The sequence below is a fragment of the Anolis sagrei genome, chromosome X, assembly GCF_037176765.1.
Source record: "Anolis sagrei isolate rAnoSag1 chromosome X, rAnoSag1.mat, whole genome shotgun sequence".
Classification (NCBI taxonomy): domain Eukaryota; kingdom Metazoa; phylum Chordata; class Lepidosauria; order Squamata; family Dactyloidae; genus Anolis; species Anolis sagrei.
In genome coordinates this window covers 20,480,270-20,614,874 of record NC_090034.1, presented here as the reverse complement: position 1 = coordinate 20,614,874, position 134,605 = coordinate 20,480,270, and the positions used below count along the sequence as shown (strand labels likewise).

Genomic DNA, 134,605 nt, shown 5'->3' with positions numbered 1-134,605 from the left:
TCTATCTATCTATCTATCTATCTATCTATCTATCCATCTATCTTTCTTTCTTTCTATCTATCGATCGGTCTGTCTATCTGTCTATCTATCAGTCTATCATCCATCCGTCTGTCCGTCCATCCATCCATCCATCCGTCTGTCTGTCAGTCTATCTATCTATCTATCTATCTATCTATCTATCTATCTATCTATCGGTCTATCTGTCTGTCTATCCATCTGTCCATCTATCTATCTATCTATCTATCTATCTATCTATCTATCTATCTGTCTATCGGTCTGTGTATCGGTCTATCTATATCTATCTATCTATCTATCTATCTATCTATCTAGTGGTCGATCTTATCTATCTATCTATCTATCTATCTATCTAGTAGTCTATCTATCTATCTATCTATCTATCTATCTATCTATCTATCTGGTGGTCTGTCTATCTATTGGTCCATCCATCCATCCATCCATCCATCCATCCATCTTCCTGGCATTGTGCTATTCAAAGCTATACCATTTCTGGACATGGAGGTTCTATTGAGTTACCGTGTTTTTTAGAAAGCTCGAAAGAGCTTCAATTTTCCACTCTTTTCCCCCAACATCCGAACAAACATGTTCCTTTCACCTTCGAAGGATGTTGCTTTTTAAAATAGGTAAACTGAGCCCTTAGAAAGAAAAGCTGTACCTGTCAAGGTGAGGCCAAACTGGGGGGACAGGTGCTTCCGCTTGGAGAAGGAGGGCTCCCCAGGACCTTCCGCGGTTGCTGTTCACAATCTGAAGTCCTGAATGTAATCTATTAATGTGCTGCCTGTCCAGCTGCCTAGAAAAAAAAGGGATAATGAGAAGAGAGAGAGACAGCCTCCCGCGGGTGCTTTGCTCTGGTTAATGGTTCAGAGTTGAGATAAGCCGAAAGAGGGAACGAGAAAGAGAGGAGGGAAGAGGAGTGTGCACAGCCAGTTGTTTGCCTCTGCTACTGACCTCTCCCAATATGCCCTTTTGCAAAACAAAAACAGTGCGTGTGTGAAGTCTCATTAGCAGGATATCTAAATAAATGTAAACAATAATTCTCCAACGCAACGTCTTCCATAACACAATATTGCAGGAACCATAGCTACCTTTGGCCTTCATCAAACAAGGTGCCATAATTGCATCCCAAAGGGTTTTTGCTGAGCGAAGGGACATCCAAGAGGAACAACAGTTTAATAGTTATTTTGTCACTCCTTTTCCCCATGGCTCTGGAAATATATATATATATCTCCCACAAAGGTAATCTAGACCGAACCCCAAAGAAATCAATGCAATTTAGATCTCATCATTTCGATACTGCTGTCTTGCCTGTTTGGAGATTCTTCCAATGAAGTAAGTTACTGTACTTACTTAATGTATGTGTTTCCTTCTCTTTCAATACAAGCAGCATCAATAGGGAAAAGGGGAAACCAAAGCTAACTGTACAAAATATTAATTACAAAGTATTCTCTATGTGGCAGTATCGAAATATGATATAATGTAATAAATATAATATAATATACATAGATATTAAATATACATAATGAGTTTGTTAATTTTTCCAGTGTATACAAACATGTATGCATGTATTTCTTTGGTTAAATTGTATTTTTTTAGTATTATGAGTCACTTAGGACCTTGGTTGCATGACAAAAGCAGGGCACAAATATAATAATAATAATAATAATAATAATAATAATAATAATAGCAACAACAACAACTGCAGCACCAGCAGCAACAATATCATAATAATCATAGAATTATGGGATTGGAAGAAACTGGATGGACAATCCAGTCCAACCCCCTGCCATGTTTATTGTTATTATTATTATTATTATTATTATTATGTAATAATAATATTACCATAGAATCATAGAATTGAAAGGGACCATATGGGACATCCAGTCCAACCCCTTCCATATTAATTATTATTATAATTCATATAATACTGCAAGTAGCTTCTGGTGTGAGAGAATTGGCCGTCTGCAAGGACGTTGCCCAGGGGACGCCCGGATGTTTTGATGTGTTACCATCCTTGTGGGAGGCTTCTCTCATGTCTCCACATGAGGAGCTGGAGCTGATAGAGGGAGCTCATCCGCACCATCCCCGGATTCGAACCTGCGATCTGTCGGTCTTCAGTCATAGAATCATAGAATCATAGAATCAAAGAGTTGGAAGAGACCTCATGGGCCATCCAGTCCAACCCCCTGCCAAGAAGCAGGAATATTGCATTCAAATCACCCCTGACAGATGGCAATCCAGCCCCTGTTTAAAAGCTTCTAAAGAAGGAGCCTCCACCACACTCTGGGGCAGAGAGTTCCACTGCTGAACGGCTCTCACAGTCCGGAAGTTCTTCCTCATGTTCAGGTGGAATCTCCTCTCTTGTAGTTTGAAGCCATTGTTCTGCGTCCTAGTCTCCAAGGAAGCAGGAAACAAGCTTGCTCCCTCCTCCCTGTGGCTTCCTCTCACATATTTATACATGGCTATCATATCCCCTCTCAGCCTTCTCTTCTTCAGGCTAAACATGCCCAGCTCCTTAAGCCGCTCCTCATAGGGCTTGTTCTCCAGACCTTTTATCATTTTAGTCGCTCTCCTCTGGACACATTCCAGCTTGTCAATATCTCTCTTGAATTGTGGTGCCCAGAACTGGACACAATATTCCAGATGTGGTCTAACCAAAACAGAATAGAGGGGTAGCATTACTTCCTTAGATCTAGACACTATGCTCCTATTGATGCAGGCCAAAATCCCATTGGCTTTTTTTGCCCCCACCACATCACATTGTTGGCTCATGTTTAACTTGTTGTCCACGAGGACTCCAAGATCTTTTTCACACGTACTGCTCTCGAGCCAGGTGTCCCCCATTCTGTATCTTTGCATTTCGTTTTTCCTGCCAAAGTGGAGTATCTTGCATTTGTCACTGTTGAACTTCATTTTGTTAGTTTTGGCCCATCATCTCTCTAATCTGTCAAGATCGTTTTGAATCCTGCTCCTGTCCTCTGGAGTATTGGCTATCCCTCCCAATTTGGTGTCGTCTGCAAACTTGATGATCCTGCCTTCTAGCCCTTCATCTAAGTCATTAATAAAGATGTTGAACAGGACCGGGCCCAGGACGGAACCCTGCGGCACTCCACTTGTCACTTCTTTCCAGGATGAAGAGGAAGCATTGGTGAGCACCCTCTGGGTTTTTCCATTTCACCAATTACAGATCCACCTCACCGTAGTTTTGCCTAGCCCACATTGGACTAGTTTCCTTGCCAGAAGGTCATGGGGGACCTTGTCGAAGGCCTTACTGAAATCCAGGTACGCTACATCCACGGCATTCCCCGCATCTACCCAGCTTGTAACTTTATTGAAAAAAGAGATCAGATTAGTCTGGCATGAGTTGTTTTTGATAAATCCATGTTGACTATTAGCGATGACCACATTTGTTTCTAAGTGTTTGCAGACCACTTCCTTAACAATCTTTTCCAGAATCTTGCCTGGTATTGACGTGAGGCTGACCGGACGGTAGTTGTTTGGGTCATCCTTTTTTCCCTTCTTGAAGATTGGGACCACATTGGCCCTCCTCCAATCTGCTGGAACTTCTCCCGTTCTCCAAGAACTCTCAAAGATGGTTGCCAATGGTTCCGAAATGACTTCTCCTAGTTCCTTCAATACTCTGGGGTGTAGTTGATCTGGCCCTGGGGACTTGAACTCATTTAGAGCGGCCAGGTATTCCTGTACAACTTGTTTCCCAATTTGGAGTTGGGTGTCTTCAAATCCCTCATCCACTCCGTCTTGCTGAGGTTGAAGATGACTTTCTTTTTGTGAGAAGACCGAGGCAAAGAAGGTATTAAGTAGTTCTGCCTTTTCCCTATCCCCTGTCAGCATTGCCCCATCTTCTTCTCGAAGAGGCCCTATCGCCTCCTTGTTTTTCCTTTTTCTACTGACATAAGAATAGAAGCCCTTTTTATTGTTTTTAATGTCCCTGGCAAGCCTGAGCTCGTTTTGTGCTTTAGCCTTGCGGACCTTTTCCCTACAGGTGTTGGCTATTTGTTTGAATTCTTCTTTGGTGATTTCTCCCTTTTTCCAGTTCTTGTGCATGTCTCTTTTGTGTCGCAGCACAGTTAGAAGTTCTTTGGACATCCATTCTGGCTTCTTTGCACTTGTCCTATTTTTTCTTTTTGTTGGCATGGTTTGCAACTGCGCCTTGAGTATTTCACTCTTGAGAAACTCCCATCCATCCGTAACTCCCTTGTCTTTTAGTATCTGTGTCCACGGTATGCTGCTCAACGTTTCCTTAATTTTTGGAAATCAGCTCTCCTAAAGTCCAAAATGCGGGTTTGACTTGTCTTAGTTTCGGCCTTCCTTTGTACCTCAAATTGCAGGAGCACATGGTCACTTGCCTCTAAGGATCCTACCATTGTGCCGACAGTCCTGTCAGCACAGGGATTTAACCCATTTTGCCATTGGGGGCTCCAATAATAATATTAATATCATAATAGAATTGGAAGGGACCACATGGACCATCCAGTTCAACCTTCTGCCATGTCCGAGCGTATCTCCCTCTATGATCCAACTTAGAGGCTAAGATTGTCAGGGGAGGCCCTGCTCTCGGTCCCACCCCCTCGCAGGTGAGACTGGTGGGGACGAGAGGCATGGCTTTCTCAGTGGTTGCCCCCCATCTATGGAACTCCCTCCCCAGTAAAATTAGATCAGCTCCCTGTCACCTGACCTTCAGGGGAAAAAAATTAAAAACATGGCTCTGGGATCAGTAATGTGAGCAATGAAATAAGAAACTATAATTATCATAATGATGACTCGAACTGGCCCTGGAATATGATCTGGATTATGTGACTTTAATTGATGCTTTAATGTTATGTTTTAATTGACTTGGTTTTAATGCTTCAGTTTATTTACCAATGTATTTCTATATGTGGCATGAAATGGTTGTCTTTGGTCACTCTGAGTCCCTTTTGGAGTTGAGAAGAGTGGGGTTCAATTGCAGTAAATGAATAAGTAAATAAATATTATTATAATAACTAAATAATAATAATAATAATAATAATAATAGACACTTGGGAAGTGTCTGAGGTGTGATCCAATACAACAGCTAGTTGTGTTTCAAATAATAATAATAATAATAATAATAATAATAATAATAGCTGCTCTGAGTCCCCTTGGGGAGATAGGGCAGGATACAAATAAATTATTATTATTATTATTATTATTATTATTATTATTATTGATATCATAATAGAATTGGAAGATACCTTATGGGCCATCCAGCCCAACCACCTGTCTTGTTTATTATTATTATTATTATTATTATTATTTAAATAATAATAATAATATCATCATAGAATCATAGAACCAGAAGGGACCACATGGGCCATCTAGTTCAACTCCCTGCTATGTTTCTTCTTCTTCTTCTTCTTCTTCTTCTTCTTCTTCTTCTTCTTCTTCTTGTTCATTCGTTCAGTCGTCTCCGACTCTTCGTGACCTCATGGACCAGTCCACACCAGAGCTCCCTGTCGGCCGTCACCACCCCCAGCTCCTTCAACGTCAGTCCAGTCACTTTAAGGATGCCATCCATCCACCTTGCCCTTGGTCGGCCCCTCTTCCTTTTGCCTTCCACTTTCCCCAGCATTATTATTATTATTATCAACAGCAATTCTTTGAGGCCTAAAGCATCAACTCTAGGACGTTGTCTCTAAATGCCCTGCAACTGAAGCAAGTCAATGAGTCCCGAAGATTACTCCGAAAGGTACTGTATCTGGAATCTAGTGATCAAATGGTTCAAACAGATCCAGGAGTCAGTGTCAACAGAGACAAAACTAGCCAGTCTTTTTACTATGATTAAGCTGTCCCTGTTTTTCTCTATCCAAAGGGCACCATGTGGCTCTCTATATGATAAAAGGGTCAGCGGGAACAGAATCCCGAAATATGAGATTACTGGAGCTGTTTTGACATCAGATCTAATCTTGCTCGCCAACAATGATCGGAAAGGATTAGCGGCGAGTGACGTTGGATGTAGGTTATGGGATTTCTAAGGGATCTCACAAGGCGAAACGGAGAGAGGACTTCAATGGGACGGAAAGGAGGGGAAAACGTCCCCAAAACCAGAGGAAAATACGTCATTCGTGTTGAGCAAATCCTCTTATGCACATAAATAACTACCGACAAAATGGCCTCCAGATTGCTCATTCATTTCGCCTGGATGGCAGAAATACAGAATATACATACAAACATATACACTTACACACAGGTATATTTAATCATACTCGTACCAAGGTGATTATATCTCCCTCTCCCTGCCTCTCTCTATCTACACACACACATATATACATATACATATACGTGTGTGTATATCTATATATATGCATACATACACTTACACACACATGCAAATATATATTTAATCTCAGCCACAAGTGATAGCCTATGATGATAACATATATATGTATCTATACACACAACCACACACACATACACATACACACATATACATATACATGCATGAACACACACGTATAATATAATCATAGCCAAGGTGATAGCCTATGATGATGGCGTATCTATAGTTACACACACACAAATGTATGTATCTAGGCACACACACACACATATATACACACATATACATACATACATACACACACATACGGTATATATTTAATCATACTGGGCCACGAGTGATAGCCTATGATGATGGCATGCACACACACAAACAGATTATGTGCCGCACAGCAGGAATGCATCTACACTGTCGAATTAATGCAGTTTGGTACCACTTTGATTGCTATGGCTCAGTGCAATGGGAGTTGGAATTCTGAAAGGTCTTTAGCCTTCCCTGGGTGCATCTGCAATGGAGTATTGATATCATTGTGTTAATTATTATTATTTTAATGCAGTTTGACATCACTTCAGCTGCCTTGGGTCAATGATATAGAATGTAGTTTCCCAAGGTCTTCATCCTTCCATGAATGCATCTACACCTTCCTCTGCCTCCTCTTCTTCTTCTTCTTCAGTTGTTAATAAAATAATAAGATTTTTGACTCATTTTGGCATCACTTTAACTGTAATGGGTCAATGCTATGGAAATTCCTGGGAGTTGTGGTTTCACCAGGTTTTTCGCCTTCCCTGAATGCATCTACGCAATAATATTAATAAAAAGGTAAAGGTAAAGGTTTTCCCCTGACATTAAGTCCAATCATGTCCGACTCTGGGGGTTGGTGCTCATTTCTGAGCCAAGGAGCCAGCATTGTCCATAGACACGTCCAAGGTCATGTGGCCGGCATGACTGCATGAAGTGCCGTTACCTTCCCGCCAAAGTGGTACCTATTGATCTACTCACATTAGCATGTTTTCAAACTGCTAGGATGCCAAAAGCTGGGGCTAACAGCAGGAGCTCACGCCGCTCCCTGGATTTGAACCTGTGACCTTTCGGTTAGCAAGTTTAGCAGCTCAGCAGTTTAATCCACTGCGCCACCTGGGGGCTCAAAAATTAATTGGTGCATATAATATTAATACAATTATTTATGCTATTTTTTAATAAATAAAAACACATAACACTAACGTTGCTTGACTCTTTGGCTTCCATGAGTTAATGCTATAGAACTCTGGGAGTTGTAGTTTCACAAAGTCTATCACCTTCCCTGGGTGCATCTGTACCGTAATATTTTTATTAAGTAGTGATTGATAGAATAATAATATAAAAATGTTTTATAGTTTACTGTTGTTGTCATTGTGTGCCATTGAGTCATTTCTGATGTATAGGTTTCTCTGGCAAGATCTGTTCACTTTAAATAATAACAACAATAAGGATGGGTTACCCAATTATCCTAATGGCTCAATGCAACAAAATCCTGGAAATTGTAGTTCTTACGAGGCCTTCAGCCTCCTCTGCCCATAGCACTGAGCCATTAGGAAAGTGGTATCAAATTACACTAAGTCTACAGTGTAGAAGATGCAGCATTCAATGGGTAGAAACTTAGGAAGTCAAATTGTCGTGCCTTTCCTTTGGAGTTTTAATCAGCGTTGTCCTTTCAGCCTTTCAAACTCTAAAGTTCCAGCAAAAACAAATGACCTTCTTTGCATCTTAAAAGCCACAAGTTCAGGAGCTTTAATGTTTGTCTTGGCTCTTTGGGAAGTTCAACCAGCTTTTCTCCATGGTTTAAAAGGGCAGCACCAAAAGGAAAGGCTCCTCCAAATCCCATGAAGCCAAGATGTCAGATGCATCAATGCAATGTTATTTTGGGGTGGTTTCAAAATGAAACCTTTGCATTCGTGTTTCCACAAGATAAATTTGGAATGTCTTTCATGACAAATAGTTTCGCTGAGGACGGCTTGCCCTGGCTTTGCATTGCCAATCTCTTGCTTAGATAGAACTACAGTAGGGTGCTGAATGACTGCAGTTTAACACCACTTTTAATGGGACTATGTAGATTTACAAGGTCTTGAGTGATGGCACCTCCCCCAAACTACAACTCCAGGAAGCCCATGGGGCAGTGAAAGTGGTGTGAAACTGCATTAATCCCACAGTATAGATTTCACCCTTAGTTCCTCTCCCATCTTGCAAACCTGAAACCCAATCAAGCAAAACAGGGGACTCTTTATCTTCGTAGAGTGGGATGCAACAAAAGATGGGTAACAAATAAAACCAAATGGAGACTTCATCCCATTATTTGGCATTTTAAAATCCCATTTAGCAAGAAAATATTTGACCAGGAGATGGTACATACTTCTCCCCCAAAGTCAAGGAAGTCAGTGTTTATCGACTAACTCCTGTTGGTTCCTTCCCATTTGTTGCAGAGGACTGTGGAGCCATGACCTGAAGTCTGTCTGGTTTGTCTCGTCTGCTTTGGGAGACAGGTCTCTCACAGAGAATAGCTTTTCCAATATTTGGAGCAGCCTTGGAAGGGGTTAATCTGATATCCTCCTCAAGGAAAACATAAAAGGCTTTGAGAATTGGGTGCAAAGCATGCTTAAACAAGCATCAGTTGAGAATCCCTGGAGAAAAAGGGGATCTGGAAGAGATAGCTCTTTGGTAGCGGATAATGTCGTACTTTGGAGAAAAGGGAGTCTGGAAGAGATAGCTCTTTGGTAGCAGATGTCATACTTTGGTACTCTTGGCTCAGCTCTGCTGCCATGAGGTTAGGATTCTGGACTTTGATTTATGGACTTGAACTTCAGTTTCACCCCTGACTATTTGGCCTGACTTTGGAACTCTTGTGCTTTTGAACTTTAGTCTAAGAACCCTGATAAGCGAACTCCAGGCATCTCTCTACTGGACTGCAACATGGGCTACTGTTTATCCTTGCTCCTGACCGGCTTTGTGAAACTGTTTTTTCCTTGAGTCTAATGCATCAAATCCAATGCGCACCTCTATTTCTAAAGCTCTGAAACCAACAAAAGTATTTGCTGCCAAATTTATAATGCACAGTGGCAAAAAGTGCCTTCTTTGCCATTTGGCCCCAAAAGGTGCACATCACAGTTGCTGCCTGATTAGAATTCCTTCCTTATAAACAAAAGTATTAGAACACCAAAGCTTTCAGCAATGGAAAGGAAAATGATGGGTGCAACTATGCTGTTGATGAATCCACTTCAATTGTATTGGTTCAATGCTATGGAGTCACTGGAGATGTAGCTTGACAAGGTCTAGAGCCTTCTCTGCCAAAGAATGTGGATGACTCACCAAACTACAGATCCCAGGGTGGCATTGCACTGAGCCCTGGCCATTAAATTATAGATGAGGTCCATTAAAGAGGAGCTCCTGAAGCAGCTCCCCCTTTGGCTCCTCACTAAGATGATCACATAATGCAAATCTAATGCGTGCCCTAAATTTGGCAAAGTCATTTACCCCAAAAAAGGTGAGCATTAGATTTGAGTCAATAAGGTATTTGTTTTGTCGGTATTAACTGGACTCTTGGCTTGAGTGCCTCGTGACTCTGGTTGTTTTACAATTCTTTTGTTGGCAGGACCTTTCAAATAGTCAAGGGTTTAGTTTTCCTTGTAAGTAAATATGGTCTTTGTTTATTTTGCATTTGCTGGAGTACACCCTTGCCCTTGATATTGAGAGATCCCTGAAACACGACAGCCATTCCACTTGTCTTTTGGGTAACGATGGCTGACCTTTTACCCTTCACCGGTTACAGAACTGAGGATCCTGGGGCAGAAAGGGACCCCAAAGGGCTATCTAGTCCCACCCCATTGTGCCATGCAGAGAAAGCCAATGCAAAATTGAGCACACAGACTCTTCCATGGATCTAATAAGAGAGCTTTGACCTTTTTGGAATCAAACCCCTTTGATTCTCTCGAGTACAGCCATAATATTTGTCGAAACCTATCTGCACTTCTTCACTTGTTACCAGAATCAGAAATGAATTGATCCATCTATACATAACTTGCCAACAACATTTCTTATAGCCTCGATGTAGCCTTGTTCTACTTTTCTAACCAACAAACTGAAGAAATGGATCACAGATCAAGAAGGGATCCCAAAGTGCCATCTAGTCTAATCCCAGTCCACTAAGGCCCCATCTACACTGCCATATAATCCAGTCTGAACTGCATTATAATGATCAGGGTAGACTCATATAATGCAGATTGAATTGGATTATACGAGTCTACACTGCTATACAATCCAGTTCTGTGCAGTTCATCTGCATATATGGCAGTGTAGATGGGAGTCTAGCTTTTTAACCATCCAAACTTTTTCCTCCATCCAGAGTCCTTCACCTTCTTCCAAAAAGTCGTTTTTCTTATTTAAATAGGCCTCTCTCACTGGACATTACAGATCTTTTAATTAGGTTGTGCTATATTTTTATCACCTTGAAACCTATTTAAAAAGATAAAAATATAGCACAACCCACTTCTGGCTTATCAACAGTCTATGGCCTATTTAAATATGTTGAAATAGTATTAAATGCGGTCAGGAACTTTTAATTGTTGGATCGTCCCTTGTCTTTTTCACTGTGTTTTAATTTCAGGGCTTTTTTTTCAAATAAAAGTACAAAACTCACTTGCCAATGTGTCGATTTAATTTGCCTTCCTGATATTGAACAAAAACAGACCAAACCAAGGAAGAAATCTGGGTTGCTGTGAATTTTCTGGACTGTATGGCCATCTTCCAGAAGCATTCTCTTCTGACATTTCACTCACATCTTTGGCAGGCATCCTTAGAGGTTGTGAGGTTTGTTGGAAACTGGGCAAGTGAGGTTTATATATCTGTGGAATGGTGTCCAGGGTGGGAGAAAGAACTCTTGTTCGCTTGACGAAAAGGTGTGAATGTTGCCATTGGTCAGCTTTATTAACATTGAATGGCCTTGCAGCTTCAAAGCATGGCTGCCTCCTACCTTGAGATGTCCTTTGTTGGGAGGTGTTAGTTGGCCCTCATTGTTTCCTGTCCGGAATTCTCCTGTGTTTTGAGTGTTGCTCTTTATTTACTGTCCTGCTTTTAGAGGTTTTTTTTATTACTGGTAGCCAGATTTTGTCCATTTTCATGGTTTTCTCCCTTCTTTTGAAATTGTGGATTTCAGTGGCTTCTCTGTGTAGTTTGACATGGTAGTTGTGAGAATGATCCCGCATTTCTGTGTTCTCAAATAATATGTTGTGTCCAGGTTGCTTCATCAAGTGCTTTGCTATGTGAATTCCAGACAGAAAACAATCAGGGCCAGTTAATAACTCCCAGCAAAAGCTTCCCCCAGGCAGGAAGCAGCCAGGCTTTGAAGCTGCAAGGCCATTCAATGCTAATCAAGGTGGCCAATTGCAATGTTCACACTTGACTCCAGCAGACACGAGTTCTTTCTCACACCCTGGACATTCCACAGATATATAAACCCCACTTGCCTGGCTTCCAACAGACCTCACAACCTCTGAGGATGCCTGCCATAAATATGGGCGAAATGTCAGGAGAAAATGCATCTGGAACACGGTCATACAGCCCGTAAAATTCACAGTAACCCAGTGATTCCGGCCATGAAAGCCTTTGACAGCACAATTTCAGAGCTCTTTTTCAAACAAAAGCACACAACTCACTTGCCAATTTGCTGTCCTGATATTGAAAAAAGTTAGAACAAACGAAGAAAGTAAGCCTGCTTTCCCCAAAAAATGTTCAAATAGTAAAAGGAAGGAAGGAAAGTTATCATCTTCTTCCATCTTTTCCCAAAAATATTTTTCAAACACAGAAAGAAAGAAAGAAAGAAAATCATGAGATTATCTTCTTCTTCAGTCTACTCCCCAAAAATAATTTTCAGAGGAAAGAACGAAGGAAGAAAGGGAGGAAGGAAGGAGATACTAAACACTGTAAACTACACAGCTGCAACCTGGAATTCAAGGATTAAGCCTCAATTCTGCAGAAATCCATTGTGAACCACAGTAGAAACTCAATATTTAATTGCTATAACTTTAACTGATTTCCGTGCTACATATATTACTACAAAAATAGTATATAAACGCTTCTTGGCAAAAGTATAGAAATGTTCACATGTTTTTTAAACGCTCTCCGTCATATGCATTTGTCTGCTTTGCGAACCCAAACTTTATTGCAAGAATTCAAAAGGTGTAATACAAATAGTAATACTATAATCTGTACATATACAGGAAAGGTATAAATATATTTTTTCAGGTTTTTCTAAACAAGCCAAGCACAGAATGAAATAGCACAAACGGCCCTTCAGAAGGAGGCCAAGCTTATATTTGGGTTCAAAGAGAGAAATCCAAAAATGAGAGAATGCAGGCTGGAATTGGATGGTTAACTGGAGCAAACTTTCCAAATTAACAGAGTCAAAACAAAATGATAGTTATCCTCTCCTTTGGAGGACTACAGAACAAACCCCCCAAAACGAGCCAATATACTAAAAAGGATAACCGAGATAAATCACTTTCTGCTGAGGTTTCCCAAATGTGGGCACCATCTTTACTGGCATATAAAAGGAGTTTGTGCCCACATAAATCACATTTCTCAGTGGCATAAAGGGCCATTCTCTTGCCTTGCACTCTGTCCAAAACGTCCCAATGTCCAGCAAGTATCAAGCCCAAGAAGTGACCACTGCTGCTGTCCCTTCTTGGTGGAGACTGGGAGAAATGGGGAGGCAATTTAGACCATGACATTGGAGCTGCTCTGGGCTCTAAATGGAAGGAAATAGCAGGAGGCCTGATATCTGCAAGGAGAGATGAGTAATAACGATAATTGAGAACAATCATTGAAATATTTTAAAATAAAATGCTCTTCTTCTTCTCCTTCTCCTCCTTCTTCCAGACCTCATTTCGTCTCCCTTGAGACAATCCATTCAATGCTGTTCAAATGGCCTTCACTTTTGTTGCCTCCCCATGGGCCTTCTTTTTGGAGAGAGGCTTTATTTTCACAGCTTCCAGCTGGAAAAAGCTGCTTTGAGTCTTGTCCAGAAGGAAAAAGCAGCATATAAGAAGGATGAGAAGAAGAAAGGAGAAGGGGAGGAAAAAAGGGAAGGAGGTAGAAGAGGAGGAAAAGGAGGAATAAGAGGAGCAGGAAGAAGAGGAAAAGGAGGAAGAGGTGAAGGAAGAAGAGGAAAATAAGGAAGGAGGAAGAGAAAGAGGAAAAGGAGGAAGAAGAAGAGAAGGAGGAAGAGAAGAAGAGGAAGAAGAAGAGGAAAAGGAGAAGGAAAAAAGGAGAAGGAGGAGGAAGAAGAGGAGAAGAGGAGAAGGAAGAAGAAGAGGTAGAGGGAAAGAAGGAGGAGGAAGATGAGATGGAGGAAGAGAAGGAGAGGAGGAGAATGAGAAAGAGAAGGAGAGGAGGAGAATGAGAAAAAGAAGGAGGAAGAAAAGAAAAAGGAGAAGAAGAGGAGAAATGGAAGGAGGAAGAAGAGAAGAAGAGGAAAAGAAGGAGGAAGAAGAGAAGGAGGAAGAGAAGTAGAAGAAGAGAAGGGGAACGAGGAAGAAGAGAAGGGGAACGAGGAAGAAGAGAAGGACAAAGAGGAAAAGTAGAAGGAAAAAAAGGAGGAGCAGGAGAAAAGGAGAAGAAGAGGGAAAGAATAAATAAGTAAATATGTGAGTCAAACTCTTATGGGGCTATGCATGGATGTACAATCTCAGCCCTTTCAGGTACAACCACGAGACACAACTTCCAAACTATGACAGATTCGGTCTTATTTTCACATATTTATATTTGGGCGAACCAGAAGAATGATGTGGCCACACTGACGGAGGAGAGGAAACCTTATGGCACAGGAAGGCATGTGCCATAAAACTCCACTGGTGCAATAAGTAATAACAAATTATAATGGGATAACGGTGCATCCAGATACCAAACCTTATCCAGAAGAGAGACCTGCTTCAAATTCCTTGAACGCTGGCACTGAACATGGGTTGCATGAAACGAGGCCTTTAATAATGGCAACAATGGCAACAACTATGCTCTCATGGGAGCAAATTCTACTTACTATAAACCTTTTAAACTCCTGTTGGAAACCCATTCCCAACAATGAGGCCCACAGTTTCTAGAAGAGTCACTCAGAGCCACAAAATGCCCTGCAATCTTGGCTTTATGGGATTTGGAGGGGCCTGTTGTCCAAAGTAAAGCTTCACTGAGGTAACCAAGAGTGAGGAGAAGTGGCGGGTTTATGGAAGAGTCATTGAAGCCGCGATGAAGTCGGAAACATCCGGAGACACCCAGCTTAAATGTCTTCTCTGTGCAGGAGTTAAAAGAGAGCAGAGAGTTAGTTAGGATAACAGAGAAAGATGGACGGCACTACACTTTCAATAAAAAAAGGAAATGCACAGATATAGATTGGGCGAGTCATGACCTGGAAAAACTTTATGTGGAAGAGGTCTCTTTCAGTTCCAGGATTCTAAAGCAATTGTTGACACACAGGGACTCTGCCTCCTACCCTTTACTATGCAATTTGTTATAGAATGAATTCTGATACAGGGAAATATAAAATGTGTACATTTAGACACCTAGAAGGCAGGAGATCTTGAAAAATGGAGGAGTGCTGGAGGCGAGCAATGTACTTACTGTGCTATGAAGAAAGTGGCCAACTTCTTTTGCCCAAAAACACCTGAAGGGAAAGGAAGCGGTTAGGAGAGGCACCTCCCAAGACAACGGAGAGTGTCCTTGTCTTACAATGAATATCAATCTCAAGTGGAGTTTGCCAGAATTTGAGCCACTTACTTCTGCATGTTCTCCTTGATGATATTAATGATAATGATGCCGATGGAGGGGAGGTTCCTATTCTTGGATGCGAGGAAGAGGTAGAGCAGTTTGCAGACGTACCAAGGGCCCAACTGATGGCACCTGAGCAGGACGAGAAGAAAAGCAAGGCTTGAAAGCAAATGCGAGGCCTACAGAGAGTGGCCTCAAAGTTGTAGCAAAGCTTTTTGCAATGAGATCGGCCTATAATTCAGATTTCAAGCTCCTTTTGGAATCAGTGTGACCATGGCACTTTCCTGCAACTCTGGTATCTTGTTTGTATTCACTATTGGGTTGAATACACCTTGCACAGATTCTTTTAAGTTCCTCCTAAAATTTCTTAAGAGCAAAATGTTGGAAAAGCGTCTGGTCCCGGGGCTTCATTTGGTTTAGATTTCTTTATGGCTTTTGGAATTTCACCCATGGTTATTGGCACAGTCATTTGTTTTTCTTCTTCAGTTAATCTTGGGAGTAGACATTCTTTTATTGCTTGAGTTTGTATAAAGGGTGGTATCATATTTGGGGAATATTTAATTATACTTTGCAATCTGTTATTTATCTTTCATCCCTGTATTGGTTCTTTTAACCTTTTCTTTATTAAATTGTGAATTTTGTAACACTGTTTATATTGAATTCTGTTTTAATGTTTGTATATTTGTGCATTTTAAATTGTGTGCTAATGTTTTATGTCCCCTTCAGAAAAAAAAACAAAGCAGGGTAGAAGTAAATATAACAACAACAACAACAACAACAAGTTTATATGCCAGCCATTTAAAAATCAGTCACTGTCTAAACACTTCTTGGCATCCTGCAATCGCAGGGCTTTTGTGGTTTCACCCAAAGTCCCAAACAGTATGGGGAAAGAAGAGAGGTTTACATTGTTCCCGCAAGACTGTCTAGGGCACGACAGGCAACTCTCATAGTGTTTGCAAAGCTTCAAAAGCAAGGATAGACAAGGAGGTTATGGGGCCCTTTAGGAGAACTTGGAAGGCCACACTTACCCTGCAATCTCACTGGAAAAGTAAATTATGACCAATGGCCCCTCAGTTGGGATGCATTGATATATCAAACATCCCAGGTATCCTGTCCATAATTTGTGGGTCAAGATCATCACTTTGGATTGAACTCGGAAGCAAAAGTAATCCAATGCAATTATTTTTTAAGATTGGTGCTACAACATTCTGATGTATTTGCATTTCATTTATTTTTATCTGGGATAGGGACAGTTACAGGCAAACTGTGTAGCTCCAAGGCATCTGAACCTTCTAGACTAGAGCTTCCCAAACCTTTCACATTAGTGACACACTTTATAGCAGGTATGGGCCAATTTTAGCCCTCCACCCGGAGGGCCCAAGTTTGCACATGCTTGCTTTAAAGGCATGCATCCTTTTCGCGACACAGTCATTCAGCAAACTGGGAGAAGGACCCAACCCTTTAGAAGAAATTCAGACACATGCAACATATTTCACAAAATTTTTGAAGCTACAGTAAATAATGTATTGCTTATATATTCAATGGCTTCTTGTGACATTTGTGCGACACACCAATGTGCTGTGACTCTCAGGGCCCTTCCACACTGCCTCTTTATCCCAGGATCTGATCTCAGATTATCTGTTTATCCCAGGTTATCTGGCAGTGGGGACTTATATATTCCAGTTTAAAGCAGATAATCTGGGATTGGATCCTGGGATAAAGGACAGTGTGGAAGGGCCCATAGTTTGGAGCACTCTGTTCTAGTCTTCCAGGAGGAACAACTTTCCAAAGAGGTTGCAAACCCTCCCAAAATAACAAAATATCCCCTTTTCTCAAAAGTGGGGATTCTCTAACTTTTGTTTGAGAGTACTTTGGGCATTCGATGTGGCTCAAATCACTCTGCACCATTGTCACTTGCTAGATTTGAGGAACAATGAAAATGAGGCAGGGCCACTTACAAGGCCAGCATTTCCGCTTTCCGGCTTTGGAGGTCGGTGATGGTCAGGCCGACGATGGTGCAGACGGGCTTTTTGTGGAAAGCCAAGGAGTCCAGAAGCAGCTGCAGGGCCCAGAGGTTTTCCTGTGGAAAGGGAGGAAAGAGGAATCCACACTAGAATGGTGCTCAATGGTGGCACATGACGCCATCAACAACTGAATGGTGTATTGTCGAAGGCTTTCATGGCCGGAATCACTGGGTTGTTGTAGGTTTTTTCGGGCTATATGGCCATGTTCTACAGGCATTCTTTCATGACGTTTCGCCTGCATCTATGGCAAGCATCCTCAGACCTCATTACCTCTGTGGATGCTTGCCATAGATGCAAGCGAAACGTCAGGAGAGAATACCTCTAGACCATGTCCACCATAACAATACCATTACCAAATTCGCAGATGAAACAACCACAGTGAAGTCAAGATGGCGCAATGGCTTAAACCTTGTGCTGCTGAACTGCTGACCTGAAGGTTGGCAATTCGAATCCACAGGACAGGATAAGCTACCGCTATTAGCACTAGCTCCTGCAAACCTAGCAGTTCAAAACCAAGCAAATGTGAGTAAATCAATAGGTACCGCTTTGGCAGGGAACAGCAAAAAGACACTCCAAGCACTCATGCCAGCCACACGACCAGGAGGCTTCTCAGCTTGGAAATGGATAAAGAGCACCTCCCCCAGAGTCGGAGATGAGCCCTGCCTCCACAGCCGGAAATGAAAGTAGAAGCCTTTGACTTTGTCTGTGTATTTGTGTCTTATTGTATGTCATGTACTAAGGCACTGAATGTTTGCCTGTGTCTGTTTATATACTGTAATCCACTCTGAGTCCCCTCGGAGAGAAGGGCAGAATATAAATAAAGTGTTGTTGTTATTATTATTATTATTATTATTATTATTATTATTATTATCTCTGAAGGGGATGAATCTGCTGATCGAGATGAGGGGGATCAGCTGCTCTCGTGGTGCAGGGACAATAATCTGGTTCTTAACATCAATAAGACCAAGGAGCTCATAATGGACTATAGGGAGAACAGACCAGAAATCCAACCCTTGGTCATAGAATCCTAGAGTTGGAAGAGACTTTGTGGGCCATCCAGTCCAACCCCATTCTACCAAGAAGCAGGAAAACTGCATTCAAAGCACCCCCAACAGATGACCACCCAGCCTCTGTTTAAAAGCCTCCAGAGAAGGAGCCTTCACCACACTCCTGGGCAGAGAGTTCCACTGATGAACAGCTCTCACAGTTAGGAAGTTCTTCCTAATGTTCAAGTGGAATCTCCTTTCCTGTAGTTTGAAGCCATTGTTTCATGTCCTAGTCTCCAGGGAAGCTGAAAACAAGCCAGCTCTCCCCTCCTTATGACTTCCCCTCACATCTTGATACGTGGCCCTCATTATATCTCCTCTCAGCCTTCTCTTCTGCAGGCTAAACACGTCCAGCTCTTTAAGCCGCTCCTCATAGGGCTTGTTCTCCAGACCCTTTTTTATTTGAGTCGCCCTCCTCTGGACACATTCCAGGTTGTCAACATCTCCCTTCATTTGTGTTGCCCAGAATTGGACACAGTGGCAGCATTGGTTAAGAAGACCCAGCAGAGACTGTACTATCTGACACTTCTAAGGAACCAATAACTGAACCAAAAAGTGCTGGTGACTTTCTACCACTGCGCTATACAAAGTGTCCTGACCTACTGAATCTGCGCATGGCTTGGTAATTGCAGAGCAGCAGATAGGAAGGTGCTTTAAAGGGTTACCATTTCTGCCCAAAGAATCATGGGTTGCCCTCTTTCTTCCCTCTTCCAAAGAACTTTATAGGCCCTGAAGCCTAAAGAAAGCTCAGAATATTCTTGGGGCTCCAGCTCACCCAGCATATCCTTTTTTCTGAACTATTAACATCAGGCAGATGGTACAGGGTGACAAAGACAAGGACAAACAGATGGAGAGACAGCTTTTATCCTAGAGCTGTAACTATATTGAACTCCATGGCTTTGCATTGATGTGGCAAGGGGTTCTGTGCGGTGGTGGTGGGAGTGCAAAGGGATGGGTGTGTTGTTTTGTGATGTGTGCTGGGAAAAGCATTTAATTTAATTGTACAATGACAATAAAATTATTCTATTCTGAAATCTATTTAATTATGAAATTTATAGCCTGCCATTCTCCCAAAAAGGACTTGAAGCGGCTTACAGATACAAGTTATAACAACTTACAATGCGGAGTGCAAAAACAAACAACATTAAACCCTCTGTTGAATGAAAACAGTACTTCTATTCTGAGGTGCCAACATATTTCAAAAGACTTATCTGTTGCAGCTAGTAAAAAATGCATATTCTAATCTTCTGCTTAACAAGTCAGTGTGAGTTACTTAAAATATGTTTTAACATGTGTATGTTACATAACATTTTATGATGGAAGTGTTTTCATTATGTGGTGCCCTGTCTCGAGCCATGAGGAGAGGCAGGAAAATAATAATAATAATAATAATAATAATAATAATAATAATATTCAGGACTCCACTGAACTGGCCACATTGTCTGAATGTCCGATCACCGTCTCACAAAGCTCTACTTCGAACTCAAGAACGGAAAACGGAATGTTGGTGGACAGGAAAAGAGGTTTAAAGATTAGCTTAAAGCCAACCTCAAAAACTGTGGCATAGACACCGAGAACTGGGAAGCCCTGGCCCTTGAGCGCTATAACTGGAGGTCAGCTGTGACCAGCAGTGCTGCAGAATTCCAAGAGGCACAAACGGAGGGTGAAAGGGAGAAACGTGCCAAGAGGAAGGCACGTCAAGCCAACCCTGACTGGGACCGCCTTCCGTCTGGAAACCGATGTCCTCACTGTGGGAGAACATGCAGATCAAGAATAGGGCTCCACAGCCACCTATGGACCCACCGCCAGGACATCACATTTGGAAGACAATCATCTTTGAGCTACGAGGGATTGCTTATGTAAAGTAAAGATGGGAACATGAGACATGCCTCCCTGCAGGATCATAACACATCCGGGCGTCCTCTGGGCAACGTCTTTGTAGACGGCTGATTCTCTCACACCAGAAGTGACTTACAGTATGCAACCAACCACCCTCAATTCACTTCAGACTTGATAAATACATTATTAAGAAGACTCCACCTGAACCTCTGGAAGAACTTCCTGACTGCAAGAAGAGCTGTTCAATAGTGGAACTCTCTGCCTCAGAGTCTGTTGGAAGCTCCTTCCTTGGAGACTTTAAACAGATGCTGGATAGCCATCTGTTGGGAGTATTTGGATTGTGATTTTCCTGCATGGAAGAAGGGGGTTGGACTGGATGGCCTATGTGGTCTCTTCCAACTCTATTATTCTATGATTCTACCAGCATCATCTCCAGATTAGAGAAGTTAATGAAGCAATTTGTAACTTTAGCAAATGATTTTTTAATCTTCATTTCCATCTTTTTTATTGTGAAAACAAATCATTTGCTAAAGATTAAACAAAACCCTTTTCTTTCATTTATTACCGGCCTTTCCTTATGGCTTGCTTTGAATTGTTCTCATATCAGCAGTCGTTGAAGTTGTTTCGAAGAACCCACAATTGTTGTATGGATGATGCAGAATATATATCTTCTTAAAGTGGAGTATCTTACCCCAAAAGCCAAGACGATGTCCAGGAAGGAGGTCAGGGAATGATGTTCGCGCAAAACCATCTGCCGCACCGCCTGGACCATGAAGATGAGTCCTGCCTCCATGTGGGTCTGGGAAAGAAAAAAGGAGGCCGTGTTTAATTTAAACACCATAGATTAAATTGATTCAAACTGTTTGTCTGGATTAAAAACACGCATGTGAGTTAAGCAAGTACCATTTTAATGACCTGAAAGTTCCACAGATCTCTCCCTCGGAGGTGAATGTAATAAGGGCGGGTAATAAACAAACAAACAAACAACAACAACACGTGTGGCTTTGGACCAATATTTTACTTTCACCAATTAAGAGGAAGGTGAATTGAGGCACCCAATACAACAACAACAGCAATAATAATTGGGGCAAACAAAACCCCTGGCTTCACTATTACCTCAAATTTTTAAGATATGTGGAATTATTATTATCATTATCATTATTATTATTATTATTGGGGCACCCAAAATCCCCAGTTTCACCACTGCCTCAAACCTTGAGGATATGTGGATAAATAGTAGCAATAATAATAATAATAATAATAATAATAATAATCTCTAAAATCAGGACAGTAAATAAAGAATAACACTTTGAAAGCAGGAAAATTCCAGACATGAAACTGTCAGGGCCAGCTAATACCTGCCAACAAAGGATTCCCCCAGGCAGGAATCAGTCAGGCCTTGAAGCTGTAAGGCCACTAAATGCTAATCAAGGTGATTAATTACAACACTCACACTTGCCTCCAACAAACAAGAGTTCTTTCTTCCACCCTGGATCTTCCACAGATAAATAAACCTCCCTTGCTTAGTTTCCAATGTACCTTACAAACTCTGAAGATGCCTGCCATAGATGTGGGCGAAACATCAGGAGGGAATGCTTCTGCAACATGGTCAGACAGCCCGGAAAACTCACAGCAACCCAATAGTAACAACAACAACAACAACAACAACAACATGTGATCGAGTACAACAGCCAACATAGTGATCTTGTTTGTTGTGTACTAATCTTGTTGTTTCAAGTAATAATAATAATAATAATAATAATAATAATAATAAGTGCAGCCTTGGACCAATATTTTGCTTTCTCTGAGTAAGAGAGAGATTAACTGAGACATCCAAAAGCCCTGGTTTGACCACTGCCTCAAACCTTGAGGATACGAGGTTAAGAAATAATGATAATAATAATGATAATAATAATAATGGTAGCTTTGAGTAATATTTGTTTTCATCGATTAGGAAGGAGATGAATTAAAGCACACAAAGCCCTGGTTTCACCGTTGAGCTCCATCCCTTCCCCAAAAGCTAATCTCCGAACTAATCTTGCCGAATTCATTTTGCAAATGTATGCAGATTTATTCAACTAATACCCGAAATCATACCATTAATTGACCCGACCGCTCCTAAGCCCACACAGTGGTGCCCTTATCCTATGCCCTGACAGCTGTCGCGGAACATTTGTAAAAAAAAAATTGTACGCCAAGCCTAGAAGACCATACGTTCCCTGCAAACACCAGTAATTGTGTGTTGTTTTCACTAAAGGATGATTGGAGATTAAATCATCAGGAGACTGAAATGAAAGAGGAACATAGTGCACATTTATACTAATTGAATTCCCCAGAAATTTTGGGAAATAGGTCAAGATAAACCACAGTTTGCTCACATCAGATCTCTCTCCTATTACACTTTGCAATCTAATGCCAGGTGGCAGTAACAGCTTTTAGTCTATAAATCCAAAGAGTGACGTTTGTGCAAAAATGGTGGATTTTGTTCCATGCCAAGGAGAGAATGAAAGCATCAACCATTAAGAAAGGCTGATCAAACTGCCACTTACTATACAGCTCAGTTTGATCTTTGACAACAGAAGCCAAAACATTTGTTAAATGCATGTGTGTGTGTGTGTGTGTGTGGCACGATAAATAAATAAAAAAGGTGGAAGGGATCCCAAAGGCCATCAAGTCCAACCCTGTTCTGTCACGTAGGAAGGTAGAATTTACTACATTATTATCCATTATCTATTATTATTATACTCATATAGTTGGAGAAAAACCCAAAGGCCACCCAGTGCAACCCCCTTCCTTCAGACAGGAAGGTAGAATTGCTATATTATTATCCATTATTATTATTATTATTATTCTCATATAGTTGGAAGGGACCACAAAGGCCACCCAGTGCAACCCCCTTCTGCCAGAAAGGAAGGTAGAATAATAATATTATTATTATTACTATTATTATACTCATATAGTTGGAGCCCCTGGCAGGGTTAAACCGCTGAGCAGCTGAACTTGCTGACCAAAAGGTCAGCGGTTTGAATCCGGGGAGTGGGGTGAGCTCCTGCTGTTAGCCCCAGCTTCTGCCATCGTAGCAGTTTGAAAACATGCAAATGTGAGTAGATTAATAGGTACCACTTCGGCAGGAAGGTAATGGCACTCCATGCAGTCATGCTGGCCACATGACCTAGGAGGCGTCTATGGACAATGTCGGCTCTTCAGCTTAGAAATGGAGATGAGCATCACCCCCAGAGTCGGACATTAGACTAAACCTTTACCTACTTTACCTACTTTACTCATATATGGACTCCAAAGGCCATCCAGTCCAACCTCATTCTTCCAGGAAAGAAAAGCACAATCGAAGCCCTCACGACAAGATGGCCATCCAGCCTCTACTTAATAATAATAATAATAATAATAGAATCCTAGAGTTGGAAAGAAACCCCAAAGGCCCATCCAGTCCAACCTCATTCTACCTGTCAAGAAAAGTACAATCCAATCCCTCTTGACAGATAGCCATCCAGCCTGTGCTTAAAAGCCTCCACTGGACTCTGAGGCAGAGAGTTTCACTGTTGAACAGCTCTTAAAGTCAAGAAGTTCTTCCTAATGTTGAGGTGGAATATCTTTTCCTGTAACTGGAACTTATGGCCTCCTTGGGCCTTACTCTCTGAAAAGGGTATCCTGAGGATATAGAGCAGGCATGGGCAAACTTCAGCCTGGTAGGCTTTTAGGAATTGTGGGAGTTGAAGTTCAAAACATGCCTGATACAAAGGCATTAGGAAGGAAGCTCTTACCTCCAGGCTGAAGGCTTTGGAGAGGCAGATGTTATAGTTGGTTTGGGTGGCGAGTTTATCCATGATGTGGCAAGATTCCCTGAAGACCATCTGTAAAGGAAGAAAGTGGCATCCAAATAACACTTTTAACTAGATTAAACTCTCAGAACCAATTCGCAAATGGAACATCAATGCAATCAGAGCAATGGCTTGAGGGCGGGACTAGATTGGGGTTGGAATCTCACTTCCATCCTGCCATAAAAGCCATTTATGAAGTGTGATAGTAAGATGTCATATGGAATACAGATGGGTTCGGGATCTGTAACTCTAGGTTATGAATCCAGAAGAGTAATACAGAATGCCAGATTGACCAGATGCTCCCCAGTGAGGGACTGCAATTCCCATCGCCCAAGCTTCGGACATTTCCAGCAAACACGGTCTGCTTAAGTTCAGGCAAGTATCTCCATGCATAAGGAATATAAAAGTTTTAAAGGCTGAATGAGGACCTAATTATATATTCTGATTTGGAACACTGGCGCTCGTCCCTTCTTCTCTGCTTGTTTACCTGCTGGAAATCCGGAGGCGGCTCCTTCACAACGAGGGGGACAAAGCACCCGTCTTTTCCCAAAAGGGAGTAGCTGCTAAAGGCCTTGATCACAGCGCTCCAGCATCGGGGCTGAAACACAAAAGATGGACCACTCAGTTGGGTTACTGGAACCGAATGCCAATTTACCGGTCACACCAGTTGCAAATACTCAGGACTACCAGTATTTGTTAGAGCCTTGATGTGAATTTACCTCACATTTTCCCTAAGTAATTGAACAAGGGATACATGGTCCTCCCATTTTTGGATTTCTGAGAGAGAAGAAATCTATTTTATGGAAGATGACCATAATAAAGTCCCGCTGGAGGATCTAGAGCAGGTATGGGCAAACCCAGGCCCAAGGCTTTTTTCTCAGGCCCTTCTATCTCTCATCATTCTATCCTTCCTTTTTTGTCTCTTTCCTTCTCCCTTCCCTCTCTCTTTCTCCTTCCCTTCCACCCTTTCGTCCTTCTGGGCATGTTTAGCTTGAAGAAGAGAAGGCTGAGAGGAGACATGATAGCCATGCATAAATATGTGAGAGGAAGTCACAAGGAGGAGGGAGCAAACTTGTTTTCTGCTGCCCTGGAGACTAGGACAGGAAACAATGGCTTCGAACTTCAAGAAAGGAGATTCCATCTGAACATTAGGAAGAACTTCCTGACTGTGAGAGCTGTTCAGCAGTGGAACTCTCTGCTCCGGAGTGTGGTAGAGGCTCCTCTTTGGAAGCTTTCAAACAGAGGCTGGATGGCCATCTGTTGGGGGTGCTTTGAATGCAATATTCCTGCTTCTTGGCAGGGGGTTGGACTGGATGGCCCATGAGGTCTCTTCCAACTCTATGATTCTATTCCTTCCTTCCTCCTTCCCTCTCTCCCTCCCTTCCTGACCTCCCTCTTTCTCCCTCCTTCCTTCCTTCCACCCTTTCATCCTTCCTTCCTCACTTTCCTTCCTCCTTCCCTCCCTCCCTTACCTCCCTCTTTCTCCCTCCTTCCTTCCCTTGCACTTTTTTGTCCTTCCTTCCCTCTCTTTCCTTCCCTTTTGACTTTCCTTCCTTCTCTCTTTCCTTTATCCTTCCCTTCCATTCTTCCTTCTCTCTTTCCTTCTTCCTTCCCTTCCACTCTTTCATCCTTCCTTTTTGTCTTTTCTTCCTTCCCTCTTTCCTCCCTCCTTCCCTCTTCTCCTTCAATCCTTTCCTCCCTCTCTTTCATCCTTCCTTCCTTCTCTCTTTCCTTCCTCCTTCCCTTCCTTCCTTCTATCACTGGGAAGCCGGTCCTCCTAGCAGGGAGTGCTAGCATGCGGCCCCCCTAGTCAGAAGGTTTGCCCAGTTCTGGGAATAATCACAGTAAACTTGCAAATGTGGAGGGCCGGCTTGATATCTTGGGATACCATAGTGTGTTGTCATGGCAGTTAGAGTGGGCTCACAGTGCTGTAATTGTGATGGGAAGGGAGCTAACCTCTCTGAGAACAGGGCCCTTCTATTATTATTATTATTATTATTATTATTATTAATAATAATAATAATAATAATAATAATAATAATAATGGTTTCCTACAGACCTCACAACCTCAGAGGATGCCTCCCATAGATGTGGGCGAAACATTTTCACAACAAGCCAGATTTTCCAAAATCCAATGATCACAAGGATAGAAAGTGAGGTCAAATCCTCCAAACAGCACAGGCAGAAATGCAAACACCACAGTGGTGTTAACCCTTCCCTATGCTATCAAAAGCTAATGTGTGTGTGTAGATAGATAGGCTGGACTTACACACAGATTCAACTTACGAACAAACCTACAGAACCTATCTTGTTTGTAACTTGGGGACTGTCTGCGTTAACCATTGCAAGGAAACAAACACTTACGTTCCGATACAGGGACAGGTTGCAGTAGAGCATCTTGATGATCTGCTTGATCAGAAATTGAGGCTTCAGAGGGCCTCCTGTAGAAAGAGGAAAAAAGGGAGTCAAACCAAAGGGTTGTCTGAATACAAGGATGGGCAGACACCAGGCTATGGCAGAGGGATACTTTCCCAAATTGGCCCACTGGAGTGCCTCCATCTTTTCCCCCAAAGGAATATATCCAGTGCGGAAGGCCTTCAGGAGGACTTCGAATTGGCTTGGGGTGAGGCGGCAAGCCATGCAGCAGGATTTGGAGAAGGAAGAGAAGAGGGCCAGGGCCCCGCCAGCAATGTCTCCACTTTTGCACAAGTAGAAAGGGATCTGGTCTCTCTGCTGTTGCAGCCTGGAATGGGACACAGTGGGAGAAAGTACATTAATGCAAAAGAGAGGAACTCTTTCATTGTGGCACAAATGTTCTCCGACAACAGACCACATCATTGGTAAGCATCGGTATAGGGAAAAGGTAGCAAAGTTCATTTTTTCCCCTGGAACAATCACTTTTTTAATATTATAAATCAGGCATGGGCAAAGTTTGGCCCTCCAGGTGTTTTGGAGGCTATTAGGAATGGTGGGAGTTGAAGTCCAAAACACCTGGAGGGCCAAACTTTGCCCATGCCTGATCTACACTATCCCATTTTGGGGTGGTAATAATAATAATAATAATTATTATTATTATTATTATTATTATTATTATTATTTCACACTTCAAGGGGAAAAGTCCTGGAGCCTTGACATCTTGACTCTAAGGCAACTCTTATGAAAAGTCCAATCATAACCAGAAGAAGCAAAGAGTCACTGCTGAGAATCCCGGTCCCAGGGATTTCTCTCTTACTATTTTCCTGTTTAAATGTTTAATACCAAAGTTTCATCAACAGGTCAGATCATAATCAAACAATAATCTCTTGACAGCTAAAAGCACTCCCAAATCACTCACCACTGGAAATCGTAGCAATCCACCACTTTCAAATAACGGACCAGCTCTTTGTATCTGAGGAAGGAGATGAAGCAATTAAGGCACAGACGGGCAAAGATGGTTGGAACTCAATCACATCTGGCACAAGTTTGTAGTCCTCATTGAGGACTTAGATGGGAGAATGAGTGAGTTGGCAGGGAAGGCCTTCCCCTGGCCTCTCTGTCTCTCTCCTTGTATTTCTTCGTTTGTTAGACTGATACTTCTCAGGGACATACATCATTTTTATGGAGCACATGGGAAGACTCCGAGTCCTCCATTTTGTTCTTCTGTGAGCATGGATGTCTGCTGTGTTAGTTAGATAGCTAGGTCCTGTGTTAACTTTCCTATCTAGTTATGTAGTTCTTTGAATAAAGTCTTCAACAACATTTTAAACTTGACGCTGCTCCTGAACTGCTGAAGCTCAATGGCTCTACTGCTGGCACTAGATACTTCTGATCTGCTGAACTACTGCTAATGCTGTTATTGCTGTTTTTTCCTTTTTGACGGCTTTTTCTTTTTTGGAAATTACAACCCACTCCCCCCCCCCCCCACACACACACAAAGGTTAGCTTTGGGTCCAATTCAGGAGGGATGCCAGAAACCTCCAAAGAGAGACTACCGGACAGCGACCTATGGACTTACCGAAGTTGGCTCTCCATTCTCTCTATCCGTGCTTTCACCACAGGAACTACCTCGGAAAGGGTTATCTTCTTCTCATGCTCCAATTGGTGGTCAGTGACGTTTTGTCCTTTCAAAACTGAAGTCAACAAGGTGTCGTCCCAAGTGAGAAAATCCAGACTGGAAGGGAAAAAACCAAGAGGATCAGAGATGGCAAAAAGCAAAGTAAATGCCACGTTTTCTCATTGCCTGAACCACAGGCAAGTTGGTTAGTTAGGTAGTCCGAACACATCTCCCCTTACGAACTATCGAGGACCCTGAGATCATATGGGGAGGCCCTGCTCTAGGTCCCCCCTTCGACACAAGCACGTCTGGCAGGGACGAGAGACAAGGCCTTCTCAGTGGTGCCCCCTTGGCTATGGAACACCATCCCTAGGGAGATCGGATTGGCTCCATCCCTACTAACGTTTCGAAGGCAAGTTAAAGCATGGTTGTTTGAGCAAGCGTTCACAAATGCAGAATAAACGACATAGGAAATTGAATGACTTGACGACGGAATTGGACAATGCTTGATAATAAGGAGACGCTAATGATGTTGTTATTATTATCATTGTTTTATACTGTTTTAATGTTTTAACTTGTTTTATGATATTATTTGTACTGTTTTGTTGGAAACCGCCTTGAGTCGCCGATTGGCTGAGAAAGGCAGTATACAAATACAGTAAATAAATAAATAAATAAATAAATAAAAAGAATAATAATGTCTGCGACAAAGAACTGGTGGGATCACAAGCCGGAAAAAGTTACAGAAAATGAACACATCAAACTACTCTGGGACTTCCGAATTCAGACAGAGTTTTGGAGCACAATACTCCTGACCTCACGATCCTCTAAAAATCAAGTATGGATTGTCAATGTTGCAATCCCAGGTGACAGCAGGTTTGAAGAGAAACAACTGGAAAAGCTGACACGATATGAGATTTTAAAGATCGAACTGCAAAGACTCTGGCACAAGCCAGTCAAGGTGGTCCCAGTGGTGATCGGCACACTGGGTGCAGAGCCTAAAGACCTTGGCCTGCACTTAAACACAATCGGTGCTGACAAAATTACCATCTTCCAGCTGCAAAAGGCCACCCTACTGGGATCTGCACATATTATTCGCCGATACATCACACAGTCCTAGACACTTGGGAAGTGTTCGACGTGTGATTCAGTAAAATAGCCAGCAGAGTTATCATGTTTGCTGTGGGCTCATCTTGTTGTGTTTCAAATAATAATAATAATAATAATAATAAGCCTATGGCATGCATCACCTTGACAGTATTCTCTTTCAAGATTTTAAACAGTTAATCTGGGATCCCGTCGTCTCCTGCTGCCTTATTATTAGCAATGTTTCTTAAGGCCCATTCAACCTCACTCCTCAGGATGTCTGGTTCTAATTCACTCATCACACCGTCAAAGCTATCATCAATATTATTATCCTTTCTATACAGATATTCTGTATAGTATCATGATCTTCTCTTGGTCTCTTCAGCTTCTGTTAGGTCCTTGCCATCTTTGTTTTTGATCATACTCATTTTTGCCTGAAATTTACCTCCGATGTTTATAATTTTCTGGAAGAGGTCTCTTGTCCTTCCTACTCTATTGTCCTCTTCCACTTCCATGCATTGTTTGTTTAAAAATAGTTCCTTATCTCTTCTGGCTAACCTCTGGAATTGTGCATTTAATTGGGCATATCCCTTTCCTTTTGCTTTCCTTCTTTCTTGGGCTACTTCCACTGTCCCGGCAGAGAACCATCTTGCCTTCTTGGTTTTCTTTTTCTTTGGGACATACTTTGTTGCCACCCCCTGAACAATGTTGAAAATTTCTGTCCATATTTCTACTAGTACTCTATTTATTAAATCCAGTCCCTTAAATCTATTATTCACCTCCACTGCATATTCACTAGGAATATCTGTGAGATCATATCTAAGTGGTCTGTGTGTTTTCCCTATTCTCTTTAGTCTGTCTCTAAATTGTGCAATAAGAAGTTTGTAATCTGAACTACAGCCAGCTCCACGTCTTGTTTTCATAGACCGGATGGATGTCCGCCATCTTTGGCTGCAAAGGATGTAGTCAATCTGATTTCGGTGTTGACCACCTGGTGAAGTCCAGGTATATAGCCGTCTTTTCGGTTGTTGGAAGAGAGTGTTTGTTATGCAGAGCAAGTTTTCCTGGCAAAATTCTATCAGCCTATGCCCCGCTTCGTTTTGTGTCCCAAACCATGCTTGCCTTTGATCCCAGCTGTCATTTGACTACCCACCTTAGCATTCCAGTCTACTATGATGAAAATATGGTCTGTTTTTAGTGTATTGTCGAGTAGGTGTTGCAGAGCCTCATAGAACTGATCTACTTCTGCTGAGGTTGGGGCATATATTTAGATCATTGTGATGTTAAATGGCTAATGGGGTAAATTACTTCATCCAAATTTAGGTGCATGTTAGATTTGCACAATATGCTCATTCTAATGCTGAGCCAAAGCAAAAAGGGGAAGATATTTCAAGAGCTGCACCTTGAGCTTCTCTTTGAGGAACGCTATCTCTAATTTAATGGCCATGGCTTAATGCTGTGCAATCCTTGGATTTGTAGTTTGGTGGTGCACCAGCATTCTTTGGCAGACAACGCTGAAGACCTTGTAAAACTGCAACCACCATGACTCCATAGTATTGAACAAAGGCTGTGAAAGTGGATTCAGCATAGAAGCATCCCAAGATTTTAATGTCCATTGCAGGAAACTTTGGTGGACTAACACTTCTGTTTTTAAAGAAGGAATTCTAAGCAGGCAGCAACTGCATTGCACACCTTTTTTTGGGCAAATTGTGCCACTACACATTACATTCGCTAGCAAATACTTTTGGTTTCCATGTTTTGAAAATTGAGGTGCACATTAGGTTCGAAGGAGCATTAACTCAAGTTCATACGGTATTATCATTATGTTTATTTATGCTCCACTTTTTCTCCCCACACAAGGAGACTCAAAGTGGCTTACATTAAAAGCATTTCACTACAATTTAAACTCCAAAACATATGTACCTGGTGCTGAAGGAACAGCAGTGTCTTGGGAACGGAATGGAGTGATAGAAATCGATAAACTTCTGGTACAGAGGTTTCGAGAAGTCATTCAGGACCAGGAGCCTCTGAAGTCGTCTTGTGATCCTCAAAGATTGGGGGAAATTAGGGTGAAAAATTGAATAATAATAATAATAATAATACTGCAAGACTTTAAAGGACAGGAGAACTGCTTAACAAACGATCACGACAGAGAAAGTCAGTTGTTCCAACTGTAAGGGTTCTTTGCTCCAACTGCATGGAATCAGTCTTCTTTTGAAAGAAGCTGGATGGCCATCTATTGGGAGGGATCAGATGGTGCTTTTCCTGCCTGGAAGAAGGGGGTTGGACTGGATGGCCTTTGGGCTCCCATCTAACTCTTTTGGAAGATGGTTCTATTTGGGGTCTCCTTCTCTGGAGGGTTCTAAGCAGAGGTTGAGTGGCCATCTGTTGAGAGGAATCAGATTGTGTATTCCTTTATGGTAGAATGGGGTTGGACTAGATGGTCCTTGGGGATGTCCACTCCAGGATTCTAGACATCACAGTTCAAGGCTATGATGGGTTTTGGTGAAGCACCAGACCACTTTGGCAGAGAGGACTCATTGTAAGGGTTCATTGCTCCTACTGTGTTGTTATGGGTTTAGTCTTCTCTGGAGAGAATACGCCAAGATGCAAAGCGGCTAAAATACCATACATCTTTATTGTTCGGAATACAAGAACCTAGCACACCTGCCCATGTACTGTATATAGGGCCTTAGCTACAATGTCACAAATCACCCAAAGGCCCTGGTGCCTTTCCCCCATAACAGAGCCCACCTTCTCCCACCTCAGGGTAATTTACTTTTATGACCGGTTCATGTGTCCTTGGAGCATCTTGTCCTTCCTTTTGGATATAGGCCATATGCTTTATGTCAATACTGGGGTGGTGGTGGTATGATAGTTGCATGGCATGAGTGATCATGACACCAACCTTCTGGGACCAGCAACACAAAATCTGGGGTCAACTCTGTATATACTTCAGATTACAGTTTAATGAATTTGGATCAGGGAACAAATCTGTACCTATTAATTTGAATGACAGAGGAAATCAATGGAGTTTTGTGAGATGCCTTACCTCTCCATCAGATCGGTTACCAGCTGGGTGAATGTTACTGAAGCGTCTACATTTTGGGAATCCCTGACAAAAAAAAAAGAGCAAACAATGTAATGTGTTGTCAAACGCTTTCATGGCTGGAACCAATGGGTTGCTGTGAGTTTTCCAAACTGTATGGCCATGTTCCAGAAGGATTCTCTCCTGACGTTTCACCCACATCTATGGCAGGCATCCTCAGAGGTTGTGGGGTCTGTTGGAGGAAACTAAGTAAGTGGAAGTTTATATATCTGTGGAATCATGTCCAGGGTGGGAGAAAAAAGTCTTGTCTGCTTGAGGCAAGTGTGAATATTGTAATTGGCCTGGCTGCTTCCTGCCTGGGGAAATCCTTTGTTGGGAGGTGTTAGCTGGCCATGATTGTTTCCTGTCTGCAACATTCACACTTGCCTCCAACAGACTTTCTTCCACCCTGGACATTTCACAGGTATAGAAACCCACTTGGCAACCTTTATTAGCATTTACACAGAGAAGCCATTGAAATCCACAAGCATATGGACAATTTCAACAGAAAAGAGGAAACCATGAAAATGAACAAAATCTGGCTACCAGTTTTTTAAAAACTCTAAAATCAGGACAGTAATTCCAGACAAGAATCAACCAGGGCCAGCTAACACATCCAAACAAAGGATTCCCCCAGGCAGTAATCAGCCAGGCTTTTGAAGCCACGAGGCCATTCAATGCTAATCTAGGTAGCCAATTGCAACATTCAAACTTGCCTCCAACAGACAAGAGTTCTTTCTTCCACCATGGACATTCTCAGATATATAAACCTCATTTGCCTAGTTTCCAAAAGAGCACACAACCTCTGAGGATGCCTGCCATAGATGTGGGCGAAACAACAGGAGAGAATGCATTTGGAACATGGCCATAGAGTCTGGAAAACTCACAGCAACACTAAAAATATAATAAATCCTCATTAATATTTTGTAGAATTGGGTTCTCTGCAAAAAGGCTAAGCCCCAAGGGTTCCAAATCTATCACTACTAACAATAACAAACGTAAGTACAAAAATAATGTGGGTTTTTTGATATTTTGTTCTTCTTCATCAAAACTGGAAGTCAGTGCAACCTACAAAAACTAAAACAAATGCCACTGAATTTACTGACAAAAACATAAGAAACATGCCAAGAGTTAGCTAAAAAAAGGAGTTAAACTACTCACAGAACAACAATTTAAGAAGAAACATGCAAAAGATTAGTTAAAATGAGGTTAGACTACTATAGAACTATAACAATTTAAAACACATACAAAATGTTTTCTTGAGTCACATCTGCATTGCCATGGCTCAAGGCCACAAAGTCATGGGAGTTGTCGTTTTCCAAGCTCTGGTGCCTTCTCTGCCAAATTACAGCTCCCATGATTGTATTGCAATGAGCCAATGTAGGGCCAAGGATGTTCAGGCCCCACAAAGCCTCAGGCATTACTTACAGAGCAGCGATTTTATGGCGCAAGATCTCCTTGGCGGCTCCCAAAAGCATGACAGCCTCTGCTTTGGGTTTCTCTTGCTCTGCCTGATACAGAAAGTGCGCCACGATATCAGAAACCGGGGAGTATCTGGATAAAACCAAAGTAAGAGCCACAGATCACATTGGAGCCACAGTATCAGAAATATTCAGTTTGGAAATGTATATCAAGTGGTACATGAGTGAAGCAATTTCAGATTTAAGACAACTATAAAATATTTTAAGTAGGATCAGCATACAGTACTTGTTACATTAATGTTAAATAGGGTTACATATTCTATGGCATTTTGGACATTTTCACCTGTAATTGTTGGTTTGCGTGAGGAAGTTACAGGGTTCACAATGTCTGGGGCAAAATTTTCGTCTGCAATCTGGAGGGGTCGTCTTGTCAGACAGGTATTTATGATATTCCACTGAAACGTCACGGATGAATTTCTGCAGGAGGGCTCCTAAGGCAGAAAATAGAACAAGATGGCAAGCATTAACAAAGCAATGTGCGGATTCGCTTAACAGTTATTTACTGTGCAAAACCCACTTAGAAAAACTGCCCTTCCTCCATGATTTGGTTTTGCAGAGGGCAATATTTTGTTCATCTCCAAAATCAAAATTAGAAGCGGATAGTCACTGCTGCATTTCTATGGCCTCATCTTCCCTGTAGCTCCTCCAGTGACAGTCCTGGGGTATTTGCAAAACCAATTTTGGTTCATTTGGGGCATAAAAAACCCTAATGTTAGTCCATACCAATCCTGAGCATAAAAGCCTTGGACAAACAATATCCACGAAGCAATTTCCTGATTACAAATCATTCAGTACAGTGTTCCCTCACTTATCGCGAGTGTTACATTCCAGGACCACCCGCAAAAAGTGAAAATCCGCAAAGTAGGGATGCTATATATGTATATCACGTTCTAAGGGTGACACAGAAGCGAGGAGAGATTTAAAGGCACAGCGCACCTTTTTTTTTTGCTTGTTATCTCTGCTTTGCTTTGCAATCTCTCTTGATTGGCTGCCTCTCTCCTGAGGGGGAGGGTGAAACCCCCTTCCACACTCCATTATTGCCAGGAGGCGAGATTTGAATGCCGCTCTGGACAACGGCAACCATTCAAAAACTGGAAGGCAAAAACCCGCGAAACAGCAAGTCTGCGAAAAGCGAACCGCGAAGTAGCAAGGGAACACTGTATATCAAACAACATCTGGACTTCCTGGGTCCTGTTTGAAGCTCCCATTTGGTTCAATCCATCAAATACTATTCTTGTTTGAACTTTCTTTCTTCATGACATTTATTTTCCTGCCCGCCTGTGTGAGTTCCCTGGCTTGACGTTCCCATGTTGTTGTTGTTTATTCATTCAGTCACTTCCGACTCTTCGTGATCTCATGGACTAGCCCACACCAGAGCTCCCTGTCAGTTCGAATCTGGGGAAAGCACGGATGAGCTCCCTCTATTAGCTCCAGCTCCCTATGTGGAGACATGAAACCTCCCACAAGTATGGTAAAACATCAAAACATCCGGGCATCCCTGGGCAACGTCCTTGCAGATGGCCAATTCTCTCACACCAGAAGCCACTTGCTGTTTCTCAAGTCACTCCTCACACACACACACACACACACACACAAATATAGAAAAGACTGCAGCACATTTCACAGTGGTGTGTTTAATGCAATGTGAATGGTATTTCAATGTGAAAGAAACTGGAACCGGACTACAAAGTCATTCTTCTTTGTTTAATTGAATATATGTATATGCGTGTTTTTGTAATACACTAAGCAGGAGTACATTTGCGCAATATAACCTAAAGCAATTTTTAAAATCTTAATAATAATGCCTAGTGTTTCGTATACTAAACAGGAGTACATTTGTGTAATATAAAATCAGGCATTTAAAGTAAATATTATGAACTAGTGTTGCATGAAGTAACATTACAGAATAAACAAACAAAAGCCACGAATCAAACAAAAACTACCAAATTCAAGTCAGTGCTTCATTTCATTTATACTCGGCCTTTCTCACCCCAGAAGGGACTCATTCTACGGGAGCAGCCATATTGTTATATCATACTAATGTGCCATACAATCTACTGCACACCTCAGTTTTCAAAACCCTTGAAACAAAAGAAGTATTTGCTGCTGAATGTAATGCCCAGTAATTTGGCCAAAAAAGGTGCGCATTACAGTTTCTGCCTGCTTAGGATTCCTTTCTTAAAAACAAAAGTATTAGGGCACCAAATCTTCCAGAAACGGAAAAGAAAACCTTGGGGTGCATCGATGCTGAAGAATTAATCCACTTTAACTGTCTTGGTTTAATGCTATGTCATCATAAGGAATGTAGTTGAGAAGGTCTGCAGCTTTCTCTGCCAAAGAATGCCGATGCCTCGCCAAACTACAAATCCCAGGATCCTATAGCATTGTAAATAGCAAGTAAATGAGAGATGCTTTGGTTTAGCACTAAGATTACCACATGGCATGCATCCAATGAGCACCCTAATTATGGAGAGGTTATTTAGCTCCCAAAGGTGAGCATTAGATTTGAGTAAATAGAATATTTCGACTCATGGTCAACATAGGAAAGTGCTTCTATTTGGCTTTGCCCCCATGACTTTCAAAAAGGGTTGGGGTCTGAAAGAGAGATTACAGCGGCTCCCCACTTGAAGGTCCGGTTCCTGTGCTGACTCTTCCCAAAGACAGTTCCACCTGAAAGGGAGCCCTCTGGAAAGTCATGTTGGCCCAACCCACTGAAGTCTGGACCAGATCCCCAAACACAGTTGCTTGGTTCCTTATACAATCAATCAGTCGATTTCCATTTCGCCTGGCCCGAGAACCCTCCTCCTGCATCATGTGCTGCAGGTAACTGGAAAAGACCTCTTTCTTCCTCCGAAGGGCCCTAACTAGCTTGTTCCTGGGGTGTGCCATCTGCAGACCCACATTCTTGGTGGCTTTCTTCCTTGTTTTCTTGCTCCTGGTGTTGGCCTTTCGGTTTGGGACCTTGCTATCTGTTATAGGAAACATATACATATTAACAACAACATCAACAACAACAACGCACCCCAACCAAAACAATAACCTTATTTTCTTAGTGTCTTGTTTTTCAGGCCTATTCCTGGGGGTCTTCGGAACACTGATTTAGAAACATTGCATTGGATAGACAGCATTATCCTAGTTTTCTTAGATAGCATTATCCTGGTGACAGATGGTAATTTTGTCAGTACGATTGTTTTTAACTGCAGGCCAAGGTCTGTAGGAACTGCACCCAGTGTGCCGATCATTGGGTCCACTTTGACTGGCTTGTGCCAGATGATAATGATGATATTATTATTATTATTATTATTATTGTTAATATCCAACTTTTTTCCCTCTAAAAAAACTCAAAGCGGCTAACAAACACTAAAAAACCATTGTGAGACCTAGCGAAGCCTCCACATTCATAGACAGTTTACCACTGGGGCAAGAACAAGGTTCAGTTCAATCCTTGCTAGATTCCCAATCTGCATTCCTTTCAGTTCCCCCAGGAATCCCAAACATTCTGTTTCCTTGGAGCACAAAGCTACTTAAGAAGTACCAACTTGGTGGAAATGCCACTGTCCAGCAAGCCCAAACAGTCATGATGGCAGTGGGACATTGTTTGCTTACTGGTCTGACTGGTCTTTCTCTTAGATATCTCTACCACCATTACTGAAACTGTGCTGCTTTCCATTTCTTTACTCTCTACAGCAGGCATGGGCAAACTCTGGCCCTCCAGGTGTTTTGGACTTCAACTCCCACAATTCGCTGTTAGGAATTGTGGGAGTTGAAATCCAAAACACCTGGAGGGCCAAAGTTTGTCCATGCCTGCTCTTCAGTGAAGAAGAAAAAGCATAGAATGGAAAGGCTCAATGCCCAGCATGAAACTCAGGATCCCTCCAAAGTCTCAAACCCACTTTGAACACCCAAAAGCCACACTTCAGTCCCATTCTCAAGGCAAAAACAACTCACCGACAGTCTCTCCATCAATAAGAATCCAGTCTTCTATCAAGAGGTCTCTCCCTGGAGAGGGGCGAAAAGGACAATTAATTTCCCCCAAAGTCTGCAGCAATTGGGAACCAACAGCATTAGCTCCAAGCACCTTACCTGAGACAACCTCCGCCTGAATGCTTCGACATTTCTTGCCCGCAGATCCTCATAGAAATTGATTGATAGGGAGCATGGCATTTGTGTGGCTGGTGGATTTCAACCCTTGGGAGGTTCACACTGCTTGCAATGTGGGACATCACTCTGCTCATCCCACCCCTTGAATGTCTCATGAGGCACATCCTCAAAAGTATCCTCTGCTGCAGCTCCTTGTGGATCTTCCATTTGGACCCCAGCAGCCAACTGCTCCTTGGTTTTGTTCTTTTTTTCAGTCTTTGCAAGCTGCTGGGCATTAGAGTTCTGGTTAGCACCATGGCCAAATGTTAACAGCTGCCCAGTGATATGAAAGTGTTTACCTGCATTAGAATCGTAGAATCCAAAAGTTGGAAGAGACCCCCAAGGGCCATCCAGCCCAACCCCCTTCTGCCAAGGCAGGAAAAGCACAATGTAATCCCTTCTGACAGATGGCCATCCAGCTTCTGCGTAAAAGCCTCCAAAGGAGGAGCCTCCATCACACTCTGAGGCAGTGAGTTGCACTGTTAAACAGCTCTTCTTATGGTAAAGAAGTCCTTCCTAATGTTCAAGTGGAATCTCCTTTCCTGTCATTTGAACCCATGGCTCCATTGAGTCCTAGTCTCCAGGGCAGCAGAAGACAAGCCTGCTCCCTCTTCCATAAGGAATTCATTCCAATATTTAAACACGTTTCTCATATCTCCTTCTCTCAGCCTTCTCTTCTTCAGGCTAAACAGACCCTGCTCTTTAAGCCACTCCTCAGAGGGATTCTTCATTTACAGACCTTTGATCATTTTAGTCGCACTCCTCTGGACTCCCTTCTAGCTTAGAGTTAACATCACACTTGAATTGCTTTGCCCAGAATTAGACAGAGGACTATGACTTCTTTTGATGTGGACACTATCTTCCTTTGGATGCAGCTCAGAATCCCATTGGCTTTTTTAGCTGCCGCTTCATGCTACTGTCTCATGTTCAATTTGTGGTCCATCAAGATACCTTTCATGTTGGACTGTCACCCATCCTGTATTTGTACATCTGTGCATCAGTGACCTCACTGCATCCTTTTTACATTCGCTTTCTAGTTTGAGGCTGGGAAAATACATGAAGGCCGGAATGGACTGGGGAAACAAATTCCCCCTCGCTGTGAACTTGCTTGCACAGTTCTCATAGCTATTAGTAGGATCATGGTTGCACACTTTGATATTTTTTTTGTTTGTGTTGGCACCATATAAGCCTCGGAGACCCTTCAACCTCACTTGGAGGAAAGTATCCTAATGAAAGATTTCCCGAGAAATGGCAATAATGAGGAATATGATTGTCAGACAAGGAATAGTCTGGGTAGAGTTTGTTTGAGAGGCTTGGAACGACACCAAATTCCAGAGCAAGCCACCATTCTTTCCAGGTGTTTTAATCTTGTTCCCCAAACAGAATAAGAATTGAAGAAAGGGGTGAAGCAACCAACATCATTCAGCAATTTCCAGGCATATCCAACAGCAAAACACAGAAATATTTGCAGATGATTAAACACAAGAAAGAAAAATCAAGAAAAAACCAGAGGAAAATAGATTGGGGTCCGTTCATTACTTTTTCACATTGATGAGGGTATTTGTCAAAAGTGGGAACTTTGAATTAATGGAGTGCTGCCAGAATAACAGAGGATAATGCACTCTTAAACAAAGAGTGAGAAGTTTGTAGTTGTTCTCAATATTATTTGTAGCTGCAGTGAGTTGTGTGGTTTTTTGGTAGTTATCAAAATCTGAAAAGTATGTTTTATTGTGTTGCTTTCTTAAGTGAAAATTACTATTATCATTATCATTATCATCATCATCATCATCATCATCATCATCATCATCGTTGCTAAAAAAAACCAGGCTACCGAATATACTCGAGTATAAGCCGAATTTTTGGCCCTTTTTTAAAGCTGAAAAAGCCCTCCTCGGTTTATACACAAGTCAATGTTTTTTATTATTTTACTCTGTTATTATTATTATTATTATTACATATATTATTTTACTCCATTTATTATCACATTTAATATTTTTTCTCTAATTATTGTAATTAATTTCTTATTTTACTCTATTTATTATTGTTATTATTACATTTACATTATTTTACTCTATGGTTTTCATTACATTTATTATATTACTCTATTATTATTACAGATATTTTACTTTAGTTTGTTGTTATTATTACATTTATATTATTTTACTCTATTTATTATTATTACATTTATTATTTTACATTATAATTATTGTTATCATTACATTTGTTTACTGTTATTATTATTACATGTATTATTTTACTCTATTATTACTGTTATTACATTTCCATTATTTTACGCTATTATTATTATTATTTTTATTACATGTATTATTTTACTCTATTATTATTAGAAGGCTATGTAAGCACATTTACATTGAAGGAGGTTAGAATAATGATTTAATCAGAGGGATAGTCTTATCTTAAATTACTTTTATGTAAATATTCAAAAACATTTAACCTACAGATACCTCCATTAATGTAATTTTATTGGTATCTATTTTTATTGTGAAATCTACCAGTAGCAGCTTCATTTCTCACCCTCAGCTTCTACTCAGATCAATACGTTTTCCTAGGTTTTAGTGGTAAAATTAGGTGCCTTGGCTTATATTCGAGGCTGCTTATACTCGAGGATAAAATTCTGCTTCAGGAAGAAATGATTACCACACAATGGCTCTATCTACACTGCATATAATGAGACTGAACTGCATTGAACTGGATTATATGAGTCTACACCAGGCATGGGCAAACTTGGGCCTTCCAGTTGTTTTGGACTCCAACTCCCACAATTCCTAACAGCCTATTGGCTGTTAGGAATTGTAGGAGTTGAAGTCCAAAACAACTGGAAGGCCCAAGTTTGCCCATGCCTAGCTTAGATGCATTGAGTTCCCTCTGCTGCCAGACACTCACCTCCACGTTGAACATCGGCATCAATTTCAGAGAGGTCCAAGTTGAATGCGGCCAAGCCTCCGGTGAGGACAAAATTCCACTGACCCTTCCAGTATTTGCTTTTATTGTGAGCATTGCAGTGGCACAGCGAAGGGGTCACCCAATATTTGCACTAAGGGCAGAAGAAAATAGTAACAATAACAACAATAATAATAATACTTCAGTTTTATTAAGATTTGGATTACATTCCACTTCATTTCACGGTGAAGTCTGGGATTTCCCAGCTTAATACGGAAAGTACAATCTGAAGCACCTATCCTTGGCTGCTTCCACCATTTCCTTAAGGCATCCCATAAGAGAAGCCAATATAGAACAGGTAAGGAGTGACACCCACTCTGCCCAAAAAGCCTAAAGATCTCAGTTGTTCTCTGCAGAGCCTCTCAAAATGGCAACCAGAGAGAACTATTACTTATTTATTTATTAGCTGCCTCTCCCTTCAGCTCAAGGCAGGACACAATATAGTTAAGTACATCTATAAAATCACATATTAAAACCAAGTTAAAATGCAGCCTTTTTTTCATGTCAGGAGCAACTTGAGAAACTGCAAGTTGCTTCTGGTGTGGGAGAATTGACCATCTGCAAGGATGTTGCTCAAGGGATGCCTGGATGTTTGATGTTTTACCATCCTTGTTAAAGGCTTCTCTCATGTCCCCACATGGGGAGCTGGAGCTGACAGAGGGAGCTCATCCACGCTCTCCCCAGATTCAAACCACTGACCTGTAGGTCAGCAGTCCTGCCAGCACAAGGGTTTAACCCATTGCAGCCTTGAAAGAATACGTTAAAACATATACATATTAAAACACAAAGACACAACTCAAAAACATAATAAACATAGAAGACTGAATCTCCCATCAGAGGAAAATGAAGGGATTTGGGTGTAGTGCAAGATCCTGGGATGTTTGAGTATGGTTTTTTGACACACCCATATTTATTCAGGTCTCATGAACCATTGAATCTAAAGCACACTTCAAATTTCAAAGCCCTGAATTCCCCCCAAAAGGTATTTAGTGCTGAATATAATGTGATGTAGCAATAATAATAATAATAATAATAATCTTTATTTATAACCTGGTTTTCTACCACAAAGGGACCCAAAGGAGCTTTCAACAGATTAAACATCATACAAAGTAGCAACAATCAAGCGCATATATAAAACACATAAAGCAATCAATAAACATAAATAAGCATTAAAAATACGTTAATGTGGTATTTTGTAGGGTTATATTGCACTTCACCCCAGTTGATAAATTTAGCCTTCCTGACACTTCAGCCTAGGTTTCTTCACTGAAGGACAAGTGAGCTCTTTGTAATTACAGTTGCTGCCTGTTTAGGATTCCTTCTTTTGAAAAGTGTTAGGACACCAAAGTTTCCTTCAATGGAAAAGACTTTGGGGTGCATCTATGCTATAGAATGAATCCACTTTAATTGCCTTGGCTCAATGTTATGGAGTCATAGGGGCTGTAGTTTGAATGCTACAGAATCCTATCAGCTGTAGTTTGGCAAAATCTTGAGCCTTCTCTGCCAAGGAATGTTGATGCCTCACCAAACTACAAATCCCAGGATTGCATAGCATTGCACCCTGGGTTAAATTTGAGGTGAGGTCTCAAGGAGGCACATAAGGAGGCATATAGGCTCCATGATGCCCAATCTGCTAATTACAGAGAAGTTTCAGCCTCCAGAGGTTCTGGATTCCAGTTCTCACAATCCAATATCAGTGAAGCCAAGGATAAGGAAATGATGGCAGCTGCCGTCCGAAACATCTGGAAGCGCAAAGCTTTTCTGTCCTCGGTTGAGCACACAACCGCTCCAGGATACTTCTGCCACAAGTGGGTTTAATCCTTTCAAAAAGCTATCTGAGCTGGATGCCGTGGGTCATGTGGTACAGAGATGTAATCCGACATTGTGCTCAGAACATCCCATTGTCTCCCCTAATCGTACAACCAGCTGTTCTTTTCACAGGACCCAGTTCTTGTGGGCTTTGAAACGGCCATACAAATATATAAACATCCTCCCCACAGAACAGAAGGACTTCGGATTACATCTCCAGTGGTGGTGTTTTGATACGATCGCTCATGTAATTGTTCTTTAAACATTTTGATCACCAGGTTTTCAGCCATATCTTTCTTTAACCCTGGCATGGGCCAACTTTGGCCCTCCAGGTGTTTTGGACTTCAACTTCCACAATTACTAACAGCTGGTAGGCTGTTAGGAATTGTGGGAGTTGAAGTCCAAAACACCTGGAGGGAGGCCGAAGTTGGCCCATTCCTGCTTTAACCTCACTGTGGACCTCATCACACCAGAGCAGAGTTTCTCAACCTGGGGGTCAGGACCCCTGAGCAGGTTGCGAGGGGGTGTCAGAGGGGTCACCAAAGACCATTAGAAAACAGTATTTTCTGTTGGCCATGGGGGTTCTGTGTGAGAAGTTTGGTCCAATTCTATCTTTGGTGGGGTTCAGAATGCTCTTTGATTGTAGGTGAATTATAAATCCCAGCAACTACAACACCCATATGTCAAGGTCTATTTCCCCCAAACTCCACCAGTGTTCACATTTGGGCATATTGAGTATTTGTGGTAAGTTTGGTCCAGATCCATCATAGTTTGAGTCCACAGTGCTTTCTGGCTATAGGTGAACTATAACTCCAAAATTCAAGATCAATCCCACTAATCCCTTCCAGTATTTTCTGTTGGCCATGGGAGTTCTGCGTGCCTAGTTTGGTTGAATTGCATCATTGGTGGAGTTCAGAACACTCTTTGATTGTAGGTGAACTACAAATCCTAGCAACTACAACTCCAAAATAACAAAATCAATCCCCTTCCAATCCCGTCAGTATTCAAATTTGGGTGTATTGGGAATTTGTGCCAAATTTGTTCCAGTGAATTAAAATACATCCTGCATATCAGATATTTACATTAGGATTAATAACAGCAGCAAAATTATTTGCTGTCATGAAATTGAAACAAAAATAATGTTATGGTTGGGGTCACCACAAAATGAGGAACTGTAGTAAGGGTTCATGGCATTAGGAGGGTTGAGAACCACTGCACTAGAGCATGTTTTCACTTTAAAGCCTTTTTGCTGCCTCCTGAAGAATTCTGGGGTTTGTAGTTTACTAAGGCTCAAGACCTCTCTGACTGAGCAGTTTAAAGGGCCACCTCCTTACCTCCTTGGCTTGCTTGTTGCAAATGTAGCAGTAGCATTCACTACAGGTCTCTGCGTTTCTCCCGAGGGGATGGGAAGTCTCATGCTCCGCACGCCTGGAAGTAAGGGAGAAACCACCTTTTAGTGGTTGAGTTTTTGGCAGCTTCCCTCCCCTTCACCTTGACTTATAGGCTCAATAGAAAGTTCCGTTTAGCTGGATAAGGCTTTTCCCCTTAAGTCTATCTGCGCGAAGGCACTTACTCGAAGGGATTGATCGTGCAGTCGTGTCTCGCGTGAGGCATCAGCTTTGCTTTCTTGCAGAAAGTGACAATCACCTCTTCATCCACAACTTCAACTGTGTCTTCCTCTTTCGAGGGGAAATCTTCTGTAAAGGACAAACATTGTGGGGATCATTTCACTAAAAAAAGGACTTAAAACAGCAATTTCAAAGAGGGTCAGCCCAAAGACACTCCTTTGTATAAGATTTGGTTAGATGCTTCTAGAGTTTTGTTGCCTTGAGATTTTTTTAAGCAGTGCTCTGGTTCCCCTTCTGCATCTATAGATTGAATTAACCATGGCTTGAAAATATTTGGGGGGAAATACTCTCCAAAACTAGCCTTGATTTTTCTGAACATTAGGCTAATGTGTTAGCATGCCTTGCTGTAGCCTTTTGATATTTTATACAGTCTGTTTGCCCTTTACACTATGTTCCTTTTTTGAAAATGTTATTTCCTGTTTAATTCTGTGATACATACTTTGAAAGTAGTTTTTATACTCCAGAAACCTTATTTTTGTGGCTGCCACAAACTATGTTGAATTGGTTGAGACTCAGCGAGCTATTCATTGAAAAACTAGAGCAAAATGTGCTGCAGGATGTCCCGCAAAGACAAAGTTTGTACAATTTAATACACTTTGTCCATGTTTTTACTATAGAACAAATTAGGAAATGACATTTATAACCCAGGAACAAAAATCACGTTATAAGGGACACTATAGTATATAACAGAACAGATAGGAGGATCTTGGAACCAAACCCTAACAGGTACCAAGGATCCACTATATTTATAAGTTGCTTACCTGTAACTGTAGTTTCCTGAGTAGTCACCTGTGAATTTGTACATTTGGTATCTCTGCGCTTGCGCAGTGCAGCATTCGGAACCTTCTGGAAAATAAAAACTGGCAGTTTAGACCCCAGCTAGCCACGCCCACCTCCCCCGAGTATATATAGCCCGTGGGCGGAGCTAGCCAACAGTTCTCTTCAGCCGTAAAGCAGCTGGAAGGCGTGGCATGATACCCGAGGGGAGGATGGGGGGGGTATGTACGAATCCACAGGTGACTACTCAGGAAACTACAGTTACAGGTAAGGTGTCGGCTCCCTTTCGCGCATGCGCAGCACGCAACGGTGTTTTCTTGGCGGCCTGAGTATTCATCCCTCCCCCCCCCCCCCCGCTGGACACAGTCAGGCACATCAGAGTCATCATCAGAACTGTCCAGTTCAATTGGTTTCTGCAAAGATACATCAGGTAGAGATATAGTGGCCGGCCCCTGAGGGGTTGAGTCACCTTGCACTTGAGTAGTGGTCAACACAGGGTTGGTAGTAGGCATGTTGTCATCTCTAAAGGATGTCACAGTACTTGCAATCTGTGAAGAGGTCAGCACAGAATTGGTATTGTTCACAGTTTGGTTTGTAGAGGTCGACACAATAGGAGGTCTGCACAACGTTTGAGAGGTAGACACAATAGAAGGCCCACACACAGTTTGAACTACACAAGGGGCCTTTCGTGTAGAGGCCAATGTGGCAACTGCAGCAGAGGTCGAAGGGCCATCTCCATCTCTCTCAACAGAGGGGCAAGTATTTGTAGCTCTCAAAACTCCTCCCTCAGGGGGGAGTGAAAAACTGGGCATCGACATTGGTGGTTGCATAAATATCATCTGGCCCGATGGGCCTACTTGCCAGTAGCCCGGAAACAGTACCGGACCCATGGCAGCATGACCCCAGGGAGGTGGGCGGGAGAAGCGGGGACGCCTACGGCGCCTAGAGTAGTTGGAAGAAGAGGAGGTCGTCGAGGAGGAGAAAGAGGAATGGATGTGGGACCTGCCCCTGGATCCCGAGCGGTATCGGCGATGTCGGGATCGAGCGCTCCTCCTTGAAGGCGATCTTGAACGTCTAGGGCGCCTGCTTCCATAGCGGGATGAGCGCCTCGGCCATGGATGATGAAGGACCTCAGGCATTGGCATTGGTGTAGCTGGGTCTAGGGAAGAGAGGGTCTGTGTTACTCCTTCCCCGCTTGCAATTGTAGCTCTTTCCCTGCAATCTTCTTCCTCCCGAGATGTGATGACAGCGACCTCGGGAAGGGCCTTGGCACCCACGGTGGGAGGGGCGTTAGTGGGACTTTCCAAAACTTGGTTCCCCAATACCGGGGGAACCATCTGAGGAGGAGTCGATGTGGACGTCTCCATAGCATTAGAAGTCTGCGCCCGGCCTCCCGAAGGAGGTGATAAGATCGGCATCAATGGAGTTAAATTAGTCTCTGGTGCCGGCTCCCTTTTGCGCGCATGCGCAGTGAGCAACGGTGTTTTCTTGGTGGCCTGAGTAGACCTAGGCGCCACTAGGGGGAGCTCATCAATTTGTACTCTCGGTATCAACAGAGAGCCGGAGCCATGATTGGCAACTAACAAACTTCCTGACAGAGTTGCAGAGGCCGTTTTTAGAGAGGAGGCTTGGCGGCCATCTTGGGGTGCCTTATCTTTAGGCCTCTTGGCTTTCTTCTTAGCTTTCCCCACAGCGATGCGAATACCAAGTAAGTTCTGCCGCTCAACAGATTGGCTAGAAACGGCTGAGAGAAGGGCTCTCTCGTAGAGGGCCGCCTTCAGTCTGGAGACTCTGTTTTTCCTCATCTGCGGGGTAAAGGATTGGCAGATGGGACAAGCTTGGGTTAAATGGCCCTCGCCCAGGCAGGTGAGGCAGAGGATATGCCCGTCCGTATCGGGCAATAAATTTGGGCAATTAGTGCACTTCTTAAAAGAAGTGGTCGCCATAGCCATCGGATTAATTCACAGAGTTGTCGAAAAGCAGTCCAGTTGTCAAAGTACCTCAGAAAATCTATCTCAAGAGATCAAAGGTTCTCCAGCTGCTTTTGACAGCGCAGATTAACAGTTGGCTGGCTCCGCCCACGGGCTATATATACTCGGGGGAGGTGGGTGTGGCTAGCTGGGGGTCTAAACTGTCAGTTTTTATTTTCCAGAAGGTTCCGAATGCTGCACTGCGCAAGCGCAGAGATACCAAATGTACGATTCACAGTGACTACAACAGGACATTATATGTATAGATTCTCCATTTCTTTTTTCTTCTCCTGAAGAAACCCTCCAAACGCAAAATAAAAAAATCAGAAAGGAAATTCAAAAAGACTCAACTCGGAGCCCTAGAATCATAGAATAGCCCTATTTCTTGGAGACGGTTCTTACCTGAATGTTCAATCATCAAAATGGAATCATCCACCAGATCCTCAGCTTCATCACTGCTACTCAAAATAACACATTCATCTTCATCAACAGACGCCATGACCCAGGAAAGAAGGGCAACTTCCCAGAGCGAAGGAGGCTTGAAGAGCTGAAGGCAGGAAAAAGAGAGAGAAGTCTAAAGCAGTGGTTCTCAACCTGTGGGTCCCCAGATGTTTTGGCCCTCAACTCCCAGAAATCCTAACAGCTGGTAAACTGGCTGGGATTTCTGGGAGTTGTAGGCCAAAACACCTTGGGACTCACAGGTTGAGAACTACTGGTCTAAAGGAACTACTGCCCCTGATGTTTAACCAGCTGGGTTTTATTTATTTATTTATTTTACAGTATTTATGTTCTGCTCTTCTTCCCCCGCAGGGAACTCAGGGAGGATTACAATGCACATGTGCATGGCAAATATTCAATGCCACTTAGACATACAACATATATAGACAGACACAGAGGCATTTAACATTCCACCTTTTCCAACTTCATGAGGGTATGCTTGATTCCGGCCACTGGGAGAACTGCTACTTCACCGTCCATTTGTGACATTGAGTACTTTGATGGAGTACTTCCTCATTCTTCTGCACGCTGCTGGATGGTTTTATGATGTCGTTAATTAGTTAAACTAGCCTCCTTGCATAAAGTGGTACCTAAATTTCCTACTTGATAGATGCAACTGTCTTTCATGCTGCATAAGTCAACAGCAAGCTAGACTATTAATGATCGGGAGCTTACTCCAACCCAGGTAGGCTTCGAACTCATGACCTCTTGGTCAGTAGTGATTTAATGCAGCTGGCTATTAACTAGCTGCACCACAGCCCAGTCCTAAACAGCTACTTTGCCCCGAATTGCCCAAAAAAAACAGAGAAGACACACAAACACTTAAAAATGAAAATATTGTCAAGGAACAGAGAAGCCAAGGGTTTCAGTTTTCTTTTTAATCCTCCATAAAAAGGAATGAGTGCAGAGTTCAACATCCTGGTGAAGGTCAATTTTCCCTGTCACAAAAAAAATCTTGAGGGCTTTCAAAACTGCAAACAAATACAGGCAGTCCCTGAGTTACAAACATCTTACTTACAAACCACTCCTAGTTAAGAATGGTGAGACAACAGGAAGTGATAGCAATCTGACCCTTGGAAGGGAAATCCACTCCTGAAAGAGTTATTATCATGGGAAAAAGGTGTCTCCCCTGAATTTTTTATCCCCAATCCTTGTTTCCACAAGCCAAAATATTCAAAATCCAATTTTCACAGGGACCGAAAGTGAGGTGGAATCTTCTGAACAGCGGCACAGACAGCAAAATAAATGCCACATGGGTGTTAACCCTTTCCTATGCTATCCAAGGTGTGCATATATTTATATATATATGGACCCCTCTTGGTGCAGTGGGTTAAACTGCTGAGCTGCTGAACTTGCTGACTGAAAGGTTGGCAGTTTGAATTCAGGGACCAGGGTAAGTTTCCACTGTTAGCCCAGTTCCTATTATCATGGGAAAAAAGGGTCTCCGCTGAAACTTTATTCCCAATCCTTGTTTCCACAACAAACCCCACTTTTCAAAATTAAATTATGAAGGAGCAGAAAGGGAGGTGAAACCTTCTGAACAGGGGCACAGACAGCAAAACAAACACCACCGCAATTTAAGGGAGATGTTGACTCTAAGCTGAAATGTGTCCAGAGAAGAGCAACTAAAATGATTGAGGGTCTGGGAACCCATCCCGCCGCACTCCCACAACCACACAGTCCCCAATGCCACATCAATGTGAAGACATAGAGTTCAATATAGTTACAGCTCTAGGATAAAGCTGTTTGTCCTCGTCTTTATCACCTTGTACCGTCTGCCTGGTAATTGTTGTCTTTTTTATATTGTTTATATGGTATTATACTGTTTTATATTGTTATTATTACATTCCTGTTAATCGTATATGTTTTCATGTGGGTGCCATGGGGTGCCGCTTTGTTAGCCATCCTGAGTCCCTCTGCAGAGGTTGAGAAAGAACGGGATATAAAAACCCTAAATAAATAGTTCAATAATAATAATAATAATAATAATAATAATAATAATAATATGCTAGGTTAGATGGAGCCCTGAGAATGTTCTGCACTTTCTTTAGGCTGCAGGACCTATAAAGTCTTTCCAAAGAGGGGGGAAAGAGGGCAACTGATGCAGAAGTTGTGACCCTTTAAAGCACCTTCCTAGCTGCCACTGTATAGTTACCAAACCATACACAGATGCGGTAGGTCAGAACACTCACTATACCACAGCGGTAGAAAGTTACCAGCACTTTTTCATTCAGTTGTTGGTTCCTTAGAAGTCTCAGGTTGAACAGTCTCAGCTGCACCTTCTTAACAACACTGTCATGTGGGTGCCCCAGGTCAGATCCTCCTTAACAGTGACACGCAAGAACCTGAAACTGGCCACCCAATCTACTTGGTCTCAATTTATGGCCTGAATAAATAAGAGTCTAGTGCAGTGTTTCTCAACCTGGGGGTTGGGACCCATGGGGGAGGTTGCGAGGGGGTGTCAGAGGGGTCCTCAAAGGCCATCAGAAAACACAGTATTTTCAGTTCACCATGAGGGTTCTGGGTAGGAAGTCTGGCCCAGTTCTATTGTTGGTGGGGTTCAGAATGCTCTTTGATTGTAGGTGAACTATAAATCCCAGCAACCACAACTCCCATATGTCAAGGTCTATTTTTCCCAAACTCCACCAGTGGAGCATATTGAGTATTTGGCCAAGTTTGGTCCAGATCCATCATTGTTTGAGTCCACAGTGCTCTCTGGATGTAGGTGACATCCAAAGTTGAATGTCAATGCCCACGAAACCCTTCCAGTATTTTCTGTTGGTCATGGGAGTTCTGTGTGCCAAGTTTGGTTTAAGTCCATCATTAGTGGAGCTCAGAATGCTCTTTGGTTGAAGGTGGACTATAAATTCCAGCAACTACAACTCCCAAATGCCAAAATCAATCCCCCACCCCACCAGTATTCAAATTTGGGCGTATCAGGTATTTGTGCCAAATTTGGTACACTGAATGAGAATGCATCCTGCATATCAGATATTTACATGACGATCTGAATGCGATTTTCATGCTTCTTGGCAGAATGGGGTTGGACTGGATGGCCCATGAGGTCTCTTCCAACTCTATGATTCTATGATTCATAACAGGAGCAAGATTACAGTTATGAAGTAGCAGTGAAAATAATTTTATAGTTGGGGGGTCAACACAACATTAGGAACTGTATATTAAGGGGTTGCGGCATTAAGAAGGTTGAGAATGACTGGTGTTGTGCCTAGATCCAGGGAAGTCATGCCACCCCTCTATTCTGCCTTGGTCAGACCACTTTACCTGGAATCACACTGTGTCCAATTCTGGGCACCACAACTGAAGAGAGATATTGACTCTAAGTGGAATGTGTCCAGAGGAGGGTGACTAAAATGATCAAGGGTCTGGAGAACAAGCCCTATGAGGAGCGGCTTAAAGAGCTGGGCATGTTTAGACTACAGAAGAGAAGGTTGAGAGGAGACATGATGAGGGCCATGTATCAAGATGTAAGGGGAAGTCATAGAGAGGAGGGAGCAAGCTTGTTTTTGGAATTCTCTGCCGAAGGAGATCAGGCAAGCCCCTGCCCTAGCTGGTTTTAAGAAAGACCTAAAAACTTGGCTCTTCCGTTGTGCTTTTGGAGAATGGCCATTCAACCCATCTGGTTGTCTTAGTCTACAGCTGCCCTCAGAATAAAGCCCCCCCCCCCTCTAAAATGGCTAAATCCCATGGTTCCTACCTGTTGGGCTCCTTTCCTACAAATGCACTTTTATCCCTATCTCACCCAGGGTTTTAACTTTTTAAGCATTTTACCTCACACATTTGGCCCGCCCTCCGTGTCTGGTTTCAATATCCTGTTTTATATTGTTGATTTTGTTATTTTATATTTTGTTATGATGTATTTTGTTACTGTGTGTTTATTATGTTGCATTATTTTGGGCTTGGCCTCATGTTAGCTGCACCGAGTCCCCTTTGGAGAGATGGTAGCAGGTTATAAATAAAGTGTATTATTATTATTGTTGTTGTTGTTTTCTGCTGTCCTGGAAACTAGGGCACAATGGGACAATGGCTTCAAACTACAGGAAAGGAGATTCCACCTGAACATGAGGAAGAACTTCCTAACTGTGAGAGCTGTTCAGCAGTGGAACTCTCTGCCCAGGAGTGTAGTGGAGGCTCCTTTTCTGGAGGCTTTTAAACAGGGACTGGATGACCATCTGTCGGGAGTGCTTTGAATGCGATTGTCCTGCTTCTTGGCAGAATGAGATTGGACTCAATGGCCCACGAGGTTCCTTTGAATGACAGACAACGCAGTATTCTCCACACGCACACCACACCCTCCTACCTGGCTTCACTTCCTGCCTCCTTCCAAGCGGCCGTCCGGTTCGTTTTGATTTCCGCGCCAACGCCCCAAATGACGTCATTTCCGGCCTCTCCCTCTCTCTAGCGTGAAAACCCCTAGAGCGCCTTGGAGAGGGAGGGAAGAAGAGCTTCCGGTTGGCTCTCCTCTGGATCCATGATGTGGAATGATTGGGTGCCATGGGATTCTGAGAGCTGAAAGTTTGGGGATTCCCCCAGCCCTCTAAGGCCAAACTACAGCTCCCAGGACCCCCATAACCTTGACTCAGGGATGCCAAACCCGCATTTAATTCAACTGTGTGGATTCAAAAGGGATTCCCCCACTTTAAAATACATAACAGGGGAACTTGGGGTCCTTCTATACCAGGCATGGGTATAGGTGTTTTGGACTCCAACTCCCACCATTCCCAACAGCCTCAGGCCCCTTCCTTTCCCCCCCTCAGCCGCTTAAGCGCCTGAGGGGGGAAAAGGAAGGGGCCTGAGGCTGTTGGGAATAGTGGGAGTTGGAGTCCAAAACACTTGGAGGGCCCGAGATTGCCCATGCCTGGTCTACACTGTGGAATTAACCCGGTTTGACACCCTTTAAAACTCCATAGCAGGGCTCAAGGCAATGGGTTGATTGAAGTTGTAGTTTGAGAAGGCCTTCGCAAACCACACACTAATTTGAGATGGCCTTAGCAAACTACACATCCCATTCATTCCCACTGTGCGCGCAATTGAAGTAATGCCGAACTGCATTAATTCCCCAGTGTAGACGCACCCTTCATTGCCATAAGGCCCCATCTACAGTGCCATATAATCCAGTTTCTGAATCCGGATCATCTTCTTAGAACTGGATTATATAGCAGTGTAGATTTGTATAATCCAGTTTCTGAATCATCTGCTTCGAACTGGATTATATAGCAGTGTAGATTTGTATAATCCAGTTTCTGAATCATCTGCTTCAAACTGGATTATATAGCAGTGTTGACTTGTATAATCCAGTTTCTGAATCTGGATCATCTCCTTCAAACTGGATTATATAGCAGTGTGGATTCATATCATCCAGTTTCTGAATTCAGATCACCTTCTTCGAACTGGGTTATATAGCAGTGTAGGCTCGTATAAATCAGTTTTTGAATCCGGATCATCTGCTTCGAACTAGGTTAGATAGCAGTGTAGGCACGTATAATCCAGTTTCTTAATCCAGATCCTCTGCTTCGAACTGGATTATATAGCAGTATAGACTTGTGTAATCCAGTTTCTGAAATTGAGTGAAGTGGATTATATAGCAATGTAGACTCATATAATCCAGTTTAAAGCAGATCACCTGAATTCAGAAACCTGGGCCCCTCCTACGCTGCCGTATCATCCAGACGACCAAAGCTGGTTTGAACTGGATTATATGCATCTACACTGCCATGTAATCCAGTAAGGCAGTTCATTGTCTGGTTTGAACTGGATTATATGAGTCTACATTGCCTTGTAATCCAGTTCAAAGCAGGTCAACTGGATTATATAGCAGTGTAGATCCAACCTAAGAGCAATCATGGGCCTTAAAAGCCCGACAGACTCTCTTTTTGGGAAGTCTTTCAAAACAAGAGACAGGATGGGCATCATTCAGGAGTGCTTTTATTGTGCATCCCTGCATGTCTAAGGGGTTGGACTAGATGGCCTTTGGGGGGGGGGACACTGCTAAGATTTGTGATCGCAGATAGAATAAAATAAGACTACTCTTTCTTGTGTCAGGATTGATTGATTTATTATTGTGATCAGATCTGTGTATATGAAAGAACAAGCCAAGCCCCAAACGCTAAGCTGGAACATTTACATTCAAGAGTTATAATAATGTTTCCTGAGAAGGTAGATTCATCAAAACAATATAGCTGGTTAGGAATCTCAGCATACGAGAGAGGAAAAAATCAAAAGACACATTAGCACAAATGGATGCATCTACAGTCCAAAACACTTGGAGGACCAAAGTTTGCTCATGCTCATCATGTCTATGACATGATGGGAGATGTAGTTCCAAACAAGTGGAAGAACCACTGGCCTAGATGGACATTTAATGGCCAATGAAATCCAATGCCATCGACAGCAATGAAAGAAAACTCCAGGTTTTGCAAGGAGTCCTTCTTTTTCAGAAACAGGAAGAAAGGTCATTGTGAGGCAAGGCAAAAGAGGAAGGAACTGAAAACGATTTCAAGTAAATCCCATGAATCAGCCCTTAGAGGTGATTACGTTTTTTGTGCAATATACAATATATATGGTGCAATAAGCCGAATGCGGCCCGCCTGAGTTTCGAGAGGCCTTCCAATACAAATTTGCAAGGTTTGTGAATGCACAATAGGTGCATCTAGACAGTGGAACGGATGCAGTTTGTCACCTATGGGATCCTGGGAGTTATAATATTCCAAGGCTTCTGCAAACTACAACTCCCAGGACCCCATAGCATTCAGCCACAGCAGTTAAGGTGACCTCAGCTACATCTACACTGTAGAACGGATGTCCTTTGGCACCATTTGAATGGCTATGGGATCCTGAGAGTTATAGTTTTCCAAGGCCCCAGCAAACTATAACTCCCAGGACCCCACAGCATTCAGCCACAACAGTTAAAGTGACACCAAATTGCATCTACAATGTAGAATGGATGTACTTTGGCACCAATTCAACAGCTATGGGATTCTGGGAGTTGTAGTTTTGCAAGGCTTTGAGCCTGCTCTGTCCATTTTGGAGTGCCTTAGCAAACTACAACTCTGAGGACTGTGTGGACCTTGAGCCATTGCAAACTGCATTGATTCTAATGTGGATGCACCCCAGATTTCCTGCAATCGGCGAATGCAAGAGAATGTACGTTTGCTCTTCTTTGTGCGCATTTATGACGTGGAAACTCACTCAGTTAAGTGGCAACCCAATTGATTGCTGCAGTGAGTTCCCAGGCAAACATGCAAACAGGGTGTTTTGTTTTTGCAGCAATCAAAATGCAAGAAATGGGCACCGGGCAGGTACCCGTTCCATGCTTTTCACAGATAGAAAGTCCGACGACAAATAGCTCGCCATCTTTGGGTTCCTGAGAGAGCGCCCCAATCCAGAGTTTTTCTGTCATCCAAATAAATACCCTCCGGGAAAGGATGGAGGCGGCATTGAAGGCACAAGGGCTCTAACAGCGGAAAAAGGACGGTGATCTCAAGATGAAATAATATATTTAGTGCATTTTGGGGCATGAGCTCACGCCAATTTTCCTCGCCTCTGCCATCCTGGAAAGGTTTATGCAGAGGTGATTCATACAGTGAGGCTATGCCAAAAAATGCAAAAGGGAATTGGGGGCCCAACCGTTAAAAATAAAAATCAAGGTTCAAAGATGGGGTCTGCATCTACACTGTTGACTTAATGCAGTTTGGTCCCACTTGGGACTGCCTTGGCTCAAGGCTATGGGATCCTGGAGTGCCTCACCTATACTAGAACTCCCAGGAATCCATAGCCCTGAGCCAGGGCAATGCAAGCGGTGTTGAACTGCGTTAAATTGTGGTGTAATGTGGTTTACAGGAAGGATATAGGTCAAGCAACTCAATGTTTTTTTTAAGGAGTGTCCTCCCAAAATTTAGATAGCAGCAGGACACGATGTATGGATTGTCCTTGTTTAGAAGAGGAAACATCTCCAGGGGCGCATCTACACTGCACAATTATGTAGTTGGATGCCACTTGAATGACTAAGGAATTATGGGATTTGTAGTTTGGCAAAGCACCATCCCACTTTGGCAGAGACGGTGAAAGACCTTGTGAAACTGCAACTGCCATACTTTCATAGCATTGAGCCATAGCAATTCAAGTGAGGTCAAACTGCATTAATTCCACAGCGTAGATGCATTTTACAATAACCGTTTTATCTTTGGGATCAACAACTGGACACCCAAAGGCAGAAACTCCTGAGTTGAAGGAGGAAGAAAAATGGCTTTCGTGGCCGAATTGCAAGCCGGCCTTCCGTAAGAAATGGACTTTTAGGGTGTTTGCCCTCCATCTCTTGCTTCCGTCTCAGAAGTGTCCTCCAAAAGTCACTAAACCGGGCTTTACAGTATAAGTAGATCACAACAAGGGCTGGTGTTCATGGGGTATGGAACCCACCCTGAATCCAGCAATGGATCAGCCAAGTTGGCCTTCTTCCAGGATTTTGCATTGGAGACCTTTGACAACACGATTGTCTCCAAACATCGGGAGTTGCTTCCAAGGTTCAATGGGAAAAAGGCCAAAAACTGGAACCGTTTCAACATGAAAGACATGACAGCAGGAAGGTATTACAATGCATGGAAAGCGACTTCATTTATCCACCCTTCTTTTCAACTTCTGCTTAGGGATGATGGGCCACGTTGAAGGGTCTCAGTGGGTTGGATGGGAATAGGACGGATGGGTCCCCTGAAACACACAGACATTGGGGAGGGAACAGAAGCCAAACCGGTTTACTTCCTCAAGCTCTTCTCAACCTTGTCTGGAAAACAGAGAGCAAAAGAGAGTCCTATTCTCACTTCAGGCTTAAAAGCATTAATTCCAAATGAAAACATAGGCACTCTTTTGTGTATTTGTTAAGCCCTTAGACCTGTCCTTTGAAGCACAAGCTGATGGGTTAGTAAACTCTGAGTCTAGTTGTGTGCGTTTTGAACATCATAGTCATTATTAGCAGCAGGATTAGTAATATTATTAGTACAATGTGATTAATATTGTTAGTATTGTTGCTGTTCTTTCGTTCAGTTGCTTTTGACTCTTCGTGACCTCATGGACCAGCCCACACCAGAGCTCCCTGTCAGCCGTCACCTCCCCCAGCTCCTTCAGAGCCAAGCCAGTCACTTGAAGGATCCCATCCATCCATCTTGCCTTTGGTCGGCCCCTCTTCCTTTTTCCTTCCATTTTCCCCAGCATCATTGTCTTCTCTAAGCTTTCCTTTCTTCTCATGATGTGGCCAGAGTACTTCATCTTGGCCTGTAATATCCTTCCCTCCAATGTATTATTAGTAGTATTAGTGTTCCAATTATTAGTATTATTGTTAGTAGCATTTGCCGCATCGATAGTACCCATCGCATTTTTGTTTCTTTAGTGCCCACAGGATTACTTTTTGTATTCTTTGCATTACTTATTTAGTACCATAATAATATTTGCATTACTTATTTAGTACCCATATTTGTATTATTTATCTATTACCCATAGCATTAATATTTGTATTATTTATTAAGCACCCATATTATTTTTATTTATTCAGTACCCATAATATTAGTATTCAGATTATTTATTTAGTGCCCATAGTGTTATAATTTGTTTTCTTTATTCAGTGTGCATAATATTATTTGTTTTACTTATTTAGGTCTCATAGTAATATTTGTATTAGTTATCTAGTACCCATAGCATTATTATTTGCATTCTTTATTTAGCACCCACATTATTATTATTTGCATTATTTATTGAATACCCATAGCATTATTACTTATACTATTTCTTTGGAGATGTTCAGCTGATGCTTATGGAATATTATAGCATTTTGTTTGCCAATATTTTTAAGTCCTCAAAACCCCCTTTTACCTCTTCCTCTGACCTTACATCCAATAGTAAGTGTCTGTCTGTCTGTCTGTCTGTCTGTCTATCTATCTATCTATCTACTGCAGTTACTGTTGTGAAATTATTTCTAGACTGTATGGCACCCAGGGGATGGATAAAAGGATTTTCTTCTCTCAAAGGGCAGGTAAAGAAACATACAGACACCACATCAACATTTTCAGCTAACAGAGAAAGAGGGTCCAACTTGGAGGCCGACTCACCTTTAGGGACAAATTTGAGAGAGCTGCTGAATATTCAGAAGCGGGACTGGCCCTTCTTGGGTCCGTCATTAATAAACTCATGGCCCAAACCATTGCCGCACTTGCCACACAAGACCTGGAAGGAATGCATAGAGAACAGTGAGAGAACCCCCTCCGAATGGCCAGGGGCTCCAGTAGAAAAAGCGACCGGAAGCTTCTAATCGAAGGCGCAGATGCCCTCGGAAGAAACATTGCACTGGTTCACACACCTTTTGTTGCCTCAAATGTTCTGAATATATTTGACCTATGAGTTCCAAAAATGGCACCGGTTTCCCCTTATCCATTCTAGATTCTGAAATACAGAATGTATGCCATCTACCAGTCACCCATTGAAAATCATGAAACAAGAGCCGGTGCAGTCTGTCTATCCAATGCACTTTTCTGAATCAGTGCTCCAAATAACCCCAGGAAATGGCCTAAAATACCAACATCGCAAGGAAAACAATCATTACTTCCATACGAGGATGTACAGGCATCTACAATGTTTATTCAAGGGCTCCTGCATCTTCAATTAGAGGCTTCCTCCTTATGATTTGAACAGCTACATCTATGGGAGCCTTTGATTATTCAGACGTTTTAAGCAGATCAACCCAATGTGGGCAATGCCAAGGACATTAAAAAAGCTTCTGTTCCTGGTTTGAAAATGTTATTTCCTGTTTAACTGTACGGCCCTTACTTTGAAGGGAGTTGTTATGCTCCAGAAACTTTGTTTTTGTAGCACAAACTCTGTTGAATTGTTCGAGACTCTATGAGATATTCATTGAAAAACTATAGCAAAACGTGCTGCAGGATGTCCTTCCTGCAAAGACAAAGTTTTTGCAGTTCAATAAACCTTTTCCATGTTTTTATGACAGAACCAATTAGGAAATGACATTTATAACCCAAGAACAAAAATTGTGTTACATAGTGGTATTGATTTCATCTCATTTGAAATTGCAGTAGCTCTTTTACCAGTTTAGCAAGTACAGTAGAGACTCACTTATCCAACATATACAGGTCGGCAGAACGCTGGATAAGCAAAAATACTGGATAATAAGGAGGGATTAAGGAAAAGCCTATTAAACACCAAATTACGTTATGATTTTACAAATTAAGCACCAAAACATCATGTTTTACAACAAATTGACAGAAAAAGCACTTCAATAAGGTTGTCTAGGAATTACTGTATTTAAGAATTTAGCACCAAAATATCACAATGTATTGAAACAGCTGTGGATCCGGACGGGAGGCAGACTGCGTTGGATAATACAGAACATTGGATGAGCAAAGGTTGGATAAGTGAGACTCTACTGTACCATATTTACTTGAAGGCAATGCACAGCATCCTAGCTTGTCATCTAGTGCTGTATTTTACCATTTAAAAATTGATCAAAATGTAATGTCTGTAGATTGTTTTTGTTTTCACTTTAGGTTTTCTTCTTATTAGCATATCAGGAAAAGTTTGGCAAAAAATAGGTTTTTTCTCCTTGTAAAACTAGATGCAAGAATTGTGTGTTTTTTGCACTTTCCCCTCTCGTTTGTGCATATATAAGAACAAATGCATGTCAAAGAATAATTGGTAATGAAAACTCATTGGAAAGGGTTCACTTTTTTGCTGCAGCACATTAAATTCACCAGCAAATATTTGTTTTGTTTTGTTTTTAATTAGTGTGTGCCCTAGATTTGATGGCCACTTGCAACATTCACGCTTGCCTCAAACAGACAAGAGTTCTGACATTCCTCAGATATATAAACCCCACTTGCCTAGTTTCCAGCGGACCACACAACCTCTGAGGATGCCTGCCATAGATGTGGGCAAAATGTCAGGAGATAATGCTTCTGGAACATGGCTATACAGCCAGGCTTTCTCAAATGCAGTGTAGCAGATAAGATAATATTTTTTCCTTGACCTCGGAACGGCTGGACAATTGCGATCGGATAATGATTTTGGTAATATGATGCAGAGGATTTATGTTTTTATTGAACGTATGCAATTTTATGTATGTCATATGCTTTTAACTGTTTTTATATTATTGTGGCATCAAATCGTGCCGTTTTGTAAACCGCCCTGAGTCGCCCTTGGGCTGAGAAGGGCAGTATAGAAATATAGTAAATAAATAAATAAATCTAAAGAGGAGAGGCAGATTTTTTTGGCTTTGCTTTGCTTCCTTGTGCCGAAAATAAAACTGACTTTGGGAAGCTTCTAAGATGTACAAAATGGAAACAAAAAAGTATTAGGGAAGCCCACGTGTCAGCTATCCATTGCAAGTACAAATTTAACAAACAACTTACGAGAACTAATGAAAAAATAGCACACCGATAAGGGAGGAACAGAAAGTAACATCAGGGAAACTGAAAGCACTGGGATCCAAAATGATATCTGATTGAATTCCTGGTGCAAAGAGAGTGAAAAAAGTAATGAATGTTTGATCCGATTGCTTACTTTGAAGGCATTGGGGCGTTCTAAGTACTTGGTGACGCTGTCGTCGTGGATGGTTTCGGTGAACGCTGGCCAAGGAGAGGAATGGGCATATTTGGATTTGCTGGAGAACAGCTCAAAGCCGCATTTGGAGCAAACGTACATTCCTGCAGGGAAAACAGGGCTGTAATGTCAATCACAGGCAGTCCCCGGCTCACAAAGATATACATCTGTGGCTGGAGTTACACTGAAAAAATGTCCCTCCTCCGACTTGCAAACAAATTAAGAACAAACCTACAGAACCAATCTTGCTCTTAACGTGGGGACTTACCTGTATATACTCAAGACAAGGCGGGATTTGTTCCCGAAGATAACCCCTATGAAAGTCTTACATAGAGAGGCAACTTGATGAACAACCCCATAAAACCTGACTTGCTGCAGCCTAGAAGTGGGGCTCTTTTTGGACTGTTAATCCCAGAATCCTTGAACCAGCATGATGGGAGTGGGAGTCGAAATATAACCACTCTTATAATATTGTATACGGACTGCCAAGGATAGCGTACATGGAGTCTATCAAAACAGATATCCAACACAGATAGGAATGCATTATTATTATTAATATTATTATTCCATTATATTATTTTACCATTACGTTATTACTATTCCATTATAATATTATTATACCATTATAATATTATACCATCATGTCATTACTATTCTATTATATTGTTATACCATTATATTGTTATACCATTATGTTACTTTTCCATTATAATATTATTATACCATCATGTTATTACTATTCCATTATATTATACCATTATATTGTTATACCATTATGTTACTTTTCCATTATTATTATTATTATTATTGCTATTTCATATTATTATACCATATTATTATTATATCATATTATACTACTGTTAATACTATTATTGTTGTTATACCATTATTATTATATCATGATGTTATTACTATTCCATTATTATTATTATTACATAATTATTACTATTCCATTATAATATTCTTATTATACTATTATACCATTATATTATTATAACATTATAATATTATTATACCATGATGTTATTACTATTCCATTATATTATTATATAATTATTCCATTATAATATTATTATTCCATTGTATTATTATTATACCATTATATTATTATACCATTACAATATTATTATACCATCATATTATTACTATTCCATTATATTATTATTCCATTCTAATATTATTATACCATCATATTATTATTACATTGTATTATTATTACACCATTATGTTACTATTCCATTATTATCAATACTATTTCATTATATTATTATATCATATTATTATACTATTACTATTCCATTATTGTTGTTGTTATATTATACAATTATATTATTATTATTACTATTATTATTTTACCATGATGTTATTACTATCTATTATTATTATTATTATTATATAATTTTTTCCAATATAATATTCTTATACGATTATATTATGATACCATTTTATTATTATGTTATATTTATAATTACTACCATACCATTATATTATTATTATTATTATTATTATTATCATCATCATCATCTTGAATGCTACATCCACAGGATCTGGAGTGGAGGTCCCTTGTAATCAATCTCAGGCCTTGGCCCCACGGGGAAGCATCTCCCTGGAGCCTGTTTCACTAGATCCCAAAAGAAGACCACCCCGAAACAAAGCCTGGGCTCCCTTCTCCCGCACTGACCGGCCTCGAAGTGGTTCTGATAGACCTCTCCCCCGGAGAAGGTGCAGAAGGACATGGCGGTGCAAGCGGGTCTCTCCGTCCGCCTCTGCCCTTTATGTAACCGACTGCCTGACTGCCTGCCTGCCTGCCTGCTGCCCTTCGCCCCGGGCGGCTCCTCCTTCCCTTTCTTTCCCTTCCTCCTCCGCCTCCGCCTTGCAGTTCCAGCGGCAGGCGCGCCAGGGGGCGCTGTCGGACAACCAGGATCCGCCGCCAGGCGCGCGGCGCTTATTATTGGATTACTGTGAGTTTTCCGAGCTGTATGGCCATGTTCCTGAAGCATTCTCTCCTGACGTTTCGCCTGCATATGTGGCATTCCTCAGAGGTTGCGAAGTCTGTTGGAAACTAGGGAATTTTGCAATTGGCCAGCTTAATTAGCATTGAGTAGGCTTGAAGCTTCAAAGCCTGGCTGCTTCCTGCTTGGTGGAATCCTTTGTTGGGAGGTGTTAGATGATCATAGAATCATAGAATCATAGAATCAAAGAGTTGGAAGAGACCTCATGGGCCATCCAGTCCAACCCCCTGCCAAGAAGCAGGAATATTGCATTCAAATCACCCCTGACATGATGGTTTCCTGTCTGGAATTCCCCTGTTTTTGAGTGTTGCTCTTTATGTACTGTCCTGATTTTAGAGGGTTTTTTTTTTAAAATACTGGTAGCCAGCTTTGTTAATTTTCATGGTTTCTTCCTTCCTGTTGAAATTGTCCACATGGCTTGCGGATTTCAGTGGCTTCTCTGGTGGTTGTTAGAGTGGTGGTTGTTAAGAGTGGTCCAGCATTTGTTTCATAAATTATGATTATTAATATTATTGTTTGAATTATTTTAATTATTATTTCAACGAATTATGAACATATTATTACAAATATTATTATTTCAATGAATTCTTATTATTTCAATGAATTAGAACTATTATTTAAAATGAATTATTATCAATTCAATATATGAAGTCTTAATATTATTATTTCAATGTATTATTATTTCATTGAATTATTACTATTATTAAATGAAATGTCATATTTCTACATAGTATTGTTAATATTTCAATGAATTATGATTATTTTAACAAGTTGTTAATATTGTTTAATGAATTATTATTATTAGTTCAATGGATTATGATTATTTCAACATATTATTGTTAATAATATTATTACAATTTTTATTATTGTTTAAATGAATTAGTACTATTATTTCCTTGAATTATGATTATTTCAACAATTGTTGTTATTAATATTGTTTCAATGAATTATGATTATTTAATGAATTATTTTGATAAATTATTGTTAATTTGATTTCAGTCCATTATTATTTCAATATTGTGTGTGTGAGAGAGAGTATGCAGGCATTACTATTTCAAATATTATATATATACACACACACACACAATTTCAAATATGTATATGTATAAATGCACACATACATAAATGTGCGTGTATGTAGTGGGTCCTACACACACACATTATTATTTCAAATATATACACACACACACATATAAATATGTGTGTGAGTATGCAGTGGGTCCTGTTTAGGCATTATTATTTCAAATACTATGTTTGTATGTGTGCGCACATTATTATTTCAAATATGTATACGTGTGTGTGTATACATACAGTGGGTCTTGCTTTGTTGTTGTTCATTCGTTCAGTCGTTTCCGACTCTTCGTGACCTCATGGACCAGCCCGCACCAGAGCTCCCTGTTGGCTGTCACCTCCCCCAGCTCCTTCAGAGTCAAGCCAGTCACTTCAAGGGTTTTGCTTAGGCATTAGATACAGAATGGGGGACAATGCCTGGCTCAAGAGCAGTACGTGTGAAAAAGATCTTGGAGTCCTCGTGGACAACAAGTTAAACATGAGCCAACAATGTGATGTGGCGGCAAAAAAAGCCAATGGGATTTTGGCCTGCATCAATAGGAGCATAGTGTCTAGATCTAGGGAAGTCATGCCCCCCATGCTCTATTCTGCTTTGGTTGCCACACCTGAAATATTGTGTCCAATTCTGGGCACCACAATTGAAGAGAGATATTGACAAGCTGGAATGTGTCCAGAGGAGGGCGACTAAAATGATCAAGAGTCTGGAGAACAAGCCCTATGAGGAGCGGCTTAAGGAGCTGGGCATGTTTAGCCTGAAGAAGAGAAGGCTGAGTGGAGATATGATAGCCATGTATAAATATGTGAGAGGAAGCCACAGGGAGGAGGGAGCAAGTTTGTTTTCTGCTTCCCTGGGGACTAGAACGCGGAACAATGGCTTCAAACTACAAGAGAGGAGATTCCATCTGAACATGAGGAAGAACTTCCTGACTGTGAGAGCCGTTCAGCAGTGGAACTCTCTGCTCCGGAGTGTGGTGGAGGTTCCTTCTTTGGAAGCTTTTAAACAGAGGCTGGATGGCCATCTGTCAGGGGTGATTTGAATGCAATATTCCTGCTTCTTGGCAGGGGGTTGGACTGGATGGCCCATGAGGTCTCTTCCAACTCTTTGACTCTATGATTCTATGATTATTATTTCACTCATATATACTTATATAAATTTGTATGTGAGTATGCAGTAGGTCTTGCTTAGGCATTATGATTTCATATATATATATATAATGTATATATACTTATAAATGTGTATGTGAGTATGCAGTGGGTCTTGCTCAGACATTATTATTTCATATACCGTGTATATATATATATAATGTATATATACTCATAAATGTGTATGTGAGTATGCAATGAGTCCTGCTTAGGTATTATAATTTCATATGTGTGTGTGTGTGTTTGTGTGTGTGCGTGTGTATATATATACTCAATATGTGTGTGAGTATGCAATGAGTCCTGCTTAGGCATTATTATTTTAAATACTGTATGTATATGTGTGTGTTTCAAATATTTATATGTATATATCTACACTATTATTATTTCAAATATTTATATGTATATATCTACACACACACATTGAAATGTGTGTGAGAGTATGCAGTGGGTCTTGCTTAGGCATTATTATTTCACATATATATTATATATAATATGTATATATACTCATATAAATGTGTGTGAGAGTATGTAGTGGGTCCTGCTTAGGCAAAGCTCGGGAAATCAATAATTAAAAAATAATCGTTGACCCCGTGGACCTCAGTGGCAGGTCTGACCTTCTTCCCAACCCTTTGCCTTCCTTTTCCAATATGCTTTCTATTGTTTGTCTCTCTTTGTGCTAAAAAGGGGGAAGGGGAGCCAGTCTGGGGCTGAGCTCTGTGCTGTCCTCAATTGACTCCTATTGCAAGGGATTGGGGAGGGGGAGAAAGACCCCCGCTCCAATAGACACGCTCCATGGGGATTGGCCGGCTTTGCTTTGCGGCTTCCAATGTGCGCCTTGCAAAAGGGAAGAAGGAGGCGAGACACAGAGCCTTGGCTTGAGCTGCAGAGAGAGACCGACCTGCAGAAGGAAGAGGATTATTCATTGCAAGGTTGCATCCCCTGTTTTTCTTTCTGTAAAGGACCCAGGCCTGTGAAACAGAAATTTGCCACTTGCCGGGGGTGAGAACAAGCCTCCTTGCCATTGGGCGGCTTCTGCAGCATCAGGACCAGAAGGAAGGGGCCGGGGATGCAGTCGAGCATCATCATCATCACCGCTCTGACCGCATCCCTTGGCGCCGCTCCTTGGACCCTCTGATGCCCGGCTTTTCGGCTTAAGTCGGGATCAGGGTCATGCCAGCAGACGGCCTGCTTGGACCGGTCGATATAATCCTCCAGCCACGAAGGAAGGATAACGGTGCCCATCGTCCTGTGGGAAAGTCAGATCTGGAAGCTGGAGGAACACAAGCCCCCAAATCGGTAAGGAGAGGATGGGGGGCAAGGTCATTCAGAACTCTTTCTCTTCCTTTGCTTGGTGTCTGCCTTCGCTCCTATTACAAGGTTTCCCCGGCTAGGTTTGTTTGACCTTTGAGGCCGAGAGAGTGGGATCTCCGCGGGGATTCAAACCCAGGCCCCCAGAATTATAATAATGTGATCTATTACTAGAATAATTATCTAATAGACCGGAGGAAAGAAGGGGAGTATTTAGGCCAGGCATGGGCCAACTTCGGCCCTCCAGGTGTTTTGGACTTCAACTCCCACAATTCCTAACAGCCTACCAGCTGTTAGGAATTGTGGGAGTTGAAGTCCAAAACACCTGGAGGGCCGAAGTTGGCCCATGCCTGATTTAGACAGAGATGTGCCTGTTTAATGCATATATTCCCTGCCGGTTTATAGCAACCTAATTTGTTTCCTAAGTTTTTCCTACTGAGATGTGGTTTTTCCTCTGCAATGGAACCAGGTCTTCCTTGGTGATCTCCCATCCAATTACTAGCCAGGACTAACCTTGCTTAGCATCCAAAATCTTACAAGATCCCGTGCCTTTCAAAAAATATCTCTCTAAAGCAGGCACGGGCAAACGTTGGCTCTCCAGGTCTTTTGGACTCCAACTCCCACAATTCCTAACAGCCTATTGGGCTGAAGTTTGCCCATGACTGCTCTATAGGTACTTGTCACTTGTTTATATATACCTTACATTTAAAGGCAGACAATTTGAAGGCCCAAAGACATGCTCCCAGAATTATAATAATCTCACCCTCACCTTAGCCCTACGTTTTAAATACAGGCAGTCCCCAAGTTATGAATATTCTGAAATGCATGGAAAGTGCCATTTCCAGCCCAAAAATATGATTTGCAATTTTTTCATGGAAAAAGTCCTAATTTGCAGAATACTCCGAAATGCATGGGAAATGCTGTTTCCTGTACAAGTATTTCATTTGCAAGTTTTGCATGGAAAAAGTCCTGATTTGCAGAATACTCTGAAATGCATGGAAAGTGCCATTTTCCCACACAAAATATGATTTTTTTCTATTTTGCATGGAAAAAGTCCTGATTTACAAAATACTCCAAAATGCACGCAAAGTGCTGTTTTCCTACACAAAAATAACATTTGCAAATTTTGCATGGAAAAAGTCTTTATTTGCAAAATACTCCAAAATGCATGGGAAGTTTCATTTTCCAGCACAAAAACACCATTAGCAAGTTTTGCATGCAAAAAAGTCCTGATTTGCAGAATACTCTGAAATGCATGGAAAGTGCCATTTTCCCACACAAAATATGGTTTTTTTCTATTTTGCATGGGAAAAGTCCTGATTTACAAAATACTCCAAAATGCATGCAAAGTGCTATTTTCCTACACAAAAATAACATTTGCAAATTTTGCATGGAAAAGTCCTGATTTGCAAAATACTCCAAAATGCATGGGAAGTTTCATTTTCCAGCACAAAAACACAATTTTCAAATTTTGCATGGAAAAAGTTCTGATTTGCAAAATACTCCAAAATGCATGGAAAGTGCTACTTCCAGCACAATAATTTTGTTCTTGTTTATTAGTTCAGTTGCTTCCAACTCTTCTAGATCTCGTGGATCAGCCAACAAGAATATAATTTTGCAAATTTTGCACAGAAAAAGTCCTGATTTGCAGAATACTCAAAAACACATGGAAAGTGCCATTTTCCTGCACAAAAATACCATTTCCAAATTTTGCATGGAAAAAGTCCTGATTTGCAGACTTGTTCAAAATGCATTGAAAGTGCCGTTTTCCTGCACAAAAACATCATTTGCACATTTTGCATGGAAAAAGTACTGATTTGCAAATACAAGCAGTCCTCAAGTTACGATCAAGATTGGTTCTGTAAGTTTATTATTACGTTGAATTTGTATGTAAGTTAGAACAGGTATGTTTTTTTAAAAGTGTAACTCTAGCCAATTTTATATTTATTTATATCTATATATTAGCTTTGGGTGGCATAGGGAAGGGTGAACACTCATGTGGGGTTTGTTTGGCTAAGTTTTTGCCTCCTTTTCTATCCCTTGATTATAATTGGATTTTGCAGAATTTGGGAGTCTTTATGAGAAAATGATAATGGAAGAGAGTCTCTTTGGACTGGAGGAAGTATTTAGACAGAGAAAGGAAGATGTACCTGTTTAATGCATGCTTTCCCTGACATTTTATGTCAACCTCATTCATTTCCTAAAGTTTTCCTACTGAGAAATGGTCCGTCCGTCCCCTGAATAGAACCAGGTCTTTGCCGGCGGTTCCCCATCCAATTACTAGCCAGGGTTGACCCAGCTTAGCACCCAAAAATCAGACAGGATCTGGTACCTTTTTTGAAAAAAAAAAATCTCTCTATAGATACCTGCCACTTGTATACATATACCCATAGGATGTGTCGATACCCTTGAATAAAAATATGGATAAGTAGACAATTTATGGCCCAAAGATCGATTTATCTTATTGAGATCCTCTACTTAGGACTGTTTGAGGCATTAAAAGTGTGCTCTATATTCATTCTGCAGAATATGAAAGAGAAAGGAAGGGGCCATCTCCATTTCTCATTTCTCAACACCCGAATACCTCGGGTGCATCTACACTGTAGAATTAACACAGTTTGGTCCCACTTTAATTCCCATGGAGGCTGTCATTTTATTAATCATCTCAGAATGATAGCAATGGGAAAATTTGCAGTTTTTAAAAGGACTTCTTAAGGACAGCTCCCAGAATTCCTTAACACAAAGCCATGGCGGCTATAGAGGTATCAGACTGCATTAATTCCACTGTGCAGACGCAACCCAGTTCTGCAAGGGATTTTTGCATTACAAAAACTCTCCCTCCGGAGTCCGAAATTAGACTCTGCTCAGGGGTTTGCTTTCTTTAAAAGGAGAGCTGCTAAAGCAGATGATCCAGTTAATGCATCCTTAGAAGTGGAGCTCCTTTAAGAAGCATTTCTGCATTCAGGTGGAAAGGGCCAATGCTGCGTTGGCTTCCTTTCTTCCGTCGCCTTCCAAAAACCCCATTATCCTGATAACAAATATATTTGAGTGACACCATCTCCAAGTACAAATAGATCCACTATAAAATATCTATATCTACAAAATCCCATTATGCTTGCAATAAAATGTTGCCACAGAAGAGCCCTTTCACTCAGGGCTTCCGACATTCTTGGCCTCATGGATGCATCTCCACTGCAGTTGGATACCACTTTTGTTGCCTTGAGCCCTCTTTGCCAAAGTGTGCTAAACTGCAACTCCCAGGATTCTATCACAAGAGCACAGTGTGGACATAGCCCTTGTAATACTACAACTCCCAAGATTCCATAGTTGCTGAATGGTGTCCACTTAATCCTTGCTGTCTGAGCTCCTTAGACATCTTCTTTCACTCTTTTTTGCAAAATAAGATTCCTAGCTTTGTAGCTGGAAGGGCTATACACATACTTTTTAATACTACATGAAAAGTAGATGCAAAAGAAGCTGAATTTACTGAATTAAAAGGTTATATATACATATACTTACACATCCATATTCATATATGCACATGTATACATACACACGCACATATATATACACACACATATATATACATGCACATATACACATACCTATTCATATAAACACACATATATGTATACACACACATATACATATACATATATACACATATGCATATACATACACACACATATATAGACAAAAGAGCATATATATGATCACACATACACATATACACACATATAAACACATATATCCATACATAACATACACACATATATATACATATATATATACACACATATACAAACACATATCTTATCTATCTATACACACACACAAATATATCCATATATATATACACATATACATGTATACACACACAAACACACACAGATATTCTGCCTTTCCATAAAAGTACAACACAGAAACAGACAACCTCAGCAGTCTTCCTAGTGGTCAAAACACACAGACATATACACATAAACACACACACACATGTGTACACACACACATATATGCAAATACAGATATACACACATATACATATATACAAATATGCACATGTATATCTTCCTAGTGGTCAAAACACACAGACATATACACATAAACACACACACACACATGTGTACACACACACATATATGCAAATACAGATATACACACATATACATATATACACATATGCACATGTATATATAAACACATATATCCATACATAACACACACACACACACACATATATACACACACATTTACAAACACATATCTATCGATCTATACACATACACACATATATATCCATACACACACACACACACATATCCATATATATATACACATATACATGTATACACACACAAACACACAGATATTCTGCCTTTCCATAAAAGTACAACACAGAGATAGACAACCTCAGCAGTCTTCCTAGTGGTCAAAACACACAGACATATATACACATAAACACACATACACATATATATATATGCAAATACAGATAAACACACATATACATATATAGACATATGCACATGTATATATAAGCACATATATCCATACATAACATACACACATATACATATATACACACATTTACAAACACATATCTATCTATCTATCTATCTATCTATCTATCTAGCTAGCTAGCTATACACATACACATATATATCCATATATATACACACAAATATATATACACACACATATATATCTATATACACACACACACATTCTGCCTTTACATAAATGTACAACATAGAAATAGACAAGCTCAGCAGTATTCCTAGTGGTCAAAACAATCAGATTTCCTCCATACACACACACACAGAAACATAAAGATATATCAGAAGTGTATGTGTGTGCGTGATCCCACAGAAATCCTCATAGAGATTTTCCCTTTGGGCAAACCGGCCTATTTTTAATTTGTTTTAGTAAACCTCCCTGAGGGATTTAAAAAGGATGCGCCGACGCGTGCGTCATCCAGACCTGATTGGAAACACGCATCCGGGGAGCAAATAACAATAAATAAAGAACCCAACAAAACGAAATACCGAGAAACCAGGGGAAAATATGTCATTCGATGAGGTCATAAATGAATGAGGGTTGCTCCTTTTATTAGTCACCAATGCAAAGAGGGTATTGGAGACTAATATGCCAAGGCAGAAAAGAATTTTATTTGGATAGCAATGAAACAATAAATGGAGGAGTAAACTACAATATTATTTAGACTAGTTATATACCATTTGTAAAGTATTTTTTAAAATCTAAGTTGGATGGGAGAAAATGAGTTGCAGGGTCATACACTTTGAGAAGGTCTTCACTGGAAGTCATTTCAATCTTGGGTTCTTGTAGGTTTATCGGGTTGTATGGCCATGTTCTAGAAGCATTCTCTCCTGACGTTTCGCCTGCATCTATGGCAGGCATCCTCTGAGGATGCTTGCCATAGATGCAGGCAAAATGTCAATACAGAATGCTTCTGGAACATGGCCATACAGCCCGAAAAACCTACAACAACCCAGTGATTCCAGCCATGAAAGCCTCAACAATACTTTTCAGTCTTGTTTAATGTTTTGCTGATTTAGGGTCAGTTTTATTATTGTGTGTGGTTTTGTTTTGTTCTGTAAGTTTGGTTTGTTACTTCTTTCAATTCAACAAAGTCACTTTTTAATATATATCTATATAAATAAAAATGTAATGTTAGTTTGTGGGATTAATATAACTCAAAAACCACTGGACAAATTGACACTAAATTTGGACACAATACATCTGTCCAAGTGACCATCACTCATAAAAACACTGAAAAACACAGCTTGTTGTTCATTCGTTCAGTCGTCTCCGACTCTTCGTGACCTCATGGACCAGCTCACGCCAGAGCTCCCTGTCGGCCATCAACCACCCCCAGCTCCTTCAAGGTCAGTCCAGTCACTTCAAGGATGCCATCCATCCATCATGCCCTTGGTCGGCCCCTCTTCCTTTTGCCTTCCACTTTCCCCAGCATAATTGTCTTCTCTAGGCTTTGCTGTCTCCTCATGATGTGGCCAAAGTACTTCAACTTTGTCTCTAGTATCCTTCCCTCCAGTGAGCAGCCGGGCTTTATTTCCTGGAGGATGGACTGGTTGGATCTTCTCGCAGTCCAAGGCACTCTCAGAACTTTCCTCCAACACCACAGCTCAAAAGCATCTCTCTTCCTTCGCTCAGCCTTCCCTAAGGCCCAGCTCTCACATCCGTAGGTTACTACAGGGAATACCATGGCTTTGACTAGGTGGATCTTTGTTGCCAGTCTGATGTCTCTACTCTTTACTATTTTATCGAGACTGGACATGAAGTAAGCAGAAGAGATTTAAAAAGCCAAAAAACAAAAAATGCATTACAACGCATGCACAAAACCACAATGTGCACAATTGCACAACTGCAATGTGCAATTTATTTCGTGTCAAAAGCATTGGATAATAAATAAGTTTGAAATTGATAAAATAAAGGGATCACAAGCAGCTAAATAGTTTCAGACCAAAAACGGACAACAGCGACTATATTGTCTGTGGCTTTTTGGTCGTGTCAGGAGCGACCTGAGAAACTGCAAGTCGTTTCTAGTGTGAGAAAATTGGCTGTCTCCAAGGACGTTGCCCAGGGGACGCCCGGATAATTTGATGTTTTATCATCCTTGTGGGAGGCTTCTCTCATGTCCCCGTATGAGGAGCTGGAGCTGATAGAGGAAGCTCATCCGCCTCTCCCTGGATTCGAACCTGCGACCTGTCGGTCTTTAGTCCTGCCGGGTTTAACCCACTGCGCCACTGGGGGCTCCGTCTGTGGCTTTAATAAGTTCTTCCTCTGTGCATGAGGCAGGACATGGTGAGCAAGCATACAGATGCAGGGTTGTTTGTTCTGCTCCAAGTTGCATAAGGTGGAGGATTCTTCTAGGTAGTGCCATTTATCCAGGTTGTCTTTTGATCTGCCCACTCCACTTCTGAGTCTGTTCAGAGACTTCCAAGTTGACCATTCTTGAGAATTTTCCAAGCTGTGTGGCTAAGTTCCAGAAGCATTCTGTCCTGATGTTTCGCTTGTAAATGGCAGGCATCCTCAGAGGTTGTGAGGTCTGTTGGAAACACACCTCACAACCTCTGAGGATGCCTGCCATAAATGCAAGAGAAATGTCAAGAGAGAATGCTTCTGGAACATGGCCACACAGCCCAGAAAACTCACAACAACCCATGAAAGCCTTCGACAATACTTTGACCATTCTTGGTTTGTCCTGGAGGAAGACCCTTCGTGTGGGGCCATTCAGTTGGGATTTCCAGGTTTAGCTGTTGCTGTAGGAACATTAAGAGGAGTGGCGGTTCTCATGAAACTTCTCCTTGATTTAAATCTACTGGGAGGAGGCTGATAGCCATGCAGTGGGTGGCTTTCACAATGTCAACCTTATTTCTCTTGCTATTGCCAGCAACTTCCCATCGCACATCGAGGGTTGGGGGGCAATGCCAGTTCGCTTATAGAGTCTATCAACAGGTGTAGGTTTGAGACACCCTGTGATTATTTTACATGTCTCATTCAGTGCTATAGTCACCTGCGTTGCTTGGACAAGACTCGTGCCAAACAAGGCAGGTTTACTCGGCAGTTGAGTAAGACAAGGCCAGGGCTGATTCTCTTATCAATGTTGTGTCTGCACCCCATGTGCTAGTGAGTTTCTGCAGGATGTTATTGCGTTCAGCTACACTGTGCTTAGTGTTTGCACAGTGTTTCCTAAATGTTAGTGTTCGATCCAAGGTGACCCCGAGATATTTAGGGTGGGCACAGTGTTCAAGCTCTTGGCCTTCTCAGGTAATCTTCAGTTTTCTGTTGACTTCATGATCATGTAAATGGAAAGCACACACTTGTGTCTTGGCAGGGTTAGTTGTCAGGTGATTGTCTTTGAAGTAGCTGGAGAGATCTTTCAGGGCATTCGCAAGTTGGTTTCATAGTCTTCTGCTTGTACTGTTTCATAGTCTTTTGCTTGTATTGTTGAGGAAGGCTATGAGAAAGGTTGCATTACAGGAACAGTTTTGGTGGATCTTATGGCAACCTATGACATGGTGCAACATAGGGAATGGCTGCATAAAGTCTACCATATCACCCGGGACTACGATTTTACAAAACTATCTAGACCCTCCTAGAAACTCCAACAAAGGATTGTTACCTTGTCGCTGTGCTGGAGCTTGAGCACCTCAGTGATGCCATGAGCAAAACTGTGAAGGGACACCCAAGACAGGAAGGTCATGGCAGACAGGTCAGACCAAATACAATATCTGGGGAAGGTAATGGCAACTCACACCAGCATTCTTGCCATGAAAACTAAATGGATCAGTACAACCTAGAGAACTGCAAGGCAGGAAAAGTAGATAGAGAAGGCAAAAAAATGGTCTACCTCAAGGCAGCACTCTTGCATCAACCTTGTTTACCATCTTTACTAATGATCAGCCACAATCACCACTCATAAAGATGACCTTGGCCTAACAACACAAGCAATGTACAATGACAAAATAAATATAGAGAGAGGTAATTATTAGGTGGGGAGCCCCTGGTGGCGCAGTGGGTTAAACCGCTGAGCTGCTGAACTTGTTGACCAAAAGGTCGCAGGTTCGAATCCAGGGGAGCAGCATGAGCTCCTTCTGTCAGCCCCAGCTTCTGCCAACCTAGGAGTTCAAAAACATGCAAATGTTAGTAGATCAGTAGGTACCGTTCCGGTGGGAAGATAACGGCACTTCATGCAGTCATGTCGGCCACATGACCTTGGAGGTGTTTACAGACAATGATGGCTCTTCGGTTTAGAAATGGAGATGGGCACCAACCCCCAGAGTTGGACACGACTGGACTTAATGTCAGGTGAAAACCTTTACCTTTACTAATTAATAGGTGAAATAGTCCCATGCGACAACATACAGCCATTTGTCTTGGGAAGTGTCCGACGTGGGATCAAGTATAAAGGCCACCATAGTGATATTGTTTGCTTTGTATTCATCTTGTTATGTATATAATAATAATAATAATAATAATAATAATAATAATAATAATAATAATAAGAAGAAGAAGAAGAAGAAGAAGAAGCAGTACAAGAAAACTGTACTACAAACCAGAGCTGACAGCTAGCACAACAAAGCATTGCATGGGCAGTTCCTTGACAAAATTGAAGGAAAACTTGACAGGGAGAAGACCTGGTTATGGTTCACAAATGACACACTGAAGAAGGAGACAGAAGAAGGCCTGATTCTTGCAGCCCAGGAGCAAGCCATCAGAACCAATGAAATTAAGGCCAGGATTGAAAAATCAGCAGATGATCCAAAATGCAGACTGTGCAAGGAAGCTGATGAAACCATGGATCACATCCTCAGCTGTTGCAAGAAGATCGCACAGACGGACTACAAAGAAAGGCACAACTCTGTGGCCCAAATCATTCACTGGAACTTATGTCACAAGTACCATCTGCCAGCAGTAAAGAACAGGTGGGATTATAAACCTTCAAAGGTAGTGGAAAATGAACATGCAAAAATACTGTGGGACTTTCGAATCCAGACTGACAAAGTTTTGGAACACAATGCAACAGACATCACGATTGTGGAAAAGAAAGAAGTTTGGATTATTGATGTCCCCATTCTAGGTAACAGTCGAATTGAGGAAAAACAACAGGAAAAACTCAGCCATTATCAGGAGGCTCTGCAAAGGCTCTGGCATAAATCAGTACAGGTGATCACAGTGGTCGCTGGCGCACTGGGTGCCATGCCAAAAGATCTTAGCCGGCATTGGAAACAATAAACATTGACAAAATCACGATCTGTCAACTGCAAAAGGCCACCTTACTTGGATCTGCGCACATCATTCGAAAATACATCACACAGTCTTAGACGCTTGGGAAGTGTTCAACTTGTGATTTTGTGATACAAAATCCAGCATATAGATCTCGTTTGCTGTGACATACTGTGTTTTTGTGTCAGTAAATTATTATTATTATTATTATTATTATTATTATTATTATTTATTGCCTGCCTCTCCTTATGGCTTATGCAATTGGATCAATCTAGTGCAGTACTGAGAGAAAAAGGATGATGATCATGATAATTATAATAATGATAATTATTATATTATTACCTGTCTCTCTTTGTGCCTCAAGGCGGGTCACAACATGGTTAAAACACGATTAAAATTCATATAAGAAATACACACAGGTAAAATGCAGTTTAAAATTCACTGATGAAATGCAGGTTATTTGCATATATTGAGTGAGGATTGGGGATACAGAAAAGGCATTTTTTTTTGGGAAAACGCCAGCCTCTGAAGCTCAGGAATGAATAAGCTTTTCCCAAAAACTTTCCCAACCTTTCTATGGGACCTGCCCATGTAGTCTCAAGACAGTGATCTGTATTTGACTTCCTAGTCTAGTTGCTATGCAAAATTGAAATTTCCCCCAAAGTCTTCAATGGGATTAGGTTTGGAAGTCAGTCTCCTCTCTTTCTCTAATACTTTCTCCTATTTTTTTTTTAGGTTTGGCATCAGTAAGGATGTGAAAGATGGCCGACCGTCCTCTCACAGTTTGTAGCCTTTTGACGGCAAAGCCTTCTCTGGATCGGCAACGGAGTGAACCTCTTCTTCCCCAAACATTTGCTGGCCCCATAGATGGGTCTAGGAAGGACGAAGAGTGGGAGAGCGTCCATGGAAATGAGCTAATCTTTGCCTTGGATGAAGAAGAGGATGTTGTCCTGGAATCCCCAGGCAACCTCCCTCCAGGTGAAGAGGAGATCAGGAAAGATGAAAATCAGCTGGCGGAGCCCTCAATGCATGCGGCATCCCTTCTTCCTTCGCCAAAGCCAGTCCCGCAAGGCCCCAAGCCCTTGATCAATTTGGTCAAGTCGATCTCCACTGAGATTGAGGCCCGGGAGGGCTCCCCAGCCCCCAAACCCCAGCCGCTCTTGAGTCTGGTTAAGTCCATCTCCACTGAGATCTCGCGCCTGGAGCCCGAGGTGACCCCGTCCAAGTCCGACTCCAAGCTCAATGTCCACCGCTGGCGGCAGATCACCCACCCAAAGGGCAAGAACGGCGACTCACGGACTGCCCCGTCCTCCCCAAACGTCTCCCCGTCGGAGAGCAGAGGCAGCTTCTTCAAAGCCCAGGAGGCCAAGTTTGAGGACACCAAGAGGCGCTTCTCGGAGGCCATGCAGGAACCGCTTAGCCGGCTCAGCAAGATCATCGGCGAGGAGAACGTTTCCCCGAAACACAAAGCATTGCTCAATAACAGCCAAGACTCTGCTTCCAGTCATGGGAAGGAATCCACTGTCTTGGAGTCCTCCAGCCCGGAGATGGACCACCATGGTGCCACGGCAAAAGGACAAATGGAGGGCTTTGGCCTTGCAGAACCAAAGTGGAGCCCTTCCTCGAACTGCCGGTATGAGATCTGCTCCTATGGGGACCTGATCCAGGTGGTAGAGGTGGGCGCAGGCGCCGAAGAGGTGCGGACCGTGCGGCCTCTGGATGCCGTTCTCCACCCCACTGAGTCCTGCAGTTCTGTGCCCAGCAAAGCCCTCGCCTGTGTTGCCCTCCTTGCCTACAACTACTTCGTCCTGCCGTTGCCCCCTTACGTCTCCGGCCTCTGCCTCGGTTTGGCCTCCGGCTTCCTCCTGGGTTTCCTGGTCATCCTGCTGCTGGTGCCAAAGCGGACCCGTTCGCCGCGAAAAACAAGAGCCCTCCAGGATGTCTCGCTGCTGGACGACTCGGTGCGGAGGCAGCTGGGGGACAGCAACGTACTCAAGGTTAGGGAGGTATTGGTCAGACTTCCCAGGCGGGAGCCAGTGTATTCGTGGGAATCCAGAAATGTGCCGGATTCCTTTGATTCTAAGGCACCGTTGATTGCATACTAATTTCAATATCACCATCAGGGGAAAAAACCCATATGCCACTCATATACCACCACCACTATCATAGGCGATCCCTTGTGTCCAAGTATGATTACCTTTCAATCTTGGGTCTTGGTGGTGGGCCCGTAGGTGATAGTAGAGACCATATACTACCACTAGGGCGAGAGAGAAAATATTCAGGCAGTCCCCAAGTTACAAACATCCAACTTACAAACAACTCAATAGTTAAGTACAGAGGTGAGATGACAGGAAGTGAGATAAATCCATCCCTCAGAAGAGAAATCCACTCCTGGAAGAATCATTATCACGGGGGAAAAGTGTCTTCATTAAAGCTTTATCTCCAATCCTTGTTTCCACAACAAGCCAAATTTTCCAAAATTCATTCTTCACAGGGACAAAAAGTGAGGTGGAATCTTCTGAACAGGGGCACAGACTGCAAAGGAAACACCACATGGGTGTTTACCCTTTCCTATGCTCTCCAAAGCTAAAAAGTATATATTTTTGGATGGAGGTACACTTAAAAAATGTACCTGTTGTGACTTATATACAAATTCAACTTAAAGACAAACCTACAGAACCTATCTTATTTGTACTGTAAGTTGAGTACAGTTTCTCAAGTTGCTCTTGACATGGAAAAATATTGTTTGTAACTTGGGGACTGTCTGTATATCTATATATCTATATAATCTATGTGCAAGCACAATTCTAAGGCACATGCCATTTTTAGTGATGTTTATATGGGCAAAAACGTTTGTAGTAGCATCAAAGAAATACAGTATCTCCCATGGATCCAGGGTTTTGCACTGTACACTTTTTAGACCCATCCAAAGTATGTTTGTGTCCATGAATTGTGGTTGTGAGAGCAAACCCAGAGCCTTTTCAATAATATTTTGCTAGGAGCAAACTACAATACTCATTATTCCATAGCATTGAGCCATGTTAGTTAAAGTGATGTCAACAACAACAACAATAATTCTTTATTGATTAGTCAATTTTGACCATATCAAAACATGCAAAACATACAAAACACACTTGCCCATACATACAGTAAAACCATATATGAATACAAGGCATCCTGGCCTACTGGCCTGTCGACCCACTCCTAAATGATTGTGCAACTACAAGATAAAAAGATTAAAAGATTAAAAATTGATTAATTCCTTAAAGTAGAGTTTGGGCGGGGGCGTGGGTAGGTAAAACTAGTGGCATATCCATATTAAGTTTTTAAGTTTGAATTTTGTTGATGGCAGCAAGGTCACCTCTCTCTGCTTCCATCTTCTCGCGGATGGCCAGAGCTTTTTGTGTAAAAAGGGTCAATTTTAAAATAGAGTTTTTAGCTGAACCCTGTAGGAGGATGTGCAATTTCTCCTTATTCTCTAAATAAGTATGATTCTCCAGCAGAGGGTCTAGATAGTAACACCGGATCCTGTTGTAGTAGGGACATTTTAAGAAAAAATGTTCTGAGTCCTCCACTTCTGCATCTACCTCACGACACCCACAGGTTCTCCTCGTGTAGGGAATATTCTGATGTCGTCCCAACTTGCACTTAATGTCGAGCTGCTCAAATCTAGCCCAGGTAAAATGTTTTCCAATATATAGTGGAAGTATAAAAGAGAGGTAAGGTTCCATGCCCACGTTACATTTAAATTTGGTATGGAGTGGTCCTAGCTTGCGCTATGATCATTAGATCATTAGATCATTTTGTGCAGCAATGTCGAGAGCTCTTTGCAAGTGATGTCAAACTTCATTCACACTGCTATGTAGATGCACCCTGATTGAGAGGAAGCAGTTGGTAGCATATGTTTCCATAGTTTTAAATCCATTTCCTTAGATGTGTTTTACCAGCTTCTGCAAGAGGCCTCAAATACTAGGCTAGAAAAAAAGATGAGAGGAGGAATTATATGTGTGTGTGTGTATTTATTATTATTATTATTTGAAAAATAATAAGATTAGTACACAGCAAACAAGGTCACTATGCTAGCTGTTGTAATGGATCACGTGTCAGACACTTCCCAAGTGTCTAGGACTGTGTGATGTATTAGCATATAATGCTTGCAGATCCCAGTAGGGTGGCCTTTTGCAGCTGACAGATGGTAATTTTATCAGTGCCGATTGTGTTTAAGTGCAGGCCAAGGTCTTTAGGCACTGCACCCAGTGTGCTGATCACTGGGACCACCTTGACTGGCTTGGTGTCGTTCTTGTTGTTGGCTTGAGTGTTAACTATGACCATGGAGACCAAGGTTTAACTCCCTTTTCATCCATAGCAAGCCTAGCAAAATCTTTGGCCTGCAACAAGTTGGAAGCAACTTAAAGGGACACAACAACAACCTAAGTACAAATACCTTTCACCCTTCTGCTCCAGAATAGTTTTTCGAAGCAGATTTATCCAATTGCGATGAATGGATGTGGTGCATATGCTGAAATGGATTCTAGAATAATAAATGCTTGATTTCATACCACAAAAGGTGTTTCCTTCCAGGGCTGGATGAACCAAATGTACTTCTACGATCCGGAGATCTACCACCCATCTCTGACCCACTCCGTGTTCGTCACTTTGGAGGACTCCAGCATGACACTCTCTTACCCCAAGAACAACATCCCTCGACGGGCCACTTTTGAGGAGGAAATCTTTGAGACAACGTTTGTGAATCACCGGCAGTACGAGATGACCGGTGCCCAGGTCAGAAACTGACCCATACCTTGACCGTTCTATCATAATGGCTGGGGAGGAGAGACGATTGGCTGCATGCCCTCCAACTATCCCAGATTGGCCCCATTGCTCTTCCAACATCCCATTTTCCAATGGCTTTTATGTAAGTCCCAGTTTCTCTCCCTTTCTTCCACTTTTCCCCTTTACCCCTCCACGGACTTTGCTTGCTGCAGACTGACACCAAAGGGATGGATGCTGCAGCCTGGCCACATGTTTTGGGCCCTTCCCTTAGGTAACCCTGGAGAGAGAAACCAGGTCGCCTGAAGTCACCTGAGGATAAAAGCGGGGGGGGGGGGGGAGAGTGGAAGTATTTGTGTAATGTTTTAATGTTTGCATCTTTGACTTTAATGTTTGCATATTTGCAGATTTTAAATTGTATGCTAATGCTTTTATATCAAGCCGCTTTGGGTCTCCTTCGGGAGAAATAAAGTGGTGTGTAAATAAATAAATAAAAGGGGAAAGTGGGAGGAAAGAGAGAGAAACCAGGTTCATTTGAGATCACCCGAGGACAAAAAGGGAAACTGGAAGTGGTTTTTAAAAATATTTTCACATTTGTTTTTAATGTTTGCATATCTGTATATTTTAAATTGTAGCCTAATTTATTTTATTTATTGTTTTTGATTTGTTTGTTTATTTGTTTGTTTTGGCACTGAATGTTTGCCACCTTTGTTGGAAACTGCCCTGAGTCCCCTCGGGGAGATAGGGCGGGTTACAAATAAAGTTATTTTTACTTTTTATTAATGCTTTTATATCAAGCCACTTTGAGTCTCCTTCGGGAGAAATAAAGTGGGGTATGAAGAAATATAATGCATTGTCGAAGGCTTTCATGGCCGGAATCACTGGGTTGTTGTGAGTTTTCCGGGGTGTATGGACATGTTCCAGAAGCATTCTCTCCTGACATTTCGCCTGCATCTATGACAGGCATCCTCAGAGGCTGAGAAGTCTATTGGAAACTAGGGAAATGGGGTTTATATATCTGTGGAATGCCCAGGGTGGGAGAAAGGACTCTTGTCTGCCTGAGACAAGTGTGAACAAGCATGTAGACAATTTCAACAGAAAGGAAGAAAATATGAAAATGAACAAAATCTGGCTGCTAGTATTAATAAGCTCTAAAATTGTAACAGTAAATAAGGAACAACACTCAAAAACAAGGGAATTCCACACAGGAAACAATCAGGGCCAGATAATCACCTCCCAACAAAGGATTCCCCCAGGCAATAAGAAGCCAGACCTTGAAACTGCTAGGCCATTAAATAGTAATCAAGATGGCCAATTGAAACACTCACACCTACCTCAAACAGACAAGAATTCTTTCTCCCACCCTGGACATTCCATAGATATATAAATCTAATTTTCCTTGTTTCCAACAGACCTCACAACCTCTGAGGATGCCTGCCATAGATGCAGGCAAAACGTTCGAATCATAGAATCATGGAGTTGGTAGAGACCTCATGGGCCATCCAATCCAACCCCCTGCCAAGAAGCAGGAATATTGCATTCAAAGCACCCCTGAGAGATGGCCATCTAGCCTCTGTTTAAAAGCTTCCAAAGATGGAGCCTCCACCACACTCCGAGGCAGAGAGTTCCACTGCTGAACGGCTCTTACAGTCAGGAAGTTCTTCCTCATGTTCAGATGGAATCTCCTTTCTTGTAGTTTGAAGCCATTATTCCACGTTCAAGTCTCCAGGGAAGCAGAAAACAAGCTTGCTCCCTCCTCCCTGTGACTTCCTCTCACATATTTATACATGGCTATCATATCTCCTCTCAGCCTTCTCTTCTTCAGGCTAAACTTTCCCAGCTCGTTAGGAGAGAATGCTTCTGGAACAAGGCCATACAGCCCAGAAAACTCACAGTAACCCAAGGGAAATAAAATAAAATAAAAATAATACAAACTAGGGTCACCTGAGGACAAAAGGGGAAAGTGGAAGGAAAGAGGGAGAGACAGGGATCCTTTAAAATCTGTTGGAAAGTGGGATGGCAAATTGGTCATCCGGACTGGGGTGACCCTTCCCTACCCCGCTATCCCCCTTTCTTTGCTCTCATGTCTTCCCCCTTAATATTCTAGGTCTTCCTTTCCCCACCCGCTTTGGCCCGGAAGAGGATGTGGAACAAGAAATACCCCATCTGCGTTCTCTTCCCAGACCCGAGCGACATGGAAGCGGATCCTGCGAGAGAGAAGGGTGCCAGGAAGAGGCCAGTTTTGGGCCAGGAGGCCCCGGCCAAGCCTGTGCCCGAAGCCCCGGAAAGGACCCTCTACCTCTTTGGTCGAACGGGGCGAAGCAAGGAGGAGTGGTTCCAGCACTTTGCCAGGGCTTCCCGGCTGGAGGGCAGCGAGGCGCTCCATGCCAACCTCAGTGAACCCCAGTCAGGTAAAAAAAGGACCCATGAACTCAACTTGGGATGCATCTACATTGCAGACTTAGCGCAGTTTGGCACTGCTTCAACCTCCACAAGCTATAGAATCTTTGAAGTTAGTAGTATGTTTTATTGATTAGCCCATTGGCCATATCAAAACACTTGGCAAACACATTTAACACATACACATACAACCCACAGTACAACAAAAGTAAAAATAAACAAGCTGTTAACAAGGGATCAAGCTTTCGATCTAGATCAAATATCTGCATCACCCCAATCAACTGCAAATATGCAGTTCTCAACTGAGTTGCTTTATAAAGAAAAAGGGCCATTTTGTATGTTATTTTGGTATTCTGGCTGGCCAATAAAAATATAGTTTTACTATAAGGATCCTAGTATGTCTTTTATAATGTATGGTCCGAGGTATTGGTTTCTCTCTTATGCAAGTTACAACTAAACAGGACACGTGTGATATCTTCTACCTCTGCCACTTCACTGACACTCCACAGTTCATTATATGGAACTTGGTTAGACCTTCCATGTTTGACCATTGATAGCTTTGCAGTTTCAAGGCTTGACTGCTTTCTGCCTGGGGAAATCCTTTGTTGGGAGGTGTTTACCTGACCCTGATTGTTTCTTGAGTGGAATTTCCCTGTTTTTGAGTGTTGTTCTTTCTTTACTGTTCTGATTTTAAAGCAGCCAGCAAGGCTTTGAAGCTGCAAGGGCATTCAATGCTAATCAAGGTGGCTAACTGCAACATTCACATTTGCCTCCAATAGACAAGAGTTCTTTCTCCCACCCTGGACATTATTCCACAGATATATAAACCCCACTTGCCTAGTTTCCAACAGACCTCACAACCTCTGAGGATGCCTGCCATAGATGTGGGTGTAACTTCAGGAGAGAATGCTTCTGGAACATGGCCATACAACCTAATAATAATAATAATAATAATAGTAATTATTATTATTATTATTATTATTATTATTTATTATCATCGTTGTCATCATCATTAATAATATATGTATTTGTACCCCACTTTTCTTTGCGTACCCAATACCCAAAGCAGCTCACAACCTTAAAAAAAACTATCCAATTAAAAAACCTACAGAATATAAATATTAACAGAGAATGAAACATTGCCATTTTGAAAGCTGTTCGGTCGTAGACTACCACTGATGTTCGCCATACACTGCTAACAGTTATTGCCTGGGGGATTCTGGGAGGTGCAGTCCTAAACAGGACGTTGTTCTTCTCCATTCGGGTGGGCCAAATGAGCCTCCTCCTTAACCTCGCCTCTTCCTCTTGCCCAGGTGTGAGCCCCTCCGGGAAAGCCCCCCACAGTGAGAGCAGTGGCAGCAGCAGCAGCCGGGGCAGCACAGAGGACCTCCCGGCGGCCCTCAAACCCAAGGAGTTAGCGGTCAGCCTCCGGGAGAAGCTCCTTTTGGACTATGGCGCATACATGTCGCGGGTGGTGCCTCCGGCGAGTGAGGCCAGCCCGACCCAGAGCCCCTGCCCCAGCGCTGCCAGCAGCCCAGACCCCAAAAGGGTGAGGACAGAGGGTGATGTGACACTTGGGACATCTATATCGCTATCAGCTTGGTTTTCAGCCCAAGGGTCCTCAAACTTTCCTCTCTAGTATTAGCTATATTGCCCTGGGCCACCAACTTCTTGCTCCTTAACTCTCCTTTCCTTTCTTCTCCTCTCTCTATTTCCCCCCAAAACAACAACAACAACAAGAAACTATTGTCCCACCCCTCCCAACAGTCGGAGGAACCCTGAACTCGCCCCCTGCTTAAATGTCTGAGGACCCCTGATTGAATGCATTGGAGAGCCCTCCAGTAATGTTCTAGGCCAATCATTTCCAACTCATTTCCATGGTGGGCCACCTCCACCATATTAGGGTTGCCTTCAAAGGGCTGTTGAATCCAAAGACAGAAAGTGTGTAGAGACAGAGGGAAAGCTGTGGTTTTGTTTACATAGCACTCTTTAGTCTATAATCCTTGTTGGATCCCCTGATGTTACTGAATGACAACTCCCACCCCTTTTGATTAGCTGTGGACAATGCGGATTGCAAGCCCAACAGCATTTATAGTTCCAAGGTTGGGAAAAGATCAAAAATTATATTAAAGTCAGGCATTATGTCCTAAGGAAGAGGGAGCAAGCCTTGTTTTTTGGTGCCCTAGAGACCAGTCCTGCCCGAAATATGGGACGTGAAGAGCAAGAAAACAGGACATGGGAGGTTTGCTTGAAATAAGGGACTGTCCCTTTAAATACAGGACACCTGGCAATACTGATCGCAAGCCAAACCGTTCCAGGCATTCTTGCACCATGACTCCCAAAATATAGGAGATGCAGTCAGGCATCTGGAGGAGGGCTGCACAAAAGGACATGGTGGGCCATAATCGGCCCGTGGGACGTGGGTTTGATGCAAGTGTCTTAGGCCCTCCAGGCAACTGTATGAAATGTTTCCATCAAAGCTTACCATAGCTTTGAAGCCTGGCTTATGGGATTTCGGAACGATGCTCAAACCACCATTGCAAACTCCTTTTTGTCCTTTTTAGATTCAGGGGGAGGCGAATCTGACGGGCGGACCTCCCACGGCATGGGTCAATGCGGTGCTCGGCCGGATCTTTTGGGACTTCCTCAGGGAGAAATACTGGGCCGACCAGGTCTCAAACAAGATCCAGAAGAAACTGGGCAGAATTAAGGTGAGGAATCATTCCCAGCATCACTCCCTCTTCTCACCCCTTTGTCTTGTATTGTTGATGGAGATGCCCCCAAATAAACATAAAAGCATCATAATCACCACCATTTTCATTATTGCTGTTGTTGTCACCCTGTGTTTCTCTTTTGATCGTGATCCAAAGATAAACATCAAAATGATTTTTTAAAGGGTTTTGATGTTTTAGTTGTGATTTCTTTTTTTAAAAAAATCATAATATTTCTACTTTGATGGACTCTTGTTTTGTTTTTAATGTGTGTTGTTTGAAGATGCTGTTATCACCTGTTGGGGGAAAGTGGGATAGAAAATGATAACAATGCTAATAATGCTAATTATTATTTATTATTATTAATAATTTATTATTATTATTATTATTATTGTTATTATTATTATTAATTTATTGAAAACAATAAACACCAACAAAATAATGATTTGTCAACTGCAAAAGGCCACCTTTCTTGGATCTGTGTGCATCATTCGAAAATACATCACACAGTCCTAAATGCTTGGGAAGTGTTTGACTTGTGATTTTGTTACACAAAATCTAGTGTATATATATCTCATTGGCTGTGACATACTGTGTTTTTGTGTCAGTAAAATAATACAATGTTTCCAGCAAATGCTAACAATGCTAGCAATAATAATGTTTCCAGCAAAATAATGCTAACAATGCTAATGCTCATAATAATGCTAATAGTAATAATGTTTCCAGTAAAATAAATTCAGCAATGCTTTTGTTGTTGTTCATTCGTTCAGTCGTCTCCGACTCTTCGTGACCTCATGGACCAGCCTACGCCAGAGCTCCCTGTCGGCCGTCACCACCCCCAGCTCCCTCAAGGTCAGTCCAGTCACTTCAAGGATGCCATCCATCCATCTTGCCCTTGGTCGGCCCCTCTTCCTTTTGCCTTCCACTTTCCCCAGCATAATTGTCTTCTCTAGGCTTTCCTGTCTCCTCATGATGTGGCCAAAGTACTTCAACTTTGTCTCTAGTATCTTTCCCTCCAGTGAGCAATGCTAATGCTAATAAAATAATTAATAATCTATATATATAAATTTGAAAGGGGCGTTAAACGGAACAGCAAAACTCAAAAAACCCCCAACGGAAATTAACCAAAATTCCCATGCACATACCTCAACCCACTAGGTACAAACAAACCCAATCAAAATGAAAAACAACACAACAACACACTCACAAAATGACAAAACAACTGAGCATGCGCAATGGCACCCAGCCGCAAGTTCCCTGGCGCGCGCACATGGCCTGCTGGCCAATGCTCCCTCCGTGCAAGCCACACCCCCATCCTCCTGCCGCGCCGCTTCCCGCCCTGTCAAAACCATCTCCTCCTTCATCTTACCCTGCTCACGCCGCCTCCAAGCCCCACCCCGCCTACTCCAAGCCTCGCCGCGCCGCTTCCCGCCGTCAAAACCATTCCTCCTCCCCCTCCTCCATCTAACCCTGCCCATGCTGCCTCCAAGTCCCGCCCCTTCTAACCCCGCCCACCTCCTTCCCCCCTGTCAAAACCATCCCTCCTCCTTCATCTAACCCCGCCCACGCCGCCTCCAAGCCCCACCCCATTCTAACCCCGCCCACCCCCTTCCCCCCTGTCAAAACCATTCCTCCTCCTCCTCCTAACCCCGCCCACGCCGCCTCCAAGCCCCGCCTCCTTCTAACCCCACCTACCCCCTTCCCCCCTGTCAAAACCATCTCTCGGCGGGCGCGTGACGTCACCCAGACGGGGCGCAGGGCAGTGACGTCAGTGGCGCCAGCGGAAGGAAGGGAGGGAGAGAGAGAGAGAGAGAAAGAGGAGAGCGAGGCCTGCCTCCCTTCAGGGCCTTCCCCAACACAACATCCCCGCCAGGTAGGCCTCAGACCCACCTCTCAAGACAAGTTGGGAAGACAAGGGGAAAGGAAGGAAAGTAAGAGAAAGAAGGAAGAAGAAAAGGAAAGATGGAAGGAAAGATAAGAGAGACAGCAGAAGAGAAAGAAAAAGGCGGAAGGAAGGAAAGAGGTAGAGAAGAAAGAAATGAGAGAAAGAGGGAGGGAAAGAAAAAGGGGAAAGAAGGAAGGAGAGAAGGAAGGAAGGAGAGAAGGAAAGAAAAAAGGGAATTAAGGAAGGAAACATGGAGGGAAGATAGGAGGCAAAGGAAGAAAGGGGGAGGGAATGAAGGAAAGAGAGAAGGTACCTCTCTTTCATAATAGACCAGATATCTACCTCTACTATGAAAAGATTTACTATAGGCCACAGCAACGCGTGGCAGGGTACAGCTAGTTATTAATAATAATCTGTTTCCAGCATCAGCATCAGAATCTTTTTATACTACGACTGCTACTAATATCTCTACAGTATGTTTATACTGTAGAATTAATGCAGTTGAATTGCCATGGTCTAATGCTATAGACTCATGGAATCATAGAACACTGCATCCTTTGGCAGAGAAGGCTAAAAGACCCTGTAAAACTAGAATTCCTATCATTCCAAGGCATTGAGCCATGGAGGTTAAAGTGACATCTGCCTGCATTCATTCTACAGTGTAGCCAGATTTCTAACTGGGGCAGTGTACAGGGAGCATACCACCCCTCTGTTGTGTTGGCTCCACTGGCTGCCCGTCTGCTAGTGAGCATAATTCAAAGTGCTGGCTTTAGTCTATAAAGCCCTAAACGGTTCCAGCCCAGCTTACCTGTCCAAATGTATCTCCTTCTATGATCCAAGCATGACTGGTGGGGATGAGAGACAGGGCCTTCTCAGTGGTGGCCCTCGATTGTGGAATTCCCTCCCTAGTGAAATTAGAGCAGCCCCCTCCCTCCTGAAATTCAGGAAGAAAGTAAAAACGTGGTTATGTAACCAATTTTTCAGACAGCAAAGCTTATAGTGCAATACAATAATAAGGAATAGTGAACAGACCAATGGAACGACTTGATTTTGGATGGTGTGATTTTAATAACTGTTTTTAAATTATGTTGTTTATTGGTGGGTTTTAATATAAATGTTATTATATTATTGATGTTTAATTTTTGTATGCTTTATGTCTAAATGTTCTTTAATGTTTATGTTTTAATTTGGTTAGGTTAATTTATAGTTATATCTTTTGGTTTTCACATGTATGTACGGCATTGAATTTTGCCTTTATAATGTTGGAAACCGCTTTGAGCTCCCTTAGGGGGAGAAAAGCGGTATATAAATGTAGCAAATAAATAAATAAATAAATAGATGCATCTGCAGATATATCCAAGCAGTCTTTGGGAGACAGCTTTGGCCACCTTGAGTCCCTCCAGGTTGAGAAAGGCAGGATACAAATATAGTAAATAGATAAATAAATAGATAAATAAATAAATAAAGAGGAGCAATGCAAGTCCCATAAGCTTCCATCAAAGTGGAGAGATCTTTCCAATTGCAAATGTCTCACTAACTTTGCTTTGCCTCCCCTCCCGTGCAGCTCCCCTACTTCATGAATGAACTCACCTTGACCGAACTGGACATGGGGGACTGCATCCCGCACATCATGAGTGCATCCAGCCCCACGGTCGACAGTCAAGGTGAGCAGGACACATTCCCAGTATCTGAAGCCATGGAAGCAATTGAGCATCATGGTATTACTTGACTTTCTGGTCCCAGCACGTCATAGTATTGCATTGGAGGTCCTAGCGATTCTTAGAGAGGCGTTCTCTCTACAGATCTGGTCCCACCGTAGTATAGAAATGCCAATTAGAAAATGACTTTTATAACCCAAGAACAACAATCATGTTATTAGGTGTGAACTTTTCCTCTCTATGCTGCATTGCAGGGCTTTGGGTAGATATGGAAGTGACCTACACGGGATCCCTGCAGATGACCCTGGAGACAAAGATGAACCTGTACAAACTGGGCAAAGATGCCTCTGGAGAGGAGAGCGGGAGGGCCGACCATGGCAGCGAAGGGTGAGCAAGGCCTTCTATGGCTGCATCTACATTGGACAGTTAACACAGTTTGGCACCATTTTAGTTGCAAGTCCCTGAGAAGTATCAGTCTAACAAAGAAAGGGATAGAGGAGGGAATAGAGTGATAGGCAGATGGAGGGCCAATAGAAGAAGGGCGTTTTCCCTGGCAAATTACTCATTTACCGATCTAAGTCCTCAATGAAGAAAACAAGCTTGTGCAGGATGTGGTTGAATTCCAACACCATGGCATCCTGAGAGTTGTAATTTTATCAGGTCCTTAGCCAGTGCTTCTCCCAATAACAACTCCCCAAATCCCATTGTTTGTATTCCATCCAAAATCTTTGGCACAGCTCCAAGTGTCTGCCCATCCGTGCCAGCTCAGTTACAGTCTCGGGAGCATCCACTCGCCATAAATCTGTCATTTAATAGCCTTGGCCTTGCAAAAACCACGATTTGAATGTGCTTCTCAGGGAAAAAGATTAGACAATGGCCGTTAATGGGGGCAAAGGGCCCAGTCGGGGCCTGAAGAACCCAAGGTGTCGGGTTAAACTTCAGCCAGAAAGGAATGGCTGGAAGGAGAAGGAATGTGCTGAGCTGTGTTTCTACCAGGCTGTTCTTGTGGTGGAATGATGGTTCTAGGAAAGTTGTTGGTGCCTGGGGAGAAAAATACATTGTTCCAGGCTAATCATCATCATCATCAGCAGCAGCAGCAGCAGCATCATAGTCCCCTCAGGGAGATAGGGCAGATTATAAATAAAGTATGTTTTTCGTGTTGCTGTTGCTGTTGCTGTTGCTGTTGCTGTTGCTGTTGCTGTTGTTGTTGTTGTTGTTGTTGTTATAGTGATACCTGGAACAACGTCAGACATTGAAGCAGAAGCAAAAGCTGCCAGGACCAAATAATGATGATGATGATGATGATGATGCCAGGCATCTAATAAGAAGGAGAAGGAGGATGAGAAGGAGAAGAAGCCTGAAACAATGCCAGGCATCATATAATAATAAGAAGGAGGAGGAGGAGAGGAAGAGGAGGAGGAGGAGGAGGAGGAGAGGAGGAGGAGGAGGAAGAAGAAGAAGAAGAAGAAGAAGAAGAAGAAGAAGAAGCAGCAGAACCAGAAGAAGAAGCAGCAGACTGGAACAATAATAATAAAAGCAGCAGCAGAACCAGGCATCTAATAATAATTATTATTATTATTGTTATTATTCCAGGCATAGAAGAAGAAGAATCCTGAAACAATGCGAGGCACCAAATAATTATTGTTATTTATTTATATTATTTATTATTATTATTATTCCAGGCTTCTAATAAGGAGGAGGAGGAGGAAAGAAGTAGCAGCCTGGAACAATGTCAGGAATTGACATTAATAATGATGATGATGCCAGACATCTAATAATAAAGCAAGCGGAGGAGGAGAAGCCTGGTCCAGTGCCAGGCATCTAATAATGATGATGATGATGGCAGGCATCTAATTATAAGAAGGAGAAGAAGAGGGAAGAGAAGAAGGAGAAGCCTGGACCAATGCCAGGCAAAGAAGAGGAAGAAGAAGAAGAAGAGGAGGAGGAGGAGGAGGAGGAGGAGGAGGAGGAGGAGGAGGAGGAGGAGATGGTAGAATAAGTCTGGAACAATGCCAGACATCTGATGATGCTGATGCCAGGTATCTAATAATAAAGTGGAGGAGGAGGAGGAGAAAAAGCCTGGACCAATGCCAAGCATCTAATAATAATAATAATAATAATAATAATAATAATAATAATAATAATATACTGCTATAGAATCCTGGGGTTTGCAATTTGGTGAGGCAGAGTAGGCTAAAATCCAGGGCTATTTGTCCATTGACTTGAGAGGTTTCCTTTTCCGGACAGAGCAATTGCCTACTTGCAGAAGGGAAATCCTCCTTGATCCTAGATGTGGGTCATGGTCTTAATCCCAGGAAGCTTCCGCAAATACATGCTGCTGCCCGAGGTCAGGGCTCTGTCTTTAGGCCTCAGGTCACTCATTTCTCTCTCCTTGCTGCTTCCTTGCAGAGTCAGGCCCCGCTTGGTCTTGCTGGCCGACAGCGAGGCCGAATCCTCCAGCGCTGGTTCTTCCGAGGAAGAAGACGCCCCTCCTTCAGTGGAGACTTCTTTGGGGGGCCCAGGAGAAAGGGGGGCCCCTCCCGGGATGGAGAGGTAGGCTTGGGATAATACGGGACATTATTATTGCAATGAGTTCCCATTGGGCAGCATCTTCCCAAAAGGGACCTTGGCCAAAATCCTATATCTGTGCCCTTCCCATAAGTGCCAGGAGAGGACAGAAGGGATTTATTTGAATTTAAAACAAACAAATAAAATAAGAACACGATTAAAATACCCATAACAAAAAATGACTCTGAAGATAACAAAAGGTAAGTTTAGAATTCACACTTTAAAATGGACTGCTGGGCTTTGGGGGCTTATATATGCCCTCTGTCTCAATGTGTACATTGTTGTTGTTGATGCAGCCTAGAATTGCGTTGGCCTTTTTAGCGGTCGCATCATGCTCTTGTTCCCTTCCAGCCACCTTGGCGGCCACAGCACCAGCCGGAAGATCCTGCGCTTCGTGGACAAGATTGCCAAGTCCAAGTACTTCCAGAAGGCCACTGAGAATGAGTTCATCAAGAAGAAGATTGAGGAGGTCTCCAACACGCCGCTGCTGTTGACTGTCGAGGTCCAGGAGCTGACGGGGACCTTGACCGTCAACATCCCGCCACCACCTACGGACCGGGTCTGGTACGGAGTCTGGATGGCCATCTGTTGGGGATGCTTGGATTGTGTCTTCCTGGCAGAATGGGTTGGACTGGATGGCTCTTGGGGGTTCCTTTCAACTCTGCAGTTCTATTATTCCATAACCCTATTTCTCCATGAACCTGCTCATGTCAATGAGGCTGAATGGCCACCTGTCGGGAGGAGTTGGATGGTGTCCTGTCTGGCAGAAATGAGTTGGACTGGATGGCCCTTGGGGATCCCTTCCAGCTCATGCAAGAATGTATATCCAGGCTTAAAGGAAATAAATAGGATCCTTTTTCTCTTACCTGGTTCCAGGTATAGCTTCCGCATCCCTCCGCAGCTGGACCTGAAAGTCCGCCCCAAATTGGGAGAACGGGAGGTCACTTTCATCCATGTCACCGAATGGATTGAGAAGAAGCTTCAGCATGAATTCCAGGTACCTGCTTGGTCAAAGTGGATCCTGAAATGGGAAAATAATAATAATAGAAATCCAGCATATAGATCTCATTTGCTGTGACATACTGTGTTTTTGTGTCAGTAAAATAATAATAATAACTCTAGACACTTTGGAAGTGTCCGACATGTGATCCAATACAACAGCCAGCAGAGGATCTTGTCTGCTGTGCACTCATCTTGTAATAATAATAATAATAATAATAATAATAATAATAATAATAGCAGTTTCTACCCAGAGCACACCATAGAACCGTGGTATTTTAAAAATGGAGAGACAACAACAACAACAACAACAACAACAACAACAAGCATTATATGACAGTGTAAACTCTCGTATAATGCAGGTCAAAGCAATTAAATTGCATTATGAAACTGTGTCAAATGGCAGTATAGATGGGGCCCAGGGTTTAATCCTGGGACGATCAGATTCACAAACAGCTTGAAGGCGCACAATAACAACAGGTATGGATCAGGCAATAATAGATATTGCATCAATGATATTACATTTAGGTATTCCTTTTATTTCCTTTCCCAGAAAGTTTTAGTGATGCCAAATATGGACGACCTCATATTACCTCTGATGCACTCTGGACTGGAATCCCAGGCGTTTGGCGATGGATCCCAGAAGGATTCCCATGAAGAAGTGTTGAAGAGCTCTCCAATGGGATCTAAAGCAAGAATTTAATGGGAGACACTGAATTTGGAATCCATCATTTCTTCGGGATGAAGGTGGAATGGGTCAAAGCAAGAGGTTTTCCTGTTTCGCAAGTTGTGCGGAGTTCAGCTGACCCCATCCAGAGGTCAATAGGGAGACACTAAACACCTTCAACTTCTCTAAAATTGCCCCTCTCTCCCCAGCTTGCAGCAGAAGGCTTCCCATCTCAACGCTCTCCATCAAGGATCATGGGCCTCTATGAAACCCCAGCGAAAGGGAGAGCCAATCCCTTTGAATGGCATTGCAGAAGCGGTCCCTCTAGTGGCGGAAGGCGGCTGACTATCCTAGCATGGGATTGGCCCGCCTTACGCAACTCGTGTTCGCAAATTGCTGAAAGAAATCACACTGTGAATCCAAATCCACCTTGGGGTCCTTCAGACTGAACAGAGAGACATTTTGCAGGGAGAATGGGGCAAAATAGCTCACAAGAGCAAGTGGACATTTCAGGGGAGGCCAAGAATGCTTGAAAAAATATGCCATGGTTTTGATTCGAACTCTCTCTCCATATGTGTGTGTGTGTGTGTGTGTGTGTGTATGTATGTATAGAAAGAGAGAATATATGGGATATATCCAGAAATCCTGAGGAGTCCATGAAGGCTTTAAAAATGCTATGGACTTGATCATATAGCTGATATACACACACATATGTGCGTGTGTGTGTAAACAGGATTCGTGGATTGGAAATCCATGAATTCTGATCATAGATATATATGTGTTTGTGTATGTGTGTGTATCCAGAAATCCTGGGGAGTCCATGAATGCTTTAAAAATGCCACACACACATATATGATACATGTGTGTGTGTATGATCAGAATTCATATATATATGAATTCATATATATATGAATATATATATACACACACATATATATATACTGGGGAGTCCATGAATGGTTTAAAAATACCACAATCTTGATCACATATATGATACATGTGTGTGTGTGTGATCAGAATTCATATATATATGTATTTGATGATGAAACTATTTTGATGATGATGATATGTAGATCAGGGGAATCCATGATTTCTGATTCCCTTCTCTTTATATATACATGTATGTATGTAAATACATGTGTGTAGATATATATATAGATATATATATGATCAGATAAATCCATAAATGCTTTAAAGAAAATGCCACAATCTTGATTCAAATACCCTATCCTATATATGGATGGAGAGAGTATTTGAATACACACACATACACACACACACACCCTCAGGATTTAAAAATGCAATTAAAAATTGCAAGCATAAGGTACGAATTCTGCCATTGGAAGTGAAAGAACCCAACTGCAAAGGATAGAGAGAGTAATACGAGTCATAACTGCTATCAGTCCCTTCTGCCTGCCTTTCACCTTCCCACTCGCCTGCCTCCCATTCAAACCTAAGGAGAGGAGAGGGGAAATAACCCATAATATACCAATGCAATCAAAGATGGGACGGGATGGGATGGCACCCAGACAATAGCATGACTTTGGGTAACTCCATGGCGCTGTTCGACCTTCCATGTAATAAGTAATAATAATGTCAAAAAAAAAAAGTAAACAAAGCAATAGCTGATGATACGGTGATGGACTGGCACCGGCCGAACAAAGGGCTTTCTTTGCAAACCTTGGCTAAATTGGGGTTGAAGTTGGAGCAGTTGGAAAGAATAAAAGGTTTGCATCAATATTTTGCATGTCTTGGCTTCTGTGATCCCTTCTTTTCTGTGATCCCCACATGGTTGTGGCACCATGGTGTGCCGGTTGTTAGCCGCCCCGAGTCCCTCTGCGGAGGTCGAGATAGGACAGGATACAAATGTCCGAAATAAATATTCTATATCCAGGCATGGGTAAACTTGGCCCCTCCAGGTGTTTTGGACTACAACTCCCACAATTCCTAACAGCCTACTGGTCCAAAACACCTGGAGGGCCTGGGTTTGCCCATAGCTGATCTATATAATAAAAGTGAATATATGTTCCTATCTATCTTTGTTTGTATTGACCCAGCATTATGGGATTTGTAGTTCACCTGCATTCAGAGATCACTGTGACTCCCACTGATGGTGGATCAGGACCAAATCTGGCACACAGACCCATCACAAGCAACTTTGAATACTGGAGAGTTTGGAAGGAATTCACATTGGATGCTGGGAGTTGTAGTTCACTGACATCCAGAGAGTCTCTCTCTCTCTCATCTATCTATCTATCTATCTATCTATCTATCTTATTCTATCTATCTAGTCAGTCTGTCTGTCTGTCTCTCTCATCTATCTATCTATCTATCTATCTACCTATCTATCTATATCTATCTAACTATCTCTCTCGCATCTCTCTCTCTCAATCTGCCTATCTATCTAGTCTCTTTCTTTCTCTCTCAGCTATCTGTCTATCAAGTCTCTCTCTCATCTATCTATCAAGTCTATTTCATCTATCTGTCTGTCTATCTAGTCTCTCTCATCTGTCAAGTCTATCTCTCTCATCTATCTGTCTGTCTGCCTATCTATCGAGTCTCTCTCGTCTATCTATCTATCTAGTCTGTCTATCTCTCTCAGCTATCTGCCTATCTAGTCTCTCTTTCTCTCAGCTATCTGTCTATCAAGTCTGTCTCTCTTTCATCTATCAAGTCTATCTCATCTATCTGTCTGTGTCTGTCTGTCTATCTATCTATCTATCTCTCATCTATCTATCTGTCTGTCTGTCTATCTAGTCTGTCTATCTCTCTATCTCATCTATCTGCCTATCTATCTAGTCTCTCTCTCAGCTATCTATCAAGTGGTCTCTCTCTCATCTATCAAGTCTATCTCTCTCATTTATCTGTCTATCTATCTAGTCTCTCTCTTATCTATCTATCTATCTATCTATCTATCAAGTCTATCTCATCTATCTTGCTATCTGAGTCTATCTCTCATCTATATATCTGTCTATCTATCTAGTCTGTCTATCTCTCTATCTCATCTATCTGCCTATCTCTCTCTCTCAGCTGTCTATCAAGTCTCTCTCTCTCTCTCATCTATCAAGTCTGTTTATCTTTCTCATCTATCTATCTATCTATCTAGTCTCTCATCTATCTGTCAAGTCTGTCTATCTCTCATCTGTCTCTTTCTCTCAGCTAGTCTCTCATCTATCAAGTCTGTCTTTCTCTCATCTATCTATCTATCTATCTATCTAGTCTCTCATCTATCTATCAAGTCTGTCTCTCTCTTATGTGTCTGTCTACCTATCTTTCTATCTAGTCTCTCTCATCTATCTATCTATCTAGTCTATCTCTCTCATAAATTTGCCTATCTAGTCTGTCTCTCAGGTATGTATCTATCAAGTCTCTCATCTATCTATCTAGTCTGTGTGTCTCTCATCTGTATATCTATCTAGTCTACCTATCTCTCTCTCCCTCTCTTGCATCTATCTATCTATATCTATCTAGTCTCTCTCTCTCTCATCCATCCATTTCAACTCCTCTGCCTACATCTATGTTCTTCCCATCCCTGTCTCTTTCACGACGACACTCCCTTTTGCGACAGCGCGTCCTAGCGCTTTGCGGCGCGTACGCACAGAGGGAGGGCGGACCTGCCCAAGATGGCGTCGCCCTTCAGCGGAGTCCTGCAGCTGACCGACTTGGACGACTTCATCGGACCCTCGCAGGTGAAGGGCGAGTGAACGGGGGGAGTGGGCGACCGTGGCCCCTAAAAGGGGCTCTCCTTGTCCTCTGCCAGAGCTCCTGGAAGCCTTGTCCGCCATTCGAGCTCAATATTTCTGCCAAGCCTCCCATACAGCCCTGCGAGGTAGGACAGTTTGGGGGACAGGCGCCTTGAATGGGCTTCCCTCGGTCCAGAGAAGGAGATACTGGGGAAATCGGTATGATTTTAAGGGAAGTTGAGTATATTGTATATTCTATCCTAAAAGGCTCCCATGAGAGGCTGAGACAGTGTGATCTTGCTGCTGGTTCCTTGCCCATCGTTTGTTTTAATGTGATTTTAACTGACTACTTTTAATAGCTTTTTGGTTTTATAGTTATAACTATAATTCTCTCCCTATATGTTTCATTTTATATTATAATTCAGTATATGTGTATGTTTTCTATCTATGTAATAAAATACAACATACATCTATATATATAATTGTATAACTCTCTGTATATACATATATAATAAAACACACACACACATATCTATCTATATATATATATATATAGAGAGAGAGAGAATAAAACCTGCAACATACAAGCGGTGGCGCAATGGGTTAAACCCTTGTGCCAGCAGGACTGAAGACTGACAGGTCGGATGTTCAAATCTGGGGAGAGTGCAGATGAGCTCCCTCTATCAGCTCCAGCTCCCCATGCAGGGACATGAGAGAAGCCTCCCACAAGGATGGTAAAACATCAAAACATTCAGGCATCCCCTGGGCAACATCCTTGCAGACGGACAATTATCTCACACCAGAAGTGACTTGCAGTTTCACAAGTTGCTCCTGACATGGAAAAAACAACAACTATATATACAATTCTATAATTCTCTCTCTTTATATATATGATAAACCACACACACACATATATATATAGAGAGAGAATAAAACATGCAACATGGGAACGAGGGACAGGGCCTTCTCTGTGGTAGCCCCCCAACTCTGGAACTCTCTCCCCAAGGACATCAGACAAGCCCCAACATTGGCAGTCTTTAGGAAGAGCCTGAAGACCTGGCTGTTCCAGTGTGCCTTTCCAGAATAGGAAACTCCTAGCATCATGTCCCAAATGCACTTTGTTAGAGATTTAGGATTGTCTGTACATTGCACCTACCGCCAAAAACCTCTACATTTCACCTGTCATGTCCAACACTTTTTAAATTGTCCATTACATTTGGCCCAGCCTTAGGTTTTAAATGCATCATGGTGTCATTGTTTTTAGTGTTTTATTGTTTTGCTTGATGTTTTATTATTTGCTTTATTAGTTTTATTGTTGTATTTGTATGCTGTTGTTTTGTTGGTGGCCGTGGCCTTTGTAAGCCGCATCGAGTCCTTCGGGAGATGTTAGCGGGGTATAAATAAAGTTAATAAATAAATAAATAAATAAATATAATTGCATAAAACATATGTCAAGAGAGAGAAAGAGAGAGAATATAACATGCAACACACACACACACATATAATTGCATAATTTTATATATATTTAATAAAACATATATATATAGAGAGAGAGAATAAAACATGCAACATACAAACATATATATTTGTATAATTTATATATATTTAATAAAACACACACACATATATAGAGAGAATAAAACATGCAACATAAAACTATATACACAATTCTATAATTCTCTCTATATACATATATAATAAAACATATATATAAAGAGAATAAAACATGCAACATACAGCCATATATATAATTCTATCATTCTCTCTCTCTATATATATAATAGAACACACACACACGTATAGAGAATATAGCATGCAACATACAAATATATATTTAATTCTATAATTATATATACATATATAGTAAAACATATATAGAGAGAATAAAACATATATATAAATAGAGAGAAATAATAAAGCACACACTATACAACTATATATAACTATATATAATTCTATAATTCTTTATACACACATAGAATAAAACAAATATATAGAGAGAATAAAATATAAAACATACAACTATATATATAATTCTACAATTCTCTATATAGGTATATATCTTTTAATATGTGTGTGTGTGTGTAAAACATATATACATATAGAGCATACAACAATTTTTAACAGAAAAAACAGCAGTGTCTATACATTTTAATATTTATATTTTACAGGTTTTAAATTGTGTTGTTATGGATGTGAGCCGCTTTGGGTCTTGATACAGAGAGAAAAATGGATTAGATAAATAATAATAATGCATGTTTCCTCAACCTCAGTGTGTATGCAATCATAATAATGTAATCATATAAATTATTGTTGCTGTAGTAAGCTTACTCAGCCTGTGTTTGTATATAGTAAAGGTAAAGGTTTTCAATGTATTGTCGAAGGCTTTTACAACAACCCAGTAAAGGTTTTCCCCTGACATTAAATGAAGTCTTCTCTGACTGTGGGGATTGGTGCTTATCTCCATTTCTAAGCTGAAGAGCCAGCGTTGTCCGTAGACACCTCCAAGGTCATGTGGCCAGCAAACTTAATGGAGCGCTGTTACCTTCCATATTACCATATATATGTCATGTATATATATATGTCATGTATATATGTCATGATAAGTCAACCAAACCTCACATGCAGGTTCTTTCTGCTTAATTCTTGGGCTTGTATTTTGCCTTATTGGCCTCATTCATTGCTGTCCTGCCTTGGTCTCTTTCAGGACTGCATCAAACCCATCAAAGTAGACAAGAAGCCTGGAAAAGCAATCGCTAAGATCCGCATCGAGGACGATGGAACCTACGTCCAAGTGGATCCGGTAATCTGCCCCCCCCCCCTTTCCCCAGTGTAATTGTGTTGCATACTGGACAGTGTTGTATTGATTATCAATAACCAGCTCCCTTTCAGATGACAAGCTATGGAGCCATAAAAATAATAACAACACATCTCCATAAATAAAATGCGGTGTTACAAGGTCTCAGTGTGCTCTGTTTCTTCCTTTCAGGACGGCCGTTCGCGCAAACTGGAGAAGGCCAAGATTACGCTCAATGACTGCTTGGCTTGTAGTGGATGCGTCACTTCGGCCGAAAGCGTCTTGGTTGCACAGCAAAGCCACGAAGAGCTCCTCCGGGTCTTGGACGCCAATAAGGTCTGCGGCAGATGAGGATAACTATGGATGATGGGAGCAGAAGTCCTGGGTGGGTGGAGGGGACAAAGGGCATGGGGTCAAGCCATGGGTGGGCCTTAACCCTGAGAACAAAGTGGTTGGTAAAATGTTTAGGTTTGAATTGTATTGGCTTTACTGGGAACCGCTTTGAGTCTCTTTTTTAGAAAGAAGAAGCTGGATAATCATAATCATAAATTATAATAAATATAAATAGTCATGATAATGGTAACGATTAGAAAAAGAATTGTAATAATAATAAATGGGAATTATTATTATTAATATTTATTTTAATTTTTTAAATAATTATTTTACAGACATTAGATCCTGCTTCCCGGAAGCTGGTGGTAGTTTCTGTCTCGCCTCAATCCAGAGCTTCTTTGGCGGCAAGGTTTCAATTGACTCCTTTGGACACAGCCAAGAAACTGACTGCCTTCTTCAAAAGATTAGGTAAATGAGGTTTTTCCCTTCAATATGGTAGCAAATTCAATAGCCCCAGCTCAGGGCTTGCAAATTCAGGGCAGTTGTGGCTTCTCTTTAATGGAGTCTCTGTACTGGAAATACCGTCTTTTTTTTTCTCCTTTCTTCCATTTTGTTATTGTTGACTTTTTCTCCTAAAAGAGGTGTCAAAAGTACTGCAACTTTAGTTATCTTTGCATCTAGAGGGAGAGTTCAGGCTTCATTTATAAACAACAACAACAACAAAATAATAATAACAATATAATGTAATATTAATTAATTAATTAATTAAACTATTATTATTATTATAAATAATGGAGCCCCTGGTGGCGCAGTGGGTTAAACCCCTGTGCAGGCAGGACTGAAGACAGACAGGTTGCAGGTTTGAATCCCGGGAGAGGCGGATGAGCTCCCTCTATCAGCTCCAGCTCCTCATGCAGGAACATGAGAGAAGCCTCCCACAAGGATGATAAAAACATCAAATCATCCAGGCATCCCCTGGGCAACGTCCTTGCAGATGGCCAATTCTCCCACAACAGTAGCGACTTGCAGTTTCTCAAGTCGCTCCTGACACGACAAAAAATATATAAATAATAAAATAGAATAATAATAACAACAACAATAATAATAATATGGTTTCTGGCATTTGGAAACAATAAACATTGACAAAAATCATGATCTGTCAACTGCAAAAGGCCACCTTACTTGGATCTGCACGTATCATTGGAAAATACATCACACTGTCCTAGAAGTGTTCGACTTGTGATTTTGTGATATGAAATCCAGAATATATCTCTCGTTTGCTGTGACATACTGTTTTTTTGTGTCAGTAAAATAATAATAATAATAATAATAATAATAATAATAATAGTATTTATTACCCACCTCTCTTTTTTGGCTCAAGGCGAGACACAGCATTTGTACTAGGAGCCATTTATTTTATCATTTTTAGCCATTTACGATATGCAATAGAATGCCTCACCATGTTACTTGCAGTACACACACGTTGTAGGATTTATGCAGTTTGATGCACCTTTAGCTGCTGTAGTTCAAAGCTAGGGAATCTTGGGAGTTGTAGTTTGTTTTGACGAAGCAAGTCTTTCGCCTTCTCTTGGGTAGACAATCCTTGGGTGGATAAGTCCCAGGATTCCATAGCATGGCAGTTATGTTGAAACTCAAACCACATCCTGCCTAAGCTTGTAGTCCTCATTAAGGACTTAGATATGTAGATGAGTTAGTTGGCAAGGAAAAGTCCATCTTTCATTGACCTTTCTGTCTGCCTGTCACTCTATTCTTCCATTACATACTTCCCAGGAAGATGCCTCCTTTTCTGAGCACATGCCAAGCCCCCAAGTCTTCCATTTCATTTTTCTCCTGTGAGCATGGAGAGAGGCAAGATGTCTGCTGTCAGTCAGTTATTTAGATAGCGAGGCCCTGTGTTAACTTTCCTGTCTAGATATGTAACTCTTTGACTAAAGTCTTTTATATCTGTTCAAAGCTTGGCTCTGCTCCTGAATTGCTGAAGCTTCTGATCTGCTGCTGTGGTTGCTACTTTACCACTTTTAAATGTTTATTCCTTTTAGGAAATTCGCCCCCACCCCAACAAGTTAAAGGGCTGTCAAACTGTGTTTATTCTGTAGTTTATTTATTTATCGTGTCATCAGCAACCATACCATTATGTTACAATTCTAACAGAGCAAAACAAACACACAGATTAAAAAGAAAAAGAAAAAAAAGCACACAGATTTTGCAAATGTGGTAGTTGGTTAAATGTCCTTTGACCAGTATCTGGCCACTTGGAGTGCCTCTGGTGTTGCCGCAAGAGGGTCCTCCATCGTGCATGTGGCAGGGCTCAGGGTGCATTGCAGCAGGTGGTCAGTGGTTTGTTCTTCTCCGCACTCGCATGCCGAGGATTCCACCCTGTAGCCCCATTTCTGAAGGTTGGCTCTGCATCTCGTGGTGCCAGAGTGCAGTCTGTTCAGCGCCTTCCAAGTCGCCCAGTCTTCTGTGTGCCCAGGGGGGAGTCTCTCATCTGGTATCACCCATGGATTGAGGAGCTGGGTTTGGGCCTGCCACTTTTGGACTCTCGCTTGCTGGGGTGTTCCAGCGAGTGTCTCTGTAGATCTAAGAAAACTATGTCTTGATTTAAGTCGTTGACATGCTGGTTGATACCCAAACAGGTGATGAGCTGGAGATGTCTCTGCCTTGGTCCTTTCACTATTGGCCTTCTGGAGGACGACTGTATTCTGTAGTGTAGATATACCCTAAGTTTCTCTACACAGACATCTCTTCCTGATTTTTCCCAGGTGTTGATTTTGTCTTCGATACGACATTCTCCCGGAACTTCAGCCTGATAGAAAGCCAGCGGGAGTTCGTCCAGCGCTTCCGGAGGCGGACGGAAGACAAGGGGGCTTTGCCCATGCTAGCCGCTGCTTGCCCCGGTGAGGAAGAGAGAGGGAACAGAGGCCCTTAAGATGCCCCCGTCCCCTTCTGGAGGACGACTGTCCCACAATGGTGTTCGAATCATAAAATCCTAGATTGGGAAGGAACCCCCAAAGGTCATTCAGTCAAACTCCCTTTTGCAATACAGAAAGGCATCATCAAAGCCCTCCCAACAGAAGGCCACCCAGTCTCTGAATCATAGAATCCTAGAGTTGGGAGAGACCTACAAGGGCCATCCAGTCCAAGCCCCTTTCTGCCAAGAGGAAGACACCACCCAATCCCTCCCAACAGATGGCCATGCATCCTCATAGGCATTCGAACGTTAATGGAAAAACAGGGCTATAGAATTATAGAATCTTAAAAATTGGGACCACAAAGACCATCCAGTCCAAGGGCATTCTGCCATAAAGGAAGACACCAATCCCTCCCAACAGATGGCCGTCTAACCTTATTAACACCAGAAATATGGAAAAGTACATTATCAAATCCTAGAGATGGAAACGGCCCTAAGGGCCATCCAGTCCAATCGGCTTCAGCCAGGCAGGAGAACACAATCCAAACCCTCCCGACAGATGGCCACCCAGCCTCTGAATCATAGAATGCTAGACTTAGAAGGGAAACCCAAGGGTCATCCAATCCAACCCCCTTTTCTGACTGCACTATCTTTGAGATAAAGATTTTGCCTTTCCTTTTGGGTCCTTTCCAGGCTGGATCTGCTATGCTGAAAAGACCCACGGGAGCTTTATCCTCCCCTACATCAGTACTGCCAAGTCACCACAGCAGGTCATGGGGTCCCTGGTGAAGAGCCACTTCGCCGAGCAGCAGGTTTGTCTCTTCGGCACTCAGCAGATTATTATTATTACTATTATTATTTATAGTATTTGTGTTCTTTGCCAAACAGCAGGTGTATCTATTCTGCACTCAGCAAATTATTATTATTATTATTATTTATAAAATTTGTATCCTTTGCCTAGGAGCAGGCCCATCATTCCACACTCAGCAGATTATTATTATTATTATTATTATTATTATTATTATAGTATTTATATTTGTATCCTTTGCCAAGCAGCAGGTCCATTTCTTCCACATTCAGCAGATTATTATTATTATTAGTAGTAGTAGTAGTAGTAGTAGTAGTAGTATTTATATCTGTATCCTTTGCCAAGCAGCAGGTCTATCTCTTCCACACTCAGCAGATTCTGTTGTTGTTGTTGTTGTTGTTGTTAGTAGTAGTATCCTTTGCCAAGCAGCAGGTCTGTTTCTTCTGCACCCAGCAATTTCATGAGAAAGGTGGTGGGCCAAAATATTTGGGCTGACAATTATTGTTATCATTATTATTATTTATAATATTTCTATGCTGCTTCCTCTTTCTCTCTCAAGGAGATTCAAGACTAACAATCAAAGCTGTGCAATGTCTCAAAAGATTAGAATAGAATTAAGTTTGGGACTTATGAAAGATGGATTATTAAAACCAATAACAATCATATTAAAAGCCTATTGGACTATTATTATTATTATTATTATTATTAACTTTATTTGTACCCTGCTAGCATCTCCTGAAGGACTCGATGCGGCTTACAAAGGCCAAGGCCTCAAAAACATAGCATAACAAATACACAACTTAAAGCAAATCAAAACAATTAAAGCAATATCAAAAACAATAAAACAATACACCAAAACACAATAAAACTGGGGCCGGGCCAAATGTAATGGGTACAGATTCCTGCCACATCAGCACTTTTAATCTTGTACCCATTACTCTGGCCCGGCCCAGTTTTTATAGTGTCTTGATGTATTGTTTATTGCTTGTTGTTTATACTGCTTAACTGTTTTTAATTTGCTTTAGGTGTTGTTTTGTTGTATTGTGTTTTGAGGCCTTGGCCTATGTAAGCCGCATCGAGTCCTTCGGGAGATGCTAGCGGGGTACAAATAAAGTAATAATAATAATAATAATAATAATAATAATAATAATAATGTGCTGATGTGACAGGTGGTATGTCGGATTTTAGGGTAAGTGCAGTGTGCAAGCAATCTTAAAGTCTAATAAAGTGCTTCTGGGACAGGTTGTTGGAGTTTTCCTATTCTGGAAAGGCACATCGGAACAGCCAGGTCTTCAAGTTCTTCCTAAAGACTACAACAAACATGACGAGTAGTCTTTAGAGGTCACGAACGTCTAGCCTTGCACTGGTGCAATGGCTTTCAGTTTACTTTTGGCTTTGTTCAGGGACTCTCAAATCCCTAAAGGGCTTAAAGAGAGGATAACTAAAACATTGCCTCCATGGTGCGGCTGGGAACAATAAGGGGGAATGGATCGATGTTGGACCGATTCATGTTCTCGTCTTTCTTTTTTGCCATAGCATGTAGCGCCCAGCCAGATCTACCACGTGGCAGTGATGCCTTGCTACGATAAGAAGCTGGAAGCCTCCCGGCCAGATTTCTTCCTCCAAGAGCATCAAACCCGGGAAGTGGATTGTGTCATTACGACTGGTGGGTCGCCATCTCGCTGCCTTGACCCTTTCAGAGGCATTGAGTGATTGCAAAGTCAACCTGTGCCTCTTCTTTCCTTGCCTTCTAGGAGAAGTCCTAAAGCTCTTGGAGCAGGAAGGGGGATCCCTTTCCGAAGTGGAACCTGCCCCCTTGGATGCCATGTAAGATCCTTTGTCCTTGCTAGATTTGTATATCTCCACTCCATTTGTTTGTTTGTTTGTTTGTTTATTTGTTGATAGCAAGTACCAGTTTGTGTTGATAACAAGCACCAGTCTATTTATGTGAACTGGAAGCAACTGGGAGGTCATTTTTGGTTTTGATTTGCAGAGAGGGGAGCTCTTTTCTGCTAAAACCAAACATGCCTCCTGTGCCTTATTGGAGTAAATAATCCTGCTTTTTACAGATGTGAGTAAATTTATTTATTTAGAGTAAATAATGCCACATCTAAGAGGTGCAATTAAATTAATTTGTATTTATTTTAGGAAATAAATTTATTTAGATTTATTTGAGGAAATAAATAATCCCACATTTGAGAAGTGCCAGTAAATTTATTTATTTACTAGTTTAGGTACATGGCAATGTCCAGGTTAGCTAATATATAATGATAAATATTAGAAACAATCATTGTTTGGGTTTTGGATATTATGAATGGTCATGTTATGAATGGTCCCATTAGAAAGAAATTCACATGGCTTTCTGGATGTAGGATACACATGGGTCTTTGGGTGTGGGTGAACTATAACTCCCAACATCCAAGGTCAGTTCCCTCCAAGCCCCTCCAACAGTAAAAAGTCAGCCATGTTGGGTATGTACGCCAGGTTTGGTCCAGATCCATTGTTGGTGGGGGTGGGTTCACAGCGCTCTTTGGGTGTGGGTAAACTACAACTCCTATCCATATATTATTATTATTAGTAGTAGTAGTAGTAGTAGTAGTAGTAGATTTGTTCTGCCCATGTGACTTCCAACTTGCCCTTCTTTCCGTCTTCTTATAGTTTTAGCGATCTCTCCGAGGATCGGCTCCTCAAGGGCCACTCCGGGGGTGGCTCCGGGGGCTACTTGGAGCACATCTACAAACATGCAGCAAAGGAACTCTTTGGGATCCAAGTGGAAGAGATTCAGTACAAAACCCTAAAGTGAGTGGAATCCGATCCCTTCCCCTCACTGTGGACAGCTCCTGGTTCCGGTGCCTAGCACTTGGGCCTCCCTTCCCCACTTTCTCCATGGCTTTCCTTCCCAGAAACAAGGATTTCCAAGAAGTGGCCCTGGAGAAGGACGGGGAGACCCTCTTGCTCTTCGCCCTGGCCTACGGATTCCGGAACATCCAGAACGTGGTGCAGAAACTCAAGCGGGGGAAGTCGCCCTACCACTACATCGAGGTGATGGCCTGTCCGTCAGGTAAGGGGTCGAATCGAAAGCCCCCAAATGCCACCCAAGATCTGGGAGTCTGGTCCTCAAAGGTGGGAGAGAATCTGCGTTAGTCGAATCCTAGACTTGGAAGGGGAACCCAAGGGCCATTCAGTCCAACCCTGTTCTGAAAGATACCATCCAGTCTCACCTGGCAGATGGCCATCCAGCCTTATAGACATTGGAAGGTTCATGGAAAAATAGGGCTAGGGAGTCCTAGAGAGGGGAGAGGTCCCTAAAGGCCATCCAGTCCAACCCCTGTCATGCACGAAGACACAGTCAAAACACTCCTAGCAGATTGCCATCCTCTGCTGAAAAACCTTTAGAGAAGGAAGCAGCTTCCATTGGACTTCAAGGAAGAATATACCATGTTTGAACAGCTCTGATTGTTAGGAAGGCCTTTCTCATGTTTAGGTGGAATCTCTTTTCCCGATGTTTGAATCCATGGCTCCATTGAGTCCCAGTCTCTGGAGCAGCAGAAAGCAAGCTTTCCCGGTCCTCAATAGGACATCCATTCCAATATTTAAACATGGCTCTAATGTCCCCTTACCTGAGCCTTCTCTTCTCCAAACTCAACATCCCCAGCTCACAAAGCTGCTGCTCAGAGGGATTTGTGGTTTCCAGACCTTTGCCCTTTTGGATTGCCCTTCTCTGGACACCCTCCATCTTATCCATTTCCTTAGATTGCTTTACCCAGAAGTGGATACATAGTTATCCCAGGTGAGGCCTGACTAAAGTAGAAAAGAGTGGAGCTATAACTTTCCTTGGTCTAGACACTACACTCCTGTTGATGCAGCCTAGAATCGCATTGGGCTTTTTGGCTGCCACATCACACTGTTGGCTCATGTCTAACTTGTAGTCTACTAAAGAGTCAGAGATCCCTTTAATATATACATGTTTGTAACTCGGGGACTGCCTGTACGTGTGTGTGTAAACATCCGACTTACAAACGACTCCTAGTTAAGAACGGGAATGAAACAGCAGAAAGTAAGAGGAATCTTCCCCTCAGAAGGGAAATCCACTCCTGGAAGAGTTATTATCATGGGGAAAAGGGGTCTCCCCTGAAGTTTTATCCCCAGTCCTTAAAAAGGTAAAGGTTGTCCCCTGACATTAAGTCCAGTCATGTCTGACTCTGGGGTGTGGTGCTCATCTCCATTTCTAAGCCGAAGAGCCAGCGTTGTCCGTAGACACCTCCAATGTAATGTGGCTGGCATGACTGCATGGGGCGCCGTTACCTTCCTGCCGGAGCGGTACCTATTGATCTACTCTCATTTGCATGTTTTTGAACTGCTAGGTTGGCAGAAGCTGGGCCTGACAGCGAAAGCTCACGCCACTCCCCGGAATCGAACCTGCGACCTTTCGGTCAACAAGCTCAGCTGCTCAGCGCTTTAACCCACTGCAGCACTGGGGGCTCCAGTCCTTAGAATCTTAAGAGTTGGAAGAGACCTTGTAGGCCATCCAGTCCAATCTCCTGCCAAGAAGCAGGAAAATCATATTCAAAGCACCCGTGACAGTTGGCCACCCAGCCTCTTTTTAAAAGCCTCCAAAGAAAGAGACTCCACTACACTCTGGGGCAGAGAGTTCAGATGCTGAACAGCTCTCACAATTAGGAAGTTCTTCCTCATGTTAATTTCCTGTACTTTGAAGCCATTGTTCTGTGTCCAGGGCAGCAGAAAACAAGCTTGCTCCCTCCTCCCTCTGATTTCCTCTCACATATTTATACATGGCCATCATGTCTCCTCTTAGCCTTCTCTTCTTCAGGCTAAACATGTCCACTCTTTAAGCCACTCCTTATAGGGCCTGTTCTTCTGTCCTTTGATCCTTTCAGTCCTCCTCCTCTTGACACATTCCAGCTTAGAGTCACATCTCCCTTCAATTGTGATGCCCAGAATTGAGCACAGTGTGATTCCAGGTGTGGTCTGACCAAGGCCGACTAGAGGGGTAGCATGTCTTCCCTGGATTTAGACACTAGACTCCAATTGATGCAGGCCCGAATCCCATTGGCATTTTTAGCTGCCGCATCGCATTGCTGGCTCATGTTCACTTCCTGTTGACAAGGACTCCCAAGATCTTTTTCACATATACTGTTGTTGAGCCAGGCATCCACACCCCACACCCCCATTTCTATAACAAGCCAAAATGTTCAAAATCCAATTCTCACAGGGACAGAAAGTGAGGTGGAATCTTCTGAACAGCAGCACAAACGGCAAAACAAATGCTGCATGGGTGTTAGCCCTTTCCTATGCTATCCAAAGCACATGGCCCCCTTGTGGCGCAGAGGGTTAAACCACTGAGCTTCTGAAGCTGACCGAAAGGTCAGCGGTTCAAATCTGGGGAGTGGGGTGAGCTCCCGCTGTTAGCCCAGCTCCTGCTAACCTAGCAGTTTGAAAATATGCAAATGTGAGTGAATCAATAGACACCGCTCCAGCGGAAAGGTAACGCACTCCATGCAGTCATGCTGGCCACATGACATTGACTATGGACAATGCCGGCTCTAGCTTAGAAATGGAGATGAGCACCACCCCCAGAGTCGCACACGACTAGACTTAATATCAAGGGAAACTTTTACACACACACACAGTCCTTGTTACACTTCAAAATGTACCTATTCTGATTTACATACAAATTCAACTTAAGAATAAACCTACAGAACCTCTTATGTTCATAAATAAGCCATAGCCCATATTTCTTTCTAAATTTAGATACTAGACTCCTATTGATGCAGCCTAGAAACACACTGGCTTTTTAAACTTCCGCATCACACCAGTGAAGTACCCCAACAGATGGCCATCCATCCTCTCTTTAATAGTCTCCAAAGAAGGCACTAAAAATACCTTGGCTCATGTTCCAATTGTGGCCCACTAAGATGCCTTCCTTTTCCAGGGTGTTTGAACGGCGGGGGCCAAATCAAAGCGGAAGGGGAAACCAGCAAGGACCTGCTCCAGGAGGTGGAGAGTGTGTATGAATCTGTCCCGCCGGAGGACCCAGAGACAAACAGAACTGTTGCGGACCTCTACGAGCAGTGGCTGGGCAGCCCATCTTTGGAGAGGATCCGAGAGGCCCTCCACACGCAATACCATGCAGTGGAGAGGGCCAACACGGGCTTTGGTATCAAGTGGTGAAAGCGAGAAGGGACAGACCTGAGAATCGCATGGAGGTTGCAAGGGTCCTCTCCACTTCTGGGACGGAGCTGGCAAGACAGGAGACTACCTTTTCCTTAAATCCCTATGGGATTGGATTAGGATAAATGTCATGATGTCTGAGTCTAAGATCAGCAGCGTTCATTGTCCCAGTAAGTAGCTTCACTCTCTCAATAATATCACATAATGTGCCTCTGCTCAAAAAGCACAGATTTAGGAGATACTTCCAACGGCAGCATCACGGGATACAAGCAGATCCTCTCCTTTGTATCGGAAAAGACATTGCATCGTAGTAATCTTCTATATCTAAAAATGTAATAATAAAGTTTATGTATCTATGTTTGTGGGTAATTTCCTATTGGCCCTCAGTTTTAGAGTGCACTGTGAGTCCCACCGACAACAGATCTAGATGCACACAGACCTCGCATGACCAACAGGAAATACTGGGGAGGATTGATTCTGGACGATGGGCATTATTGTCCACCGTATTCAGAGAGCACTGTGAGTCCCACTGACAATGGATCTGGATCAAACTTGGCACATAGACCCAACTTGACCAACTTAAGCTACTGGCAAGGTTTGAGGGGGATTGACTTGACATGATGTGAGTTGTAGTCCACATATATCCTTATACATTTTCTTAATGGGTCCACTCATAAAATCCAGAAATGATGACTGTTTCAAAGATATAGCATTACAAATTACCAGATACCTAACCTAGGCACCACTGAGTACCTACACTCATATTTACTCCTTTGGAATCCTGGAATTTGCAGTTATGGAAGGGCCCTTTATAAAAACCCTCCAGAGCCTCCTTCAACTGCAAAGCCCAGAATTCCAAAGAAGGCGGCTATTAGATTTAAAGTGGAATCACAGCACTGTATATTCAAAACATCATAGATCAAGCATGGGCAAAATTGGGCCCTCCAGTTGTTTTGGACATCAACTCCCACAATTCCTAAGAGCCTCAGGCTCCTTCCTTTTCCCCCTCAGCCACTTAAGGGACCTCTGTAAACAAGGTGTGGAAAGAGTGGAAGAAAGTGGAGAACGATTGCAAGGACTATTTCTTGCAACAGAAAGGATAGGAAATGTCTAGAAATAAATACAACATTTAGAGGAAATAAGGAAGGAATAATAAACAAATTCACCAGATGGAATGCAAGAAGATTAACCTCAAAGAAGGAAGTCTAGATAAGACATTGAAGTAGTGTCTTCATTTTTATTATGTAGTTCGATTATTTTATGTTTGCTTGGTTTAAGTGTGTCCTTTTTGATGATGGATGCATTTTGTTGAAACTTAATAAAACATTGGGAAAAAGGTGTAGTGTGACAATCTCCTGAATGCAGAACCGAGGTTCTAAGTTACTGTGGTGATAGCAAACTGAGCGACAAAGGGGCATTTCCTTTTATTTCTGGAATAATATCTAACTTTTTGGTGAGGGATGCCCTCATTCCCCCCCATAGTTCTCCCCTGACATTGGATGATGGACGTCGAAGTCCAGTCACTACCTGTTGGTTTTGGGAATGAGTCACAGCAACGACGCAAAGGGTTTTCCAGAGACAGCGGAGGCACCCGTCTGTGGAGACATTCTCAAAAAAGGCCGTGGCAGGGATCCTTCCTCGTGATAAGCTTGTTTTGGGGCAAGATGCCATGGTGATAACAAGACTTGTACTGCTTTGTCATAAGGATTCCTTGCTGGTAAACAGGAGCATCACTGACTCAGAGCTATTAAACCTGATTGAGCAACTGCATTGTTCAGTCATAGCTGATTGTGTCCACATTGTTGAAGGAGTGCCACTTAAACTACCGTGGCCCAATGACGGGAACCTGGGAGTTGTAGTTTGACAAAGCTGAAGGGATCCCATTGCCATGAGGGGCCAAATTGCATTCCTTCCACAGTGTGGCTGCACCCATAGTTCCATATATTTGCTCAGTGTGGAAAGAGTGGGAGAAAGTGGGGAACGATTGCAAGGAATATGTCTTACAACAGGAAGCACAGAAAATGTCTTCCAATAAATGTAATATTTAGAGGAAATAAGGGAATAATAATAGTCTCTGTGAACAAAAATAAACATTAAGCATTTAAGTTTTCTTTTCACCAAATGGGTACTGCTAAGCCGTGGGTCTGTGAGTCCGGCATATTGCGCAGCCAAAACATCGAACGAGACACAGGCAAAAACTGAGAGAGGTCTTTAATCTCAGTGGCCAAAGAGGACTTCAAAGTACTGGTAGAAATAATCCGAAAATACAGTTCCATTTTGTTGTCAAAGGCTTTCGTGGCCAGAATCACTGGTTTGCTGTGAGTTTTTCAGGCTGTATGGTCATGTTCCAGGCAGCATTCTCTCCTGCATCTGTGGCTAGTGGCATCTTCAGAGTTTCTGTTGGCAGTGAAGCAAGTGAATGTGTTTGTGTGTATGTATGTATGTATGTGGAATAATGTCCAGAGTGGGAGAAAGAACCCTTGTCTGTTTGAAGCAAGTGTGGATGTTGCAATTAGCAAGCTTGAATAGCATGAGTAGCCATGAAGCTGCAAAGTCAATCAGAGAGGGTAGCTGCATGGAGGTAGCCTGGCCTCTGTTGTCTGAAGGCATCTTTTGTTTGGGGGATGTTAACTGGCACTTGATTGTTGGTTGTCTGGAGTTCCCTTGTTTCTGAGTGGTGTTCCTTATTTACTATCTTGATTCTAGTGGTTTTTTTAAAATACTGGTAACCAATTAAATAGTCTTATCAATGGAAAAGATTTTGGTTCATAAATACAGGAGATACAGGACAAGTCTACATAGGAACTACCAAATGCAGCATCCAAACACAAATCTAGGAACATGAAAGGCACTGCAGACTAATTCAGCCAGAGAAGTCAGCCATAGCAGAGCACTTGGATGAACCAACCTGGACAAATAATATTATTTGAGAACCCAGAAATGCTGCACCACTCTAACAACCACCATGTCAGACTAAACAGAGAAGCCATTGAAATCCACAAGCCTGTGGACAATTTCAACAGAAAGGAGGAATCCATGAAAATAGCCAGATTTTGGCTACCAGTATGTTAAAAAAAATCTAAATTTAGAACAGTAAACAACATTCAGGGAACAGGAAATCCAGACAAGAAACAATTGGGGACATCTAACAACTGCTCAAAAAGGATTCCACCAGGCAGGAAGCAGCCAGGCTTCGAAGCTGCAAGGCCATTCAATGCTAATCAATCTGACCAAATTGAAACATTCACGCTTGCTTCAAACAGACAAAGAGTTATTTTTCCCACCCTGGACATTATTACACAGGTATATAAACCTCACTTGCTTGGTTTCCAACAGACCTCAGAATCTCCGAGGATACCTGCCATAGATACCTGCCACAGCTGGGCTTCCACAGAAGTTGAGGAAGCAGGAATCCAGTTTGTTTCCTTCTGCTTCAGGATAAGCTTTGGTTAAATTTAATTGCATTCAGAGCTGCTTTGTTTGAGAGGCAGGGCTTCCTGGTTATCCTATATAAACCAGCGTCTGAACCCCAGGGGCAGCTGGGCTTCCACAGAAGTTGAGGAAGCAGGAATCCAGTTTGTTTCCTTCTGCTTCAGGATAAACTTTGGTTAAATTTAATTGCTTTCAGAGCTGCTTTGTTTGAGAGGCGGGGCTTTCTGAGTTTAAAAATTAACTGCTTTGTTTGAGAGGCGGGGCTTCCTGGTTATCCTATATAAACCAGCGTCTGAACCCCAGGGGCAGCTGGGCTTCCACAGAAGTTGAGGAAGCAGGAATCCAGTTTGTTTCCTTCTGCTTCAGGATAAGCTTTGGTTAAATTTAATTGCATTCAGAGCTGCTTTGTTTGAGAGGCGGGGCTTCCTGGTTATCCTATATAAACCCGTACATTCAGTAACCTATACTTTCACCCCTGCATACAGACAACATAAAACACACATCAAGAGGAGGTCATTAGCAACCAGATGGAACAAACACGAAAACTTCCCGTCTCATGCACAAGCTGTGGCATGTTCAGCTTTTTCACACTACAATTACTCAATTACATCTGCCCCAAGTGTACACAGATCACTCGCATGGAACACAGGATACGACAACTCGAGGATCGTATTAAGACCCTTAAGGACATTCAGGAACTTGAGCTCTTCTTAGACACCACACACCACACTGGCCTAGACACGCAGCCCATATCATACCAACATTACGGGGAGGCTCAACAGAACAGCACCTCAGATGTGGACAACCCTCAGGCTTGGAGAAATGTCACCCTTAGAAGGACACATAGGACCCGGAAGCCTCAGAATACTTCCGCTCAGCTGCAGTTACACAATAGATTCCAAATTCTCACACAACTATCACCTGACCTAGAAACACAACATATTGGGGAAGACCAGAATGACTTAGATACTGATCAGTGGCTCATCCTTGATCAGTGTGCAGGGGATAGCCCTGACTGGGACAACACTTCACAACATTCACACTTGCACAATCGTGCAGGTGTACCATCCCCAACCATAGACCAGGTGCAACAGGAACACATACAGGAGAACCATAGGCTCTTGGACGAATCTCAATGGATTGTCCTTGACGAATGCACCGGGGATGTCGAGGAGGAGGACAACACTTTTCACCTACACAATTCACACCAACAGGATCACTTTTCTGGAGACCTACACACTACATTGCACAAAAGGGGCCCTGTCATTCCCGAAAGTAAACAGGTCTTGGTAGTAGGCGACTCCCTCCTTAGAGGAACGGAAGCTGTCATTTCCAGACCAGATGGGATGGCTCGAGAAATATGCTGCCTACCGGGGGCAAAAATACACCATATCACTCAGAGGCTCACCAGGCTCCTCAAGCCCTATCACCGTCCTCCCCTCATGTTGATTCATGTAGGAACCAATGATACTGCAAGGCATATGTTTCAAAAGATCACAAATGATTTTCGAGCTCTAGGAGCAAAGCTAAAAGAATGTAATGTACAGGTGGTCTTTTCATCCCTCCTCCCTGTTGTAAGACACGGACCCACAAGAGCCAGAAAAATAGTACAGATCAATGACTGGCTTAGAAAATGGTGTCAGGAGGAACGCTTTGGCTTCCTCGACCATGGCCTGCTTTTCCAGGAGGATGGCCTACTGGCAAGGGATGGGGTGCATCTCACACAAGTAGGAAAACACCTTTTTGCTCACAGACTCGCAAACCTCATTAGACGCACTTTAAACTAGGTCCACCGGGGGAGGGGGACAACAGCCTTGCGAACACTACTTTACCCATAATGTCTGGGAATCGCCAGAAGGCTAAACGGAGGGCTGCACAAACACAACAAGGACCAAGTACCAAAAGCACAATAATCCCAATTAAACAGCTCAAGGGAAGATCTCAGGGGCTCACATGTCTTTACACTAATGCACAGAGCATGGGAAATAAACAAGACGAACTCCAACTTTTAGCACAACACCACAAATATGATATCATAGGGATCACTGAAACCTGGTGGGATGACTCCTATCGCTGGAATGTAGATTTCGAGGGGTATAACCTCTTTCACAGAAACCGAACAAAGGGGAGAGGAGGCGGAGTAGCCTTATATGTCAAAAACTCTTATGCTGCAGAAGAGATTCAAGACAGCAATCTGGGAAACCAGCTAGAAATCATCTGGATAAGAATCAAGGGAACTGGGACTCAAAAAGATGTCGTTGTAGGCGTCTACTACAGACCCCCAAGCCAGGAGGAAGAACTTGATGAAGTCTTCTGCCAACAGTTGACCAAACAGGCACAGAGAAGAGATGTAGTAGTCATGGGCAATTTCAACTATCCCGATATTTGCTGGAAAACAAACTCGGCCAAGAGTACAAGGTCCAACAAATTCCTCGCTTGCCTTGCAGACAATTTCATGGTCCAGAAGGTAGAAGAGGCAACAAGGGGATTGGCTACTCTTGATCTCATTCTAACAAATGCGGAGGACCTGATCGATGCGGTCGAAGTGGTAGGATCCTTAGGGGCAAGTGACCATGTGCTCCTGCAATTTGAGGTACAAAGGAAGGCCGAAACTAAGACAAGTCAAACCCGCATTTTGGACTTTAGGAGAGCTGATTTCCAAAAAATGAAGGAAACGCTGAGCAGCATTCCGTGGACACAGATACTAAAAGACAAGGGAGTTATGGATGGATGGGAATTTCTCAAGAGTGAAATACTCAAGGCGCAATTGCAAACCGTGCCAATAAAGAGAAAAAATAGGACAAGTGCAAAGAAGCCAGAATGGATGTCCAAAGAACTTCTAACTGTGCTAAGACACAAAAGAGACATGCACAAGAAGTGGAAAAAGGGAGAAATCACCAAAGAAGAATTCAAACAAATAGCCAACACCTGTAGGGAAAAGGTCTGCAAGGCTAAAGCAAAAAACGAGCTCAGACTTGCCAGGGACATTAAAAACAATAAAAAGGGCTTCTATTCTTATGTCAGTAGAAAAAGGAAAAACAAGGAGGCGATAGGACCTCTTCGAGGAGAAGATGGGGCAATGCTGACAGGGGATAGGGAAAAGGCAGAACTACTTAATGCCTTCTTTGCCTCGGTCTTCTCACAAAAAGAGAGTCTTCAACCTCAGCAAGATGGAGTGGATGAGGGATTGGAGGACATCCAACCCCAAATTGGGAAAGAAGTCGTCCAGGAATACCTGGCCGCTCTTAATGAGTTCAAGTCCCCAGGGCCAGATCAACTACACCCAAGAGTACTGAAGGAACTAGCGGAAGTCATTTCGGAACCATCTTTGAGAGTTCTTGGAGAACAGGAGAAGTTCCAGCAGATTGGAGGAGGGCCAATGTGGTCCCAATCTTCAAGAAGGGAAAAAAGGATGACCCAAACAACTACCGTCCGGTCAGCCTCACGTCAATACCGGGCAAGATTCTGGAAAAGATTGTTAAGGAAGCAGTCTGCAAACACTTAGAAACAAATGCAGTCATTGCTAATAGTCAACATGGATTTATCAAAAACAAGTCATGCCAGACTAATCTGATCTCTTTCTTCGATAGAGCTACAAGCTGGGTAGATGCGGGGAATGCCGTGGATGTAGCGTACCTGGATTTCAGTAAGGCCTTCGACAAGGTCCCCCATGACCTTCTGGCAAGGAAACTAGTCCAATGTGGGCTAGGCAAAACTACGGTGAGGTGGATCTGTAATTGGTTAAGTGGACGAACACAGAGAGTGCTCACTAATGCTTCCTCTTCATCTTGGAAAGAAGTGACAAGTGGAGTGCCGCAGGGTTCCGTCCTGGGCCCGGTCCTGTTCAACATCTTTATTAATGACTTAGATGAAGGGCTAGAAGGCATGATCATCAAGTTTGCAGACGACACCAAATTGGGAGGGATAGCCAATAGTCCAGAGGACAGGAGCAGAATTCAAAATGATCTTGACAGATTAGAGAGATGGGCCAAAACTAACAAAATGAAGTTCAACAGTGACAAATGCAAGATACTCCACTTTGGCAGAAAAAATGAAATGCAAAGATACAGAATGGGTGACGCCTGGATCGAGAGCAGTACGTGTGAAAAAGATCTTGGAGTCCTCGTGGACAACAAGTTAAACATGAGCCAACAATGTGATGTGGCGGCAAAAAAAGCCAATGGGATTTTGGCCTGCATCAATAGGAGCATAGTGTCTAGATCTAAGGAAGTAATGCTACCCCTCTATTCTGCTTTGGTTAGACCACATCTGGAATATTGTGTCCAATTCTGGGCACCACAATTCAAGAGAGATATTGACAAGCTGGAATGTGTCCAGAGGAGGGTGACTAAAATGATCAAGGGTCTGGAGAACAAGCCCTATGAGGAGCGGCTTAGGGAACTGGGCATGTTTAGCCTGAAGAAGAGAAGGCTGAGAGGAGATATTATAGCCATGTATAAATATGTGAGAGGAAGCCACAGGGAGGAGGGAGCAAGCTTGTTTTCTGCTTCCTTGGAGACTAGGATGTGGAACAATGGCTTCAAACTGCAAGAGAGGAGATTCCATCTGAACATTAGGAAGAACTTCCTGACTGTGAGAGCCGTTCAGCAGTGGAACTTTCTGCCCCGGAGTGTGGTGGAGGCTCCTTCTTTGGAAGCTTTTAAGCAGAGGCTGGATGGCCATTTGTCAGGGGTGATTTGAATGCAATATTCCTGCTTCTTGGCAGGGGGTTGGACTGGATGGCCCAAGAGGTCTCTTCCAACTCTTGATTCTATGATTCTATGATGTGGGTGAAATGTCAGGAGAGAATGCTTCTGGAACATGGCCATACAGCCTGGAAAACTCAGCAACCCAATATTTCCAGCCATGAAAGCCTTCGACAATGCAATACAGGAGATATCCTATCAATGGGGATGGGGTATACATGTCCAGAGAGTAGGTAGCCTTCCAAAGTAATTTCAACTAATTCAATCATAGGAAGAGGAGCTGGACTGCTTGGCTTTATCAGAGTTGTGAAATGTTGGAAGGCAGTCCGCTGGCATTGCAAGACTGCGGGAAAATATTGAATGTAAATTCATTTAAAGTTTCTTATTTTAGGTGGTCCATTTTCTCGATAACATACCCCTCCCCATTTAAGACTGTGCGGAATTGCTTCTCTCTACCCATTTCTGCCTAGAATGAGATGACAAAAGTTTGACGCAGCATTTGCATCCACATTGGATCGCAAGGTGTCACCACAGTTTCAGAGTGCATCACATGTTATAATGCATGCCAATGACTCGCAAAGGAGAGGCTGTTTCCTTGTAAAAGGCAAAGGGCTGGAGCACTGCCGATCTGTGTCCACAAAGGAAAACAATGAGCAGGATCACACAGCTCCTGCTGCTATTTGTGCAATTGTTTGCATTGTAATCTTTTAGGATGACGTTCCAGGACGGACGGCTTGTGAGGTCTAATGGATGCATCCCAACCATCCCATGCATAATTCATCTGTCCACTGCAGCTGTTTAGTAATATTTCAATTAAGGGCCTAAATATGCTGAAGGCCCCAAATCCAGCCTCATTTGGAAAGCCAAGCAGGGTCAGCCCTGGTTAGTCTTTGGGTGGGAGACCGCCAATGAATCCTGAGGCCCTATTTGGGAGGAAGGCACTGGCAAAACCATCTCTGAGGATTCCTGACCTAATGTGCTTCTCATGTGAAGTCTGGCCAAAGTGGAATATAGTGGGACTATGACTTCCCTTATCTAGATATTATTCTCCTATGGACGCAGGCTGGAATCGCATTGGCTATTTTAGCTGCCGCTTCACATTCTTGGCTCATGTTCATCTTGGGGTCTGCTAAGACTCCTAGGTGCCTTTCACATGTTTTCAAATCTATTTTCGTGCATTTCATTTCTGACTTTTAAAAAGGAAGCAATCGCTTCCTTCTTTTCCAGCCTTAGGTGAAGTACATCATGGGGTGTTCAATCCCCTTTGGGACCGGCTATTAAAGGCCATCTTCTTTCAAAGTCTGAATAACCCCTTCTGGAAAGGAGAAAGAGCCATTTCCGCCAACATCAAGGTGAGGCTAGGTGCTCAACCTGTTGGATGAGAGCTTCTGGCAGGAAACGTATGGGATCAAGGTGTGAATTGCAACACGCCTTAGCTGCCGAGTCACGCATTTCACTCCAAGTTCCTTGAGTTTATCTGAAACGTGGCTTGTGGCCGTGCATTATTACATGTTGCGTTATGAGATGTTCCGCTTTGCCCGCTTCCCTGATTCTAGTCTTGTTATTATTTGCTTTTTAAACTACTCCATTGCAATGTCCCCAGGTGTGTACCCTTTGGCAGCAGTCGCTTGTGCCTTTTCAGGAACCAAATCTTGGTGCATCACTTGACACCACATTCCAGCCAAAGTATCCAAATATGTTGTTGTTGTTGCTGCATGCCTTAAATTCATTCCTAAGTTAAGCAGTTTTCTTGGTCAGATTGGTCCAGAGGTTTGCTGCTGCCTTCCTGAGGCTGAGAGTGTGTGACTCACCCAAAAGGGATCCATTGCTAAGCCGGGATTCAAATGCAGGCCTCCCCAGACTCTTAGCTCAAACTACTTCTTCTTCTTCTTCTTCTTCTTCTTCTTCTTCTTCTTCCTCTTCCTCTTCCTCTTCCTCTTCTTCTCCTTCTTCTCCTCAAGATTTCTTCAGGTGGGTTTTGTCATTGGTTCCTTTTGAGGCTGAGAGAGTGTGACTCACCCAATAGGGTTCCATTGCTTTGCCAGGATTCAAATGCAGGTCTCCTAGACTCATAGCTAAACTATTGTTGTTGTTGTTGTTCTCAAGATTTCTTCAGGTGGGTTTTGCCATTGCCTCCTTTTGAGGCTGAGGGAGTGTGACTCACCCAATAGGGTTCCATTGCTAAACCGGGATTAAAATGCAGGCCTCCCATTGACTCTTAGTTTAATGCTCAAAATTGTATTGTTGTTGTTGTCCTCGTTGTTGTCTTCATCTTGCTTTTTATCACAATTAAGTTGCCAAACTCCCGCTCCTGGCTCTCAAGATTGCTTTCCTCTGAGGTCGAAATACTTGGAAAGTTACTTCTCGAATTCAGGAACAGAAATTATCCTTAAGGCATTTTGCAAAAGCAAATTTAGTTCAGAGGCAGAATTCTCCCAACTCATGTTGAGTTAATTGTTTTTCCAGGAGAAGGAGTTTAAAACTCAGAAAAAGCAACTCGGGGTTTTGTTATTCAGGTCCCTTGAGGAATTCTAATGCAGAAGGAAGCCACTTTCTCAAGGGCCACTGTTTCCTTGGAACATTAAGTATTATTTGTTTAAGCACATTTGATCTCTAATGATGACAGACATCAAGCTGTAGGTTAATTGGTTAAGCAATATGCTGATGATGGACCGACTCAAGGGTGCTGATGATAGATCTCACAGTGGGACTTTCCTTGGTGTAGACATTTGCTCCTATGGATGTAGGAGAGTTATCACATTGGCTTTTTTAGCTGCCACATCACACTGTAGACTCCTGTTCAGCTCGTGGTCCACTAATACTTCTAGATCAGTTTCATATATATATATATATATATATATATATATATATATATGAGAGAATATATTTACCAAACACACGTGTGTGTATGTGTGTATTCAAGCCATACCCAATATTACTGCAACTAGATTCCTATTGTTACAATCTAGAATTGTAATGGCCTTTTTAGCTGCCGCATCACACTGTCTTGTTCAGCTTGTGGTCTACTAAGGCTCCTAGATTCTTTTCATATATATGCATACATACACACACACACATATAATTATTGTCAAGCCATAGCCAATATTACTTCTATTAATCTAGACACTACGCTCCAATTGATACAGCCTAGAATCGCATTGGTCTTTTTCCATGCTGCATCACACTTTTGACTCACCCCCCATCTAGTGGTCCACTAAGACTCCTAGATCTCTTTCATGCCTGCCTGCCTATCTATCTTATCCATTAATCCATCCATCCATTATAAAGCCACAATCCATATTACTTCCCTCAATATAGACACTAGACTCCTAGAATTGCATTGGCCTTTTTTTTTGCTGCCGCATCACACTGTTGGCTCTTCCTCAGTTTGTGCCCTCATAAAACTCCTAGATTCCTTACACATGTTTTGAAGCCAGGCACTCCACATCTTATATCTGTGCATTTTGTTTATTTCCACCTTGCATTTCTCCCTGTTGAAATCCATTCCCTTATTTAGAGCCAATTAGCTCTCTAATCTGTTACAAGGATCACTGTGGATCCTGATCCAAACCATATGGGTTATCCCTCCCCCATTGCGTCCTATCTGCACGTGGGAGCGACGCGCCTTCTCTCCCATTGTCCGAGTCACAGATAAAGATGTGGAACATGTCAAATGAGGTCCGGGCGGAAAGGCAACAGGTGTGACTGAGTTTTAATACAAACCTCCTAGTAATAAACAGGGCATTCAGCATTTCACACCTGTAATAAACTGGCGATCCCACCCACCTGCCGGATCAGGGCCAGATTTAGGGCGTGTTGGGGAAAAAAGTTTTATATAGAGTTTGCCTTGGATGCTTCGAGAGACGGAAGCAGAGAGGGAGCAGTTTGTTGCTTTGTGGAGGGCTCAAAGGCAAGGCTATCATTGCAAGGTTATCTGGGGCTGAGACCGTGCACCCTGCCCAAGGGCACTCATTAGGCTTCATGGCCAAAAGGGAGGATTCAAACCCTGGACTCCAGAGCTTTAATCTAACATTCAAAACACTGCGGCACCTTTGCTGGCAGGAAGTTGAAGGGGTGCTGCTTTTCATGAACAACTTGGTATAAGCAAGCAATTTGAGCACTGGAGGACTATTTTCTGAGATCTGGGTTCGCATCCTCACATAGAAACCCACTGGGCCCAAGCCATACTCTCTCAGCCTCAGAGGAAGGCAAAGGGCAAACCTCCTTTGTATAAATCTTGCCAAGAAAAACCAGTGACATGTTTGCTGTAGGGACACTGTAAGTTGGAGACATATACACTTATCAGCAAACTGGAAGGGTCCAAAAGTCCTTTTATCATACGATAAAATGGGTATTGATTATAAGATGCAATCTAGCCTTGTATGCATTTCTTTGTGTTCTGGGGGAGTCCGGAGAGAGGGCTGCGTAGATTTCTATCCAAGAAGGTTGCCAAGATTTTATTATGATGCTGAGAAGGTGCAACTTGCCCAAATTCAAGGCATTCGTTTTTTGGAAATCCTAATAGAAAGAATGCTGGAGGCTGAGAGAGTGTAACCTGTGGAGTTTCAATAGCCAAGTGAGGATTTGAACTTGTGTCTCCTAGAGGCCTAATTCACACAAACCACTGAGCCATTCCAGCTCTCCAAAATAATAGGGGCTGGACCACTCTCACAACCACCATGTCAGACTACACAGAGAAGCCATTGAAATCCACAAACATGTGGACAATTTCAACAGAAAGGAAGAAACCATGAAAATGAACACACTACCAGTATTAAAAAATTCTAAAATTGCAACAGCAAAAACAGCAGAGAGAAAAACAGGCAGGGACATCTAATCACCTTTCAAGAAGAGTTTTGCTCCAGGCACAGTCAGCCCATTGTATGCTAATCAAGGTGGTCAGCTGAAAGATTCACACCCAGCCCAACTTACAAAAGCCCTTTGTCTCACCCTGGTCATTCCACAGATATATAAACCCCCTTTTTCCCAGTCCCAGCAGACCTCACCTCTGAGGATGCTTGCCATAGATGCAGGCGAAACGTCAGGAGAAATGCCTCTAGAACATGGCCATATAGCCCGAAAAAACCCACAAGAACTGAGGATAATAGGGGTTCCTTATCTGGATCAATTCAGAAAGGGGTCTCCCTCTGAGGCTGAGAGGGTGTGGCTGTCCCCATGCCACCCAAAGGATTTCCATGGTTGAGCAGGGATTCGAACCCTGTTATTTCAAATTCCTGATATTATTGGCCTTTGACAAAGTGTTATAATGAATGCATTGAGTACGGAAACTGAATTGGACCAGAACTTGGAAGGTAAGCAATTTATTTCTCAGACAAAACAGGCCCAGCTTAACTACAAGGAGAATGTAACCATTGCCACTGCATTTTCAGTCTTGGCCTGCTTTGAATGCAATCAGGAAAAGCACTGCATTCTGTATCATTGCAAGCACTGCTTCATATGCAGTCAGAAGAAACGCTGCATTATGTAACATTGCAAGCATTGTTTTTTAGGCAGTCAGAAGAAGCACTGCATTATGTATCATTGCAACCACTGCTTTGGATGCAGTCAGGAGAGCCTGGTATTCTGTATCCTTACAACCACTGCTTTGATTGCAGTCAGGAGAAGCCACTGCAAACATGCATCCTTGCAATGATGTATCCTTACAACCATTGTTTTGGATGCAGTCAGGCGAAGCCAATGCATTAATGCAGCGGTTCTCAACCTGGGGGTCGCGACTCCCCAGGGGGTCGTTTGGCCATTTCGGAGGGGTCGCGAGGCCGCCTCCTTCGGCCCCGCCCACAAGGCTGCGAGTCCTCCCTGGGCTCCTTGGCGTCCTCGCCAAATGGCGAGGCCGCGAGGCGGCCGGGGGCTCCTTTGCACGAGCCCTCCCTGGGCTCCCCAGCGGGCTCGCCAAATGGCGAGGCCGCCAAGGAGCCCAGGGAGGGCTTGTGCAGAGGCTGCCTCGGCTCCCTCGCAGCTTCGCCAAATGGCGAGGCCGCGAGGCAGCCGGGGGCTCCTTTGCACGAGCCCTCTCTGGGCTCCTTGGCGCCCGTGGGGGAGTCCAGGGAGGGCTTGTGTGGAGGCTGCCTCAGCTCCCTCGCGGCTTCACCAAATGGCGAGGCCGCGAGGCAGCCGGGGGCTCCTTCACACGAGCCCTCCCTTGATTGTGGGCTGGATTCAGAGTGTACTTTGATTGTAGGTGAACTATAAATCCCAGCAAATGCAACTTCCAAATGTCAAGTCAATGTTCCCCAAACTCCACCAGTGTTCACATTTGGGCATATTGAGTATTCGTGTCAAGTTTGGTCCAGATCCATCATTGTTTGAGTCCACAGTGCTTTTGGAGGTAGGTGAACTACAATTCCAAAACTCAAGGTCCATGCCTGCCAAATCTTTCCAGTATTTTCTGTTGGTCATGGGAGTTCTGTGTGCCACATTTGGTTCGATTTCATCGTTGATGGAGTTCAGAATGCTCTTTGATTGTAGGTGAACTATAAATCCTAGCAACTACAACTCCCAAGTGTCAAGGTCTAATTTCCCCAAAATCTACCAGTGTTCACATTTGGGCAGATTGAGTATTCTTGCCAGGTTTGGTCCAGATCCATCATTGTTTGAGTCCACAGTGCTACAGCTCCAAAACTCAAGGTCAATGTCCACCAAACCCTTCCAGTATTTTCTGTTGGTCAAGGGATATCTGTGTGCCAAGTTTGTTTCAATTACATCGTTGGTGGAGTTCAGAATGCTCTTTGATTGTAGGTTAACGATAAATCCCAACAACGATACTGCTGAGTTGCTGAGCTTGTTGATCAAAAGAGCGCAGGTTCAAATCCAGGAAGTGGCATTAGCTTCCGCTGTCAGCCCCAGCTTCTGCCAACTTAGCAGTTCAAAAACATGCAAATGTGAGTAGATCAATAGGTACTGCTCTGGTGGGAAGGTAACGATGCTCCCTGCAGTTATGCTGGCTACATGACCTTGGAGGTCTCTACGGACAACGCTGGCTCTTTGGCTTAGAAATGGAGATGAGCACCACACCCAAGTCAGACATGACTGGACATAATGTCAGGGGAAAACCTTTACCTACAACACCAAATGACAAAACCAACTCCCCCCCCCCAACCCCACCAGTATTCAAATTTGGGTGTATCAGGTAATTGTGCCAAATTTGGTTGGGGGGTCACCACAACATGAGGAACTGCATTAAGGGGTCACGGCATTAGGAAGGTTGAGAACCACTGCATTAATGTATCCTTGCAACCATTGTTTCGGATACAGTCAGGAGAAGCCACTGCAAACGTGCATCCTTGCAACGATGTACCCTTACAACCATTGTTTCGGATACAATCAGGTGAAGCCACTGCAATCATATATCATTGCAACCATTGCTTCGGATCACTGCAAACATTGCCAAAGTCCTGGCCTGCTTCAGATGCAGTCAAAGCCATAGAAAACACAATTTAGCTGGCCTTGGATCAGTGCCGCAAAACTCTCCAAAACAAAGGTGCTCCTGTTGAGAGGTGCTATCTTGAATGGACACCCAACCAAATGAGCCCTGTCTCATCCAACCCGTTCCCCGGCATTCCTCTTTGGGATGTTTGCGTTTGGAAAGAGGATGGAGTGCTTGGCTAACCGGAGGGTAATTACACAGCTGCTCCATTTCTCCTCCCTTCCGGCCAAACTCCTATCTCTTCCTGCCCCTTTGAGATGGGATAAACCCTCACTCCGGACCTGGGCTCCAAGTCAGCAAGATCTTAGGAATAGATCATGACCCTTCCTTGGACATCAGAGGAGCCAAGAGGCCGATGAAGTGAACAGAGACTCCGGGAAAGAGGTACCAGTTCTATCTGATCCTGGTCCACACAGGTAGGGAAATCATTTCTTCCTAATGTTCAGATGGAATCCCTTTTTCTGCAATTTGAATCCAATACTCTGTTGTGTCCCAGTCTCTGGAGCAGCAGAAAACAAGCCTTGCCCCTTCCTCAACAGGGCATCCTTCCAAATATTTCAACATGACTCTCATATTCTTCTATCCGCCTTCTCCAAGCTAAACATCCTCAGCAATTTAAGCTGTTCCTCATAAGCCTTGGCCATTTTGGTCCTCCTTCCCGCTTGTCCATCTCTTTCTTGAATTGCTTTGCTCAGAACTGGATACAGGGTTATTATTCCAGGTGAGATCCAACCAAGGCAGAAAAGAGTGGGACTCTACACCGCCATTGATGCAGTTTAGGATCACATTGGCCTTGTTAGCATACATCACAAACATAACTATTATCAAGACATAGCCAAGATTACTTCTATCAATTTAGACACTAGACTCCTATTGTTGCAGCCTAGGATCGTATTGGCCTATTTTGCTGCTGCATCACACTGTAGTCTCTCATTCAGTTTCCAGTCTGCTAAGACTCTAGATCATTTTCTCAGACTTAGATATAGTCAATCCATGGTCAATATAACTTCCCTCTGTTTAAACGCTAGACTCCTATTGAAGTAGTCTAGGATCACATTGGCCTTGTTAGCTGCCACATCACACTCTTGTATTATTATTATTATTATTATTATTATCATTATTATTACTACTACTACTACTACTACTACTATTATTAGATACACAAAAAGACTAGTACACAGCAAACAAGATCACTATGCTGGCTTTTGTATTGGATCACACGTCGGACACCACAAGTTTCTAGGACTGTGTGATGTATTGGTTAATAATGCGTGCAGATCCAAGAAGGGGGCCTTTTGCAGCTGACAGGTGGTGGTATTATTATTATTACTATTACTCCTCAATCCCTTTAACTCCTCTATCTGTACACTTCATTGTTATTGCCTACTGAAATTCCGTTTTGTTAGTTCTGGACAATCAGCTCTCTAATCTGTTGAGGTCATTTTGGATCCTGGTCCCATCCTCTAGGTCAGGGGTCCACAAACTTTTTAAACAGAGGGCCAGGTCACAGTCTCTTAAACTGTTGGAGGGCCAGATTATAATTTGAAAAAAAACATGAATGAATTCCTATGCCCACTGCACATGTTATTTGTAGTGCAAAAAAAACCCCCACTTAAAAACAATACAATAATCAAAATGAAGAACTATGTTAACAAATATAAACTTATTAGTATTTCAATGGGAAGTGTGGGCCTGTTTTTGGCTGATCAGATAGGATTGTTGTTATTGTTGTGTGCTTTTAAGTCATTTCAGACTTAGGTTGACCCTGAGCGAGGGCTGGGTGAATGACCTTGGAGGGCCGTATCCGGCCCCTGGGCCTTAGTTTGAGGACCCCTGCTCTAGGTATTTGCTGTCCCTCCCAAATTTGGATCAGCCTGCCTTCTAGTCTGTCATCCAAGCCACTGATAAAGCTTCTGAATAGCCCTTAAAGGCCCAAGACAAGACCCCAAAAGTCACTTCTCTCCAGGAAGAAGGGGGAAGCCATTGGATAGAAATAGCGGGTGAACTAGTTCCCAATCCACCTAACAGTAGCTTTGCTTGTTGCATCATCCCAACTTTCATGCATTTTCCAAGCTTAAAACTATTCCGAAACAGATAAAAAAAGACAGAGGACCAAACAGACATTATGGGATCGGATGGAGAAACTAGCTTCCAGTTGTTTTTGAGCATATGGATGGGTTGGACTATAACTCCCAGAACCCCATTTTGGCCATACTGGATGGGGGATTCTGGGATTTGTAGTCACCCTGTTCCGAATCCAATTTGTAGGTCCAAAACTAGAACCAACCCATCTGGTCAATAGGAAGTAATTAATTTAATTTCTGGATCCATGATATTAAGGACTCAGGCATTGGAGTCATGTAGCCCATCTTCCCAAGGCAGGCATGGCTGTGGATGATGGGACTTTGTATCCCCCAAAACAAGGAGACTCGAAGTGAAACCAAATGGGAAACACATCACTTGGAAGCTGTCCTTTGGCTGCCAAATAGCTGTCATTGTGGGGCAAATGCTCTCTAGCAAGGGAATGGCACATGAATAAACCGCATCATTTAGAAAAAATGTGGACGTTTATAGCGGCCCAAGGAGTGGTCAATTGCCACCTACCTCCACATTCTTTCATCAGGAATGCATGAATGGGGCCAATTTGCATGGGTTGGAGCACCAAGTGGAGGCAAATCAGGCTGGATGAGCAAGCCTTTAGAAAGGCTGCTCAGAATCGAGGCCCGTAATTAGAGGAAGGTATTTCTCTCATTAAAGGCTGATATCACCAACACGTGGGGGCCATGACATCACACCTTTAACCACACTTGCACATTGAGGCCTTGTTTGTCTCCTTTGGGGAGCCATTGCAAAACAAAGGCAAAATACGGAGCTTAGGAAAAGCATGTACAGAGGCTGTCAGGGTTGTTTTTGTGTCTCTGACTTGGTCCAAGGTACAAGTGGATTCATGGTGTGTATAGGTGGGATACAAATTAATATCGTCATCATGCAGTGAAACCAATGTGATTAAGGCAGTATAATATCTTACTATTTTCTTAATTTATAGAAAGCTAGTTGGTCTCACCTTGTAGACTCAGTTGATGCTGAAAAGGAGGAGGGTGGGATATACAATTCTATATTTATATTCATTGTATATCGACTTTTAAGTTTCTCAAGTCAGGAGCAACCTGAGAAACTGCAAGTCGATATACAATGAATAAAGTAATATCTTTTACTGCCCTATTAGCATTGTTTTTATTACTGAGTTGTTTTATGCATTTCTCCCAATCACAGGACTCAAAAGTGGCTAACCATCCTACAAACTGGAACCAATGCAAAACCAGAATATATATATTTCTTCCTCCCCTTTTTTCTTCTTCTTCCTCCTGTTCTCCTCTTTCCTCCTTTTCCTTATTGCAGTCTACCATTAGTTGTGGACTGTCAGTTATTTGGATTTTGTCCAAAACAATGAGAATCGGTAGACAATGTGGTATGTGTTCCAAGCTGCCTCCTGTTTTGCAATTGCTATGTTTTGACTTGGGATTCAACCAGGCAGATTTGTTCAAAGGGCTTTTGCTTTTGCCTCCCTTGGAGGCTGAGAGAGTGCAACTTGCGCAAAGCTGCTCTTCCATGGTTAAGCAGGGATTCGAACCCGGGAGTCTTCAAAACTCAAACCACTATACTGCTCTGCTTCATCTTGTTCTCTATTTCTTTTAGGACTGCTGTTTGGTTGCAATCTGCAGGTTGTGATGCCAAAGGGGGCAAAGGAATAGAGGGACTATTGTTTCTCCCACTCTGTTTCCATGCAGCCAAAAAGCTTCCTCATGGCTCCTTCACCTCTTCTGCTGTTTTGCCTTGCAGGCCGACTCTCAAGATGGAGCAGAAGACGGTGAAGCATGTAACCATCCCAATGACTGACATTGCCCCCCGTCCGGAGCCATATGTGCCGGAATATTCCCAGCCCTACGAACCCAAGCCCTACACCCCCCAGACCTACGAACCCAAGCCCTACACCTCCCAGCCCTACGAACCTAAGTCCTACGCCCCCCAGCCCTACGAACCCAAGCCCTACACCTCCCAGCCCTACGAACCCAAGTCCTACACCCCCCAGCCCTACGAATCCCAGCCCTGCGCCCCCCAGCCTTATGAATCTCAGCCCTATGCCCCGGAGAAATATACACCAGACTCATATTTGCCCCAGTCTTCTTCAGGAGATGCATACAGCATAACAAGTACGTCTCTAAATGGGGAAAATTGGGGGGCAAATGTCTAAGCCTGGGTCAATTAGGGTACACCTAGACTGTAGAATGATTGCAATTTCACTCCACTTTTAACTACTGTGACTCAATGCAATGGAATCCTGGGAATTGTAGCTTGTAATCTGCAGACTTCAGCAGTCTCTGCCAAACTGTGCAAACTACAACTTTCAGGATTCCATATTGTTGCACCATGTAGGATAACGCAGTGTCAAAGTGTATTAATTCAACACTGTAATGCACTCTATGTGTATGGATTGTCTTTGCATAGACCTATAAGGCAATGTTTTGAGGGTTTAAAAATGAGCAAGGAAATCACATTTGGATTTGGGCCTTATCTAAAACTTCCAAGGCACCGGTGTTTTTATTCCTTTTCTCTTGTTTTCCTTCCTTGATCCAGATGACTGTTATGGGAATTGTCCGTCTCCCCCTCCATACTCCTGTCAAGACATGCCTTATGACGACGGAGTGGGACCAAGTAAGTGGAAGACATGCATATTAATGAACTCAGATCTGCATATTAATGAGCTCAGAATTTTTCTTTCTTCATCTGTTGATGGGATGCCTTACCTCTTGCAGAGGATATAGCAATTAATGGCCTCATGGTCAAACTTTGCAGCTCCTCATCATTTGTACACTGTCGAATGAATGCAGTTTGGCACCACTTGAACTGCCATGGAGTCCCATAAATTGTAATTTTACAAGATCTTCAGCCTTCTCTGTCAAGAAGAAGGGTGCATTGGGCAATTTCAAGAAAGAAAAGGATGAAGAATGTGCCACCGACAGCCCCATTGGATGGATTTGGAGTCTAAAAGAACCCCATTTGAAAGGCTGGAGATGGAGATACAAAGCAACCCTTGTCAATATGAATTCACACTCACAGAATCCCAATCGCAGACAGTTGATGCAAAATACATAATTTCTGAGTTTCTTTCCAGGTTTTTGCTTCATTAAAACCAATCCAACCTCAAATACTTTTAATCCCATTCTAGGAGGAAAGTTGGGTATCAATCCAGTAACAGGCCAAATAGTGTTTGGATTACGGGAGAGATGGCTCATGGTAATACATGGTTGTCAAGAATAACAGCAACAGCAACATCACAATAGGAACAACAATGATTTATATCCCACTTTCCTGTGAAAGTCTGAAAACAGATATAATCCATTTCATCTCCAGCTAGCAGGGATTATTGTTAAAGGTAGAAAGGAAAGGTCAATGATTGTGGCAAGTAGGAGCATAATAATACTAATACTACCAGTACAAATACTAATAATATCTTCGCCCCTCTTAAGTCTGGAGCCCCAATGGGACATGAGAGAAGCCACCCACAAGGATGGAACATCAAAACATCCGGGCGTTGTGTGGGCAATGTCTTTGCAGACAGCCAATTCTCTCACACCAGAAGCGACTTGCAGTTTCTCAAGTCGCTCCTGACACACAAAAAAAAATCCTCTAAGTCCCAGGCTTGCAATTATCAAATATTGTTTCGTGACTGGTATTTGGAGATGAAGGGTCTCTCCAGCTAATGAAATGACTGCTAAAGGCACTCAGCCAATGAACTGCTTCTCATCTGTCTTCAAAGAGTCTGGACTTTACAAAGCCACATTTTGGCTATTCCTTCCAATGTTGCCAATTGATTCCTCAGGGCAAAAAAGGGAGTTTGCACTCCATTAAAGGATCAGGAGTTAAAATCTTGTCTTTCTCAGCTGAACAATAATATTTCGATTGCATGGCTTTTAAGGCAGGGAAATTGGGCCTCCTTTACTGCCATATAATGCACTGAATGGTACTGTAAATACTGCCATATAATCCAGTTCAACACTGTTCAACTGTATTGTGAAACAGCATGATATGGCAGTGTAGACAGGGCCTTAGTTTCAATGGGTGCCTTGGAGATATAAGGCAAATAGCTGATTTGACAAAAGGGATAATGTGACTTAATATTGCTGAAAAACAATAAATGTATAGATTATAAAAACAACTCTGCAGCAGAGAGAAAAACTTTGCCCTTCCCAAGGGGAAGAAGCAAAAGCAAACTTCTGCAGCACCTCATCCATGCCTTTGAACCTATAGCAAAGGGCAATCCAAGGGATTCCACGGAAGACTGTGGAATTGTGGGATGAATCTCATATGTTTTTATTTCTACAGTTTGCTTGACGAACAACCCTCCGGTCGTGGTGGCTGGGATCTTCTCCAGCAAGCCAGCCTCCACCATTTGTCCCTGCTGCCGCCAGATCATCACCACCGAAGTGACCTTCCGAGTGGGATCCCTGACCTACGCCTTGTGCTCCGCTTTGTGCCTCTTGGGGTGAGAGTTGATTCTGTTTTATGATATTATTATTATATTGTGCCACTACCTAGAAGGACTTTAGATGGGTTTCCATCTGCCAGGATTGGCACAGAATAAAAAATGGATCATGGGAAAAGGCAAATGGACAGGTCCAGAGTTCTAACATTCACTTTTAAAATAACACCTTATCTTTGGACCAGGTCATTTAGCCACAAAAAGGCACACATTAGACTTGAGTAAATACAGTGATATCACTATATTCAAAAATGCTATCAACCCCTCCCTTATTCTCTTCCCTACAGCTGCTGCTTAGGCTGCTGCTTCGTCCCCTTTCTGACTAAATGCTCCAAAGACGTGGACCACTACTGTCCTTGCTGCCGGTACCACATCTACCGATACAAGCGGCTCTAGGAGAAGCAGTTCTGAAGAGGAGGGGAAGCATCATCCTTTGGGAATAAGCTGCATTCCCTTTTCCCCATCATTCCTTCCCAGCCAAATCAGTAGTCTCTACAGTCCTCACCTTTTGGTTGCCTTGACTGCCAGAAGGCGAGGACAGAGAAACCTGGATCTTTGAGGTCGGGTCTGACTCCAGGTCCAACTCCAGCCATTTGGGGTTTTTACTTCTGATCCTTTTGGTCCTCTTCTATGTCACATCTTGGTTTGATCTGGAATCTTTCTAGAATCTGAATCAATAGAGCCATGGCGGACTTCGGCGCTGGATAGTCACACTCTGAGGAACAGACTAACAAATTAACACATTGCTCATCTTGTGTTTCCATGCCTCAAAACTTCTTGCAACTCAATTCAAGACAAAAACCAGAGATTGAAATCTATTATTTAGAGAAATAAAATATTCAATTCAGTTTTTCCCCCTTGGTGTTAAATGGAGATGTTGACCCTGAAGTACTTTAGGACCTTCAACTGTTGATGTAAGATATTCCAAAGTAATGTCCCTTTTCCCAAAAGAGTCTTTTCGTGTGAAATACAAGAGAAACATATGCTGCAAATATATTTATATAAAGCACCAAACGTGTTTGAGATATAACTTTTCCATCAAATGTTGTAAATCAGATAACATTATTTGGACATTTCCCAGTTTTTCCCTCCAATAAAATCCAAATTGCGGTTGGAAATGTCATCTGGTTCTGTCTAGGAGTAAAAAAGAAGTTGACCCTGCAACATAGAAAGCAAGCCTTGGCCCTTAAGGACTTCTTACTGTAAAACTCCCAGAATTCCCTTTTTTGTTCTGAAAAAGGATTGAAGCTCCTTCGAGTCAGAGGGGAGATATACAAAAACCGATATTCCGGCCAAAGCTCCCATTTGAAGGCAAAAACAGGCAAAAAGGTCCGACACAGCCTGCTTTCCAAAGTGGGGTATGACTGACTTTGGCGCAGGTCCTGAATTTAATTTAAATATTTCCTGAAAATAAGGTTTCAACAAATTACGAATTCAAAACTGATCTCAGCTTAGCAAAATCAAAGTTTAGGTTGAATCAAGCAACATATTTGCAGGGATGGGTATGATTCATAAGAAAGTTTTGCATATTTTGCTCAAGGGAATATCAGGAAATATACACGATGATGTATTTCTACCTAAAACTAGTTAAAGGGACATACTTTCAAATTTAAACACCTACCAGTTGCAGAGGTTGGGCTTATAGGACCTGTTTCAAGTTCAATATATAACTCCTATTCTTGTCTAATGATACATAAACAAGGAGAGGTGGATAAATTATTATTATTATCATCATCATCATCATATACAAATATAGCAACCTCTATAGCAGTGGTTCCCAACCTATGGTCCATGGACCACTAATGGTCCACAAGAACTAAAATATGGTCCGCGGTTTCACGGTTACTACACTGTTGCAACCAAGAGCAATTGGTCTCGCAAAATCCTCTTATAACAAAATCCATGAATAATAACACAGCCCAAACAAAAAACCTTTTTTTCTTGGTATCTTTGTTTTTAGGCCTGCTCATGGGGTTACCTGGGGAACTGATTCAGAAAATTGCATTGGCTAGTCTTTGAAGTGACAGGAATGACCTTGAAGGAGCTGGGGGTGGTGACAACCGACAGGGAACTCTGGCGTGGGCTGGTCCATGAAGTCATAAAGAGTCAGAAACGACTGAATGAACGAACAACAACAAGTCCACATCAGCTCTAGATTATTAAATATGTTTTCTATGGGCAAGCAGATGGCCACTACTGGATGGCATATGTTTTTTTATCGAAAACTAGAGCTGATATGGTCTATCCAATGCAATTTTCTGAATCAGCACCTCAAATAACGAAACCAAATCTAAAGTTGACCAAAAACTGATTCGGAACCCTTTTGGTACTAATGTTGGAGAGTGATCCCTGATCAAAGTGGTTCCTGGTCAAAAAAAGCTTAGGAACCACTACACGATAGTTTCAGATAAAAATAGCAGATGACTTTTACCCATTGTCCTTTAAGTCAAACCCACATTTCACAACTGGATAGCGGCCAGGTGAAAAGTCCTGTCTTCAGAAACCTTGCAAGGAGAAGAGTCTTCTTCAATGTCCAGGCTATCAACTCACCGAAGTACAATTTTATAGAAAATTTTTATTCAACATACAACATTTCTTTTTTTTTTTCCAGCAAAAAAGGCAATATACAGGAAGAATCATTGCACAGGGAGCTACAGAAACAAAAACAAAAAAAAATTAAGTACTGAGGGGAAGAAGATAAAGAATGTGAAAATTTTAAAAAAGGAAAAGAAAGGGGAGTGTAAACTGCAGGTTCTATAGCTTTACTGCACTCCAAAAGGGGGAAAGAAAACCTGATATAGACACAAACGGGCTGCCATTAGCTCCAAACT

General features: G+C 42.5%; 6 protein-coding genes across 12 annotated transcripts in view; 3 read left to right on the top strand and 3 right to left on the bottom strand.

The window, feature by feature from the left end:
• GNG13 (G protein subunit gamma 13) overlaps window positions 1–952 on the bottom strand; it is an 8,864-nt gene extending 7,912 nt beyond the window's left edge. Inside the window, exon 1 of one of the 2 annotated variants that reach the window (XM_060786536.2) lies at window positions 674–952. The gene's annotated coding sequence lies outside the window, so the exon portion shown is untranslated. The remainder of the gene's footprint in view (window positions 1–673) is intronic. The other variant, XM_060786535.2, reaches the window with a different exon arrangement.
• Window positions 953–12,335: 11,383 nt separating this feature from the next.
• LOC132781952 (uncharacterized) lies at window positions 12,336–51,974 on the bottom strand. 2 transcript variants are annotated; one of them, XM_067473673.1, is made up of 20 exons: window positions 51,653–51,974; window positions 47,239–47,383; window positions 45,336–46,025; window positions 44,035–44,158; window positions 43,796–43,889; window positions 40,596–40,746; window positions 33,835–33,982; window positions 33,499–33,624; window positions 32,035–32,097; window positions 30,906–31,028; window positions 27,858–28,013; window positions 27,198–27,251; window positions 26,228–26,606; window positions 24,351–24,461; window positions 23,807–23,896; window positions 20,719–20,826; window positions 17,077–17,198; window positions 15,128–15,250; window positions 14,972–15,014; window positions 12,336–14,643 (listed from the first exon to the last, which is right to left on the bottom strand). In XM_067473673.1, the coding sequence occupies exons 2-20, from the start codon at window positions 47,333–47,335 to the stop codon at window positions 14,575–14,577; spliced, it is 2,871 nt and encodes a 956-aa protein (XP_067329774.1). In that variant the 5' UTR covers window positions 47,336–47,383; window positions 51,653–51,974; the 3' UTR covers window positions 12,336–14,574. The 2 variants fall into 2 exon arrangements, with proteins under 2 accessions (XP_067329774.1, XP_060642520.2); XM_060786537.2 differs by lacking the exon at window positions 45,336–46,025 and having other exon boundaries at window positions 12,339–14,643; window positions 51,653–51,956.
• Window positions 51,975–55,935: 3,961 nt separating this feature from the next.
• On the bottom strand, window positions 55,936–61,778 carry MSRB1 (methionine sulfoxide reductase B1). Of its 2 annotated transcripts, none has more exons than XM_060786538.2 (4): window positions 61,628–61,778; window positions 59,908–60,050; window positions 57,447–57,561; window positions 55,936–56,055 (listed from the first exon to the last, which is right to left on the bottom strand). In XM_060786538.2, the coding sequence occupies exons 1-4, from the start codon at window positions 61,680–61,682 to the stop codon at window positions 55,991–55,993; spliced, it is 378 nt and encodes a 125-aa protein (XP_060642521.2). In that variant the 5' UTR covers window positions 61,683–61,778; the 3' UTR covers window positions 55,936–55,990. The 2 variants fall into 2 exon arrangements, with proteins under 2 accessions (XP_060642521.2, XP_060642522.1); XM_060786539.2 differs by having other exon boundaries at window positions 55,936–56,128; window positions 61,628–61,775.
• A 3,183-nt stretch (window positions 61,779–64,961) lies between these two features.
• On the top strand, window positions 64,962–94,644 carry LOC132781954 (testis-expressed protein 2-like). 2 transcript variants are annotated; one of them, XM_060786541.2, is made up of 12 exons: window positions 64,962–65,468; window positions 75,984–77,254; window positions 79,830–80,030; window positions 82,126–82,429; window positions 83,732–83,967; window positions 84,983–85,129; window positions 88,579–88,678; window positions 88,927–89,059; window positions 91,082–91,225; window positions 91,592–91,804; window positions 92,117–92,237; window positions 92,793–94,644. In XM_060786541.2, the coding sequence occupies exons 2-12, from the start codon at window positions 76,010–76,012 to the stop codon at window positions 92,940–92,942; spliced, it is 2,994 nt and encodes a 997-aa protein (XP_060642524.2). In that variant the 5' UTR covers window positions 64,962–65,468; window positions 75,984–76,009; the 3' UTR covers window positions 92,943–94,644. The 2 variants fall into 2 exon arrangements, with proteins under 2 accessions (XP_060642524.2, XP_060642525.2); XM_060786542.2 differs by having other exon boundaries at window positions 64,963–65,468; window positions 75,984–77,245.
• Window positions 94,645–96,390: 1,746 nt separating this feature from the next.
• CIAO3 (cytosolic iron-sulfur assembly component 3) lies at window positions 96,391–110,989 on the top strand. Its single transcript, XM_060786543.2, has 11 exons — window positions 96,391–96,595; window positions 99,297–99,392; window positions 99,579–99,722; window positions 100,055–100,187; window positions 102,503–102,637; window positions 103,345–103,463; window positions 104,996–105,125; window positions 105,214–105,286; window positions 106,118–106,258; window positions 106,363–106,520; window positions 109,413–110,989. Exons 1-11 carry the CDS (start codon window positions 96,530–96,532, stop codon window positions 109,649–109,651), a joined length of 1,434 nt encoding a protein of 477 aa, XP_060642526.2. The 5' UTR covers window positions 96,391–96,529; the 3' UTR covers window positions 109,652–110,989.
• Window positions 110,990–125,445: 14,456 nt separating this feature from the next.
• On the top strand, window positions 125,446–132,896 carry LOC132763994 (lipopolysaccharide-induced tumor necrosis factor-alpha factor-like). Of its 3 annotated transcripts, none has more exons than XM_060757795.2 (5): window positions 125,446–125,617; window positions 129,074–129,444; window positions 129,869–129,946; window positions 131,618–131,777; window positions 132,062–132,896. In XM_060757795.2, the coding sequence occupies exons 2-5, from the start codon at window positions 129,087–129,089 to the stop codon at window positions 132,168–132,170; spliced, it is 705 nt and encodes a 234-aa protein (XP_060613778.2). In that variant the 5' UTR covers window positions 125,446–125,617; window positions 129,074–129,086; the 3' UTR covers window positions 132,171–132,896. The 3 variants fall into 3 exon arrangements, with proteins under 3 accessions (XP_060613778.2, XP_060613777.2, XP_067329763.1); XM_060757794.2 differs by having other exon boundaries at window positions 125,447–125,649; XM_067473662.1 differs by lacking the exon at window positions 125,446–125,617 and having other exon boundaries at window positions 126,837–129,444.
• Window positions 132,897–134,605: the final 1,709 nt, after the last annotated feature.

Coding starts and splice junctions, on each gene's coding strand:
- LOC132763994 (XM_060757795.2), top strand. CDS start 129,087: ATGGAGCAGAAGACGGTGAAGCATGTAACCATCCCAATGACTGACATT. Junction 129,445..129,868: donor AGATGCATACAGCATAACAA/GTACGTCTCTAA, acceptor TCCTTGATCCAG/ATGACTGTTATGGGAATTGT. Junction 131,778..132,061: donor TCCGCTTTGTGCCTCTTGGG/GTGAGAGTTGAT, acceptor TCTTCCCTACAG/CTGCTGCTTAGGCTGCTGCT.
- LOC132781954 (XM_060786541.2), top strand. CDS start 76,010: ATGGCCGACCGTCCTCTCACAGTTTGTAGCCTTTTGACGGCAAAGCCT. Junction 83,968..84,982: donor GCAGCCCAGACCCCAAAAGG/GTGAGGACAGAG, acceptor TGTCCTTTTTAG/ATTCAGGGGGAGGCGAATCT. Junction 92,238..92,792: donor AGCTTCAGCATGAATTCCAG/GTACCTGCTTGG, acceptor TTCCTTTCCCAG/AAAGTTTTAGTGATGCCAAA.
- LOC132781952 (XM_067473673.1), bottom strand. CDS start 47,335: ATGGCGTCTGTTGATGAAGATGAATGTGTTATTTTGAGTAGCAGTGAT. Junction 44,159..45,335: donor GACCACTACTCAAGTGCAAG/GTGACTCAACCC, acceptor TGTCCTTTACAG/AAGATTTCCCCTCGAAAGAG. Junction 33,625..33,834: donor ACGCAAACCAACAATTACAG/GTGAAAATGTCC, acceptor GGTTTTATCCAG/ATACTCCCCGGTTTCTGATA.
- CIAO3 (XM_060786543.2), top strand. CDS start 96,530: ATGGCGTCGCCCTTCAGCGGAGTCCTGCAGCTGACCGACTTGGACGAC. Junction 105,126..105,213: donor GGATTGTGTCATTACGACTG/GTGGGTCGCCAT, acceptor CTTGCCTTCTAG/GAGAAGTCCTAAAGCTCTTG. Junction 106,259..106,362: donor ATTCAGTACAAAACCCTAAA/GTGAGTGGAATC, acceptor TTTCCTTCCCAG/AAACAAGGATTTCCAAGAAG.